The following is a 116,779-nucleotide window of genomic DNA, read 5'->3' as shown; positions in this document are numbered from 1 at the left end:
CCAGGGATCACTGAACACGCTAACCAGGAGGAACACTGAACACAGACTAATGGAGTTTAATACAGATAAACTCCATTATCCAGAATCAGGGGATATGGGGAGGAAGCAGGAACGGGGAACTGATTTTGGATGATCAGCGATGATCATATTGAATGGCGGTACTGGCTCAAAGGGCCGAATGGCCTCCTCCTGCACCTATTTTCTATGTTTCTAAATGTGAGGTGTTCATTTTGGGAAAACAAACCAGGGCAGGACCTTCACAGTGAAGGGCTCTGGGGAGCGTTGTGGAGCAGAGGGATCTCGGAGTGCTGGCTCTTACTGTAGTTCCCTGAAAGTGGGGTCACAGGTAGATGGAAAGTGTTTTTGATTCCAGAGGGATCAAGGAATGCAGGTACACAGGTCTCTACAAGTAGATTGGGTGCCCTTTATCAGTCAGGGAACAGATGATACAAATCTGGATGTAATGTTACAGCAGTTCAGAACGTTGGTGAGGCTGCACTTGCAGCTTGGTGTTCAGTTTCGGTAACCCTGTTATAGGAGAAAGTGCAGAGAAGCTTGACAAGGATGTTAGGGTTAGATGGTTTGCACCTCCCCCACCCCCCGCATCACTCACCTTGCCGAAGCTGCCTTTGCCCAGCACTTTGTGCAGGATGAGGTTCTCGATGGTGACTCTCCTCCTGGGATCCTCACGTAGACTGGGTCCACGCTGGGGTGGCTTTGGTGAACTCTCCTCCCACAGTTTGCCGTATTGGTTGTTGTCTGGAAACAAGCATTGGTGGTGAGGGGCAGCGGGACGGAGAGCAGGAGGGCGAGGGGTGGGGGAGGGCCGGGGTAACACCAGGGCAGTGCGGCGGGTAGAGCTGCTGCTTCACGATGCCAGCGACCCGGGTCTGGTCCTGCTCTCGGGAGCCGTGTCTGTGCACGGTGAGAGATGAGTGGAGCTGGAGGGTGGGAGCGAGGGCCGGTGTGACATCGCTCCATCAATCATCTCAGCCCAGTGACCCGTCCCGGTCCGGCCTGTGTCCGTGCTGGACCGGCTACGGCCTGCCCGCTCACGGCCCGCACGGACCCGTCCCTGGGGGGGGGAGGGGGCACGGGGGAGGTAGTGTCTGACCACCATCGAGGGGGATTACCTGTGGGGGGGGGGGGGCGAGCTCTGCAGGGGGAAGGGGTGGGGTGATACCATCGAGGGGGGGCTTACCTGTGTAGTCCAGATTGGGGGGGGGAGCAAGCTTTGCCGGGGGAGGGGGGGGGGGGGGGGGGGGGGGGGGGGGGGGGGGGGGGGGGGGTTACCTGTGGAGTCCAGAACCAGGGGGAGGGGGGGCGTGGGGGGGAGCGGGCTTTGCCGGGGCTGGGGGGGGGGGGGGGGGGGGAAGGAGGAGGGGGAGGGGAGGAGGGAAAGGCTGTGGAGTCGGAACCATATCCGGAGCTGTTGAAGGCTGGTAGATTCCCACACTGTCGGGGAGGCTGCTGTCAGACCGCCGGGTGGACGACTTCTGGGGAAAACATTTCACCGTCAGCTCTCGGCACGGGGGGGGGGGGGGGGGGGGGGGGGGGGGGGGGGGGGGGGTGGAACAGTGGTCGGGATGGGGTGGAGGTGAGGTTTGCTGCGTGAGGTGCCGCGGCCGACAGATCCATGGGGAACGGTGAAGGGGATGAACAGCGATCACCGCAGCATCGAGACTGCAGGGTAGCTTTGAGTCAGCAGGAACATAAAGGGCCGAAGGGCATCCTGGTCTGCCCTGTGTACAGGAGTGAGACAGGAGGGGTTCCCGGGGTCACCCCTCCCCCCCTCATCGACACTCTCCCCCCAACCGACTGGGCCCTCCCTCCTCGGACACACACAGGCCACAGATGCCAGCCCCCATCACGTGTCCCCACCCCGTGTGTCCCCACCCCTCCACGTGTGTCCCCACCCCTCCCGTGTGTGTCCCCACCCCGTGTGTCCCCACCCCGTGTGTCCCCCCCCACCACGTGTGTCCCCACCCCTCCACGTGTGTCCCCACCCCGTGTGTCCCCACCCCTCCACGTGTGTCCCCACCCCTCCACGCGTGTCCCCACCCCGTGTGTCCCCACCCCGTGTGTCCCCACCCCACCACGTGTGTCCCCACCCCTCCACGTGTGTCCCCACCCCGTGTGTCCCCACCCCTCCACGTGTGTCCCCACCCCTCCACGCGTGTCCCCACCACCTCCACGTGTGTGCTCAGCCTTACCATGCTGATCTGGTTGAGGGCCTCAGCCATCAGCTTCTGGTTGATCCCGCACAGATTGGCCACCTTGCCCCGGCACTTGTGGTGCACGTTCATCGCACATTCTGCACAGAGAGCGCAGTGTTACCCCGGTGACATCACGACGCACAACACGGTCCGGCACCCCCCCCCCCCCCCCCCCCCCCACCACGCACCACGTGCCAGACATCCCTTGCATGACACAGAACATGGGCTGCACACCCCCCCCCCCCCCCCCATCTATGGCACACAACGCACCAGTCTCTCACAGTGCGACACACAGAACACGGGCCCTGCTCACCCCCCCCACCCCCCCATGTATGACACCCCCCCTCCCCCATGTATAACACACAGGCTGCCCCCCCCCCCCCCCCCCCATGTATGACACGTGCGTCACCTTCACACTTGAGCCCCTGCTTGACCAGCCCCCACAACAAGCTACCGCAGTGGTCGCAGAAGGTGGGGCTCATGTAGTTGTGCACCTTGAACCGGTGGGGCACGTCAATGTTGAACCGCTCCTTCTGGAACTGTGGGGTAGAGAGGGGGGAGAGAGAGAGAGTCACACAGGGTCAATACATCTGCCCCCCCCCCCCCCCCCCCCCCCACGACCGCACCACCCTCCCACAGTGTCAGGGCCGGGGGGGTGGAGAGACAGACAGAGAGAGAGGGTCACACAAGGGGGGGGGGGGGGGGGGGGGGGGGGTAACACTGACCATGGTGTCCCTGCTGTTGGTGGCCGTCCCAGTGCAGCGACCAATGATCTTGTCGATGCATTTCTTGTGAATCGCAGCATTGCATTCTGTAACGGAGAGAGGGGGGAGAGTGAGAGAGAGGGGGGAGAGTGAGTGAGTGAGGGGGGAGAGTGAGTGAGGGGGGGGAGAGAGAGAGAGTGAGGGGGGGGAGAGTGAGTGAGGGGGGGAGAGAGTGAGTGAGGGGGGGAGAGTGAGTGAGGGAGGGAGAGTGAGGGGGAGAGAGTGAGTGAGGGGGGGGGAGTGAGGGGGAGTGAGTGAGGGGGGGAGAGTGAGAGGGGGGAGAGTGAGGGGGGGAGGAGAGTGAGGGGGAGAGAGTGAGTGAGGGGGGAGAGTGAGGAGGAGAGAGAGTGAGTGAGGGGGGAGAGAGTGAGGGGGGGGGAGAGTGAGGGAGGGAGAGTGAGAGGGGGGGGAGGGGGGGGGAGAGGAGGGGGAGGGAGTGTGAAGGGAGGGACTGGGGAGGGAGGGAGGACAGTGGGTGGTGCAGTGGATACTCACGCCGACACTGGTAGCCCTGTTTATTCAGTCCCCTGGGGAGAGGAGTTCACATTAGCGAGTCGCTGCACAGACTGAGGATCCCTAACCTCCCTTTCACACTGGAGACCTTGCCTCCCATACCCCCCCCCCCCCACCACCCCCACCCCCCACACCGCCTCCCAAGGTCAGACCGGGGCTTGGATTGGAGGTCAGGGTGGCGGTGGGCTGATCCCGGGGGCTGTGGGCCTGACCCCCCCCTCCCTGGAGCCACAAAGCCCCCCCAACCCCTCCTCTACTCCCCAACCTTCACCCCAGGAACCTACATTTAGTGCCCGACTCTGTCCCCCCCACTCACTGACCCACACACTGACAATCCCCTTGCCCCACCCCCCCTGCCCTCCTGCCCACCTGCACTCCCTCCCCCACTAGTCCCCCCCCCCACCCACTCCCCTGTCCCCACTAGTCCCCCCCCCCCCCCCACTCTCCTGCCTCCCACTCACCAGACGAAGTCCCGGCACACAGAGCAGAAGGTGGGCTGCCGGAAGAAGACTGCGGTGAACTCGTGGTTCTTGATGTAGTGGATCTTGGCCTGTTTGATGGCCCCTCGCCTGCGGTTCAACGTCACTGCTCCATCCTCCTCCCTCACCTCCTGGTGACAATCTGCACACACACGTACAGGGTTAGTCTGACCCCCACTGGGGCCGAAACCAGGTGCACACCCCCCCACCCAACGGGGGGACCAATCCCCACCCAACGGGGGGACCAATCCCCACCCAACGGGGGGACCAATCCCCACCCACCGGGGGACCCCTCCCCTCCCTCCCCACCACCAATGGGGAGAGACGGCACTGCCCCCCCCACACCGGGGCCAATACCTGGCACCCCCACACCAAATCAAGCTGGCCAGCTGTGGAGGCTCCATGATTCTAAACCAACAGGAAACAGTGGCCATGGGGAGTGGTCATCTTGATGCTCAGGAGAAGGAATGTCCCAACTCCAGCCCTGACTGACCCGTTTAATTAATGCATTGCCCAATTGTTGCATCCACAAAGATCAACCACAACATTCTCAGCTCTCTCCTCAGGGGATGTTTAAAGGAGATGTGCGGGACAAGATGACATCATGGCCAGCACAGACATTGTGGGCCGAAGGGCCTGTTCTTGTGCTGTGCTGTTTAAGTTCTATCTTCTGCACCAATTCCCCATAAACCTCAATTTCTCAAAAACGTTCAAATATTTATTTGTCCGGATGTTAACTATATCCAGCGTACCGGCTCCACCGCCCACAACGACACCAAATTGCAGGGATTTACCATCTCTGAGAAGCAATGTAAACACACCTCAAGTATGTGGAGGTTCAGAGAGATATGGATTAAAGGCAAGCAGTTTCAGTTTTAGTTTATAGTCACGTGTACCGAGGTACAGCAAGAAGCTTGTGTTGCGTGCATGGGACGAGGCCAGAATGCCACTTGGTTGGCATGGACAAGGTGTTCAAATCTCGGCACAAACCATGTCCTGGCATCATCCATGAGATTTATTCCAGATGAGGCAAAAACAACTTAAGATCATGACTTATTTGAACATGTGGCATCTGAAAGCCCTGGTGAGCGAGAAGTCATTAGACTGTCAGGGGGAGTCCAGGCCTCGAACAACCCTACAGGATCGCGTCAGGACCCTGCCCTGGGGCAGGCATCTCCAGCTGTCTCAATCACCACCTCTTCCATGTGGTAGCTGACTGCTCAATGGTCAATTGCATTCTCAGTCCCTCAGCCAGCGAAGCAGCCTCTGGCTGTGGTCAGCAAGACCTGGGCAACATTTAGGCAGGGGCTGAGCCCTGGCCACCAACAAGCCACAGACAAGTCAGTGACCATCTCCAATTGGTGTCCTTGACCGACCACCACCAATACCTGGGGCTCATCACTGACTAGAACCTCAACTGGACCTGGGCAAGTTGGGCTGAAGGGCCTGTTTCCACTCTGCATGAATCTATGGACCAGACAGACTGGGGATCCTGTGGTGAAGACCTCATCCCCAGACACTCAAACCTTCCCCCATCCACCATCATGACTGGGTGGAACGTCTGCCACCTCCAGGGTGATGAGAGATGGACAATGACCACTGGACCACATCTACACCTGGAAACCAATAACAATCCCTGGCTTCTTCACCGCAGGGTCATGCAGGGGTCGTGGAGGAAGCAGGACTAATCTGGTAGCAACAGCCAGTGGGTATTGGAGAAAATATTAGTCAACCATGGTTGGGACACGGTGAACAGTTGAGGTCCCACACTTGAGGACGGGTGGTAGGGAAAGAGGGAGGGAAGAGAGAGAGAGAGGGAGGGAGGGAATGGAGGGAGGGAGGGAGATGGAGCGAGGGAGAGAGGAGGGGGGAGAGATAGAGGGAGAGAAACAGATGGAGAAGGAAAGAGAGATAGAGGGAGGGAGAGAGACAGAGGGAGGGAGAGGGAAAGAGAGATAGAGGGAGGGAGAGAGACAAAGGGAGGGAGAAGGAGAGGGAGGGAGGGAGGGAGGGAGAGAGGGGGGGAGGGAGGGAGGGAGGGAGGGAGGTGAGAGAGGGAGGGAATGGAGGGAGGGAGAGGGGGAGAGAGGGAGGGAGGGAGGGAACGAATGAACGCAGGAAGGGAGGGAGGACGTAGGGACAGTTTCTTCCCAGATGTTATCAGGCAACTGAATCATCCGACCACAACCAGAGAGCAGTCCTGAACTACTATCTGCCTCTGGATCATCTCTGATCAGACTTTGTGTAAGCAGGAACTGCAGATGCTGGTTTAAACCAAAGATAGTCATAAAAAGCTGTAGTAACTCAGCAGGACAGGCAGCATCTCTAGAGAGAAGGAATGGGTGATATTTCGGGTCGAGACCCTTCATCAGTCTGAGTTTCAGTCAGAAACGTCACCCATTCCTTTTCTCCAGAGATGCTGCCTATCCCACTGAGTTACTGCAGCTTTTTGTGACTATCTTCGGTTTAAACCAGCATCTGCATTTTTGTGTCTATCTTTGATCAGACTTTACTAGCATGACCTTGCACAAAACATCATTTCCTTATCATGTATCTATACTCTGTAAATGTCTTGATTGTAATCATGTATTGTCTTTCCGCTGACTGGTTAGCACGCAACAAAACCTCCTCCCGGTACCTCGGTTGGTGACGATAAACTAAACCGAGGTAAAGGGTGAGGTGCGGGAAGTGCCAGGATCACCCTTGGTGCTGGGCAATGCCAAGGACAGATTGCCAGGCAGGCTGGGACTTGGCAGTGCCTGCCAATGCAGCGGGACCCCAGTCACAGGTAATGTCAGAGTGCAGACCACATCCACCGGGGCAGTCTCTCACCCAAACCTCACACTTAAATGTTTAACCCAACCCTGGGTTCCGGTCACCCTGGTTTCACAACCGGTTTTCTAATATGCAGTCTTGTTACTGCAGCAACCTGGCAGCGTTCCCAGAGGAGTGGCCAGATGCAGCCCAGCCATTGGGTCCCCACACCCACTTCTTACAACCCATTCATTGCCAATCAGCCGGCACCACGGAGCACAATTACCAAGCCTCTGCAATCTTACGAACACAGCCGCCCAAAATAGCTAGCTCCGTCGCAAAACCCGGCTAGGCTGTGCAAGAAGAGGCAGCGGGAACAATGTTGAGTCCGCAGCGGGAGCCCCCTCCACGGCCATGCTGGCAGGCTGCTGCCCCATACAAAGCTCCCATTCACTGCCTGCGGCAGAGAGCTTCAGAAGGTGGGCGGGAGGCAGAAACAGGACATGACACGGCTCTGGCAAGCAGGGCCCCTCAAACCTTATATAGTATGGAATCATAGAGTTACACGGCAAGAAAACTGGCCCTTCGGCCCAACCTGTGCATGTTGTTCAAGATGTCTATCATCTAGTCCCATGTGCCCATGTTTAGTCCATATCCCTCTAAATTTTTCCTATCTGTGTGCCTGTCCAAATGTCTTTCAATATTATTGTGCCTGCCTCAACTACCTCCTCTGGCAGCTCGTTCCATATATCCATCTCCCTCTGTGTGAAAACGTTGCCCCTCAGGTTCCTATTAAATCTCTCACCTAAACCTATATCCTCTGGTTTTTGAATCCTCTACCCCGGGTAATAGACCCTGCATTCATTCACCTTACAAATGCATTCATGCATTATACATCTGATTAAAGACACCCTTCAGCCTCCTGCACTCCAAGTCTCAGCTTGTCTAGTATTAAATGCTCCAGTCCTGGCAACATTCCCACAAATCTTCTCTGCACTCTTTCCAGCCTAATGACATCCTTCTTTTAGCTGGGCAACCAGAACTGCACATAATACTCCGAGTGCACTCTGAGCAATGACCTTACAACTGTAACATGATATAACTCCTATACTCAATGCCCGACTAATGAAAACAAATGTGTTAAATGCCTTCTTCACCACTCTGTCTACCTGTGACGCCACGTTCAGGGAACCTAGTACCTGTACCTTCGCTCCCTCTGTTCTACAACACTCTCCCGAGCTCTGCCATTTACTATGCAGGTCCTGCCCTGGTTTCACTTACACAATCATAAGATCTTAAGACATGGGTGAATTAGGCCATTCGTCCCATCGAGTCTGCTCCGTCATTCAATCGCGGCTGAAGGCATCACTTTGCGCTTGTCCAAGTTAAATTCCATCTGCTATTCTTTAACCCAGTTTTCCATTTGATCTCAATGCTGTTGTAATCTTCCCTGTCCACTACACCACCAATTTTCTATTGAAGAGGTGACAAAGGTGATTGGAGGTAACCATAGATATGTTGATCAGTAATTTAGTAGATGACACCGAGATTGCTGGGGTCGCGGAATGTGATGAAGGCTGTCAAAGTATACAGCGGGATATAGATCAGCTACAGAAATGGACGGAGAAATGGCTGATAGAGCTTAATCCAAGCAAATGTGAGGTGTTGTCCTTTGGGGGGAGATATACGGATAATGACAAGACTAATAACAGCATCGATGCACAGAGGGATCTTGGGGTCCAAGTCCATAACTTCCTGAAAGTGGCAACACAAGTAGATAGAGGGGAAAGAAAGCATATGGTAAGCTTGCCTTCAATGGTCAGGGCATTGAGTATCAGAGTAAGGAAGTCATGATGCAGCTTTATAGGACTTTGGTCCTATGGCCACATTTGGAATGTTGCATGAAGTTCCGCTCGCCCCATTACAGGAAGGATGTGAAGGCTTCGGAAAGGGTACAGAGGGTACAAACACAACTTTTAAGAAGTGTTTGGACAGGTACATGGATAGTATAGGTTTAGAAGATATCAGCCAAATGCAGGCAGGTGGGACTAGTGTGGATGGGACATGTTGGCCAACATGGTCAAGTTGGACCAAAGGGCCTGTTTCCACGCTGTACGACTCGATGGTGTCTACACCGACCAGCGATCACCAATACACTAGCTCTACCCAACATGTTACGGATAATTTACAGAAGCCAATTAACCCACAAACCTGCACGTCATTGGAATGTGGGAGGAAACTGGAGCAAAAACCTGGTGACAGGGAGAATGTACAAACTCCACACAGACAGCACCCGTAGTCAGGATCGAACCTAGGTCTGGCGCTGTAAGGCAGCAACTCTACCACTGCATCGCTGTGACATTTGCAGGTGCTGCCTGATCTGCTGAAGTCTTCTGGCAGTTTGCTCTCTATTTCAGATCCCTGCACCTTGTGCCTCCTCACAGGTCACTTTTGTGATGAACTGTTGGGTTTGAAAGGCTGGATCTGGGGAGACTCCTGACCCAAACTCGCTGTAAGAATAGGAGAGACCGGAGCAGAGCACAGAGGAGGTTTACAAGAATGATCCCAGGAATTAGTAGATTTACCTATGAAGAGCGTTTGTCGGCACTGGGCCTGTACACACTGGAGTTTAGAACAATGACGGTGGACCTCATTGAAACGTACTGAATAGTGAAAGGCTTGGATAGAGTGCATGTGGAGAGGATGTTTCCACTAGTGGGAGAGTCTAGGACCAGAGGTCGTAGCCTCAGAATTAAAGGATGTTCTTGTAGGAAGGAGATGAGGAGAAATTTCTTTAGTCAGAGGGTGGTGAATCTGTGGAATTCTTTGCCACAGAAGGCTATGGAGGTCGTCAGTGGATATTTTTAAGGCAGAAATACAGATTCTTGATTAGTACAGGTCTCCGAGGTTATGGGGAGAAAGCAGGAGAATGGGGTTAGGAGAGAGAGAGATAGATCAGCCATGATTGAATGGTGGAGTAGACTTGATGGGCCGAATGGCCTAATTCTACTCCTTTCACATGACCTCATGACAGCATTTATCCGAGATGTCCCCCATGAAGCTCCCACACCATCAGCCACTCGGCCTTGGAGAAGGCAAGCTCCTTACCAGTGCCCTCCAGGAACAGCTGTACGGCCATCAGCACTTTGCCCTGGGGCTGTAGGTCCAGCTGTGGACAGAGATCACCAATAAACAACATCTGGTCCCAGGACCCAGCATTTGACACACCACTGGTCTCACCCATACCGCCCTGGACAGCACAAAGTCCACAGAGACTCTTCACCTCTTCTGCTCGCGGTCCTGATTGTCTCAGTGTGGCCAACACTCATACCTGGCCCAACCCCAGCCCTGACCATCCATTAGCCCAACTCCAAAACCCATCCCTAGGCAAAGCTTGCCGGCACACCCATCCCAGGACATCCCCCATCCCAGGAAAACCCCCATCCCAGGGCAACCCCCATCCCAGGACATCCCCATCCCAGGACAACCCCCATCCCAGGACAACCCCCATCCCAGGGCATCCCCATTCCAGGACATCCCCATCCCAGGACAACCCCCATCCCAGGACAACCCCATCCCAGGACAACCCCCATCCCAGGACAACCCCATCCCAGGACAACCCCCATCCCCGGGCATCCCCATTCCAGGACATCCCCATCCCAGGACAACCCCCATCCCCGGACAACCCCATCCCAGGACATCCCCCATCCCACGGACATCCCCATCCCAGGGCAATCCCCATCCCAGGACATCCCCCATCCCAGGACATCCCCATCCCAGGACAACCCACATCCCAGGACAACCCCATCCCAGGACAACCCCCATCCAGGACAATCCCTATCCAGGGCATCCCCATCCCAGGACATCCCCATCCCAGGACAACCCCCATCCCAGGACATCCCAGGACATCCCAGGACATCCCCATCCGTGGGCAAACCGTGCCGGCACTCACCCAGAACTCTGCTTTGCCGTTGCCTTTCTTGCATCGCTCGGCGAGGACGGAGACGCCGACGGTGACCTCTGACACCGGCTCCTCAGGGCTCCCCATCAGCACGATCTGGATGACGCGCCCCTCGTAGATGTGAGCGTCAAAGGAGGACTTCCACTCGGGGTACATGGTGGGCTTCTTCTGGATCAAGGTCTTGCCACGCTCTGCAGAGGCGACAGACGGACAATTGATGAAGATCATAAGATAATGGGGGGATGGCGGGAGAGAAGGGAGGAGAGTGGGGGGGGGGGGGGAGTAAGAGAGTGGGAAGTTGGGACAAGATCCCGGCTGCAAGGTCGGGGCTTCCCCCGGTTACTAATTTCATGGAGAATCGGACGGGGGTCTCACGGGCTGGTCAGGACCAGAAGGCTCATACCTGTGGTCAGGGCTTCCTTCATCTTCACAGCAATGAATGGCTGCTGGTTCTCGGGGAGATTCAGGGGGAGCCCCAGCTCGTAGGAGCTGAAGGAGATGCGCAGAAACGGAGCCATGGCGATCTAGAGGAGCCTGCAGATTGAAGAGAGAGAGAGATGGTAAACAGAGATGAATCCAGAGCTACGTACACTGGCCTTAGAGACCACAAGACGGTGCTGGGCAGTGTGTACCCCATCACACGGTCCGTAATCCAGGGTCACTGATATGGAACAACGTGTAACACAAAACTGAAGGCTGAGTCGCACAGAAACTACACAGACAGCAATCCCCAGTCATCAATTCCAGTGTTATACAGTGACAGACCCGTCCCCATCAATTTGGCTTATAGTCACCAGAGTTTGCAAGATTGAATCAATCTGTGATTCCTGCTTTACGAAAACTATGATCATACTGGTGCCAGAGGAACAAAAAGAGAGCGTGACTTACTGACTATGTGGACAAGGGCTCCCACATCAGACTCCTATTTTTGACTATAGCTTCACCTTCAACACTATAATTCCAACCTAACTCATCTCCAAATTCCTGGACCTTGACCCAGTACTCCCCTGTAACGGGGTAAACTTCCTGACCCACAGACCGTAGTCAATGAGGATAGGTGACCAGACACGAGGGAAACATTCTTCACACAGAGAGTGGTGAATCTCTGGAATTCTCTGCCACAGAAGGTAGTTGAGGCCAGTTCATTGGCTAGATTTAGGAGGGAGTTAGATGTGGCCCTTGTGACTAAATGGATCAGGGGGTATGGAGAGAAGGCAGGTACAGGATACTGAGTTGGATGATCAGCCATGATCATATTGAATGGCGGTGCAGGCTCGAAGGGCCGAATGGCCTACTCCTGCGCCTATTTTCTATGTTTCTATGTCCCATGATAGTTGTCCTTGCACACGTTTGGCTGAGTGGCCGAGTTGGGCTCGGACTCTGTGAGGTTTGTGGCTGACTCCGCATTGGGGGCTGGATCACAGACAATGACTGGGGTGTGACTGCACATGGGCCATGGGGGAAAGCCTGGCCACCGGGGAGATGCTTAAGATGCTTTAAACAAAGGTGGACCCATTATGGACCCATTATAACCTGGAGCATAACCACCAGTCTGAGCTCTGTGCTGACCCACATATAACCCACACTGACCGGTCCGTGTGAGCAAGGTCATTTACAACATCACATCATTGCCACTTTCATTTCACTGCACATCTCGTATGTGTATGTGACAAATAAACTTGACTTGACTTGACATGTCCGGGACCTTCCTCCCCACTCAGCCAGGAGAAGGTGGAATCTGCACGTTTGAACTCCAGCCTTGTTCCCTTGGCCAGGGTGCAACACATGTAAAATGCTGTCGAGTCACAGTCATGGGGCTCCCAGCATGGAAAAATGCCCACATCCCTCTAAACCCCGTCCCATCCATATATTCGTCCATATCTGGTTCTATAGCCTTGTCTGACCACTGGTTCCAGACTGGTCCAAGGTAACAGGTGAGGATGTATCCCACCAAGGAGATGTGCAGGACACACTTTAGTTTTACACAGCGGGTGGTGGGCGCCTTGAACACACTGCCAGGGGTGGTGATGGAGGCAGATACGAGAATATGCTTGTATCGGGCTCCACCCCAGACACTTTTAGATAGACACATCTATGGATCTGCAGGGAATGGATATGGATCATGTGCAGGCAGAGGGGGCTGAAGGGCCTGTTCCTGGTCTTTGCTCTACGTTCGAGGTTAATATGAAGAGTGTGAAGATGCAGCCCCTTTGAATACTGCGGCTACTCCTCCAGTGTCCCCCCCCCCCCCAGTATTGGGCAGCTGGTGGAGTGGACGTTGGTCAGAGGATTTCCTTGTGCTGGGTGGGATCGAGGGGTCCCTCCATGAGCCTGCCTCCGGTTGGTGGTGGCCCTCTGGGAGAGAGCCTGTGCCATCTGCAGACACACTCCAGGCCCCACAACCAATGCAGGAGGTCAGCAAGGGCTGTGTCGTAATTCTAACCACAGCGGTCAACAGGAAAAGAACAAAATAGACACAAAAGTGACACAAGTGTTTCATTGTTTCCTGGTACATGCGACAATAATGAACTAATACCAATTCCAAATGGGGTCCGGGGATCGAGGTCAATAATAATCGCGTCAGTCAGGGAGTAAGGTCACAGAGGTTGGTTACACCACACATTGAGCAGGCACAGCACGCACTGCAAGTTAAAACAAAATGTGATAGATACAGAGAACAGCTCCCTCCTCATGATTGCGACAAGGACTGCGTTGGTTACTCTGGGCTGGCCACCTGGGTCTCCCAGCTGAGGTCTGCATCCAACTTGCTCCAAAGAGTTTGGGCTTGAGTTGTGGTGGGCCCAATACTTGGAAGATCAAGATAACCTCTCCTTCAATGTCAGCAAGACCAAGTATCTAGTTATTGACCAGGGAGGGTGGTGGGGAACTTGTCCCCGTCAGCATCAATGGTGGTGAAGTGGAAATGGTCGAGAGCTTCAAGTTCCCAGGTGTAAACATCACCAACAATCTGTCCAGGACCAACCACGTTGAGGCTACGGCCACGAAAGCACATCAACGCCTCTACTTCCTCAGGAGGCCAAGGAGGTTCGGCACGTCTCCAACGACTCTTCCCAACGACTCTTCCCAACGTCTACAGGTGCATCGTATCGGGATGCATCACAGCTCGGTTTGGGAACAGCTCTGCCCAACACCGCAGGAAGTCGCAGAGAGTTGTGGATGTAGCCCAGTCCGTCACACAGACCAGACTCCCCACCATCGACTCCGACTACACTTCACGCTGCCTCGGGAAAGCAGCCAACATCATCAAAGACTGATCGGACCCCGGTCACTCCTTTTTCTCTCTGTTCCCATTTGGCAGAAGGTACAGAAGCTTGAAAGCGCGCACCACCAGACTCAGGAAGAGCTTCTTCCCTGACATTATCAGGCATCTGAATGGACCTCCCATAGACTAGGGTGTGGTCCTGATCCCCAACCTATCTCACTGTGGCCTTGCACTATTTTATCTACACAAAAGTTTCTCTGTAACTGCAACAGTACAATGACATTATATTCCACACTCTGGTATTTTTCTACTTGCACTACTTGTACTTGTGTGTGACAATAGGTGCAGGAGTAGGCCATTCGGCCCTTTGAGCCAGCGCCGACATTCAATGTGATCATGGCTGATCATCCCCAATCAGTACCCCGTCTCTGCCTTCTCCCCATATCCCCTGACTCCGCTATCTTTAAGAGCCCTAGCTAGCTCTCTCTTGAAAGTATCCAGAGAACCGGCCTCCGAGGCAGAGAATTCCACAGACTCACAACTCTCTGTGAGAAAAAGTGTTTCCTCGTCCCCGTTCTAAATGGCTTACTCCTTATTCTTCAACTGTGGCCCCTGGTTCTGGACTCCCCCCAACATCGGGAACATGTTTCCTGCCTCTAGCGTGTCCAAACCCTTAATAATCTTATATGGTTGACTGTACTCATGTACGGGATGATTTGACTGGATAACACGCAAAAATGTTTTTCCACTGTATCTCAGTAAACGTGACAATCTTAAACCAATACCAATGTTTTACTAAACGAGCGAGTATTGCGACACTTGCTGGTGCAAAGAAATGCCTAACATGGTGAGGTTTCAGCTGCAAACTGGAAATGAATAAACCAGAGATCTGCAGAGTCAGCAAATTATCTTTAGTTTCGGTTTTACGGAGCTGCGGGTGATTTGGAGAAGAGGAACAATGAGAGGAATGGAGGGGGGTGACACCAGGGGAAATGGTTATAATCTGACAGCCCTGGTCAATGTTGGATGGGACTTGACAAATCCACAGGCATCAGGCCCGGCCAGAACTCACTCCCCTCCCCTCGATCACGCAGACAGGGTGGTGAATGGGCTCCAGGTAAAGGAGGCTTTTGGTACATTGGCCTTCATCAGTCAGGGAACTGAGCACGGTGGTTAGTACATTACATCTGCTGAGCTGGAGGGTCCCATAACTGATGGTAGATCACGGACTAACCACACCTCACCCAGGCAGAAGACCTGAATGTTGCTTCTAAATACAATCCTCAGCTTTCTGAAAAGCTGAAGATTGGCCAGAATTTCAGGCACATTCCAGCATCCCTTCAACCAGAGGGCAAAGTGTCCGACATTACCCAGGCCATCAGCGAGAAATTGAATTTTCTCAATTTTCTCGAAAACACAGCGAGCTGTCAGGAGGTTGGTCAAAGAGCTCAAAATCCGAAGGAGAGCAGGAAGGGGCCGCTCCACCAACAAGATTCAGCACACGCCATGCACAGGTGCCCCCACACTGGCAACATTCAATGCCACCTTATTCACTGGCATCATCCAGTCTCCCCCCCCCCCCCTGCACTGGCATTCTTCAATACCTCCTACACTGGCTTCCCCCAGAGCACTCCTCACACTGGCATCATCCAGTGCCATTTACACTGGCACCTTCCACTGTGTGTGGCTGAACCTGTTTGTTGTTTATTATGGTGTTGACTATGCTTAAATATCTGTTGTGCTGCTGCAAGTAAGATTTCCATTGTTCTGTTTTAGGACACATGACAATCAAATATTCTTCCCTCTTGACACACCCTGATTTCAGTATCTCTCAGAAGTCTAACAATCAACGCTTTGAATGATCGCAACCTCCGAGCCTCCCACTGAAGAGAAGGTCCAAAGGTCCATCACGCTATGGAGAAAGGTTTCCTCATCTCACTCCTGCCTATCCCTTTGCCCTGTGACAATGAGCCGTGTCCATAACTCCTCATTCAATGGAGGAATCCTCCGGCTTGCACAAGCTTGCAGTTTTATCAGATGTCCTCCCATCCTATGAAACTTCACAATATATATCCTGGACCCCTCCACCACACACCTACCCCGAACCCCATCCCCCTGGACCCCTGCCCCTTTACAGTGACCTCACCCCTCTACCCTGACCTGTCCTGCTCCAGATCCCAGGACCCCCTCGCCCACCCCCCCCCCCCCCCCCCCCCACCCCAAGTCTCCGGGGTCTGCACTTGCCCTGAGGTCTCAACCCCCCCCCCCCCCCCCCACACACATCCTTACACCCTCCCAAGTACTCAGTCCACGCCGACGTCCACGCCCTGGTGGTACATGAGAGGGATTACACGCTGCCCACGGGCACCCTGGTGGATTTCCGGGACGTTTGGGCTCCGCCTGGGGTGGAAGTCATCCTCAATAAGGATTGTGATATAGTTGTTTCGTAGTTCATTTAGTATATTTGTTTATCTTGTATTATGGTGGTGGGTTTTGTTTTGATTTATTTTGTACTGCAAATATTATTATTAATAATTGATTCAATTATTTTTGGTTATAAAAAAGCGCTCGGTCCGCCAGTCAAACGATGCCTGGTCCCCTCCGCCAGATCACTACCCGAATCCTGACCCCCATCTCCCCCCCTTACCGTGACCTTAGCCCTCCACCCTGACCTCTTTTCAATAGACAATAGGTACAGGAATAGGCCATTCGGCCCTTCGAACCAGCACTGCCATTCAATGTGATCATGGCTGATCATCCCCAATCAGTACCCCGTTCCTGCCTTCTCCCCATATCCCCTGACTCCACTATCTTTAAGAGCCCTATCTAGCTCTCTCTTGAAAGTATCCAGAGAACTGGCCTCCACCACCCTCTGAGGCAGAGAATTCCACAGACTCGCAACTGTCTGAGAGAAAAAGTGTTTCCTCGTCTCCGTTCCAAATGGCTTACCCCTTATTCTTAAACTGTGGCCCCTGGTTCTGGACTCCCCCAACATCGTGAACATGTTTCCTGCCTCTGTCCAAACCCTTAATAACCTTATATGTTTCAATAAGATCCCCTCTCATCCTTCTAAACTCCAGAGTATAGAAGCCTGATCGCTCCATTCTCTCAGCATAAGACAGTCCCGCCATCCCGGGAGTTAACCTTGTAAACCTACGCTGCACTCGCTCAATAGCAAGAATGTCCTTCCACAAATTAGGGGACCAAAACTGCACACAATACTCCAGGTGTGGTCTCACTAGGGCCCTATACAACTGCAGAAGGATCTCTTTGCTCCTATACTCGACTCCTCTTGTTATAAATGCCAACATGCCATTCACTTTCATCACTGCCTGCTCTACCTGCATGCTTACTTTCATTGACTGATGAACAAGGACCCCCAGATCCCGTTGTACTTCCCCTTTTTCCCCCCCAACCCGACCTTAAATCTTCCCGCCCACCACCAACCTCTCCCCCTCCACCCGCACCTCTCTCCATCCTGACCACTCCTGTACCAGAGCCCCTCTCCCCCCTCCAGGCCTCATCCTGAACAGCTGCAGCATGACGCTCCAACTCTTGCACTCAACGCCCCGACCGACAAACGTGCGAGTGCAGGACCCTGGAGCGTGTTCCCGGAACAAGGCACCTTGTGGTACATGTCCATCATTCCCCGACTGGCAGCAGAAGGGCCTGAATGTGCCACCACTCTCAGGATGGGTGCACGTGCAGCCCAAGGTCTCCCTGTTTGACAACACTCCCCAGGGTCCTAACAGTTACCTGTCCCTTGGTAACCTCCCAAAACGCAACATCTAGCACTTTTATGCCGAGTTAAATGCCCTTGTCAATCATTCCCAGTTGATCTGGGACTTTGCTGTGATCATGAACGGTGGGCTGGTCGATGGCAATGGACCTTCCACAGTTCTGTCCATGCATCAGCCCTGGGAACAACAGCCCTTACTCTGGTACAGATGGCAGGCATTCAGACCAATAACTCCCTCAGTTACATCCCTCCCCTCTTTCCCAGCCACCCCAACACGTTCTCCAACTACTCTCCGATCCATCTGCACCTACACCCACTGCCCTCCAAACCCTCATCACTTATTTAAGTTAAAAATGTAATTTTATCACTTCCCTTTCTTCTCCTGCATTTGGAATGTCCCTTTGTAACTCTCTCTCCACCCTCCGCCGTGTTGCATACCCAGAAGTGTAGTAAATGATGAGAGGCTTAGATAGGACAAACAGTCTGACCCTTTCTCTCAGGGTGGGAGAAGGGCACAGCCTGAAGGTGAGAGGGGCAAAGTTGGAAGGAGACCCAAGGGACAAGTTATTTTGCACAGAGGGTGGTGGGGAGCCTGGGACACGCTGCCAGGGGTGATGGTGGAGGAGGCAGATATGATAGTGGTGTTTAAGAGACATTGGATAGGCACACGGATATGCAGGGAATGGAGGGATATGGATCACGTACAGGCAGATAATAGTTGGCATCATGTTCGGCACATACATTGCAGGCTGAAGGGCCTGTTCCTGTGCTGTTCTATGTTCAGATTAACTCTCACCAGCACTCTCAGCACAAACATCTACACAGAACAGTGTTAAAGAAGGAACTGCAGATGCTGGAAAATCGAAGGTACATAAAAATGCTGGAGAAACTCAGCGGGTGCAGCAGCTTCTATGGAGCGAAGGAGATATGCAGCGTTTCAGGCTGAAACCCTTGGTTTCGGCCCGAAACGTTGCCTATTTCCTTCGCTCGATAGATGCTGCTGCACCCGCTGAGTTTCTCCAGCATTTTTGTGTATCTACACAGAACGGTCACCATTCCAGGTAGGTTTCTCCATCAAGCCTTATCCAGGACAAGGGGGTCACAGCTTAAGGATAAGGGGGAAATCCTTTTAAACCGAGATGAGAAGAACTTTTTTCACACAGAGAGTGGTGAATCTCTGGAACTCTCTGCCACAGAGGGTAGTTGAGGCCAGTTCATTGGCTATATTTAAGAGGGAGTTAGATGTGGCCCTTGTGGCTAAGGGGATCAGGGGGTATGGAGAGAAGGCAGGTATGGGATACCGAGTTGGATGATCAGCCATGATCATATTGAATGGCGGTGCAGGCTCGAAGGGCCGAATGGCCTACTCCTGCACCTAATTTCTATGTTTCTATGTTTCTAAGCTCTTCTTCCTGTTCCTCTGGAAAGATTTTAATCCCCAGAATAATGACGGCATCGGTGTGGAAGACAGAGGACACCCCCCCCCCACCCTCTGGCTGGGGGTCCTGCTCTTAGATAGGGACACAAGACTCATGTTGACTGGGCGACTTCACTACCCAATGGCCAGTGCAGGCTGGTCACAGCATGGCCACGAGGCGAGGACAATCCTTGCTTCTCCACACACGTTTATCACCAACACCTCTCCCATATCTCACCCAGATCTCCCCACCCAACCAACGTCCTCCATCGGTTTCCAGTGCCCTAATACAAAGCTCCGCACTGGAACGGTGGCTTTCAGGAAAGATTTGTCGATGATAACAGAAGGGGAGCAGAGTGCAAGGGGGAATAAACAGGGAGCAGTGAGGGGGAGAGGGACAGGGAGCAGTGTGGGACGGGGAGGTGTGGGGAGAGATGGGGGGAGGGGCGGAGGGAAGGGTAGAGCAGGAGAACAGTGTGGGGAGAAATGGTTAGTAGTGGGGGAGGATTGAAACCCTCTGTCTCACCCCCACCATCACCACTGTCTCCATGATCCAGCCACCCACCCCGCTCCAACACCCTGTCCCCTGCTCTCGCTCGCTCCCTCCCCCCCTCCACAGGTTAGCTTGAGAGCAAGAGGAGGGGGCGACTGACGCAGCTTCACTCCGAGACAAACGATCTGACACTAATTGCTATCTAATGAACATTCTGACGCTTTGCATTAAAATAACAAAAGCCGTCCCTTCCCCTCGCCCACGACTGCCTGGTGGCTCCACGTCACCCAGCCCGGAGGGGGGGGGGGGGGGGGGGAGGGGGGGGGGCATTATGAGGGGCGAGGGTGGGGGGCAGATCCTGGCTGAATTGACGGGTAATCTTAATTTCACCATCCATCGCTGTGATCGTTCTCTCCCCTGCTGATCAAGTGTAGAGTCGTACAGCACGGAAATAGGCCCTTCGGCCCTACTTGTCCATGCTGACCAGGTTGCCTTCCTGACCTAGAGGTCCAAAGATTTACAACCGACAGAGAATAATTCTCCTCATCCATTTTTTAAGTAGGAAACCTTTATTTTCAAACACTCACCCTAAGACTGCCCACAAGAGAGAATGTTCTGTGCATCACCAGTCAGCACAATTTAGGTTTCCGTCAAGATGCGTCTCACTGTTCTGACCAACAACAGATACATGTCTGATCTTTCCAACATGACTATGCTGGACAAACTGCCTATTGAAGGTATTAGTCTGGGCAGGCTTCCCTCAACTGCTCCCAGTTACAACCTTCCGTAAATAAAGGTCCTGCAAACAGGTTGGTTATTGTCCCGTGCACCGGGATGGAATGAAATTCATGGTGGCCATGAAGCTCGCTGCATTCCAGATCTCTCTCACCAATGCCCTAAGTCACAGAAACAACACCTAATAAATACATTGCTCGTGTCCCAAACCACCTGCACATTAGCTTGTAATTGAACACAGTCTCGGCCACAGATCCCTATGCATGTCAGCTCTGTACTCTTGCACCACTTAGATTTCTGTTTTAATTCCTGCAGGTCTGCCTTACATGTAAAGGAAACATGGAGACACAAGGAACAGACAAAGTACAAAAAAAATGCCGGAGTAACTCAGCAGGCCAGGCAGCATCAATGGAGAACATGAACGTTTTAGAGTGGGACCCGTCTTAAGACACACATCATATCTGCTCGAGCACCAGACGCCAGACTTTGAAACCCAGCTCCGCAAGTCTCCGTCACACAGTCCACGGATGTAATCCCCACCTTGCCCCACGATCCTCAGTGCAATCTGCCGCACAACACTGGCTGGATGCCCCATCTCACACACCCAACACACTGACACCCACACTTCAGCCCCTTGGCCCCGACCTGAACCAACACCGTTTATTAAAAGCAGAAATCAACTCTGTTGATGAAATACGTTGTGCAGACTTGCTGTCCAAGCCCACTGTACCTCACCCCCCCCCCCCCCCCCATTCCCCTCCTCGGCCTGATTCCAGTGGCATTAATCCTCAAACTCTGCAAAACGCTCAATGTACAAATGCAGCCGGTCTTAGATATTTTAAATAAATGCTTCAGAGGACGAACAACGACAGACCGAGAAAAAACGGCAAGTCTGAAAGTATGGAGAAGACCAGATTTGGGTCACTCCCCTGCCCCGCACTCTTCGTTCCCTCCACCCCCACCCCCCAGCTGACACAGCCCCCCCCACCCAGCCCCCCACCCCACCCCCAGGGCAAACCCCCCCCCCCCCCTGGCACAGCCCCCACCACCCTTGTCCCGTACAGCCAACCCTCACCACCCCCCCCCCAACAAGCTGTCACAGCACCAGGTTCCACCAGCTCACCCATCTCCATCAGCCCACCCCACTCTCCAGAGCCCCCCACCCCCCTGAGCTCAGCTACAGCTCGCATCCCACCCCCACAGCCCAGCCCCCCCCCCCCCTGTCAGCTCAGTCAGCACCGGCCACACCACCACCCCTCTCCCCCACCACGTCAACCCACCCCCTGTCAACACCCCCCTCTCCCCACCATCATCCCAACCCCACTGCAAACTGCACTCAGCACCCTCCCTCAGAGCACCCACTGGGGGTGAGGCAGGGGCAGTCTCTGCAACGGGGAACGGGGGGGGGGGTGACAGACTGGAGAAGCTCTGCCCTGGGGAGGTGCCGCTTCCTACATCTCACCCTCTTGCAGACACCAACACCAACTCCTCCACCACAGCAGCAGCAGACAGACAGCAGCAGCAGCAGCAGCAGGTGTATGCGTGTGTTTCTACGTATGCCTGTCTGTTTGTGTATGTCAATGTGTGTGTGTGAGTGTGAGCATGAGTGTGTACGCCTGCCTGTGTGCGCGTGTACGCCAGTGTATGTGTGTGTTCGACTGTCTGTCAGTGTGTGTGTGTGTGTGTCGGTGTGTACGCCTGCCTGTGTGTGTACACCTGTCAGTCTGTGTACGTGTGTACGCCTGTCCGTCATCGTGTGTGTGTGTGTATGCACCACATGTGTATGCCATCTGTCTCTATGTGTGCGCCCACATATGTGTGTGTGTGTGCATGCGTGTCCATGTCTGTGGCCCTTACGCGCGCATCCCTGTCTGTGTGTGAGGGGGCAGGAGACCCTATTGCCCCTCCCCCACCGGCACTGAATCATTACAATTCACGCCCAGCCCTTATAGTCAGACAGCCGTTCAGCCCATCGCATCCATGCCAACCCTTCCACATTAACATCATCTCCCAGCACTTAGTCCTTGGTCATCTATGCCTGGGTGACTGAAGTGGTCACCTGGACAACAACACTATCACAACTCCTCCGCCACTGTCTCAGGCCCAGGTTTCCCTGTCCACCCACGGTCTGGGCCTGGGTCCGCTCTGATCATTCTGAATGTCATTCCCCTCACTCTGCATCCATATCCTCTAGATTTATCTCATTCTGATATGGGACAAGTTTCTGGCACGGCCCTATCTAAATCCCTCATAATTGTATATACTTTACCCTCTTAATCTGGAGCGACAGAGGTCAAGGGGTGACCTCACAGAAGTAGATATCATTTCGAAGGTAATTAGGGTAGGGTAGACAGCTGCAGGGTAGAAATGTTAAATACTGGAATATCTTTAATGTCTGCAGGGGAAAGTCTAAAGGGGACGTGTGGGATACAGAGAGTGGTGTGTGCCGGTACGTATTGTCAGGCTGGTGGTGCTTGCCATTCCTCACACGCAAGGGACAGTCACAAATCTGTTGGATTCAATCCCGAGTTGCGAGCAGACCTCGACAGAGGTGCTGTCCCGTGGGTTTACACCGCTGCATGCACCAAAGGCCAAAGGGAGGTCAAAGTGCCGCAGCTCTCATTGATTGTCGATGGGTGGAAGTGAGGAGAACACAGTGGATCCCAGGTGATTAGACCAGCAGGGCGTGTGAGTGGGTGAATAAACGCAAATATAACCACTTTGGTAGGAATCGCAAAGGCAGATTAGAGTAAACGCTGATCATTTGGTCGACACTGGTGCACACACGGCAAGAAGTCAAGGCAGCAAATGAAACATCATAATGTTAATCACTCATTATGGAAACAGGCCTTTCAGCCCACACTCTGTGCTAGCCCACAAGCACCCTTTACACTAAACCTGCACTAATCCCATCTCATTCTCCCTTCATTTTGCTCAACCCCATCCAAATGTTACCACTAATGGAACATGTTGGGTACAGTCTACTGTGGCCGATTCCTTGTTGATCTTCCTTGCAAAAGGTTTGAAGCCATGGTGCTTTACTGTAATGGTACAGGGCTTTAGTGAGACCACAGCTGGAGAAGAGTGCAAAATATGCCAGCTCAGAGGTCCACATCCCGTGAATGATTAAAGAAAGATCCTGGTTCCCCCAATATCTGCACCCTGTGAAGAGAAACCTTCACTTCAACAAACGACCAGAACGGCTTCAATATGGATCTTCCAACAAGCACTCTGTATTCCTGAAAACAGTGCCACACTCGAAATAAAACGCAGCTGTTGGTTCAGAAGCACAAGCAAAGCTCTTCATCTGCGTCTCCTCCAACATTTGCTTATTTCTCCTTCCAGACTATCACTAAATATCTCCCTTCAGCCTCCTATTGCCTGTAGCTAACGTCAATGGGACATAGAAACGTGTTGCTTCCAGCCCACGTGCAGACGGCCAGTGACCAACAGCTAACCTGCCCTCAACCTGTTTACTTCAGACCAACAGGCCAAGTCATCAAATTATTTATGTGTAGGAAAGAACTGCAGATGCTGGTTTACACCGAAGATAAGACACAAAATGCTGGAGTAACTCAGCGGGACAGGCGGCATCTCTGGGGAGAAGGAATGTGTGATGTTTCGGGTCAAGACCCATCACACAGAAAATCAAACCGATAGAAAAAAGAAGAAAATTTGAAAATGTGAAAATTTCTTTGAAATGTTTATTTAATGGGTTGATGACTAAACTGTTAAAGTATAGCAACATTCCCTTCGACTAAACGCATACTCAGATTGGCAAAAGCAAACACAGCTCTCAAAACAATCTCAGTCTGGTGAAAAACCGAGTCAATAAAAACTCCACCATCAACACAAGAAACAGCAGCCACTTCCCCTGCTCTGCCTGGAAGCGGCACACAACTGCACTCAGTCCCAAAACCTGTTGGACAAGAAATCTGATGGGGGTAAGAATGTCGATGGCATAATTAGCAGGTTCGGATCTGGAACTTGGTATGTGGATACAATGAAGCAGGTTTTCAGAAGGGAACTGGACAGGCCCCTGGAGAACACTATGCAGCTCTGCTGAGACAAAGCTGGAGAAAGGCCTCCAGAGGGACCAGGCCACGGCCAATGGCGGGACTGTGGGCAGTGACGACAGACAAGCTGTCCTTAGCTTGTGTACTTTAACCCAGGCCTGGCAGGATTGCCGTGATGCTGTCAGTACGAATGTCGTGCATTAAATGTGGCAGCAAAAAGAGGCCAGTGTAAAATTCTATGGAATGGAAAAGGCTGGAAATATTCAGCCCGCCAGGTGGCCTCTGTGGGGAGACCCTGCCTGACATGTGGAGTATTTCCAGCATTGTGTTTATTTTACATTTCCAGCAGGGTTGACAACATCACCCGCTCCCCTCACACTGACGACAATGTCTCAGAGGATCGACTTTCTAAAGTGTGAGAAGACTCATCATGTTAATGAGGACTCTTGCACGCCTCCAGAGGCGCTACAGGAAGTATTCTGACGGGATGTATCTCAGGCCGGTGTGGTCACTGCTCTGTTCTTGTCCACCTGATCCCGCAGGGAGCGGTGGACACAGCCCAACCCATCGCAGGTTCGGCACTTCCTTCCATCCGGTTCATCTTCACTGTGCATGGCATCAGGAAGGCTGGAAGTTCCATCAAGGACGCCAGGCACCCTGGACATTCCCTTTACCCTCTTCTACCGTCTGGGAGAAGACACAGGAGCTTGAAAGCCCAAACGTCCAGACTTAAGAACAGCTTCTTCCCCACCGCTATCTGACTCCTGAAACAACCAGCTCTTCCACACCTCCTGCCACAAGATGCTGCCGTGTGCTCTTACCCTTAACTCTCCCTCATTCACTTATTCCGTTACTATACATTAATATATTTATTCCACCACTTCAGATTGCCCTACAATCTTGCACCATTCTGTTGTTGTGCAATCATCATTGTATTTACCATTATTGCACATATACCATTTACTCTGAGCTACATGCGGCCAAGAGACAAGTTATCAATTTAAAAAATAGCAATATTACTATAAGAAAAAAACAAAGTCTAGAGGAACTCTGTGGGTCAGGTAGCATCTCTGGGAGGAGTGGACAGACAATATTTTGCCTTAGGTAACTATTCTTCAGACATGTGAAGAGATATCTCCCTCAGATGTGTGAAGAAGGCTCCCAACCCAAAACATAATTTATGAATTCCCTCCACATATGCATATGCTGCCTGACCTGCAGTGTTCTGCCTGCACGTTGTTTATCACTCAATAGTCCAGCATCTGCAGTGTTGTTACCTTGCTGCGCTCCTTTCAAAGATGTGCGCACAAAGCCCAGCTTTTACTGAACCTGCATTGCACATATCATCAACTTTGTCAGAGCAACCATAGGTGAGGAAAGTTGTTGCTGCCAGAATCTCTCACACTCAACATGTATTAGACTTTGGAGATACAGCATGGAAACGGACCATTTGGCCCACTGAGTCCACGCTGTTCAGTGATCACCTCTATATTCGCACTGTCCTACACAGCAGCGGCAATTTACATTTTTTTTAACCAAAGCCAATGAATCTACAAATCTGTACGTCTTCAGTATGTGGGAGGAAACCGAAGCGCCCGGAGGTAACCCACGAGGTCACGGGGAGAACATACAAACTCTGTACAGGCAGCACCTGAGGTCTGGAACGAACCTGAGTCTCTGGCGCTGTAAGGCAGCAACTCTACCAAATGTGCCGCACATTCTTTAAACAGTTAATGCCTTGGGCAAGACCTGCAAGCAGCGTGGTCTGTGGCTGGTAGAATGTGACACAAAACTCTACAAAGTAAAAGCAAAAAAAACGCTTGGACCCCACAGATTCCAAATCCATGTCATCATGAGGTACAATAGACTACGTATTCAAGTCCTGCAGATGGTTTTGCAAAAGCAGCTGAAGACCTTTGATAGTTCTCAGAACCAGGGTGATTTTAGAATGATTCCTGTGCAAAGACCAGGGTAGTTGAAGAGGGGGTTAAGGTGTTCAATGCACAAGCACAAGAGGGACTCATTTTGTTGGGTGCTAGCACAAGCTCTTGATGGGAAGGGTAAATGGAAATACCATTAATCATGCTCAGAGCAAGTCTACCCAATGTGGTCAAGATGGATAATTAATAAAAGTGATGGAACGGAACTGCGTTAGGACTGAAATTATTGGAAAACGTCATCCGAGTAAAGAGGGAAAGCAGTCTTAGTGAGAGAATGGTCTCTGGCACATCACCAATGGGGGAAAGCACAATGAAAAGGTCAACATCTCAAATGAGCTCATCGGGATTGCGAATGCCTACAGCCTTTAAAATAGGAATGGGTGGTACTGTAAGCATGTCCTAACGTGAAGGACACTGGGTCCTATGTGAAAAGATCAACGATTTAACAGTGCCAACGGTTGTATTTTCAGGAGCAATTCGAGGAGGAAAACAAGGGAAGAATTTGGAGTAAGGTGGCATTGTAGTGAAAACGTGGATCAGATTGTTCATATCAATGCAAACAATTCTAACTATCCTGCAAGGATGGGGAAGGACAAACCTGTGATCACAAAGGGGCAGTGCGTTTGGAACGGATCTAGGAATGTTCCCTACATCAAGTAGCTGACCCATCAAAGGGTTTCAGCAAGATGGAAAGATAAAACCAAAGAGAAAAAAAAGAGAACTTTATCTTGTATTTGCACACAAAAATCTTCCAAAGTGGTGGATTGATTAAATTGGGAAATGACCTTGAAGGCAAAATTCCAACACATCCAGTCCTGAATCTAAGATTACACAGAAAAGCTGGAGAAACTCAGCGGGTGCAGCAGCATCTATGGAGCGAAGGAAATAGGCAACGTTTCGGGCCGAAACCCTTCTTCAGTCCTTCGCTCCATAGATGCTGCTGCACCCGCTGAGTTTCTCCAGCTTTTCTGTGTAACCTTCGATTCTCCAGCATCTGCAGTTCCCTCTTAAACCCTGAATCTAAGGTATACGTCAACGTAAAGAAAGTGGGAAGGTTAGCGAAAGGTGGGCTAGTGGTGGTAGTCCCTAGTGCATGTGTAAACAAATGTCATGCTGACAGAAGCTGCAGTGGGGAGAACATGGATGGTGAAGGGGAGAGGTCCACAGTGCACAGGGAACAGGGTTGGGCAGTCAAATGCCTTGGAGAAATCAAAGAACATAGAATGTGAGGAAGAAATAGATAGTCAACAGTTCACCAAACAATCAAACAGGGACACAGTGTTCTAATCCACAATTCAGCCAGAATGATGAAAAGCATTAAAACAAAAATACTGCATTTTAGATTCATGGATCAGGGCAGAGGAGATATGTAAAAATATATATATTTTTTGGTAAATTCTCATAGGGAAGAGGGAGCAGCAGGAAGTCATTGTGCACGTGGGCACAAATGATATAGGTTTGAAAAGGAATGAGTCCTGCGGAGTGAATATCGATAGTTACGCACTAGTTAAAAAGCTGAATCTTGGGATTATGAAATATGGTGAGCTGATGGGCTGAAGTGCGAGTAAAGCAGATGAACTTCGAGCCTGGGACTATGATACTATGGCCCATTGTGGAAGCGTGGTGGCAGGAGGAACTCGACTGGCAGCTCAACGTTCCAGGGTTTCAATGTTTCAGATGCGTTAGAGAGAGGTAAGAGAAGTGGAGGAGTTGTTCTACTAATCAGGGAGAATGTCCTAGTGGCACTCAGAGTGGACATCCTGGAGAGTTGTCCACTGAGGCGGTATGGGTTGCAATCACTGCAATGGGATTGTACTATAGGCCCTCCTAAATCTAGCAGGTGGTCAAGGAACAGATACGAGGACAGATTAACAAAAGGCAACATATCTGTTCCTCAATCTCTTGCTGACTTCAAGACAGGCATGTTCTAGTAAGGAAGGCAAACTAAGCAAACCTTGGATGACCAGAGGTTATAAATTTGGTCAAAATGAAAAAGGATCTGTGTGCACGGTTTAAGAAAATGAAATCAGGTTGGCCTTTGAAGAATATAAAATAAATAGGAAAGAACTCTAGGTGATTAGTAGGGCCAAAGGGGCCATGAAATGGCTTTGGCAAGGTGGAGGGAAAAATATCTAGGCTTTTTTATATCTCACTAAAAACAAAATGGGTAACCAGGGAAAGGGTAAGACCACTGAAGGATAGAGGAGGGAATTTGCGCTTGTAGTCAGAGGATGTTGGCATGATACTAAACGAGTACTTTGCCTCTGTATTCACCAAGGAGAAGGACATGGAGGACAGTGAGATCAGTGTGGAGAATATTAATATGCAAGGGCAATTTGAAATCAAGGAAGAGGCAGGCGTTGGAACTCTTGAAGAGCATCATATATATAAATGACTTGGACATGAATGTTGATAGGTTGGTTATTAAGTTTGCAGATGACGCCAACATTTTAGAAGTTGTACACTGTGAGGAAGGTTGTCAACGTGCACAGCGGGATATTGGTATAGATCAGCTACAGAAATGGGCAGAGAAATAGCAAATGGAGTTTCATCCGAGCAAGTGTGAAATTTTGCACGTTGGGAACTTGAATGTGAGAGGAAGCTGTATAGTTAGTGGCGCGACCCTCAAAAACATTAATGTACAGAGGGATCTTGAGATCCAAATCCATAGCTGCCTGAAAGTAGCAGCACAAATAGATAGAACGGCAAAGACGGCATATGATACGCTTGCCTTCAACGGTCAGGACATTGAGTACAAGTGACAGGAAATCATGATACAGCTTTCTAGCACTTTGGTTATGCCGTATTTGGAGTATTGCATACAGTTCTGGTCTCCTCATTACAGAAATGACAAGGAGGCTTTGGGGAGGGTGCAGAAGACATTTATTGGGATTAGTTATAAGTAGAGGTTGGATTGCTTTCTCTGGAGCGTTGGACACTGATAAAATAATGAGAGGCACAGATCGAGCAGACAATCAGAACCTTTGTCTCACGGTGGAAATGTCAAAGGCTGGAGGACATAGCTTTATGGTGAGTGAGCCAAAGTTTAAAGGAGATGTGCGGGGCAGTTCATTTAGACAGAGGGTGGTGGGTGCCTGGAAGTAGTGGTGGTGGTGGAGGCAAATACGAGAGTGGGGTTTAAAGGTTGGTGACTAGGCAGTGGGGGGGGGGGGGGGGGGGGGGGGGGGGGGATATAGATCATGTGCAGGCTGTGAGGATTAGTTTATATTGGCGTGAAGATTCCAGCATCTGCACTTCCTTGTGTCGAGCTTGGCACAGACATCGTGGGACAAAAGATCTGCTCTTGCGCTGGACTTTTCTATGTTCTATTTTCTTTCGATAGGAAAATAAATGATGTAAAAGATATTTTCAAGAAATTCACCAGAGTAAATTCAAGGAACTCGGGTCACGTGGTCAACGGGCTGAGACCTGTCACAAACCCCAGCAAATTGTGTCTGCTTTCTTAAATTGCAAAGTGTTTGGTGGTGAACAGGCAAACTTCCTGATCTGCAGCAAACTGCACAAAGGCATTTGGACAACCTGCCCTCTGAGGGGGGCTCCAGATCTTGTTCATTTCAGAATCAGGACACCCCAAAGCTCTCCACAGTCAATGAAATAGTTTACAGAGACCCTTTGAAAAAAATCCTGCAGCCAATGTTCACACAGCAAGATAGCACAAAGAGAAGTGGGAAGGTGGGGGCGGTGTGATGGGGAGGAGATGTAAGTGACAGGATGGAGGAGATGGGAAGACGGGGTGGGGAGAGAGGGAGTGGGGGGAAATGCAGGAGAGGCTGGGGAGAGGGTGACGGTGGTGAAGGGAGAGACAGGGGTGGGGAGACTAGGGTGGGTGGCTGTTGGGGAGTCAGGGGGAGGGAGTGCGCCACTCCAAGTGTAACCATGGCTACATTGCCCAAGCTCCCGGTCAGGGGGGGGAGGAAGAGGGGGGGAAGATGGGGAGAGAAGGGAGGGAGGTGGAGAAAGGGAGGGGGAGTAAGGGAGGGGGAGAAAGGGAGGGGGACTAAGGGAGAAAGGGAGGGGGAGAGAAGGGTGGGGGAGAAAAAGGAAGGGGGAGAGAAAGGGAGAGAGGGGGAGAAGGGAGAGAAGTGTAGATTAACCCTATGAATGATTACTCCTGTGTATATGTCTCATTACACTACAAGCAGGGAGGGAGAGGGAGTAACTCTGGCTTTGGCTTGTCCCGAGCGCCCGGTCCGGGTGCGGACGGGACCAGTTTCATCGCCAAATGTCCGAATGAGCCTCTCGATCGAGAGAAACACTCACCTCAGTGTCCGATCGCCCGCTCTCCGGATCCCGGCTCCGGATCTCTGCTCCGCACCTCTCTCCCGCTCTAGCCCGGCTCTCTCCTCTCCTCTCCCGCGTCCCTCCCCCTCCCTCCCTCCCTCCCTCCGCCGGGTCAATCCCGCTCCTTCCCTCTCTCCATCGGCCCCCTGGTATTTCTTTCTCTCTCCGACCCCTGGAGTCTCTTTCACTCGGTGACGGTCCCGCTCTCTCTTTCCCTTTCCCTCTCCCTCTCTCTCTCTCCCCACACTCACTCTGTCCAGAGTCAGTCTCTCTCGGTCGCCGCCTGTTTCGGAGTTTCAGGAAGTTGCTGCTAGTCCGGGTAGTGACGTCCACAGGTACAGCCCCAGTGCCCGAGGAGGCGGAGGCGAGAGTGAGAGAAGGAGGGAGGAGAGAGGGGGAGGAGAGGGGGGGAGAGACGGGTTTGAGGCGGGGATCGAGGCAGGGAGGGGTAGAGGTAAAGGCGGGAGGATTGAGGAGGCGCCGGTTTGGGGGGGGGGGGGGGGGGGAGGAGAGAAGCGCCAGCCTCGCAAGAGGGAGTTTGAGGGCAGAGAAACATGCCTCGTCAGTGGTGAAGGTTCAGAACTGGCGGCGGGAGGGGGGAGGGAGGGAGGGGGGGGGGGTGGGGGGTTCGAGAGTCGGGGCGAGTTGTGGAACCGGCAGCGGTGTGAGATGAACCAGTGAGCGACAGATCAGGAGGGTGGGCTGAATGGTCCGTTTCTCCTGTAAACACCCAGTGAATGATTTAAAGCCCAGGCAGTAGTACCTTGTGATATCTGTGACCCCACAGCCCAACACACCATGGCCACCAGGAGTGGGGTTGGTACACAAAAAAAATGCTGGAGAAACTCAGCGGGTGCAAGTGCAGCAGCATCTGTGGAGCGAAGGAGATAGGCAACGTTTCGGGCCGAAACCCTTCTTCAGCCTCGTAAGAAGGAGGGTTTCGAGCCGAAACGTTGCCCATCTCCTTCGCTCCATAGATGCAGCGCCTGCAGTTCCTTCTTAAACACAGGAGTGGGGCACCCCACTGCCCACCACAGGCATCTAGTCCCCACAACCACCACCACGCTGGGGCTAGAACAGCCCGCTCTACCACTCAACAAGACCAAGGCTGGCAAGATTTCTCTTCGCCTCCATTTTTACTGTTTAACAATCCCTATGTCTGAAGAAGGGGCTCAACCCAAAATGTCATCAATTCCTTTTCGCCAGCGATGCTGCCTGACCCTTTGAGTTATTCCAGATTTTTGTGCCTATCTTCCCTATAATCTTTGACTCCCCAAACAATTATTTATCTCAGTTATGGAATACATTGAAAGCGGAATCTTTTCATTTCACTGCACATCTCGTATGTGTATGTGACGAATAAACTTGACTTGACTTGACTTGACTTGAATCTCCAAAAGTCTCTGAGATGCACAATTCCAAAGGTTTGCGACTATGGGATAGAAATTCCTCTTCATAAGTTGCCTTAAGTGAGGAACTGGTTGTTCTGAAAATGTTTTTGGATTTCTGGAGAGCGTAAACGTTTTAAAGGCTGGGTTTATTCCAAATGTAGTTGAGGAGACTGAGGGGTGATCTTATAAAAGTTTATAAAATAATGTGGGACATGGGTGACATAGATGCAGAACCCATTTCCTGAAACTTCCAAAACCAACAGTACTGTGGGAGCGCCTTCACTCGAAGCAGATCGTGTGGGCAGCTTTGGATAGGCCGAACTATTGGCCTCGCAGATGTGACTCAGTCCCTTCTTCCAAGTCATTACATGGAAATTTGAATAGTTGACACGCAGCATTAATCTCTGTGCCACGCCACGAGTCACAGCCTACCGAAATGTCACCCATTCCTTCTCTCCAGAGATGATGCCTGTCCTGCTGTTACTCCAGCATTTTGTGTCTATCTCCAAATCTTCTCTTCTCTGTTAGTTATGACCTTTTAGCTGGCACATTGGAAACACCTCTAGGAAATCAAATACATGACATCTACTTATTTACCTTTGTCCACCCTGCTTGTTACATATTCAACTAACTCTAAAACATTGATTGAATACAGTGTCTCTTTCTTAAAGTAATGGTAGCTACTAGTTGAAATATGCTTTTAGAAATGCTTCCGGACTTCCATTGTAATGGAGTCCATCGTAAGCGATTCCCAGATTATTGTTAGTATGTAAACTTAAGGAACTGCAGATGTTGGTTAACACAATATGCAGGAGTAACTCAGCAGGTCAGGCAGCATCTCTGGACAACATGAAGAGGCGACGTTTCGGGTTAGGACCCTTCTTCAGATTGATTGTGGTGGCAGGGGGAGAAAGCTGGAAGAGAGTGGGGGCAATCTACGTGAATTCAGGGTGGTGAAGAAAGTGGCTGATAATCAGCCATAATCTTACTGAAGGCTGAACTTGAGTGGACTTGAGCTGCTTCTATTTCCTCCACAGGACCAACATTTCCGTTAACACACTCTTTCTGTTTAGTTTGTAAAATCACCACATTTTATAATTCTTGTTCGTTTAGCCTCGTTATTTCCTTCCTCTTTTTTTCACAGTCATCTTTTGTTGATATCTAACATTTCAAAATCTTCCAGCCTGCCACTCTTCTTTGTAACTGACTGGTTTTTTTCTCAATTTGATGTTATCTTCAACTTCCTGCGAAGAATATATTATTCTTATTGTAGAACTTTATTTCTCAAAGAAAAGTGTGAAGTATTTCCTTCAATGTTTACCATTTATCTTCCTACTGCCTTGCCTTTTGTAAGTTCACAGTGGGAAGACCAAGTCTACTCTGCCATTTAATCATGGGTGATCAATCTCTCCTTCTCAATCCCATTCTCCTGCCTTCTCCCCATAACCCCCGACACACTTGCTAATCAAGAATCTGTCAATTTCCACTTTAAAAATATCAAATAACTTTGCCCCATAACACCTGACATTTAAGTTATTTTCCCAGTAATTTTAACCAACTCTATCTTCATACATATTATAACTGACTTCTAAAGTTTAATACTCCAGCTTCATAGTTAAGTTGTCCCTCTCAGGATGAATATGAAATACAGTCATCTTATGATTACCCTTCTCTGGAGGATCATTAATTAATTCAGTCTCCTAACTGATGATCAGATTAAATAACCTATTTCCTGGTTGGTTGTTTGAGGAATCAAATCCCCAATATACTCCTCAAAATTACCTTTGCCAATTTGATTTGTCCAATCTATGCAATAGTTTAGAGGAGACCCTATAATTAATTTATTTTGTGATACCTTAACAAATAAAATAAGAGGCAAAATTGAATCCTTTTGTAAGGTTATTTATTTTCTTTGTGTGTTGAGTGCATTGTCTGATTCTAAGACATTAATAATACAGATGAATAAATCTTTGAGGCCACAGCATTGATCCCCATGGAGTGCCACCAGCTACAGCTCACCAAGCTGACAATGACCCACTTTTCCATTCCGGACAGAGATATGGAAAAAATGAGCCTGCAAATCATCAGAATTCTTTAAACAGAAGGGATGTGGTTGTTCAGCCACTGAGTGTGGTTAAGGCAGGGGAAGCCATTTTTTCAGATATGGTGGAGAGTTGTATCAGTATGCCTCCAGGATGAGGGGGTATTAGCTACAGGGGAGGTTGGACAGACTTGCATTGTTTCCTCTAGAGGATCCGTCCCCGATGTTGGGGAAGTCCAGAACTAGGGGTCACAGTTTAAGGATAAGAGGGAAGTCTTTTAGGACCGAGATAAGAAAATCATTTTTTACACAGAGAGTGGTGAATCTGTGGAATTCTCTGCCACAGAAGGTAGTTGAGGCCAGTTCATTGGCTATATTTAAGAGGGAGTTAGATGTGGCCCTTGTGGCTAAAGGGATCAGGGGGTATGGAGAGAAGGTAGGGATGGGATACTGAGTTGGATGATCAGCCATGATCATATCGAATGGCGGTGCAGGCTTGAAGGGCCGAATGGCCTACTCCTGCACCTATTTTCAATGGTTCTATCATAGGTTGCGGGGAAACCTGATAGAAGTCTACAAAATTATAAGAGCATAGATTGGCTAGACAGTCAGAACCCTTTCCCAGTCCCCTTTTCAGGGACAGTTTCTTCCCAGCTGTTATCAGGCAACTGAATCATCCTACCACAACCAGAGAGCAGCGCTGAACTACTATCCACCTCTTTGGTGACCCTTGGAGAGGATGTTGACACAGAACGCTGCGGAGGTCAAGTCAGTGGATATTTTTAAGACAGAAATAGATAGATTCTTGATTAATACGGGTGTCAGAGGTTATGGGGATAAGGCAGGAGAATGGGGTTAGCAGAGAGAAATCAGCCATGATTGAATGGTGGAGAGGACTTAATGGGCTGAATGGCCTAATTCTACTGCTATCCCTTATGGCCTTATGTTTCCACTAGTGGGACAGTCTAAGACACAAGGTCACAGCCTCAGAATTAAAGGACGTTATTTTAGGAAGGAGATGAGGGGAAATTTATTTAGTCAGAGGGTGATGAATCTGTGGAATTCTTTGCCACATAAGGCTGTGGAAGCCATGTCAGTGGATATTTTTAAGGCAGAGATGGATAGATTCTTGATTAGTACAGGTGTCAGTTGATATGCGGGAGAAGGCATGAGAATGGGGTTAGGAGGGAGAGATAGATCAGTTGTGATTGAATGGTGTAGACTTGATGGGCCGAATGGCCTAATTCTACTCCTATATCCCTTATGACCTCGGACTATCCTTGATTGGACTTTGCTGGTTTTCCCGTGCACTAAATGTTATTCCCTTATCATGTATCTATACACTGTAAATGGATCGATTGTAATCACGTATTGTCTTTCCGCTGACTGGTTAGCATGTAACAAAAGCTTTTCACTGGACCTTGTATACTTGTCACTAAACTGCACTGAAACTGAAAGGATGGAAAAATCAAATACTAGCGGGCACAGCTGTAAGTTTCAAGAGACCAGATGAAGTGGTAGAGTCAGTCACTACACTTAAGAGACAATTAGACAGGGACTTAAATAGGAAAGGCATTGATGGAAACAGTCCTAACGCTGACCAAATGGGCAAAATGGTCGGCATGGATGTGGTGGGCTGAAGGGGATAGTGAAGGAATCGGATGACCTTATAGAGGGTTACAAAATCATTAGTGACGTAAACAATGTGGATGGTCGCAGTTTTTTCCCTAGGTTACGGTTGTCTCAAACTGGAGGACATGTTCAAGGTGAGAGGGGAAAGATTTAAAGCAGCCCAAGGGGCAGCTTTTTTCACACGGAGGGTGGTGGGTATATGGAATGAGCTGCCAGACTAAGTGGTAGCGATGTATACAGTTACAATGTTTAAAAGACATTTGGATAGCGATATGCATAGGAAGGGTTAAGAGGGATACAGGCCAAACACATGCAAATAGGATTAGTGTGGATAGTTATTTGGGTTGGCAAAAGGCCAGTTTCTGCACTGTATTCTGTGCTGCATAATTCTATGAATCTGGAATGTAAAAGCATTTTGTTGTTATGGTGAGGGATTTTAATTTACCCAATAACAACTGTGATTGTCATAGTTTAAAGAACTTACAGTTTGCCCTCCATAATGTTTGGGACAAAGACCCATCATTTATTTATTTGCCTCTATACACCACAATGTGATTAAAGTGCACATTGGCAGATTTTAATAAGGACATTTTTATACATTTTGGCTTTACCATATAAAAATTACAGCAGTGTTTATACATAGTCCCCCCATTTCAGGGCACAATAATGTTTGGTACACAGCAATGTCATGTAAATAAAATAGTCATGTTTAGTATTTTGTTGCATATCCTTTGCATGCAATGACTGCTTCAAGTCTGCAATTCATGGACATCACCAGTTGCTGGGTGTCTTCTCTGGTGATGCTCTGCCTGGCCCGTATTGCAGTCATCTTTAGCTTATGCTTGTTTTGGGGACTAGTCCCCTTCAGTTTTCTCTTCAGCATATAAAAGGCATGCTCAATTGGGATCAGGTCAGGTGATTTACTTGGCCACTCAAGAATTGACCATTTTTTAGTTTTGAAAAACTTCTTTGTTGCTTTAGCAGTATGTTTGGGATCAATGTCTTGCTGTAGAATGAACCGCCGACCAATGAGTATTGAGGCATTTGTTTGAACTTGAGCAGATAGGATGTGTCTATACACTTCAGAATTCATTATGCTACTACCATCAACAGTTGTATCATCAATGAAGATGTGAGCCAGTACCTTCAGCACCCATACATGCCCAGGCCATAACACCCCCACCACTGTGTTTCACAGATGAGATGGTACGCTTTGGATCTTGGGCAGTTGCTTCTCTCCTCCATACTTTGCTCTTGCCATCACTCTGATATAAGTTCATCTTATCTGTCCACAAGACCATTTTCCAGAACTGTGGTTGCTCTTTTAAGTACTTCTTGGCAAACTGCAACCTGGCCATCCTATTTTTGCAGCTAACCAGTGGTTTGCATCTGGCAGTGTAGCCTCTGTATTTCTGTTCATGAAATCTTCAGTGGACACTGGTCATTGACAAATCCGCACCTGACTCCTGAAGAGTGTTTCTGATCTGTTGGACAGGTGTTTGGGGATTTTTCTTTATTATCGAGAGAATTCTTCTGTCATCAACTCTGGAGGCCTTCCTTGGCCTGCCAGTTCCTTTGTGATTAGTAAGCTCACCAGTGATCTCTTTCTTCTTAATGATGTTCCAAACAGTTGATTTTGGTAAGCCTAAGGTTTGGCTGATGTCTCTAACAGTTTTATTCTTGTTTCTCAGTCTCATAATGGTTTCTTTGACTTTCATTGGCACAACTTTGGTCCTTATGTTGATAAACAGCAATAAAATTTCCAAAGGTGATGGAAAGACTGGAGGAAGGACTAGGTCCTGAGAGCTCTCTTATACCTGTATTAAGGAGGCAATTAAACACACCTGAGCAATTACAAACACCTGTGAAGCCATGTGTCCCAAACATTATGGTGCCCTGAAGTGGGGGGACTCTGTATAAACACAGCTGTAATTTTCTACATACTTTATGTAGATGGGGTGGAATTAGTAAATGCATTTCGGGGTGGAATTAGTAAAATGCCCCCATAATGTTTGGGACAAAGACCCATCATTTATTTATTAATCCTCAGAACTTCCCAATTTCTACAGCTGACATGCCAATTTTATATTCAGGTTTGTGTTACATTTTTTGTATTTAATATCTCTGATTGAATTTGCTCAACTGTTAAACATTCTGCAGAACTCAATTCAGGAAGCTGGAGGATGAGGGAGATGTTCGGCAACTGTGGCAGGGCTTGAATGCCATCATCTCCTACAAGACAAAATCAGGGGGCAGCTCAAATGACAGCGAAGCATCACTCCCTAACAAGTACAATGCGTTCTACGCACGCTTTGACAGGGAGAACACTGATGTGCCTTCCCGAGCCCCCATTCGCCTTGATGGTATTACAGTCGCAGTCACAGGGGCCGATGTCGGAAGATCCTTCAGGGGGGTGAACCGTCGGAAAGCACCTGGACCTGATGGTATACCCAGTCGAGATGTCAAAACCTGTGCAGACCAACTGGCGGGAGTTTTTTTTTGTTGTTTTTTTTTTGTTTTTTTGTTTTGTTTATTTTATTAGAAGTTAATACAGCACAAAACAGTACAGTGGCACCTAATTTTAGGTGCCAACTATGTAATACCGTAATCCATTCTATGTACAACCTCTAGTTTTATGTTATAAGAAAGAAGTAAGCAGAACAAGAAAAAGAAAGCAATAGAAAGGGGAAAAAGTGGAAAAATAGATGGTAGAGAGTAGAAAAAACAACAAGTGTGTATATAAAAAATAAAAAAAATGGAAGAGAGAAAAGAGGACTTTAGAAATAGAAGAGAAGGCCCCTTCCTGTTTCATATCAATGGGGACGATGTAGCTCTATCCGCGTCAAACTGAAATCGGCAATCCTTAGGCACCGCTGCATCACATGATTCCAAAAAGTCGATGAAAGGAGACCAACTCTTTAAGAATTGGTCATATTTATCTATTAGTCGGAGTCTCATTTCTTCAAGGCGTGCTATGTCCATCATATTCCTAATTGCTGGCGGGAGTTTTTGCGGACATTTTCAACTTTTCACTTCTGAGATCTGAGGTTCCCACCTGCTTTAAGAAGGCATCCATAATGCCAGTGCCCATGAAGAGTAAGGTGACGTGCCTCAATGACTATCGACCAGTGGCACGAATGCCTGTGGTGATGAAGTGCTTTGAGAGGTTGGTTATGGTACATATCAACTCCTACCTCAACACAACAACATGGCTCTCAACATCAGTAAAACCATGGAACTGATTGTGGACTTTGGTAGGGGAAGGATGAGGACCCACAATCCTGTTTATATCAATGGGACGATGGTGGAGACGGTCAAAAGCCTCAAATTCCTGGGCGTGCATATTTCCGAAGATCTTTCCTGGACCCAGCACACTGATGCAATTATAAAGAAGGCGCATCAGCGCCTCTACTTCCTGAGAAGATTGTGGAGATTCGGTTTGTCAAAGAGGATTCTCCTGAACTTCTACAGGTGCACAGTAGAGAGCATACTGACTGGCTGCATCAAGGCCTGATTTGGCAACTTGAACGTCCAGGAGCGGAAAAGACTGCAAAAAGTTGTGACCACTGCCCAGTCCATCATCGGCTTTGACCTCCCCATCATCGAAGGGATCTATCGAAGTCGCTGCCTCAAAAAGGCAGCCAACATCATCAAAGACCCACACCATCCTGGCCACACACTCATTTCACCACTGCCATCGGGAAGAAGGTACAGGAGCCTGAAAACTGTAACGTCCAGGTTCAGGAACAGCTTCTTCCCTACAGTCATCACACTATTAAACACGCTCTTAAATAAGCTCTGAACTGCAAAAGACTATTATTATTGCACTATTTTGATATTTATTGAGTATGTGTGCATGTGTATACACACACTGAACTTTGTTTCTTCTCCCGTTATGTATTATGTTTATATATTCTGTTGTGCTGCAGCAAGTAAGAATTTCATTGTCCTAACTGGGACGTATAACAATAAAATACTCTTGACGACAACATTTCAGTATTAAGGCAAAATGTTGAACGCCACTGTAAAATTACTAATGATCTTGCCTGATCTCTGGTTTCTGGTCTGTAATATTCACAGGTGTTTGAGTTAAATGGTTCTGCAAGCTCTATCATGTCATTGACACATCACTTATCTTAGATTGTGTGAGGAAATGTCCCAAAGTACCAAATATATCCTATCCCCTCTCTAGTATGGAGGTTGCTTATATCCATTCTTGTATGACCTTATTTTGAGCTGGTAGATTTTCAACCTCAGTTGCTCCCTGAAAACCTCCATCTGTTCCTCCCTGAAGGTGACAAGCTCATGCAGTTTATCATCATGCCAGGATGCCCATGTGGGTCAGAGCAGTGGCCTCACCCCAGATTGTGCACTTGTTAATGCACAAAAAAATGAGTACACATAAATGAAGTAGAAATGGAAACCGATGGAAATACTTTGCAGGTCAAGCAGTATCTGTTGAGACCAATAGGGCTGTTTCAGATCACTGACATCACTAATCAGAATAACCAAGTTATTTTTGTGTTTGGAAATTGATAGAATTAGAATCACACAACATAGAAATGGGCCTCCTTTCAGCCCACATTGTCCATTCTGGCCATACCCTCCAAGTACCTATCCAAATGCCTTTTAAAATGCTATTCTATCTGCTGTCTACTGTTAACGGATGGCAACTTAAGTTCATCACTCCCATGTGGTGGAGCTGTGCCTAAGGCATCTATGCAGGTAACTACAGAGGGAGGCGGTAACTTCTTCATCAGATCAACAGACTGGAGCTCTCACCCGACTTTGTTTCCAGAAAGTTCCCTCCGGCAAGTTTCACTGCCACATTCCACTTCCATTTTGCTTTTCTAAAAATGCTAAGACTGGCCCCAATATTTCTATAAATAAGATGATAGTTCAGAAAAGTCTTTTGCAGATGAAGGTTGGTTTCCCTTTTTAGGAAAGGAGATTATTATGACATTCACAATTCACTTTCCTGCCGTATAACTCGCTCATTCTGACAGTTTTGTGGCCTTCTTCTCTGCCTGGGACAGACCAGGCTCTGGAGAACAAACCTACATTCTGGAAAAGAGCAAACATTTGTCATCTCAACCTTGACAGAACAGGGGCACATCCTGCACATGCTCTGTAAACCTCGGAACCAACGTCTTTGCAAAACTTTTTTTTAAATTTCCTTGCTTGTGACTTTTAAGTTTCCATTGTACCTATACCTCACCAGACTTATGATAATAAACTTGACTTGAATTTTAGTACAGATCATAATATTTATCTTCACTGTTTCAATTGCAGAATCCCTCGTCCTTATGACAGATTCCTGCATTTACATTTGCCTTTGGCACATGCGTGTGTAATTTATTAATGTGCTTGTAAAGGTTTAAAGAAAATAGCATTGGATAAAGAAAATATATCAAAGGTTGGTTTCACTGTTTAAGAAATTGAGATAATCCAGGAAATTATAGGCCAGTGAACCTCATGCAAATGGTATGGAAGCTATTGGAAAGCATTCTTTGGAATAGAATTTACTTTCATTTGGAAGGGAATCGGCAAATTAAGTAGTCAGCATGACTTTGTCTGCAACAGTTCATGTCTTACTAACTTGAATGAGGATTATGAGGAGGTGATGTATGGAGGTCCCAGTAATACAGCACCGAGACCAAGCTGAAGTTATACCAGAGCTGTGTCCTCTCCACCCTCCTCTATGGCTCGGAATGCTGGAGAATGACCGTGAGTGACATCAACCAGCTGTCAGTCTTCCATACTAAGAACCTGAAAAGAATGCTTAGAATATTTTGGCCAAACACCAGATCCAACCAAGATCTCCTTGCTCAATGCCCACGAGAAAGCATGGACACCATCATCGTGAGATGGCGCTGGAACTGGATTGCCCATATACTGAGAAGAGAAGTGTTTAAGAAGGAACTGCAGATGCTGGAAAATCGAAGGTAGACAAAAGTGCTGGAGAAACTCAGCGGGTGCAGCAGCATCTATGGAGCGAAGGAAATGGGCAACGTTTCGGGCCTATAGGGTGCAAACTGCCCAAGCGGAATATGAGGTGCTGCTCCTCCAATATCTGGTGGTGCTCACTCTGGCCATGGACAGAGAGGTCGGATTCGGAATGGGAGGGGGAGTTGAAGTGCTGAGTCACAGGGAGATCAGGTTGGTTAATGCGGACCGAGCGGACCCTAGCGGCATAAACATTGACCTCAAATTTCCGGTAGCCCTTGCTGTCTCCTCCCCTTCTCAGCTCTCCCTCAGCCCTTGGGCTCCTCCTCTTCCTTTCTCCTTTCTCCTTTCTCCCCCTCCCTACATCAGTCCAAAGAAGGGTTTCGGCCTTTTCCTTCGCTCCATAGATGCTGCTGCACCTGCTGAGTTTCTACAGCACTTTTGCCTACCTACTGAGAAGAGAACCAGACAGCATCCCAAGAATAGCCCTGCACTGGACTGAAGGGAAAAGAAAAAGAGGGAGAACCAAAATCAGATTCAGATTCAGATTCAACTTTAAGTGTCATTGTCAGTGTACAGTACAGAGACAACAAAATTAGTTAGCATCTCCCTGGAGAGCGACATAGAATCTGATTTCAATAAATAAATCTATATACAGTCATAGTCTTTTTCCTGTGGGAGGAATGTCCGGGAGGGGGGGGGGGAGGTGATAGGCAGTCACCGAGGTACAGTGTTGAGTAGTATGACAGCCGCAGGGAAGAAGCTGTTCCTGGACCTGCTGGTCCGGCAACGGAGAGACCTGTAGCGCCTCCCGGATGGTAGGAGGGTAAACAGTCCATGGTTGGGGTGAGAGCAGTCCTTGGCGATGCTGAGCGCCCTTCGCAGACAACGCTTGCTTTGGACAGACTCAATGGAGGGGAGTGAGGAACCGGTGATGCGTTGGGCAATTTTCACCACCCTCTGCAGTGCTTTCCGGTCGGAGACAGAGCAGTTGCCATACCATACTGTGATACAGTTGGTAAGGATGCTCTCGATGGTGCAGCGGTAGAAGTTCACCAGAATCTGAGGAGACAGATGGACCTTCTTCAGTCTCCTCAGGAAGAAGAGACGCTGGTGAGCCTTCTTGACCAGAGTTGAGGTATATCGGGTCCAAGAGAGGTCATCGGAGATGTTGACTCCCAGGAACCTGAAGCTGGAAACACGTTCCACCTCCGTCCCGTTGATGTGGATGGGGGTGTGCGTGCCGCGCCTAGACTTCCTGAAGTCTACAATGAGCTCCTTGGTCTTCTTGGAGTTAAGGGCCAGGTTGTTGTCAGCGCACCATGCTGCTAGGAGCTGGACCTCCTCCCTATAGGCCGACTCATCGTTGTTGCTGATGAGGCCAATCACCGATGTATCATCTGCATGCTTGATGATGGTGTTAGTACCATGTACAAGTGTGCAGTCATAGGTGAAGAGGGAGTAGAGGAGGGGGCTCAGCACACAGCCCTGAGGAACGCCGGTGTTCAGGGTGAGGGCTGAAGAGGTGTGCTTGTCTAACCTCACAGACTGGGGTCTGTTGGTTAGAAAGTCCAGTATCCATTTGCAGGGGGAGGGGTCGATGCCCAGGTTACCGAGTTTGGTGATCAGTTTAGATGGTATAATGGTGTTGAATGCTGAGCTGTAATCGATGAACAGCATTCTTACATAAGTGTCTCTGTTGTCGAGGTGGGAGAGGGCGGAGTGAAGTGCCGTTGAGATGGCATCCTCCGTACTCCTGTTCTTGTGGTAGGCAAACTGATAGGGATCCAATGTGGGGGGTAGGCAGCCTTTGAGGTGTGCCAGGACCAGCCTCTCAAAGCACTTGGTGATGATGGGGGTAAGTGCAACTGGGCGGATGTCGTTGAGGCTTGCCGCAGTGGAGTGTTTTGGCACCGGCACGATGGAGGTGGTTTTAAGGCAAGTGGGGACAACTGCTTGGGCAAGTGACAGGTTGAAGATGTCAGTCCAGACGTCTGTCAGCTGCGCAGCACAGGCCCTGAGGACGCGCCCGAGGATGCCGTCAGGGCCAGCGGCCTTACGTGCATTAGTCCTACTCAGTGCCGTAGGGGGTGAGTGTGAGGGGTTGGTGATCAGCAGGGAGCACAGCCTTGATGGCTGTCTCTAGATTGTCCCTGTCGAAGCGGCCATAGAAGTGGTTAAGCTCCTCAAGGAAGGAGGCGTCGCTGGATGTGGGGGTGGTGTTGGTGGGTCTATAGTCCGTGATGGCCTGGATGCCTTGCCACATGCGTCGGGGGTCGGAGTTGTTGTTGAAGTGCTCCTCAATCCTGAGCTTATGGCAGTGCTTGGCCTTCTTGATGCCCCTCTTCAGGTTAGCCCTGGATGAACTGTAGGCTCGAGCATCGCCTGACCTGAAAGCGGTGTCCCGTGCTTTCAGCAGTAGCCTGACCTCGCTGTTCATCCATGGCTTCTGATTCGGGAATATGGTCACCCGTTTGAGGGAGGTGACACTATTGATGGTGGAGTTTATAAAGTCCAGAACAGAGGATGTGTAGGAATCAATGTCCGTGTGGGAGTCAAGGGTGGCCTGGGCTGCAAACGCCTTCCAGTCAGTGTTTCCAAAACACTGCTGAAGTGTAGAGTCCGCCTCCTCTGACCAGACTTTAACTGTCCTCACGGTGGGTTTAACCCGTCTGATGAGTGGGGAGTACTTAGGGAGCAGGAACAATAAGAGGTGATCAGACTGACCAAGGTGGAGAAGGGGGACGGCTTTGTAAGCTTCAGCCATGTTGGTGTAGACTTTGTCCAGTATCTTGTCTACTCTAGTGGTGAAGGAGACATGTTGGTGGAATTTGGGGAGTACAATGACCTGGCGTCGAACTGTAGAGGTGGAAATGAAAACAATCGACCTGACCTGGGGTAGTGCCCAGAAGCTAGCCCAGAACAGACAGGAGTGGAGAACCTTTGTTGCTGCCCTACATGCCAGGAGGCATAATAGGCAGTAAGTAAGTAAGTAATTGTTGAGGGTGGGGCAGTGGATGGTGTCCACGTGGACTTTAGCAAGGCATTTGATAGAGTTCCTTGTGCCAGGTTGATCCAGAAACTTAAGATGCATAGGATCCACGGTGACTTGGCAGTTTGTATTCCAAACTGACTTACGAATCAAAAACCGAATGTAGGGGTGGAAAAGTGTAATTCTGGCTGGAGGTCTGTGACCAGTGGAGTTCCACAGGGATTTGTGCTGGGACCGCTGTGTACATGAATAACTGGATGTAAATACCAATGGGTTGGTCAGTAAGTTTGCAGAGAACACCAAAACTGTTGGAATTGTGAACAGTGCAGAAGACTGTCAGAGGATATCGATCAATTGGAGATAAAGAACATTGAAAAGTACAGCATATTAATGGGCCTTTCAACCCACCATGTCCAACATCTTCTCATACCACTTAATCAAATCTCCTCTTAATCAAAACTCCTCTTCACCATCTCCAAAGCTTCCATATCCTTTCTATACTGAGGCAACCAGAACTGCACGTAATATTCCAAAGGCAGCCCAACCAAAGTCTTATATAGTGGCATCATGACTTCCTGACTCTTACACTCAATGTCCCGAGTAATGAAAGCAAGCATAACATAAGCCTTCTTTACCACTCCATTTACGTGTATTGCCACCTGGACCTCAAGATCCATCTGCACATCAATGCTGTTAATGGTCTTGCCATCAACTGTACACCTCCCCCTTAAATTCAACCTCCCAAAGTGTAACAACTCTCACTTGGGCGTAGAAATGGCAGATGGAGTTTATTCTGAGCATCTGTGAGGTGTTGCACTTGGGAGGTCAAATGTAAGGGGAAAGTATACAATTAATGGCAAAACTTAACAGCATTGATGTACAGAGGGATCTTGGGGTCCAGATCTCTAGCTCTCATTATTCTCCAATCTTGTGCTTATGAATGAATGAAAAACGTTCGGTGTTAGGGTGTCATTCAACACAGGATACAAAGTTTCTGGCCTGCATTTTTGAAACACAGTGTGTATGTGGCTGATCCATTTGAATCTCTGGGCAATGTTGACTTCCAAAATGTAGATGGTGGAGGATTTGCAGATGTTTTGTATGCATTCAACATCAATAGTGAATGATTAGAGATGCTCATTGCTGGAACCTGTTAGTACATGCCTGAATGTTGCTAAAATCTGACTACACGCGGGCACAGATTAATTCATTTCCCGAGGATTGTTGAAAGAAATTTGGCCCTCTCTTCCCTTGTCCTGTATCATTCCCAATTTCCAGGTTTTACAAAAGCTTAAAAAACACTGCTGCAAAGTTTTTTTTTGGCAACACAAACCCTTCTCAGGCTGTGCATGGCAAATCCTTTAAATGTAGGACATGCTATTGTATGTAACTAGGACAGATCCTTCAAAGCTGACTCTGCCGGTCTGATGCTGCGTTCCATTTACATTGCTCACTTTGACCTGCTGTGTATTAATAACATAGTGTAGATACCTGAGAGGCAAACACAGCCCAAGTTTCACACATCACTGCTTCCCATCCCTGTAAAGGACACACAAACATTTCATTCTGACTTTTCCTTAAGACCCAGTTTAAAACTCTGTGCAAGGTTGCTCAGCAACTTGGCATTGACGGATGACTGGCCCCTGATGTGGAACACAGGTGACTGGCCTGTGATGTGGAACACGGATGACAGGCCCATGATATGGAACACAGGCAGAAGATGAACTTGCCCCATCAATGCAGTTGTGTGAAATTATCCTGCTTCTGTTAATCAAAATACTTCCTTTTAATTTCCGTAAACTTTGAAATCTTTATAGAAAACCAGGTTATGCCAAATTGCTGATTTTAAATTGATTGAAGTCTTACTTATTTTATCACATTCAAATAATTTACAGCAAAAACAAAAGATGATGTATCTTGAAGTCAGTTGCAAATGAAAAACATAAGATTAGACATGGGAGTAACCACTCAGCCCTCACACCTGTTCTGTCATTCAATAAGATATTTCTCTTTAGTGCTACAGTGCATTCAGAAAGTATTCAGACCCCTTCACTTTTTCCACATTTTGTTATGTTGCAGGCTAATTCTAAAATGGATTAAATTCTTTTTTTTTTAATTATCAATCTACACACAATACCCCATAATAAACAGGTGTTTAGAAATTTTTACAAAGTAATTAAAAATAAATATATGAAATATCACATTTACATAAGTATTCAGACCCTTTACTCAGTACTTTGTTGAGGCATCGTTCTCAGTGATTACAGCCTCAAGTCTTCTTGGGTATGACGCTACAAGCTTGACAAACCTGTATTTAGGTAATTTCTCCCATTCTTCTCTAGATTCTCTCAGGCTCTGTCAGGTCAGATGGGGAGCATCGATGCATAGCTATTTTCTGGTCCCTCCAGAGATGTTTGATCGGGTTCAAGTCCAGGCTCTGGCTGGGCCACTCAAGGATATTCACAGACTTGTCACAAAGCCACTCCTGCTGTGTGCTTGGCTGTGTGCTTAGGCTCGTTGAGCCCCAGTTTGAGATCCAGAACGCACTGGAGCAGGTTTTTCATCAAGGATCTCTCTGTACTTTGCTCCATTCATCTTTCCCTTGATCCTGATTAGTCTTCCAGTTCCTGCCGCTGAAAAACATCCCCACAGCATGATGTTGCCACCACCATGCTTCATCACCACTTTGATAAGCGGTGCCTGGTTTCCTCCAGACGTGATGCTTGGCATTTAGGCCAAAGAGTTCAATCATGGTTTCATCAGACCAGAGAATCTTGTTTCCCATGCCTTTTGGCAAACTGCAAGCGGGCTGACAGGTGCCTTTTATGGAGGAGTGGCTTCCGTCTGGCCACTACCATAAAGGCCTGATCAGTGGAGTGCTGCAGATATAGTTGTCCTTCTGGAAGGTCCTACCACCTCCACAAAGGAACTCTGGAGCTCTGTCAGAGTGACCATCTGGTTCTTGGTCACCTCCCTGACCAAGGCCCTTCTCTCCCGATTGTTCAGTTTGGCCAGCTCTATGAAGAGTCCTGGTGGTTCCAAAATTCTTCCATTTAAGAATGACGGAGGCCACTGTGCTCTTTGGGACTTGCAATGCTGCAGAAATTGTTTCATACCCTTCCCCAGATCTGCGTCTCGACACAATCCTATCTTGGAGGTGTACGGACAATTCCTTCGTCTTCATGGCTTGGTTTTTTGCTCTGACATGCACTGTCAACTGTGGGACCTTATATAGACAGGTGTGTGCCTTTCCAAATCATGTCCAATCAATTTAATTTACCACTGGTGGACTCCAATCAAGTTGTAGAAACATCTCAAGGATAATCAATGGAAACTGGATGAACCTAACCTCAATTTTGAGTGTCACAGTGAAGGGTCTGAATACTTATGTAAATGTGATATTTCAGTTTTTTCTTTTTAATTAGTTTGCAAACATTTCTAAACACCTGTTTTTGCTTCTTCATTCTGGGGTATTGAGATTGATGATTTAAAAAAAATGTAATCAATTTTAAAATAAGGCTATAACGTAACAAAATGTGGAAAAAGTGAAGTGGTCTGAATACTTTCTGAATGCACTGTATTTTCCCATACTAAACAAATATATGGCCTGATTATCTTCATTTCCAAATCCCTTCAATCAATAATTCCGAAGATTCGCCATCTTCTGGGTGAAGATATTTTTGCTCATCTCCATCGGGAATGGCTGACTCTCAGCAATGAGATTCTGACCCATGGTTCAAGACTCTCCAGCTGAAAGAAATATAGAGTAATTGTGTTGTACAACACTGAACAACACTCTATTCCATGAGAAGATGCTGCTGCACCCGCTTGGGTAGTTTACAACACAAATGGCAGGATCAATTTGGAAGATGCTGCCTGACCCACTGAGTTCCTCCAGCACGTTGTCTTTTGCTTAACATCTGCAGTTCCTTGTGTCTATATTTATCAAGGGAATTAGGCTTAGCTGTGGGCAAGTTCATACAGTGATTTGAAATTAATCTACAATACAATACAATACAATACAATACCTTTTATTTGTCATTTGAACCTCACATGAGGTTCAAACGAAATTTGGTTTCTGCAGCCATACAAGAAAAGAACCAAGACACACACCAACACAATTCACACAAACATCCATCACAGTGAGTTTCCTCCTCACTGTGATGGAAGGCAAAGTCCTATACAGATGCCCTCAATTTGTTGTCTTGAGCAAGTCTGTTACATTGTTCTTCTATTTCCCCTTCACTTTAAATCTTTCTCACCACGTTCGACCAGGGAACAGAAATCCACTGCAGAGAATGAAGACAACATCAGGTTTGGGAAAGAAAATCATTTACACCCAATCGAGCTTCCCATTATGCCCACACACTCTGAACACACTGCCTACTGCCCGTTGACTACTGACACTTACTGCCAAAACAAACACTTCACATTGTTTGCTGCCTGCTCATACACAAACCACTTGCAGCTCACGCTCACTACTTACAACCACAGCACTTGCTAATCACTCACTGCCAGTTTACACTCATGCTCACAGTTGCTGTTTACACATGCACGCTCACACTCGCTGCCAGTTTACAATCACCACTCACACTCGCTGCCAGTTCATACTCACAGCTCACACTTGTTGACCGCTCACACTCGCTGCCAGTTCACACTTGCTGCTTTTATACACCCATCGCTCACACTCGCTGCTAGTTTACACTAATGGGCCTGTCCCACTTAGGCGTTTTTTCAGTGGACTGCCAGCGACTGTCAAGTTTCCGGCAGTCGCCTGAAAAACCGGGAAACTGGAATGGCGACTCTCAGAGTGGCCACACACACACACACACACACACACACACATCGCAAAGGCAGGGCCCAGGGCAAGCGGGGGGGGGGGGGGGAGAGGAGGGGGGAAGAGAAGGGGGGGAAGAGGAGGGGGGGGAAGAGGAGGGGGGGGGAAAAGAGGAAGGGGGGCGGAAAAGAGGGGGGGGGGAAAGAGGAGGGGGGGGAAAGAGGAGGGGGGGGGGGGAAGAGGAGGGGGGGGGAAGAGGGGGGGGGAAGAGGAGGGGTGGGGAAAGAGGAGGGGGGGAAGAGAGGAGGGGGGGAAGAGAAGGGGGGGAAGAGGAAGGGGGGGAAGAGGAGGGGGGGGAAGAGGAGGGGGGGGAAGAGGAGGGGTGGGAAAGAGGAGGGGGGGGAGAGGAGGGGGGGAAGAGGAGGGGGGGGAAGAAGAGGAGGGGGGGGGAAGAGGAGGGGGGGGGAAGAGGAGGGGTGAGAAAGAGGAGGGGGGAAGAGGAGGGGGGGGAAGAGGAGGGGGGGGGAAGAGGAGGGGGGGGGGAGAAGAGATGTGGGGGAAGAGGAGGGAAGAGCAGTGGAGACAACTTTTAAGAAGCCAGACAACTTTTAATACGCCAAAAATACACAGCTGTGAAGTTCAGCGGACATTTAACATTACCTGTCGGTTATCCTTGGTTCTGAAAACACCTGCTTACGTTCCCCCCCCCCCCCCCCCCCCAATGAACCAATGAAAATGACCGGTCACCCAAGGCGATTTAAGGGCCTGTCCCACTTTCACGACCTAATTCACAACCTTTTTACTCGTGGACATTTTTCATCATGCAAGAAAAACGCCCCGACCTACTTGATGCCACGAGCACCTACGACTAGCATCACGGCCTACTACGACCTACCTACGAACTCGTGACGACCATGCTGCGAGTACGAGTCAAGGGCAAACTCGGCAGAGGTCGTGAATTAGGTCGTGAAAGTGGGATAGGCTCCTTAACTAAAACTATCTATGACTACCTCGACTATATACAACTACATGGCGACCCCACTACAACTGCACCTACGACTACAGGATTATCGATTATCTCCATGTTGAAAAATTTGCGACAACCATACTGAGGCCGCGACTAGTTCCCAGAATGCGGGAACTCCTTGCGACCATGAAGGAGACTCACCAGAGACCACCAGCGAACTTTGCCCCCTGCCAAAGTATCGCGCACCAACCACCAACCTGGACGCACTGCAGCAGAGCCACTGTCGTGACGCTGTCGATCGGAACGCCTGTTGAATGTTTAGTAGACTGTTTAATTTGTTCATGATATATGTATTTTTATTTCTATTTATTTTTTACTGCACACTGAATGGACACTGGTTGAGCAACATTTTTTTGCTTCCTCTGGGTATGTGAGTACTCAGGAAAATGACAATAAAGATATACTTGATCATGTGGTGAGCGCAGTCTCCTGCACTCGCTTAAAAAGTCGCCTAAGTGGGACAGGCCCATCGCTGTTCACACTCGCCACTAGTGCACATTCACTGTTCACACTCGTCGCTAGTGCACATTCACTGCTCACACTCGCTGCTAGTGCATATTCACTGTTCACACTCGCTGCTAGTGCACAATCACTGTTCACACTCGATGCTAGTGCACATTCACTGTTCACACTCGCTGCTAGTGCACATTCACTGTTCACACTCGCTGCTAGTGCACATTCACTGTTCACACTCGCTGCTAGTGCACATTCACTGTTCACACTCGCTGCTAGTGCACATTCACTGTTCACACTCGCTGCTAGTGCACATTCACTGTTCACACTCGCTGCTAGTGCACATTCACTGTTCACACTCGCTGCTAGTGCATTCACTGTTCACACTCGCTGCTAGTGCACATTCACTGTTCACACTCGCTGCTAGTGCACATTCACTGTTCACACTCGTTGCTAGTGCATATTCACTGTTCACACTCGCCACTAGTGCACATTCACTGTTCACACTCGCCACTAGTGCACATCCACTACACTCACAGCTCACACAAGGAGGCATCTCTCTCTCATTGAGCAGTTCCACTTCCTGGTTGAGCCGAGGCGCCACCTCCTGCCAATCCCTGGAACTTCGCCGACATTCACCCGCGAAGCAGCGGCGGCGGCATCTTTGGAAATGGGAGAAGTGACCGGAGAGTAGCAGCAGGCCCGAGGCCCGAGGCCCGGTCCAGGTCCAGACCCACCGAGCCGGGCCCAGGAGGCGCCGCGATGAGGGCCCGGGAGGCGCTGACGAACGCGGCCACACTCGCCTCCTACAGCGCGGGGCTGCAGGTAAGCAGAGGCCGCCCGTCACCAAGGCAACTGGGCCCGGGCACAGCAAGATCCCACAGGGATGTCTCAGCAAACGCCCCCCGATGACATTCCCCACCACATACACGTCCCATAACCCGCCCCATTCTCCAAAACACGCCCGTCTTCCCAAATCCTGTCCCCTTCCACCCGCCCCCAAACACTTCACCCTCAAGTCCACATGGAGACCATATCTAGATTGTTGCGTTCAGTTGTACCTTATCAACTAAGACCCTGGCCACGTCCAACAGAAATGAGGGGGAGAGGTGAGACAGAGATGGGTCGGTGATGGGTGGAAATAGAAAAGGTTATAAAAAAATGTTAGGCAGCCATAGAGACATTAGAGTGATACATCATGGTAATAGGCCCTTCGACCCACCCCGTTGGCATGACACACCCTCCCCTGCCCCTGTACTCGGTCAATGCCGAGAGTGAACACACACAAAGCAACTGTCCCAGATGGAGATCTTGTCCATGTCCTCCGAATATGGGCACACCAGCTTGCAGGAGTATTTAACCCGTCCCTATGCCACTTTAAGGTTCCTATCCAATCCAATCCAATCCAACTTTATTTGTTAAGCACTTAAAAACAGCCAATGTTGACCAAAGTGCTGTACAGAAGAATAAACAAGACATCATAAACAGACACCATAACAGCTCACATGAGGCGCAAAAATTACATATGAAATACAACAATAAATTAAAAACATAAAACATGAGTAAAAATAATACCCACGGAATAAAAGCAATCAAAAAATAAGGAATTAAATCAAGTAAATAAATAAAGTCGACATCTTTATTCCTATCTGCTTTAAGAAGATCACTGTTGTTCCAGTGCTGAAGCAAAGCAAGATAGTGTGCTCAATGGCTTCTGCCTGGTGGCTCTGACATCCACTGTCTTGAAGTGCTTTTAAAGTCTGAACAAGGCGCATATTAATTCCAGCCTCCTCAACCTTAATTCACTGTAATTTCCGGATGTTGCAGCAGAACCACGGTACATGCCATCTCCCTGGCCCTGCACGCATCCCTGGAACATCTGGATAACAAGGCCACCTACATAATATCCCCATTTATTGACCATAGCTCTTCAACACCATAATCCCAACCAAACTCCTGGATTAAAGACTCAACACACTGCTCTGCAACTAAATCATTGTCTTCCTGACCCATAGATCATAATTATTAAGAATAGGCAACAATACATGCTACATGATATTTCTCAACATCCCACAAGGATGCATTCTTAGCCCTTTACTGCACACCCAATACATTCAGGACTGTGTGGCCAAATTCTGCTCAAACTCCACTTACAGGTTTGCAGATGACACTACTGTAGTGGGCTAGTCCTGAACAATGACGAGACAGAACACAGGAAGGAGGTAGAGTGATTAGTAACATGGTGTCATCACAACAACCTCTCCCTCAACGTCAGCAAGACCAAGGAGCTAGTCATTGACTTCAGGAAACAGGTTAATGTACATGCCCCAGTTAGCATCACAAGTGCTGAAGTGGAGATGGTCGAGAGTTTCAAATTCTTGGCCATAAATATCACCAACAATTTGTCCTAGTCCAACCGCATCTAAGCTATGACCAAGGAAGCAGACCTAGGGCTTTACTTCCTCAGAAGACAGGAAATTTGGCATGTCTCCAACGACTCTTACTGAAACGATGCCTCTGGGAAGCAGCCAACATAATCAAGGACCATTTGCACTGTGTCACTGGTCATCTCTGTTGTGTTGGGTTGATTGTATGGTATAATTTGATTGGATAGCATGCAAGCAAAGTTTTTCACTATCTCAGAACACGTGTCGATAATGAACATAATAATACCAGCTCATTCACACTAATCATATTTACTTCTGTGTGGCCCATATCTCTCCAAACCATTCCTGTCCATGTACTGTTCAAAGTGTCTTTTGAAAGTTGTAATCGTACCCGTTTCTACCACTTCTTCTGGTAGCTCGTTCCATATAAGCACCACTGTCTCTCAGTCTCTTTTAAATATTTTCCCTTTCATCTTAAACCTATGTACTCTGCTTTCAGATTCCCCTACCGTGGGGAAAAAGGTAGTGGCTATGCCCCTCATGAGTTTTATACCTCTATCAGGTCGCCCCTCATGATTTTTGCACATCTTATAAATGTCACCCTTCAGCCTCCAATGATCTTGGAGGGTAAAGTTCTAGCCTATCCAGCCTCTCCTTATAGCTCAAGTAGCAGTGGTTTAGGGGTTACCTGAAATTAGAAATCCTGAAATTAGAATTAGAAAGAATTTGTATTGTTGGGTTGTGGACTGTCCAAGTGGAATATGAGGTGCAGTTCTTCTTTGGTAGCTCAGTTGGCAATAGAAACAGGGCAGACTGTCTGAATCAGTCTGACTTTCCACAATATTGGTTTGCCCTTTCATTCTGGGTAAAAAATGTTGCCTCTATGCTTTCAGATTCCCCAACACGAATGGGAAAAAGGTAGTGGCTATGCCCACATGGATTGAGTTTTGATACCTCTATCAGGTCGCCCCTCATGATTTTTGCACATGATCTTATAAGAAGTGTCACCAAAAAACACCACTTCAGCCTCCAATGATCTTGGAGGGTAAAGTTTCTAGCCTATCCAGCCTCTCCTTATAGCTCAAGTAGCAGTGGTTTAGGGGTTACTTGAAATTAGAAAGTCCTGAAATTAGAATTAGAAATAATTTGTATTGTTGGGTTGTGGACTGTCCAAGTCCAAGTGGAATATGAGGTGCTTGATCCTCTAAACCATTCTCTCAGGTTGCAAGGCTGTTATTGCCAGGGGGGAACTGGGTCAGAGAGGGCTGAGCAGTTCTTCAAGTTTGCACTTACCCCCATCATCACCAAGTGCTTCGGCCTCAAAAGCTGCAGTGTTTGGCAACCTGGAGAAAGGAGTGGAGGGCATCTCAACGGCACCAGTGTGTGAACCTGGGGAAGGGAGTTGAAATCGATGACGTTCAGCACCCCCAGCTCAAAAATGCACCAAACTGGTAACGTTGCAGACAGAGTGCAACTGTTCTGGGTAAAAAAAGACCCCAGTCTGCCAAGTCTAGCACACCTTTCAACCCTCACCCTAAACATATAGGGCTGTGTGGAGCCCCCTCCTCTACTACCTCACCTAAGCACACCTGACATGCAGCAGAGGATCAAGTTGGAGCAGGTGTATGGAATCTCAGCAACAACGATGGAAGGGCCTACAGGGAAGGTCCAGCACTTAGGTGGTGCGTGAGGGAGCGGATGAAGACCAAGGGGCAATTGTTGGGAAGGACATGGAGCAGCACACACGCAGCACAGGAACAGGAGGTGGAACGTGTTTCCCAGGTTGGGAGTCAACATCATTCTCTGGACCAACAATACATGACGCGAAGGCTCATCAGCGTGCCTGAAGAAGTGTCTCCCGACTCAAAACACATCCTTACCTATCCATGTTCTCTGGTGGGTCACACCTGCACTTTGTGTCTATTTTTTGTAATGCCAAGTTAAATCAATTTCCTCTGTCTGCACGTGATCCATATCGCTCCATTCCCTGCACTGCCATGTGCGCCAATGTTAAATCTCCAACGGTTGCAGGTAAGGTATTGCCAGGGGTGGGTCAGAGAGGGCTGGATGGAGGGTGAGTGGACTATGGAGTCACACAGAGAGTGGTCCCTGCAGACAGTAGAAAGGAGGGAGAGGGATAGATGTGACCGGTGACAGGATCCTGTTGCACCTAGTGGGAATGGTGCTTAATGATATGGTGGATGTAGAGCTAATGGGGTGAAAGGTGAAGTCTCCATCTCCTTTCTGTCAAGAGGGATGGGGATGTGAGATCATATCTGAGAAATGAGGGAATGGTGGATTTCTTTCTAATTAACAGAAATAATTGAAGCTGAAATCATCAAGCTGTGATTGTAATTCTGAAAGTGTTATTTTCTGGATATCAGGTAATGTTTCGGGTGCTGACCTTCATCTTGAATGGCTATACATTGCGCTACGTATCCAAGGAGACTATTGGTGTTGTCAATGTGAGGTAAGACCTTGGCTTCCTTGGGGGATTTGTAAAAAAGGCTGAGGAATGGGGAAGACTAGGGGACTATGATACAATTTCAAAGATTGTGCAGATACGTTGGAGATATTAGGGTGCCTCTGCACAAAACCTTTGAACCATGGTGTGGCAACGGAGAAACCCTTGCAGCTGGACAAGTTGAAAATGATTTCTCCACTTTAAGTGAAAATGTCAAATTCTGAAAAGCAGAGCTTTAAGTGAGAGTAAGAAAGTATTAATGATATGTGTAGAGCAAGGTTTTTAACCAGTGACAGAATGTGCTGCTAGGGATGGTGCTGGAAACTGATATGAGATGAGGTTTAGGATGCATTTAGATAGACGCATGGATATGCAGGCAATGGGTAACATGGATCATGCGCAGGAAGAAATAATTTGTTTAATTTCGAAACATATTTTGCACAGTGCGGGTGAGGGCCTGTTTCTGCACAGTACGTTCTATGTTCTAAAAGAGGTACTGATTCAAAGGAATTCGATAAGCACTGAAGAAAAAATGTTATAAAGTCACTGGGAGGGAACAGAAGAGTGAAGAATGCTTTCGAAGGACCAACATAATCAGAATGGGCCAAGTATTTTCCTCATGTGATGTATTGTTCTTTGATTTTTGCAATTTCAAGTACTATCCTCCCAAACTCTCTTCAGGTTTGCAAAGTGTGTACTTTTGCTCTATGACTTGTATTTTGGTAACTTGCCACCGGCTTTTCTCACCAGACTCACGCTGCTATATTCTACAGTTGTTTTCCTTGCCAGAGAAGCCTTTCGGAAGGCTTGCCTAAATGTTGGTGTGGAGCGGAAGTGGTCCCAGATTATAAACCTGCTCTGGTTAACGTGAGTGTCTGGTTATTTTTAATGATGCCAGTATTTAGCCTGATCAAACTACCACAATGATTGGCTTGTGCTTACCAAGAGCAATATAATCCCAAGGCATCCATGGTTATGTGCTAGGTTTTGCAGAGGAACCACATGCAAAACGTGCCTTTTGAGCAAGACCATCCAGAAAATAGAAAGTTGCAGCCATGTATGTCTTAATGTGGATCGAAGGGACAGTGTGTGACACACGTTAGCATTGCATACTACAATATAGATAAAAGTACACACAGTGCCCTCCATAATGTTTGGGACAAAGACCCATCATTTATTTATTTGCCTCTGTAATCCACAATTTGAGATTTGTAACAGGAAAAAATAATCACATGTGGTTAAAGTGCACATTATCAGATTTTATTGAAGGCCTTTTTTATACATTTTGGTTTCACCATGTAGAAATTACAGCAGTGTTTATACATAGTTCCCCCCATTTCATGAACCACCGGCCAATGAGTTTTGAGGCATTTGTTTGAACTTGAGCAGATAGGATGTGTCTATACACTTCATAATTCATTATGCTACTATTATTAGCAGTTGTATCATCAATGAAGATAAGTGAGCCAGTACCTTCAGCAGCCATACATGCCCAGGCCATAACATCCCCACCACCGTGTTTCACAGATGAGATGGTATGCTTTGGGTCTTGGGCAGTTCCTTCTCTCCTCCATACTTTGCTCTTGCCAGCACTCTGATGTCAATTAATCTTAGTCTCATCTGTCCACAAGACCTTTTTCCAGAACTGTGGTTGCACTTTTAAGTATTTCTTGACAAACTAACCTGGCTGTCTATTTTTGCGGCTAACTCTGTATTTCTGTTCATGAAGTCTTCTGCGGACAATGGTCATTGACAAATCAACACCTGACTCCTGAAGAATGTTTCTGATCTGTCGGACAGGTGTTTGGGAATTTTTCTTTATTATAGAGAGAATTCTTCTATCATCAGCTGTGGGGGTCTTCCTTGGCCTGCCAGTCCCTTTGCGATTAATAAGCTCACCAGAGCTCTCTTTTTAATGATGTTCCAAACAGTTGATTTTGGTAAGCCTAAGGTTTGGCTGATGTCTCTTAACAGTTTTATTCTGGTTTCTCAGTCTCATAATGGCTTCTTTGACTTTCATTGGCACAACTTTGGTCCTCATGTTGATAAACAGCAATAAAAGTTTCCAAGGCTGATGGAAAGACTGGAGGAAAGACTAGATGCTGAGAGATCTCTTATACCCACATTAAGGAGGCAATTAAACACACCTGAACAATTACAAACTCCTGTGAAGCCATGTGTCCCAAACATTATGGTGCCCTGAAATGGGGGGACTATGTATAAACACAGCTGTAATTTCTACATGGTGAAACCAAAATGTATAAATATGGCCTTGAATAAAATCTGACAATGTGCACTTTAACCGCATGCAATTTTTTCTATTACAAATCTCAAATTCTGGAGTACAGAGGCAAATAAATAAATGATGGGTCTTATGGAAGTTATGGAGGGCACTGTACATGTAAATCAGGTGCAGGAGTTGGTCCTTTGACCTCTTGAGCCTGTCCTGCCATTACAATAAGATTATGTTTAATCAAAAGCAGAACGCTGAGAACTTGGTGGGTGAAACAGCATCTGTGGAGGTAAAAAGGTGTAAATAAGTGTTTTGGATTGAAACTCTGCATCAGGACTGAGAGGGAATAGAATTGTCAGGATCAAGAGACAAGAGTGATTTATTGTCATATGTCCCAGATAGGACAATGAAATACTTGCTTGCTGCAGCACAACAGAATATGTAAATATAGTACATAACGAGAGAAAAAAAGCTCAATGTGTATATACACATGCACACACTCAATAAATAAACTAATATAGTGCAATTATAATAATAAGCTGTTGTAGTTCAGAGCTTATTTGTCGTAATGTAAAGCAGTAAATGAGATATAGGGGGGTAGTTGATAGGTGGAGCTGGGTTGGGAGGGATTAATGGGCAATAATGGGAGGGGAGATGAGTGGAGTGAGGTGATGAACAGAGGGAGTGGGAGGATAGGTGACTGTGTGAGGGAGAGCACCGAGGATATGGGTTACCTGAAATTGGAAAATTCAATATTTGCACCAAAGAAACTTGTTCCCTTCCAGTTTCGGCGAAGAGTCTTTGACTTGAAACGTTGGACACTGTTTTTCTTCCCACAGATGCAGCCTGATCTGTTGAGTACATTCTGCTTTTATTATAGATTCTTTTGCCTCTGCAGTGTTTTGATTTCCAGTTAAGCCTACTTTCTGTTTTCTCTTACCAGCCGAAACATGAATGGGAAGCTTGAGGAGGCAATGAATTAAAGGGGAGGGTAGTGAGGATAAGGCAGATTGATCCTTGGAATAGTGAAAGTAAGGATTTTGAGTAGCATGATGTTAGAAATGAGGAGGTCTGTGCTAATGTGGCCTCTGCTCAATATGAGCTCAAAATATTGACTTATTGTATTGTTTTATTTCCTTGTGTATCTGTATATGCATGTGTCTATGTCTGCATATGTGTGTGTGTTGCATTGATGGTTGTATGGGTACTCTTATTTCAGGGTTCCTCTGGGGGTATTCTGGGCCTTGATCATGGCCTGGGTGTGGCTCAATTTGGTGGCAATCCCAGACCCAGCAGTTATACCTCACTATGAGGTTGGAGTGGTGGCATTTGGGTTCTCTGCTGTGGTGGAACTCCTCGCTGAGCCTATGTGGGTGCTGGCTCAAGTGCATATGTTGGTGAGTGTAAAGGTGAGTTATGTGGAAATAACACTTTATTTTTCTGTTATAACCCTTTTGTTCCATCTGAAGTGCTGCTATGTGCCGGGGTGCAGTCACTTAGTCTGCTCTTCTCATGAGCCTGCTGCTCTTGAATGACCCCAGACAGTGGTTCCTGGCAGTCTGTCCTACTGGGACAGTACAAGCAAGTCTGGTCATATAGCTAGAGTCAATGGGCAGTGTTTGAAAGCATGAACTTGGGGTGATTTTACCCTCTAACCCAGGAGTCATGGATTCTCATCAGGAACTATGCACAGTTGCATGATTGAGGTTGTCTGGTCTTGGCTGTTGGCTGGGGAAGGGACATCTTGGGGAATGAGTTTTTTTGGGGATGTTGGTAGCATTTATTGTCCATCTATAATTGTCGTTGAGAAGGCAATGGTGAAATGTGGGTTGAATCTCCACAATCAGCCTGGGCAAGATGCTTCAATGTGCTGGTAAGTAAGGAGTTCCTGGATTTAGACCTAATGGCAATATTTTGTCGTGTCAGGATCATGTGTGACCGAGAGAGGAATTCTACAGATAATATTGTTCCTAATTGTCTGCTGACCAAGTCACAGAATGGCTTGCCATGGAAATAGACCATTTGGCCCAACTCATTCATGTTGACCAGTGGGCACCCTTCTGGATGAATCCCATGTCCCAGCACTTGATCCATAGCACACTATGCCAGTGATTTAAGTGCCCACTTAGACATATCTTAGTGAGCAGCGACTCACCTTTAAGCACTCCGAGGACTGTAGAAAGACTGTACTTGTTACTACCTACTCCTCTGCTCAACCTCCTTAGTGAAGCTTCACAGCCAAAGTCTCAGCACTTACTACTCCGATACTGCACCTGGAATTCCAACACAGTCTGCTCGCACAAACGCCGCTCTGCTTTAGCCTGACTCCCTTTTTGTTCCAAAACTAACAATATCTTACCTTTATGGCTACTTTTTTAAATAGTTACAGAAGAAAATAGGATTGGTTCACAAGTTAAAATCCTAATTGGGGCAAGGCTAATTTTGAATAAAGAGAATATAAAGAGTATACAAAGAGGAAAAGGAGAACTAGGGAGAGAATGGGTCCCCTTAAAGGATCAATGTGATGGAGCAACAGGATTCGGGCGAGGTATTAATATTTCTTGCCTTTATTACTGCGGTGAAGGTAATGGAAGCTAGGGAATTGAATGAAATGAGGAGTAATGCATTACAATATATACACATTACAGAGGAGGTGCTGGCAGCATATTGGGTGGATAAATATGTGGGACTGATTAAATGTATTGCAGTGTCTTGATCACAGCCTGCAAAGAAATTGTAGGGGGGCTGGCATCATCGTTAACCATGGGCGAGGTGCCAGAAGACTGGAGGGCAGCTAATTTAGCTTTATTTAAGAAGGGCAAACTAAGGAACTACAGACCAGTCAGCTGAACATCAGTGGCGGGAAAGGTATTGGATTTGATCCGGTACCAGGTACTGGATACAAGGTTTTGAGGGACAGGATCCACGAGCATTTGGATAGGCAAGGACTGATCTGGGATAGTCGGCATCGTTTGTGCTTGGGGAAATCCCGTCCCACATATTTCACTGAGATTTTTGAAGAGGTGACAAAGAGAATTATCGAGGGTAGGGCAGTAAACATTGTGTAAATGGACTTTAGCCAAGCCAGTGACGAGGTCCTGCATGGTAGGCAAGTCTGGTATGTGAGATCACATGGAATACAGGGTGAGCCAGCCAAATGGATATAAAATTAGCTTGGAAGGAGTCATAGTGGAGGATTGTATTTAGATTGTATTTACAGTGTCCTAAATATGATAAAGGAAATTTGTGGATGACACTAAATTGGCAGTATAGTGGGTAGTGAAGAAGGTCATTTAAGATTGCAGCAGAATCTAGATGAAGTGGGCTAAGGAAAGGCAGATGGAATTTAACTTAAAAGAAAATGTAAAGTGTTGCATTATGGTAAATTCAAACCAGGGCAGGCCTTGCACTGTAAATATTAGGCCTTGGAGTGTGTTATGGAACAGGGAGAGTGTTGTAGAACAGGGAGGCTTGGGGCACAATTACACAGTTCACTGGAAGTGGAAACTTGGGCCAACAAGGTGGTGAAAAAAGGTGTTTGGCAATGATTGCCTTTAATGATCAGAACAAGAGTGGGGATATCACACTGCAACTGTACAAGTCATTGGTGAGACAGAATTGAGCACAGTCTTCCATAGCTACTGGAAGCAAGTCATTCAGCTGGAGAGGGTGCAGAATGGATTCACAAAGATGTTACCAGGACCGGAGGGCTTGAGTTATAAAGAGAGGCTGGACAGACGGAACTTTTGTCCCTGGAGCATAGGAGGTGACCGTGCAGAGGCATATGAAATCATGAGGGATATAGATAAATAAAGTGTATGTTTAGTTTTTGTTTCCCAGGGTGAGAGAGTCTAAAACAGGAGCGCATGGAGGAAAGAGGGGAAAGTTTTAATAGGAACCTGAGAGACATATTTTTCATGCAGAGAATATTGGGGTATATGGAATGAGCTGCCAGAGGAAGCTGTGGACGCAGCTTCAATTACAACTTTTAAAATACATTTGGACAGGTTCTTAGATAGAAAAGATTTAGAGGGATACAAGTCAAACAGACAAATGGGACATGCTCAGATATACACATTGGCCAGCATGGACAAGTTGGGTTGAAATGTTTGTGTCCTTGTTGTATAGGTCTTTGACTTTTATCAGGTGTAGCCACTGAATCATCTGGAACAGAAACAAGGCCTTTGGTTCACTGTGTCTATGCTGAGCATTAAACAACAATTCAAATTAATTTTACTGTTCTTCTCCCTTCTATCCCATTAGTCCCCCTCTCAGTACTTGGCCCGATAGAGTGTAATTCGGCATGGTTTGCTGTTCCCTGTGCTGTGTCAACTATGCTTTGTTTTCAGGTGATTGCTGAAAGTCTGGCCATTGCTGTGAAATGTGTACTGACGGTGGTGTGCATCACTCTGGTACCACACTGGGGTCTCTACGTATTTTCTCTGGCTCAGGTGATTGACAACATTCTTGTACATTTTGATAAGCTAGAATTGCAGGGCTATGATTCACTGATATATTCCACATGCCCACCACTCTGTGTGGAAAACATTGCCCCTTGGGTTCTTATTAAATCTCTTCTCCTCACTTTAAACCTATTCCCTCTATATCTTCATTCTCCAACATGGGAAAGATATTGTGCATTCACCCAAACTATTGCCCTCAGGTTCTATAAGATCATGCATTCCTAAAATGTTAACCTGCCCAAATTCTCCCTATAGCTCAAACAATATCCGTGTAAATCTTCTTGCACTCTATCCAGCTTATTGGCATCTTTCTTAGGGCAGGGTGTCCAAAACTGAACACAATACGCCTCATCAATGTCTTGTACAACTGGAACATAATGTCCCAACTTCCTTGACTGATGAATGCCAGCGTGCCAAAAGCTCTCACCTCATCCCTGAATGTTCAAGCAGGTGCCCCCCATAAATAACAAGGAAGTGGAACAAGTTTTCATTCCCTTCTAGGTAGAATCCGATGTCGCAGTACATTCCAGAAAACAACAACTTTGGGGGAATGTCAGCAGTTAATGTGGGTAGCTGTCTATATTTTCCCATTAAATGTTGCCTTAAAGTTGTTTCAACGTGTCTCACATGGCTCCGGACATTTTGAATCCTGCAGGTTTTTATGAAGCCAGGGTGATTTATGTTGATTTGTGTTCATTTTATTTGATTATTCTTTGCATGTGGGCATTTATTATTGTTCCAAGGTTTCCTGGTTTAAGGAGACTGATTTCAGTGGGGCTTCCTGTGACTGAGTTTCTCAGTCTGATATCTGCTGCTTGTTTTGGCTTTGGCCATAACTGCTTTTCTTATGATCTTACTGGGGTAGCATTGTCAAATTTTGCAGCAGGAATATGATGTTGAGGAGAGAAGGGTATGGTTTGCTGAATCTATTGGAAGAAAGGTGAACTTTAACTGAGGGTAGGGGATGTAATTGTTGGAACTGTTTGTTCTTTTGGTCTTGCATACAACAGCCACAAGCTAACTCGTTCTCTCTACCAGATCCTGCACTCGTTCACTCTCCTTGCGTGCTATCTGCTGTATTTTATGAAATTTATCGGCTCAAGGGAAGCACAGAGGAAATCTTTCCCCCTCACTTCATTGACTGACTTACTGCCCAAACCTCTGCCTCGCCAGGTAAGTGTGTGGTCCTCCTCACCACTGACACTTCTGTGTCAGAGTTTGAGTGCATTCTTGCACTACTGTCTTGTGCTTCTACTGATTCTACTTACTGCTTCTAATGCCACCCTCCTACCTTACTCCCACCCTTGTTAAGCCATCTACTGATTCTACTTACTGCTTCTAATGCCACCCTCCTACCTTACTCCCACTCTTGTTAAGCCATTACCTATTCCTGTTACCATGTTACCACTGTGCCATGTTATTGTCTGTTTTGGGTATTGTGCATTGAAGGCCCTCTTCTAGTCTTCCTAGTCTTGGGCATTTCCACTTGTTATGTGGAAGGTTTAAAGTAAGCACCATTGATAAGCACCATTCTTGTATCATCATGCCACTTAACATTTAGAAATGGTTGAGTTCTGATTTGAATGTAAGTCATTTAATTTGTCCAGCACACTTCTATTCTTCATGAGTCGAGACTGGATGTGTTCCACATTCACATCACATGGGCACCACACAAAACAAAAGAGGAGGAAGTGGGAATAGACATTCAATAAGGTTATGACTTGTCTTTTACCACAGTACTACTATCTTGCACTATCTCTATATCCCTTTATTTCCTCAATAATTAAAATGAAGCTTACCATTCTGCTTTGAATATACTCTGCAACTGAGCCCCCACACATCTCCAAACATTTATTCTCAACTCCATCCTGAATGGCTGATCCTGATTTTAAGACCAAACTCAGCTAGGGAAGCTATCGCAGTGTATTTTTCCTCACTTAGTGAGGAGTGCGGAAGGAAAAGCATCAGGTGTAAAAATAATGAGGAAGCATCCAAGTGAAGCTGCAGTATGGACCTCGTGTGTGTTGAACAACAACAAACAATATGAAATAGTCCAAGCTTAGTTAGAAATAATATGGTTTGTTTGTGTGCTATTTTGAAATTTCTATATAAAACTATTGCAGCCATTGGCAACTTTCCTTTTATTTTCAGCATGTCATTGATCTACAACTGGCCAAACTGACATGGACTTTTTACAAACAATCTATGCTCAAGCAGATCCTGACAGAAGGTACATATAGGTTGGGGCAGGATGGAAATGGCTTTCAATTCTTCTTGGAAACTCAGGTTGGGGGAATGTAGTTACAGGGAACAAGAAAAAGGCAGAAAGGTTGAACATAATTTGCAGCACTGTATCTCTAAACTAAATAAACTACACAGTAAAGGGGGAGGTGCAGATAATGGGAAGTGCAGGGGGCAGCAACAAAGTAGATTGGGGATCGGGGCCACTTCCTTAGCTTATGTGAAATCATTCAATAGTTATGAGGGAAGAAGTTGTTTCTGAATCTGATAACATTTAGAATTGTTAGAGGGCTCGATTGGTGGATGATGGGAAGATTTTTTTGCTCGTGTGGAAGTTAGGGATCAGAGAGCATACTTTCTCCTATTTAAGACTGAGAAGAGAAGGAGTTTCCAATGCCAGAGAGCTCTGAGCCTTTTGAATTCCTTGCCACAGAAAGGTGTGGAGGCTGAATGCTTGAATATTTGAAGCTAAGATAGTTCACTGTTTAGTTAGTAAGGCAATCAAGGATAATGAGGAGAGAAGAGGAAAGTAGAATTAAGGAAAGTGGACACAATGGTCTTCTCTATAATGAGGCTGTGGATCTTCACAGCGACGACACTCACCATTGTGTGCAGTGCACTACAAAATGCTGAATGAGATAGACTCAGAACAGATGGCATTTGGAAGAAGTCAGTGGGTCAGGCTGTGTTTGTGGAGGGAAATGGACAGATGATGTTTCGGGTTGAGACCATTCATCTAGACTGCCACATCCAATGGGAGGAGGAGGCAGCTCCCAAAATATCCCCCTTCCACAGAATTGTGCATGTTAGAGATTAGACTGAGATGTTCACAACCAAATGATCAATCTCATCTTACTCTGTGATCCCCACCATCACAGAAAAGAGACTCAACCTGAAACATCATCTGTCCATTTCCCTCCACAGGTGCTGACTGGCCAATGAGTTTCTCTAGCAATCTGTTTTCTGCTCAAGAGTCTCCAGCCATTTCGATTCACTCCACATGACATTAAAATAGCTATGACTGAGCTACAAAAATAGATGATATCTTAGGTCAAGTACTGAAGAAGTGCAATCCAACATCCAGTCTAGCTGTTCCATTGTTGTTACAACAGTGCCATCTACCCGACATTGTGGCAAATTGCCCAGGTATGTCACAAAATATGGAGAACAAATCTACTCAGACTAAATAATGTCAAATTAAATCAAATCAAGTTGAGTTTATTGTCATTCGCACATAAATATGGTGAAGTGCAGGGACAATGAAAATCTTGCTTGCAGCAACATTGCCAGTACGTGGTATAGTATTGGTTTATTGTCATGTGTATCAGGTTACAGTCAAAAATACTTCGATTTGCATGCTATCCAGTCAAATTGTACCACACATGAGTACACAGAAAACCACAAAGTGCTGAAGTAACTCAGCGGGTCAGGCAGCATCTCTGGTGAACATGGATAGGTGACATTTCGGGACAGGACCCTTCTTCAGAGTGATTGGAGGAGGGGGGAGAGTAGGAAAAGATTTGAGGGCGGAGCAAAGCCTGCCAAGTGTTAGGTGGATACAGGTGGGGGGCAGGGGCGGGCGGGGGGGGTATATTGCCAGATTATGAGTACAATCAGTCATACGCAAGTACAACAGGTAATGCTAATAGAAAAATACTAGAATGCAAAACATAGTGTTACAGTATTATAGCATTACGGTCAAAGAGTCATAAAGTACAGAAACATTCCCTTTGGCCTAGCTTGTCCGTGCTGACCAAGATGCCCCATCTAAGTTAGAGGTGGCATAATGGTGCAGCAGTACAGTTGCTGCCTCACAGCATCAGAGACTATGGGTGCTGTCTGTGGGGAGTTTGTATGTTCTCGTTGTGACTGTGTGGATTTTCCCCGGGTGCTCCAGTTTCCTTCCACATTCCAAAAACATGCAAGTTTGTATGTTTGACCCAAAATGCTGGAGTAAGTCTTAACCCGAAACGTTACCTATTCCTTTTCTCCAGAGATACTGCCTGACCTGCTGCATTTCTCCAGCATTTTGTGTCTATCTTCGGTGTAAACCAGCATCTGCAGTTCCTTCCTACATAGGTTTGTAGGTTAATTGGTTTCTGTAAATTGTCCCTAGCGTGTAGGTTAGAACTGGTGTATGGGTGATCATTGGTTGGCGCGGATTCTATAGGCTGAAGGGTTTCCATGCTGTTTCTCTAAACTAAACTAAACTGTTAGTCCGATTTGTCCTTTATTTGGCCGATATCTGTCTAAAACCTTCCCATCCATGTACCTGCCTACCTACCAGAATCAGCCTGACCTATTTTCCAAGTGGAGGTCGAGTTTTACCCCCTTCTCTAGCATTGTCATCTACATTGCTCTTGATTTACCATCAAGAAGCTCAAGAACTGCAGTTGTATGGAAACAGCACACATCATTTTGATTTAGAGATATATCACTATTCCATCATCGCTGGGTGTAACTCCCTCACCAACAGAATGTGGTGGTTCAAGCCGGCAGCTCACCTGGTAGATGGTTAGATGATAAATGTTAGCCTCAGCACATTGTCCAGGTCCTGAAAGGAGGTCTTTATATGTCTTAATCTCTAATAATAGAGATATTGCCTTGTGTTAGTTGAGATTCCCTTCTTGGTTATCTGTTGTCCCTGACATCTCCAAATGCACAAAGCACCTCCGTAAGATGGTTGATCGTAGGAGCTTAGATGGTTGATTGTGGGGCAATAGATTTATTGGAAGAGCAGAAGATGATCCAATTTAAGCTACATGTATACTAACTAATGTTCTGGTTTTATTTCAGGTGAACGATATGTCATGACATTTCTTAATGTACTCAATTTTGGAGAACAAGGTATGTCTTTTGTTTTCCTGAGATGTTCTGTTTGTTGAGTTCAATTTTATATGTGTTTTAAAGATGAGCTGATACCTGGGCATTGTTGATGACAATGCACCTCTGCTTCACTTGAGCCTCGGTGTTGATTTATTATTGTACCAGGTACAGTGAACAGCATTATTTGTGTGCTATCCAGTCCATCATACTATACGTGTGTACAATCAAGCCAAACATTTACAACAGGTAGTACAAAGATCGCAGAATATACGGTTACAGTTACTGAACAAAAATGCAAGTTCTGAAGTGAGGTAGGATGGAGCTTGTCAGAAGTCCATCCACTGAGAACAGCGAGGAAAAGCTGTTTCTGAAGCTGGTGCTATGTACTTGCTAGCTTTTGTATTTTCTGCCTGATGGAAGAGGGGAGAAGAGGAATTGACTGGGTTTAAAGTAAATTGGAGGGAGGAGGCTGGTAAATGTGATAACCTCCTCAAACCATCATAACCCCCTTCCCATTCCGATCCCCCTCCACTTCATGTTGCTCCTTCATACAGATCGTTCCAATGGTTGAATCTGACTTCAGGAGGGTTCTATACAAATGTAGACGATGACACTCCGAAATTTTTTTGTGCAGGTATCTATGACATTGTGAATAACCTGGGCTCACTGGTGGCTCGATTCCTCTTCCTTCCCATTGAGGAAAGTTTCTACATTTTCTTTGGCAACGTTCTTGAGCGAGGAAAGGATCCCAGGCACCAGAGGGAGGTAACGTATTGCTTCAGTAGTTGTAAAGTAGATTTGGCTGTAGCAAATCCTGTCTTGAGTCACTGTGTTGTTCCAGGACCCAACACTGACCTCACTGTAGAGAATGCTGCCACTATTGTAGGAAGGGAGACTGAGAACCTAGGGACAAAAATAAAGAGGTGGGAGGATTACAGAGATGACAGGCTGGGTCCAATTAATTGCTGTTTGGAAAAGTTTAGGTTAATAAATGTCAGCATGGATCTTTTTTTTAATTTATTAGTTTTATGGGCTGATCTAGTACTTGCAAAGTCAATAGTTAAGACCATCTGTAAAAGTTTAGTGTAACATGTCACCAGCTCCAATTGAGATGTATCCTGGTTACTGACGGAAGTGAAATAATGGAAACTGTGACCACAATGTTGCAGCTGGCTGGGAGTACAAATCCAGAGATCCTTAAGTGGCAGTGCAAGTAGATAACGTGGTTAAAAAGGATATGGATAATGTGCTTCATTAATTGGGGCATTACATTCAAAAGCAGGGAAATTATGCTAGGATTTTATAAAACTGTTGCGAGGCCTTAACTGGAGTACTACATGCCTTCATCCTAAAATTTTAACTTCTCTCTTCGCAGATGCTCCCACTTTGCTGAATGTTTCAGCGTGTTGATCCTTTACATAGGCAGATCACTGGTTAGGCCCCAAACAGGAGAGGCAATCTTATTTTTAGGCTCTACACTTTAGGAGAATAAAGCAGAGAGAAGTTGGGTTTCCTGTCAAAATGAATGAATTGCTGTTATTGTGTTGACAGGAGGACGTTGGTCTGGCAGCACTCGTTCTGAAGATGCTTCTGAAGATGGTGTTCCTGATCGGAATGACCATCTCTGTCTTTGGCTATTCCTATTCTCAGCTGGCGCTGGACATCTATGGTGGATCATGGCTCAGCTCGGGACCAGGTATCATTCTCTAGGCTGCACATATTTACCCGAGAGGTACAATTTGTGCAGCTTCACCAGGAGAGTTTCTATGGCCTTTCATTTGTTTAAAAATGACAGTTCATTGGTATTATAAGATAACAATGCTGATCAGTTTTACTAATAGACAGGATGTAATATTGACAAGACCAGCATTTGTGTCCAACTCAAATTGCCCGTGTTGTGTTAGCCCCCTTATTGAACTGCTACAATCCTTCAGATGAAGATAACCCCACAATACAGTGATGATCTCTGTCATGGAGATCACATTGTTGGTGGTATTTGATCTGCCGCTAATGAAGGATGCACATTTGTGATGCTTATCCCACCTGATGAACTGTGGAGACTGAACACTCTCTGAAGACTGAGGAGAAGATGGAAATAGAAGGGGGTGCGAGGATAGGGAACTGATAGAGGCGGTGTTATTATATACTAGACCAAGTGGGACCCATTGGGCCCCGTTCCCCCACCGCAATATTCCACCACTCACCCGTTCCCCAAACACAACCCGTTTCCACCACTCACCCGTTCCCCCAACGCAGCCCGTTCCCCCAACGCAATATTCCACCACTCACCCGTTCCCCAAACACAACCCGTTTCCACCACTCACCCGTTCCCCCAATGCAGCCCGTTCAAACGCAATATTCCACCACTTACTCATAGCCCGCAACTGCGCAGGGGCGGCTCATTTCCCGTTATCCCCCAACACTCCCTCACCCTCCTCTTCACCCTCCCTCTTCTTTCCCCTCTCCTCCCCTCCCCCCTCCTTCCCTCACCTCTCCCTCCCTCTCCTTTCCCCTACCCTCAGTCACTCCCTCCCTCCATAACCCCTCTCCCCTTCTTACCCCCATTGACATCATTGTTAGGTGGAAGCTGCTGTGTTTTTGAAAACTGATTTTAAAAAATGTAAATGAGGTCTCATTGTGATGTCATTGTGGTATGGACGGGCAGTTTATGGAAATGAGATCCCATTGTGACATCATACCCTGCTAACTGCCAGTGCAGGTTCAAGTGATTTTTCTCAAACTGGATTTTGTAAAGTTTAAAATGTGAATAACTTGTAAAATATACCATCAATCTGAACGAAACTTGATACACCACACACCAGGACAATGGTGAGTAAGGTGGGCCAAAAATTGTAGCGCTTTCGTGTACCGTTTTGGTGTCGTTCCGGGAGCACAGCCCACACAGACAGACAGACATAGAAACAAACAAGATGAGAATTTTAGTAATATATAGATAGATAATTTATATTGTATATTATATAGTGAATCCATATTTTATGAATTTTCTTTTGAAATAGAATAAAATTACATTCCTTGTTCTCCCTTGGTGCTGTGGTCCTGTTAATGTTTCTGTTTGTAGGTTTAGTCTTGAGCATAGCCTCCCATTACATGAATGTAATTTCTGCATCATTGGTGGCCTTGGCTTCAACCGCCAACACACAAAACTGCAGGACCATCCCACAAATGTTTCTGCCTATGCCCTGGTTCCTTTGACACCCTAAGAATCAGAATCAGAATCGCACTTTATTCGCCAAGTATGTTTTGCAACATATGAGGAATTTCATTGGCCACGTCAGTCATACAATTAAAATTATAAGAGGCAAAGATAGGGTAGACAGTCAGTACCTTTTTCACAATATGGAAAAATCAAATTCTAGAGGGCATAACTTTATGGTGAGTGGGGGCAAGTTTAAAGGAGATGTACGGTGCAAGTTTTTTCAGGCACAGAGGATGGTGAGTGCCTGGAATGCGTGGCCAAAGGTGGTGGTTGAGGCAGGTAAGATAGTAGCATTTAAGAGGCTTTTATGAAGGCACATGGGTATGCAAGGAATGGAGGGATATGTGCAGGCGAAGAGAAGTTGTTCTTGGCATCATGTTTGGCACAGACATTGTGCGTCGAATGGTCTGTTCTTGTACTGTACTTTTCTATGATCATCACTTTTAAAGCACCTTGTTTATTGTGAAACAAGGCTTTGAGATCGAAACCTGTTGCTAATGCTAATGAAACCTGTTGCTAACTTTAACAAGGATAATGTTATCCGACCATCATTGAAGTGAAAGCAGGAGCCATTCATGCCCTGGGCTCAGAACGAGATCACTTATAGCTGTCATGTTTTGCCTAGTGTTGACATGAAGCATCAGAAGGTGTTCTGCACCCCAGGCAAGAGGGTATGTTTTGGGGCAGTAATTGAGGGAAACCCATGGTTGTAACAGTTTTCTGTTTCTCTAGGCCCTGGTCTCTTGCGTTGTTATTGTGTCTATGTGTTGCTGTTGGCTGTTAACGGAGTGACTGAATGTTTCACATTTGCTGCAATGAGCAACCAGGAGGTTAGCAGGTGAGTGATAAAAGTTCATATTAAATTGGTCCTTAAAATTAATAAACTTGCAGGCATATTGCGGCAAAGCAAGCAAGAACACCCCCGTGTACTTCTGATGAAAATCAGAACGAAACTTGATCCACTTGGCATTCTGGCCAAATCTAACAAATCCAGTCGCTCATCACTTGGCTTCACAAGTTTCTGCAACAAAGGTTCACTTATAGCCTGCATTAAATAGACCACCCAATGTGGCTCTGGCTACTGCTTTCCATTTGGGCTGACGAGGCTAACCGCTTCACTTTATCATCACTAATCTACTCTTCTTCACGTTCTAATGTGGGGGAGTGCTGTGGCTCCTGAGCATTGCGGGTAAACTGGTTCCATTTCAGACTGTTTCAATTTGATTGAACACTCACTCTATTCCTGGAATCCATTTGTGAATCATTGATTTTTCTCTCCAGTTTGTTTATTAAATGTGGTAAACAGCTCCTGCATTACAACAGGCACGTGCATTTTTATTAACATTGAAATTTGGAAACTAGAGTACATCTGCTTTGTTTAATCTACCCTATCCATGCCTCACACTATTTTATAAACCTCTTTCATATCGCCTCACACTCCTTCACTACAGGGAAAAACGGGCCCAGCCTATCCAATCTCATCTGATAACTTAAACCCTCCAATCTAGACAGGATCCTTGTGGATCTGTTCTGCGCCCTATCCAGCCTAATCCCTTCTACTCTGCAGGGCAGTGAACAGAACTACACATTACACTCCAAGTGCAGCCTAACCAGCATTTTGTGCAGCTGTGACATGATACTCCAGAACTCTTGTACTCAATGCCTTGGTCAATGGAGGCAAGCATGTCATACATGGGAATAAAGGTTTCTATAATAAATGCAGATGTTTTTGTACTTTGAAGTTGACTAATATTTGGCTGTTTAATTCAAGGTATAACTTTGTGATGCTGGCTCTGTCTCTGTCATTCCTTGGCCTTTCGTATTGCTTAACTTGGTGGCAAGGAGCCATTGGCTTCATTTTAGCAAACTGTTTGAACATGGGATTACGAATTACTCACAGTCTCTGGTACATCCGTCGTTACTTCCGGTCCACTGAACACCAGCCCCTCAGAGGCCTCCAGCTGGCCACACCTTTACTCCTGGTCTACCTCACTAGTGGAGTAGTGACTGTTATCTCTCAGGTAAGTACAGGTGGAATTGCTCAGACACAAATGTCATACCAGGGCCAGTGTCACGATATGAGCTGTTATGAAGCAGACACATGGGCTTCTTCAGTATGACAGATGTGGGAAGGAAGGTTTTAGATTGCTTGGGTGGGTTCAGGGAGGTGGGCTCTGTACAAGCAGTCAGAATCCACCTCCGCATTCTGGCCAATGTTGTCATAATGATCACAGAAACGATCAGATTATTGTAAAACTTTATCTGATTTATATTATTCTTCAGAAGAGGAAGTCAGGTACCCTGACTTGGTTTGTATGACTACAGACCCATCCCATGTGGTTTCCACTAGTGGGAGAGTCTAGGAGTGGTGGTCATAGCCTCAGAATTAAAGGACTTTATTTTAGGATGGAGATGAGGAGGAATTTCTTTAGTCAGAGGGTGGTGAATCTGTGGATTTCTTTGCCACAGAGGGCTATGGAGGCAAAGTCAGTGGATATACTTAAGGCAGAGATAGATAGATTATTGATTAATACATGTGTCAGAAGCTATGGGGAGAAGGCAGGAGAATGGGGTTAGGAGGGAGAGAAAGATCAGCCATGACTGAATGGTGGAGTAGACTTGATAGGCCGAATAGCCTAATTCTATTCTCTCACATGATCTAATGATGTGAACACTGGAATAGCTTCTGAATGACTGAACAAGTCACCAGTTGGGACATTTGAAGTGAAAGACACAAGACTGGTCAGACTATGTGGCCTTGGCTCTGGGCACCAAGTCTGATTGCAGTATATTACTCCCTTTGCTGATGCACAACCCTCAGAAGAAGCCAAGGCACAGGATGTAGTCTAGCAGGGACCCTTTCAAATCCTCCAACTATGAACTAGAAATTTGAAATGAAAACAGAAAAAGCTAAAAGCAGACAGCAAAATTAGGCAATATACGTGGAAAGAAAAACCAAGTTAATGTTTCAGAAGGAAAGCCACTGTCAGAAGTAAGAAAGAGGAAGGAAGTTAGATTACGAGGGTGGTTAGTGAGAAAGCAAATCGGCCATATATAGCTGTGAAAGGTCCAACAGACCAAGCAGTGTCAGCAGAGAGAGAAAAGCTGAGCAAATATTACAGGTGGACAAGTGACAGCAGTCCAGTGGTTGATGTAAGCAGAGGAAGTGAGTTCCTTGAGCTGCTGAACGGCTATGTGGCAAATCACGAGTGAACCAACATAGGGGTAAACCTCCCTGATCTCATCCTCATCAATCTACCTCTGGTAGTTACATCCATCTACAAAAGCTTTGGTAACAGCCATAGTCATAAGAGTTATACCAGAGTGCCAAATGCCTTCTTCACCACCCTATCCACCTATGTTTCCAATTTCAAGGAACTATATACCTATACCCCTGGGTCTCTGTTCTACAACATTCTCTAGTGCTCTACCATTTACCGCACACGTCCTGCTGTGGTTAACTTCCCAAAGTACAACACTCACATTTATCTGAGTTAAATTCCTTGGCACAGCACCCAGTTGATCTAAAGGGTTTCAAATGGTCTTTTATTGGCACGTGTAACAATTAAAGTACAGTGATTTGTGAATTACCATACGTCCATACTAAAAAAAAAGCAACAAGACACACAACTACATAAAAGTTACCATAAACATCCTCCACAGCAGATTCCCCACATTCCTCACTGTGATGGAAGGCAATAAAGCCCAACCTGCTTGCTCTTTATTCTCCCGCGGTCGGGGCAGTCGAACCATCCGGGAGCGATCGAAGTTCCCGCAGCCGAGTTCCCGAAGTCGGTTTCTATAACCAGAGTCCGCGAGCTCCGCGATGTTAAGTCCCGCAGGCTGGCGCGGTGGAGATCCAAAGTCGGTCTCCAGCAAAAGCCGCCAACTCGATGTTAGGCCGCAGGGCGGACGGAGATATGATATGGAAAAAAATCACATTTCCGTCAAGGTACGAGATTTAAAAAAAGTTACCTCCAACCCCACCCCCCCACACACACACACAAAACAAGCTAAAGAACACTAAAACATACATTTAACACATACTATTAAACAACAGAGGGAAGGGACGGACAGACTGTTGGAGTGGCCATTGCTAGTTCCCAGTTCTCAATTCCACTTGAAATGTTTCTCATCCACTTTGATCAATCACAGTTCCGAAATGTCCTCGTCACCAGGGGTGATGCCTTCCATCAGAGAAGGCCATTGAGTACATTCTTGAATCTTTTATGTCAATCTCTGCCAAACACAAGGACTGGCCAACTGCACAAATCCTACATGTTCACCCTATTGGCCTCAGCAGCGCTTAATACATGTGACGTGAAATTATCGAGCATGAGAAGGATTAGGGCGTAGTTGAGAGCACATTTTTATCAATGAATGATATCTCCAATCGTGATTCAAGTGTTGACTGTGTTCATCACAGAGGCAAGGCAGAGCCACGCCGGGGAGTAGCATTAGTCTGAATAATATCCTGTAGGCTATGTCCAAATGATCTCCAACTGTAAAGGTCTACAATTCTATGATGCATTCAGAGGTACACGTGACACACTATGTCTCATGCTTCTGGTGGGTTGTCCTGTTTTGTTCGCAGGCTGCGTTGTGTTGTGACCAAGGTTTATTTTCCCGCTCGCTTCACGTTCTTTTTGGGGCCATTTGTTTACTTGCGGTGGTTGTGGCAATCGTCTCCACTGAGCCCAAGCTTGTACAATTCATCAGAGCTCACTTTCTCTCTCGGGACAAAACTGAAATCGTGAAATGGGAATGAAAGCAGTCGAGTGAATCGAGAGAGCAGAAGACAAACAATGCCAACAGACTTGTGGGTCACACCACAGCATTGGATGAAGGATTGTGTGGACAAGACCCCACCCCGTTGCAACCCACTGGAATAAAACACTGCCGCCATGGAAATATTCACCCTGTGTAAGAGCATGTAGATTGGGCAAACATGTATGTGTGTCTGTACTGTGTGTGTATTTGTGTGTACCTAATACTGTCCGATCACACGCTCCCCAGACGTATCTATAATTACTATCAGAAAACATGATCACTGCTCCCAAATTGCTCTCCCGTTGAAACTCCGATCACCAGCCCGCTCATTTCCCACCAACACCAGGTCTGGCGCGGCCTCTTCTCGGGTGAGTTGCTGGTTGTTTGTGTTTGTGCCTATCTGTGTGTGATTGTGTGTCGAAAGTGTGTGAGCATGCGTGTGTATGTGTCTTGAGTCTGAGAGTGTGCTATGTCTGTGAGTATACATGTGTTTTACTTTCATCAAATACAGTTGTTATTGAGGTGGGAGGTACCCAGTGTGAGGCAATCTCTCGGGTGTGAGATGGAACACTTCATGGAACCGAGATCCACGAGTTTATAAGCTGACACCCTGTCTCAGTCTGAGGAAGGGTTTCGGCCCGAAACGTTGCCTATTTCCTTCGCTCCATAGATGCTGCTGCACCCGCTGAATTTCTCCAGCATTTTTGTCTACCCTGTCACCGAGGACTGTATTTGATGAAAGTAAAACACAGAAACACATATATACTCACAGACATGGCACACTCTCAGACTCAGACACACGCATACTCACACACTTTAGACACACAGATATGCACAAACGCAAACCAACAAACAACTAAAAGCTCGAGTCGGACACAAAGTTGGAGGAATTCAGCGGCTCGGGCAGCGAATATGTAAAGTGAGTGGCGAGGATTCTCGGGTTGGTCGGTGTGAGCTTGTTTTAAAATCTGAAGGGAGTGGGTTCCATCCAGCACCGTTTGAAGTGAGCTTGTACATGTGGGTATAAAGGGTCAAACATCGGTGTGTTGACGATGCCGGCCAATGGAACAAGTTGGGGGCCCTCACGGGTCAAGGGGAACGAGACCACAAACAAAAGACAATTGATTAAAATTACTACTTCACAATCACTTTATTTCAAATGTTCTGACTTGTATTTTAAGAAGACGGACTAAGGGTGTGTGGATTGGGAACGGGGTTATTGGGGCTTTAATACAAAATAGATGGCACTTCTTCACAAACTGGATCGGGATCAAGACTAAGTGTTGTTTAGTTTCTCCATTAATGAATCCCTGACGCTGAACCTGTCTGTAATATCGCGGCTAAATCGATGTGAGCCCAGAGCTCGCAGCTTGGCGGTCATTTGTCGAACGCGCTGCCGGGTTGTTCGGCTTCCTTCGTGAACACGGTCTCTTGTCCGGTTCTTGCGGCGCTGAAAACTGACGGAGCCACCGCACCTTCCCGCTCTGTTGGTACAAATGTTACAAACTCATCAAAACAGGAACCCCAAAGTAAGTCTCCAAATCCCCGCCCGTAGCGAGGCAGTTCCAGCCCGACTCCGCCCTCATCTCCGCCGCTATTTCGTGGTCTGATGAACCTCTCACAGTTCGTAAGGCCATGTGATAGGAGCAGAATTAGACCAATCCACCATTCAATCGTGGCTGACTAACCCAATTCCCCTGTCTTTTTATAACCCCTGACACCGGTACTAATCTAGAATCTATCTACCTCTGCCTTAAAAATATCACTTGACGGCCCCCACAGCATTCTGTGGCAAAGAATTCCACAGATTTACCACCATTGGCTAGATAAATCCCTGCTCGTCGCCTTCTTAAAGGGACTTCCTTTAATTCTGAGGCTATGACCTCTTGTCTTAGACTTTCACCAGTGTCAACATCCTCTCCACATCCACTCTACCCAAGTCTTTCATGCTATCCTTCAGTGGCCGAACGCGGGGTGCAGAAAGCCTCGTTTTTCTTGGTGTTTTGGCCTTTATGTGTTTTTGTGTGTGTGTGTGCTTGCATATGTGTGTGTTGTTTATTGTTTACAATGTACTATGTTTAAATATTCTGTTGTGCAGCTGCAAGTAAGAAATTCATTGTTCTATCTGGGATATGACAATATAACACTCTTTTAACTGTTGTCACGTGTGATGCGGGAGCGCTTGGCTGCAAGTTGACGACTGCAATGGCGATTGAATGCCCGAGGTCGCAGCCGGTGGATAGACAATAGGTGTAGGAGTAGGCCATTCGGCCCTTCGAGCCAGCACTGCCATTCAATGTGATCATGGCTGATCATCTACAGTCAGTATCCCGTTCCTGCCTTCTCCCCATATCCCCTGAGTCCGCTATCTTTAAGAGCCCTATCTAGCTCTCTCTTGAAAGTATCCAGAGAACCGGCCTCCCGAGGCAGAGAATTTCACAGACTCACCACTCTCTATGTGCAAAAGTGTTTCCTCGTCTCCGTTCTAAATTGCTTACCCCTCATTCTTAAACTGTGGCCCCTGGTTCTGGACTCCCACAACATCGAGAACATGTTTCCTGCCTCTAGCGTGTCCAAACCCTTAATAATCATATCTACCGGTACCAAAAAATGCCTCCCCAGCCTGTCCTCGGTAGTTTGAGAGGCTGGTGAAGAAACACATCTGCGCCTTCCTCCCTCGGAACATAGACCCGTTGCAGTTCGCATACCGTACGAACAGGTCCACGGACGATGCGGTCTCCCAGGTCTTGCACACCGCTCTCTCCCATCTGGACAGCCAGAAGGGGGGCTACGTGAGGATGCTGTTCATAGACTGCAGTTCAGCCTTCAACACGATAGTCCCCACCAGACTGGCCGGGAAGCTAATGGAATTGAGGCTCAACACCTCCCTGTGTGCCTGGGTCCTGGACTTTCTCACTGCCAGGCCCCAGGTAGTCAAGATGGGAGGAAATACATCGAAGTCCCTCACCCTGAGCACAGGATCGCCCCAGGGTTGCGTCCTCAGCCCCCTATTGTACTCCCTGTACACACATGACTGTGTGGCTAGGTTCAGCTCCAACTCAATAATTAAGTTTGCTGATGACACTGTGGTGGTGGGCCTGATCTCAGACAATGACGAGAAGGCCTACTGGGAGGAGGTGGCTGATCTAGCACTCTGGTGCCAGGATAACAGCCTCCTCTTGAACATCAAAAAAACTGGAGCTGATCATGGACTTTAGGAGGGCACATCTTCCGAGGACGTACACTCCATTGAGTATAAATGGGGATCCTGTGGATAGGGTGAACTGTTTTAAATATCTGTGAGTTCACATCTCCGAGGATATGACATGGGCATCACACGCCTTGGCACTCGTGAGTAAGGCAAGGCAGCGCCTTTACCACCTCAGGCATTTGAGTAAATTCAGAGTGTCTCCGAGGATCCTCCAGTGCTTCTCGCAGCGGCGGTGGAAAGCATCTTGTCCAGGAACATTACCATCTGGTTTGAGAATTGCTCTGCCAAGGACAAGAAGCCTCTGCAGAGAGTAGTGCGTTCAGCCGAACGCACTATGGGAACTTCACTCGCCCCCCTGCAGAAACTATACATCAGGAGGTGCAACTACAGAGCCAACAATATCATGAGAGACCCCTTCCACCCCTGCAACCGACTGTTCCAGCTGCTAAGATCAGGCAAACGCCTCCGTTGCCATGCAGTGAGAACGGAGAGGTTGAGAAGGAGTTTCTTCCTAGAGGCCATTCGGACTGTAAACGCCTATCTCACCAGGGACAAACTCTACTGAACGTTTTTCCTTCCATTATTTATTATGTAAAGAATATGTGTGTTATGATTGTGTTTATAGTTTGTTTGGTTGTTTGTCTTTTTGCACAAAAGTCCGCGAGCATTGCCACTTTCATTTCACTGCACATCTCGTATGTGTATGTGACAAATAAACTTGACTTGACTTGACTTGACTTGACTTGTTTCAATAAGATCGCGTCTCATCATTCTAAACTCCAGAGTGTACAAGCCAAACTGCTCCATTCTCTCAGCATATGACAGTCCCGCCATCCCGGGAATTAACCTTGTGAACCTATGCAGCACTCCCTCAATAGCAAGAATGTCCTTCCTCAAATTACGGGATCAAAATGCACACAATACTCCATGTGTGGTCTCACTAAGGCCCTATACAACTGCAGAAGGACATCTTTGCTTCTATACTCGACTCCTCTTGTTATGAACCTGACACCGTCGTAAGAGGTTCAGCCCAAAATGACCTTTCAGTCGAGCGCTCCAAATCACCCCCCCCCCCCCCCCCACCCCCATTGATTGCAACCCCTTCAAATATGTATCCAATTACAAATTAGACATTCATTTCCAGGCAACATATCCCACATTCAGGCACGTGGTCGGGAGCAACAAAGTGCTGAAGGAAAGACAGGTCGATGCTTCGGGTTTGAGATAGCAGATATATAGTTGGTGAGGTGAGGTGAAGGGAGGGTGGGGCGAGATACACATGAAGCAGATGTGGGTGTATTGATGATACAGCCGGAGGCTCATCGTTCAACGTAGCCGCGAGGGAGCTAGAAACGTCGGACGCGAGGAACAGGGCCGGTGAACCGGGTTAATGCTTCCAGTGGTTACACAAAAAAGCTGGAGAAACTCAGCGGGTGCAGCAGCATCTATGGAGCGAAGGAAATAGGCAACGTTTCGGGCCGAAACCCTTCTTCAGACTGGACTCCTCCTATTCCTAATGCTTCCAGTGGTTTCAGTGTCGGCTGCAGGAGGTGCCCCCAGGTGGCAAAGATGGCCGGGGGAGGAGAGGGTTTGTGGGAACTGCTCCAGTACATCGAACTAGGACTTTGAATAACAGCATGTGTAATACATGCAAAAATAATGTAACTGTGCAGTTGCATATGTGACAAACAAAATACCATTGAACCATTGAGAGGGGAGAGCGGCGAGAGCGACAGAGGCTGGGAGGCGATTGAAGCAACAAAGGGCTGCAGATAGAATGAAAAATAACTGATGGAATCAAAGGGTAGGAGCATCTGTGGGAGTAAAGGGCAGACAATGTTTCGTGTCAGGCCAACTCAGATACATTCTAACCTTTCTGTGGCCTGGTTTTTCCATTGGGGAGGTAATGGCAAGGATTCTCGGAGTGGATAGTCCTAGCGCCGTGGGTGGCTGCTATTTGTATACGTTGTGTATGAAGCAAAGAATCTCACTGTGCCTTGTCACATGTGACAAAGTATTCCTACTCCTAATGGCAAGGGTTCTTGCAGTGCGTAATCCTGTTGGCTTGTTGTTCAGTCTGAAGAAGGGTCCTGACCCGAACCGTCATCTGCCCATTCCCTCCACAGATGCTGCCTGGCCTGCTGAGTTCTTCCAGCACTTTGCTCTTTGCTCAAGATTCCAGCCTTTGCAGGCCCTCGAGTCTCCAAGGACTGCAGATAATGGAATCTGACAGGGAAGGAAGAAAGGTGAAATGTGGAGCAAAATGTGGGTGGTAGAGTTGGCAGAGGGGAACACTGTGTGTGTGTGTGTGTGTGTGTGTGTGTGTGTGTGTGTGTGTGTGTGGAGGGGTGGGGCGAGGCACCAGTGGGACAAGTGCATGGTGATGGCAGGTTAATGGGGAAGGGGGAAACTGGGTGATATGGGTTTGGGATTGAAAAAAGGGTGCATGTGAGATGACCCGTGTAGATCGGAGGGAGAGAGAAAGGGGCAAAGGAGGAGTGAGAGGACGAGGAATCCCACACATATTCCAAATAACTTCAACTTGTAAAACACTTGTAGAGTTGCTCGTTTTCTTTGCCAATCCAGGGCTGCGCGCCCTTTGCTTTCTCGGTTGCTCTGTATTCGCTCTTTGAAAAATATCACGATTTTGAACACGCCTGCATCGGGCTCGTCACATTTCTTCATCATTACCAGCTTTCAAAGTCTTTCAGACTTACATACTTTCTTGGTGACAGTCTTTTTCCTCGAGCAGGTGTCCAACATTAGAGGGTATAGGTTTTAGGTGAGAGGGGAAGCTTTTCATTAGAGATTAGTCGGTATGTGGAAGGAGCTGCCTGAGGAGGTAGTTGAGGCAGGTACAATGGCAGCGTTTCGAAGACAACTGGACTAGTACACAGATAGGAAAGGTTTAGCACGATATTAGACAAATGGAACAAGCTCAGGAAGGCATGTTGGTGGCATAGACAAGATGGGCCGAAGGGCCTGTTTCTGTGCTGTACGACTGTGCCCCCACAATAAATACAAGCAGGGGTGGGTCATTCAGCCCTCATGCCCGCTCCATCCTTCATTGTGACCAGGTCTGATCTTCACTTGTTATCACTTACCTCTCCATACATAGAACGTGCAGACATGAATCGACCTCCACCTTGAATATATTGAAGAATTGAGCAGAGAATACAACCATTCATCGCCATTTGAGCAAAGACATCTCTCTTATTTCTGTCTTTATTTCTTTAAAACAGCCGGTAGGGTTATCAACGACAAGATGGCAGGTTTAACGTGAGAGAAAGGAGGCTAAACGGAGATCTGAGTTGACAGCTTTGTTTTAATAGAAAGTGGTTGGTATCTGGAACGTGAGGGAGGTGGTGAAGCCAGACATGGCCACATGAGACTGAAACAGGCAATGCGGAGCGATACGGGTGGGTGACGGGCGGGTCTGTGCAGCGAGCGACAGGGTGGGCATGGAGGTTGGAGTGTGTGACCACTCTGTGGCACTGTAACCCATGGTCCACCCAATTGTGTACGTTTCAAGCTGACCCCATCTCATTTTTCAAGAAACTCCAAAGAGTGGAAGTCGAATTTAGTAAATCTCAAACCAAAAACTCGCCGTCCAGGGATCAGCCTGACAAACTTTCGCCCCCCCCCCCCCCCCCCCCCCCCCCCCCCGTCGTCCCCCCCCCCCCCCCCCCCCCCCCCCCCCCCCCCCCCCCCCCCCCCCCCCCCACCGCTAGAAAGATCTCTTTTACCACCCACCCCATCTCGAGGATCACTGAAACACTTCTGATAAATAGTCATCGACGAAGTGGCGACTGTTCCTCACGACTGCGAATACGAACCCCCTCCCCCCCCCACCCCCGCACCTTCATTCTTGTTGTTTTATTCTCGACTGTTTCATTGTCCAGGGAATTGTTAGTAAAATAACCCGCAACGGAGTGGGATATTTTGATCCAGATGCGTAAACCTTTCTCTTAGTTCAGCCACTTGTCCGAGTAATCTGTGAGTTTCGGGAGTTTGTCTCTCGCCGAGATCTCAGGGGACCCGAGAATTTCCAAATGCGGCGTTTATTTAATGACAACATTTAAGATCACGCCTGGTACACACAAAGACAACGGGGTTGTGCGGGACAGGGACGTCGTGGGTGGACTTTACACAGAAACTGTGTTCAGTGAGTTTGGCTGAAGGAAAAATCAACGGAGATCTGAGACAAAGTATCAAAGTATCAGAGAGGAGGGGATTGGCTTTGAAAGACTTACCGCATTGTCGCATCACCTCGTATGTTTTGGATTTGAGCGGCTGTTTGGCGCTCAGTTTGTGCCTGGCTCCTTTGATGTCTTCCTCTTTCATCGGAGGTCGTTTCTTCTTCACAACTTGCGCCTCCTAAATGCCAAGAAACATTTTACAAAAGGCGAGCAGAAAGCAGCCAGTGCAACGCTAGTAAATATAACGGTCTTACCTGCGACATATTTCTCAGCGAGCTCGCTGCGAATACAAGGAGGGGCTCAATAGCAGCGAGTTTTTGTTGCTGGGAACCTTCTAATTCGGGAGCCTGGGAATGAGCTCAGACTCTGTCACCAGGCGGCTATTATTAACCATGAATCTTCTTTGTAGAATGTACCGAACCGGCCTGATGTTTACAGACAGCTGCCGACTCGGGGAACAAGTTACATCGAGTTTGCTGCACGCGAAAGGCGGTGGGTTTATGAGAAGTGAACTTTACACAAGTTTCACTATTATGGTCTGGTCGCCTGGTATTGTTGATTGTACATTTATTTGTTGTGTACTGACGTTCATGTGCCTGTAAAGCTGCGGGAAGTAAACATGTAATTGTCCCAGTCCTGAGGCAGACGCAATAAAACTCTTGACTTTCATCCCTCTTTGAGAACTCCGGGTTGTGGATAAAAAGCAAGTGGCGGATCCAGTTTACAGGAACTACCAGCTCTCCAACAAGGAACCGGAGCATCATGAACGCAGCTGAACTCCAATCATGACTCAGCCGCTATCCGTGACCCCCGAGACTCAGCCCATCCCATGTTGGAAGTATTTACCCTGCTTGGAGCAGGCAGAAAGAACATCGTCACACTTTTCCCCTTTGGTTCAGTGACGATGAACATAGTCTGAGACGAAAGTCAGAACATGTTTTGGTCACCGAGCTATTGGAAGGATGTTGTTAAGATGGAAAGAGCGCGGAAAAAAATTACGAGGATGTTGCCAGGACTTGAGGGCTTGAGCTATCGGGAGAGTTTGGGCAGACTAGGACTTTATTCCTTGGAGAAAGAGGATGTAGTGGCCATTTGGCTTATTTTGTGTGTCATTAATTATGGCAATTGTTTTTACATTTTAGACTGCCTGTAATTATACGGGTGGGATTTTTTACAGAGTCTAGTGCGTTTTTGCTGCTGGGTTTCTTGCGCAGAAGCTTAGTTTAGTTTAGCTCGGAACTACATGGGGAAGATATAACCATGTGAAGTTTTGCCGAGACACGAGTAGTTTTCTAACGTTTAAAGCAATATGCTGGAGTTTGAACAAGATTAAAGTGTACGAGTCGGAGAAGAAGGTCGGATGTATATCTTTACTGTTTTTCTTCAACAATAAAGAAGCTAATAATCAAAAGACTGTTATGAAGATTTATCTGTGAAGAAGTTCTGAAGGTCTTACACATGCATATTACGACATTCTCCTAAAGCCATGTAGTCTCTGTAGTGGCTAGAGGGAGTAATCTCTTGAACGATATAACAATCTGCCACTACAGAGGATGAGGGATGATCTTAGAGAGGTGTATACGATCTAGAGGGGAATGGATAGGGTGAATGCGGATTTTTTAAACCCCGAATCAAGAACTAGGGGACATACATTTAAGACGAGAGGGGAAAGGTTTAATAGGAACCTGAAGGGCAACTTTTTTGTACAGAGGGTGGTGTGTTGGGCTACAGCCTCGTCCCCAAGGACGAGTTGGGCCATGGGGTCTGTTTCCACACAGCAAGACTCTATAGGCACATGGATGTACAGTTGAGGGATATAGATCTTGTCCAGGTAGATGAGATTATTTTTCCTTGGCATTATGTTCAGCACAGGCATTGTAAGTTAAAGAGCCTGTTGCTGTGTGGTACCGTTCATTGTTTTACGTTCTCTGTTCAACAATTTGGATGAGCTTGTATTAGGCATGATTAGTAAGTTTGCAGATATTTGCTATCACAGCCAATGAAGTTGGTTATCTCGAATTACAGCAGAATCTTTATCAGCTGGGCAAGTGGGCCAAGGAATGGCAAGTGGAGTTTACTTCCAATAAGTGTGAGGTGTTGCATTTTGCGACATCAAACCAAGATATGACCTTCACAGTGAATGGCAAGGCCAGAGGGAGGGTTATAGAGCAGTGGGATCTAGAACAAGTATATATAATTCTTGTTCTAGATCCCTTAGGATGGGAAAAAGGCCTTTGGCATGTTGGCCTTCAGGGAATGGAGAGTAGAAGTTGGGACATTATGTTACAGTTGGTCATGAAGCTGGTGAGGGTGCATAGAAACATAGCAATAGGTGCAGGAGTAGGCCATTCAGTAGGAGTATTTTTCCTAAGGTTAAATCAAGAACTAGAGTTAGAGTGAGAGGGGAAAGATATAACAGGAATCTGAGGAGTGACCTTTTCCTCACACAGGGTGGTGGGTATATGGAATGAGCGGCCAGAGGAAGTGGTTGAAACATGTACAATAACACATTTAGACAGGAACATAGATACAAAACGTTCAGTGTGATATCTAGATTTGATGGGCCATCTTGGTCAGCATGGACAAGTTGGGGCAAAGAACCAGTTTCTGTGTTGTGTGACTATATATCATCAAATAATTGCACAAGACTGGAAAATGACTCTTTAGCCCATTTACAAATGTCCCATTTGCTTGCATTAGGTCTGTATTCTTCTATGCTTTGTCTATTCATGTAACTGTCTAAATATCTCTTGGGGAATTCAAGGAAGATTTTGTTCACACAGATCGTTGCAATCTGGAACACACGGCTAAGATGGTGGGCACAGTACTCCTACATTTAAGCAGCATCTGAACTAGCATTTGGATCGCCACAGCAAAGTTGGCTAGAGACCAAGTGATGGTAAATGGGATAGTATAGCTGCTTAATGGTCAGCATGGATATGGTGGGCTCAAGGGTCTCTGTGCTGTGTGACTTGACTAAGCAGAGATCCCTCTCAACGTAAGCAACGGGAAAGCAGATTATTATCTAAACGGTGGCCGATTGGGAAAGGGGGAGATGCAGCGAGACCTGGGTGTCATGGTACACCAGTCATTGAAGGTAGGCATGCAGGTGCAGCAGGCAGTAAAGAAAGCGAATGGCATGTTGGCTTTCATAGCAAGAGGATTTGAGTATAGGAGCAGGGAGGTTCTACTGCAGTTGTATAGGGTCTTGGTGAGACCACACCTGGAGTATTGCGTGCAGTTTTGGTCTCCAAATCTGAGGAAGGACATTATTGCCATAGAGGGAGTGCAGAGAAGGTTCACCAGACTGATTCCTGGGATGTCAGGACTGTCTTATGAAGAAAGACTGGATAGACTTGGTTTATACTCTCTCGAGAGTTTAGGAGATTGAGAGGGGATCTTATAGAAACTTACAAATTCTTAAGGGGTTGGACAGGCTAGATGCAGGAAGATTGTTTCCGATGTTGGGGAAGTCCAGGACAAGGGGTCACAGCTTAAGGATAAGGGGGAAATCCTTTAAAACCGAGATGAGGAGAACTTTTTTCACACAGAGAGTGGTGAATCTCTGGAACTCTCTGCCACAGAGGGTAGTTGAGGCCAGTTCATTGGCTATATTTAAGAGGGAGTTAGATGTGGCCCTTGTGGCCAAGGGGATCAGAGGGTATGGAGAAAAGGCAGGTACGGGATACTGAGTTGGATGATCAGCCATGATCATATTAAATGGCGGTGCAGGCTCGAAGGGCCGAATGGCCTACTCCTGCACCTAATTTCTATGTTTCTATGTAAGAGAGGTCAGCATTGAGGGTTGAGGATTGTTTTCAGCAAGATGGTAAACTATTGGAAATCTCTTGTTAAGGGTCTAGAGGTTAGGTCACTACACACAGGGACAAATAGTGAAAGCTTCAGCTATTGAGGGGACTAAATCAAGTAGGGGTAGTGGAGGAAAACGACACTCGGATAAACAGGATCCGGAACGGAAAGTAGGCACAAGCGGTGAATGCCCACTCCCTATCCATTCTTTTAAAAATTGCTCTAGTGTGTAGAGCAGTATCAAAGGTGAGAATAAAGCTTCAAATTAACCTCGATTCATTCCAATGTTTGTGGCAGTGAAACCATTTCTGCAATGTGTCATGTTAAACACTCACTATAAAGCAGATCATCAATAACAGGCACCAGAAAAGTAGTTTGAAATTCCCAATACTTTAATATAAAGTAAAATACAAGGTACATACAGCTTATACTCAACTCCCAGACATTTTCAAATATAATTAACTCTTCCTGATTGCCAAAGTGGCATTTTGCTGATTCACTGATTCAGGAGTTTGTGCAGTATATAAACCATACTAGAGGAATGACGGATGACCCAATTGAATATATTAGTACCAAGCAATAAAACATCTAAATCCAGTTGTACCTGTTGTGGCCATTCTGTTACCAATTACACCGACAGCCTTTAACAGCTGTTGTTAAATCCTTCAATAAGATAAAAATGCTGCCTAAATTTGAGGCATAATCTTGCATAAAGTATACCTGCTAATCTCATCTATGGAAAGGAAGTACAAAACACAATTTACTGAACTGAAAGTCTATACAGGATTGGTTGGGAAAGCAGGCGGAGGAAATGGCAGATGACGTTTTTGGAAGTTTTTGGAAGTTAAACCAGAGCAGGATATACACTGAATGTCAGGTCCCTAGAACATGTTGTAGAACAGCAACCGAGGGATGCAAGTATAGATGCTCCCCAACTCACTAAGGGTTGCATCCCAAGTGGGAAATGGAAGCGCTACTTCACACGCATAAATGTACTTCTCAACGCAGAGACCACATGGGAGCATCTGCAAGAACAGCCGACTAAATAGCTTGTGGAAATGGCCGCATGCGACGGCAGTAGCCCTTTGCTCCCGAGACTTGCAACTTGAAAATAAAACAGTGGGCTTCAAGACTTGCTTACATACGTTTGTCTATTATGCAAGTCAGGCAGTGCCCGTCATGGTTGCCTGAAACTGGCAACATAGTTAGACAAGGTGGTGAAGAAGGCGTTTGGCACACTTGTCTTCATTGGTCAGGGCACCGAGTACAAGAGTCAGGGCAACGTTACAATTGTACGAGATGAGAGTGAGACGGCACGTGGAATATTGTGTGCAGTTCTGGTCAGCATAGTGTAGGATGTGACTAAGCTATAGAGGGTGTGTGTTGGCCTGCTGGACCTATACATACCAATTCACTCTCCAGATCAAACAAGGGCAATGAATCCTGCTTATGACTAACTATTATCCTTGCTCAACTGATGAGCAAGCAACTCTTCCATAATTGGTGCAACTTAGAAGAATTATGAATAGCAAGGCATGGGACATAAACTGAGTGAGGAACTTCAGTGTTCATTACAAGGACTGGCTGAGCTCTGCCAGGCTGGGGTCAGGTTGGTAGTGAGAACAATGATGAGAAAACCCACGTCAACTTGCAGTCCATAAACTACGGGTCAGATGCATCTGCCCACAATAATATCCCCAAAAGTGACAGGCACACAAACTGTGGGGAGAAAACATGCCATGGAGTGAGGACCCTCTGATGTGTAGTCTACCATTCTGCTACATGAGATGGATTGAGAACAGCTGAGAATAGCATTGATTGGTACCCTGGCAATGACTGCAACAGAGCTGTAGCGACTTCATGCAATTCCAACTCTTAGTTTGCTCAGTTTGGAAAAGATCTGTCGCTATGCTGAGCACTGGTACATGGAGATTGTACAATTTTAAATAATTAGAAGACATTTCTAAAGAAAATAGTATGTACCTCATATTCACTTTAAAACAATTCAAGCCTATATCACCTTCTCAAATTCTCAAACTTAAAATTCAGCTAAAGGACAGCTTTAAGATCAGTAATAATCCAGGGCAATGTTTTGTTAATTTACACCTATATGGAGAGAAAACATAGTGAAAATTAGTATTATCTTATTGTTCAAGCAGGTCATACTATGAAATACCAAAGTAAATAATAACTACAGATTTAAATGTAAACCCCGCCAAAATAATAGATTACTTTGCTGCTTAGTTTATTGCAATATTGAAAAATGTAAACACCAGGAATATGTTCTCTAACAATTTTAGCTTTCACTAGTAAAATGAACAACTCTCCATTTTATTAGTGAACAACCAAAATTGGTTACATAAGGAAAGTGGTTGTGCAGTGTTGTGTGCAGCTAGTGAGGCTGCTGCCTGATAGCGTCAATGACCTTGGTTCAGTGTTGTCTATGTGGTGCTCGCATGTTCTTCTTACTCCTAGGAGGGTCTAGGAGACCACTGCAAATTGCTCCATGTGTTGCGGAATCTAAGGGAAGTTGATGGCGATATTGGGAGAACAGGATACAGGTAAATTAGTGAAGGACTGAGACCGCTGAACTGGCAAAGATTCAATGTATAGGAAGGAACTGCAGAGAACTGCTGTTTAAACTGAAGATAGACACAAAAAGCTGGAGTAACTCAGCAGGACAGGCAGCATCTCTGGAGAGAAGGTCCAGAGATGCTGCCTGTCCGGCTGAGTTACTCCAGCTTTTTGTGGCAAAGGTTCAATGTGCTGAAGGGCCTCCTTCTATGTTTAAGGAACTATAAAAATGGATCAAACACATTGTTAGCAGTCCTAACTATGCACAACATAGTTTCCAATCAAACCACTATCACTCCACCTCTGAGCTCATCCCATCTCCACCCGCACCACTGCTGACCTAACTCTCCACAACTGCACAGCAACTCCATCCAACACTGTTTCTTCATTTATCTGCGCAGTAGCTCTGCAGTGCCTGGTCTTCCTCCCTCCTTCAGATCAAACTTCTCCTATAAAGCCTGTATCGTCATTCCATGCTCCTCTCCCATCTCTGCGACATTCCCTTCATTTCCCCAAAAATCAATCTTCTATCTCCCCATCACCACCTTTTGCTTTGATAATTGCTCTTATCCAGTCTCCTCCCTCCCCAGTGTTTCCTCCGCCCTCCCTTGGACCATGGAATCCTCCTTCCAATACACACGGCAACAATCCCTCGGTTAGCCTGGACTAGTGGGCTGAAGGGCCTGTGTCTTTGCCAATTAGCTCTGTGACCCTGGAACTTGAGAAAGAGCCACAAATCTTCACTAACTTGGCTCAGCAGCAGCAGCTTCTCTTTGATACACAGCTTTAGTTTCAACCGCAATTCCAAATAGGTAAACCTGATGTCCTTCCACCATTCAACCTCCAAATTACATCAATAATTTAAATTCAAGTGAAAGCTTCAGTTTACTATTTTGAAAACGCATTGAGTATTGTGTGCAGTTGTGGTTGCCCCATTGCAGGAAGAATGTGGAGGCTTTGAAGTGACTGCAGTGTAGGTTTTCCAGAATGCTGCTGGGATTAGAGAGTATAATCTGTAAGGAAAGGTTGGACAAACTTGGATTGTTTTCTTTGTAGTATAAAAGTTTGAGGGGAGAGCTCATCAACGTATACAAAATGAGAGGCATAGAAAGGGTTTGACAGTCAGAATCTTTCGCCCAAGGTGCAAATGTCAAAAACAAGAGGGCGTAGGTTCAAGATCAGAGGGGGTAAGTTTTGTTTTACACACAGTGGTGGACGCCTGGAACTCACTTCCAAAGGGTGCTGGTGCAACAGTGCCATTTAAGAGACTTTTAGATAGGCAAATGGATATGCAGGTAATGGAGGGTAATGGAGAGTATGCAGGTAGAGGAGCTTGGTTTAAGTAGGCTTCATGTTCTGCACAAACATTGTGAGCCGAAGGGCCTTTTCCCGCGCTGTGCTTTTCAATGTGCTATGTTAATTTTTCACTTACATGAAAAATACATTCTAGTTCATTAAGGTTTATTTCAAGTCTGGCAATGGGGAGTGGTGGGAGATCATTCAGTGCAGAATAAATAGTTGGTAACAGATTCAATGCAAAGGGTGCACACTGCAATCCACACACCTGTCCTCCTCAAATGCAATACAGTTGTTAATAAGCTAATGAATACAATTTGTTCAAACCATTCATTATCAAAATCATTATACTTTACCAGAAATAACGGTCTTGTTGAAATTCCCTTTCTATGTACAAGTAAAGTAATATTCTGAAGGTGAGTGACATCAATGATGGGAATGGAATATTTATCAATTCATGTGCCCAGCAGGATCATCAACTACTCCAAGGGCAGGGTCAACACAGATTAAATTCAGATATCTGCTCTCTTACATTATCCCATAAAACGCACTCAGGGCACGTATAAACCAGCTAGTACAATCTCTATTGTAAAAGGTGTCTCAATACCATCTTAATTGTCATTTGAACTGTGCAACAGTTGTACCTCCCAAATCTCCCACACCAAATTTAGATAGGAATGTTTCTGTCAAAAGTTTTTTTCAAATGAAAATCATACACATTCAGATCTTAATATTGAACAAGAAGCTTCAATAAACTGTCACCAATGAATTGAAATATATTTGTTCTGTCGAAGCAGGTGATGAAGTAGAACCAGGGAATTACTTGAGAACAGAGAAACACGGAACTGCAGATGTTGCAATTTTGAGTCAAACATAAAATGGCAGGCAGCATCTGTGGAGGGAGTGAATAGGCGATGTTGCGGGTAGGGACCCTTCTTCAGACTTATTTGAATTACATGAGAACATTTCAAGTATCAGACAGTGATGGGCAATTGTCCTGTAATTATTTTTTTCCACCAATGTGAGAATTGTTGCAACTGACTAGCCTCCTACCCATCGGAGATGTGAAACACTTCACAAATAATGCAAAATAATCTCAACTGCTAACATACATGTTTAATAAGGAGAGACAAAAGGATATGGTCCAAATGGGTGGGCAAGTTTGAAAAGACAACAGGAGGGAGGGGCGGGGAGCAGAGAGATGAAAAAATGAGTGAGTGGGGAAGAAGGTGTGAGAATGGATGGAGGATACAGGGCAAGAAGGGAAAATTGGATCAATGAGGTTAAAATTAAGGTGCTAGGTTCTTGCCCTTCCATCTGTTGTTCCAGCATTTTCAATTTGGTAATTGCCAATTTGTCACGTGTTAACAGATCTCCAACGCAATCATGTTGTGCTGAAAAAAAAGAGTTGTTATTTGTCGACTTTCAGAGTTGAAAATTCAGAGTTTTTGGTCAATATATTAAAGGTACAAATAGACTGAGCGACATATTTAATAACTTACAACAAGGGATCAAAACTTGACGTGCTGAAAGAAATCTGTTCTCCTGCACCCAACGGCCCTGAACATCATCCATGTGCAAATAATAGGTAACATTGATCAGGAATGTTTGGTATCAGTGCAAAGAGGGGAGCTGAGACCACAAGCACAAAGTACGTCAGCCTCGCCCCAATCTTCTTTCCGATCCCGGTGCTGCTCCACACATTGTACAAATCTCATTTTCACAGTGTAGTTTGCAGCAAGGAAAATATTCCGTCTGCATTGGCATGATTCTCCTCATAACTCCAAGGACTAGAGCACTGTGGTCATTCTGGGTCATACTGGGAGAACCCCAAATCGCAACTTCTTCTTAACGGCCTTTACGTTTGCCAATCTCCTCAGGTCTTCATCTCCTTCAGATTCTTCCAACTCATCATCTGGCGAAATGAGAATCTGTGAACCACATTAAACATATCTATACTATTACTAAAACTCTCATCTTGACCACTTCCTGTCTGTGTTGTATATAAATTTGCCCAAAAACAATCCCCCATAGCGCTATGATTTTTCGCCACCTTACCATTCTCCTCTGCTGCAAGTCAAATAAGTTTTGTTTTCCGATCGGTGAAATAATACAAAAGTTATGAAGGTTTAAAAATCGTAAAAAAACACCCCTTCCGGAACCTGCTGTCAATAACGCGGCGAGGAGAATAAAAAGCTGAAGGGGGGGGCAGTGTGTTCAGCACCTCGTGGGCTTGTGGAGTCAGCAGCTCGTGGAGAGTGAGCAGCTTGCGGGCTGCTTCTGCGGCGACCAGCACCACCAGCCGCAAGCTGCTGAGTGAAGCCGGAGTGGGACCGGGATTAGCTGCATGGGGCCGAAAGCTGAAGGTGCGGGGTGAGCAGAGTCAGAGCCCTCCCTTCCCCACCCCCCTTTCTCCACCCCCCTCCCCACACACCCGCCTCCCTCATACCCCCCCCTCCCCCACTCCCCAATACTCACCCTCCCCAATACTTACCCTCCCCCAAGTGGTGGAATATTGCTTTGGGGAATGGGTTGCGTTGGGGGGGGGGGGGGGGGGGGGGGGGGAATCAGGCCTCCCGTGTGACTGGGACCCACGGGTCCCACTTAGCCTAGTATGTTCCAACATTCCTTTAGTGGTTGGCATGGCAGAAGTTAGAAAATGAGAAGAGTTTGTAACTTGTGTGATATTGTAAAAGGGAGACATCACACCCAGACTGGCCAAGTCAAATGAGCAGTAATAAGTTGAAGAATCAATTCAGGAAATGTAAATTAGTTTTTCTGGATTAATATACTGAGTACCAAGCAGGCGAAAAGCTATTTTAGATCTTGGAAACACAAGAGATTACAGTTGCTGGAATCTTGAGCAAAAAAACAAAGTGTCAAAGGAACTTAGTCAGTCAGGCAGCTTCTGAGGCGGGGAAGGGACAAATTACATTTTGGAACGGGATCCTTCTTCAGAATGATGTTGTTGGGGTATTGGGAAGAAAGCTGCAAAAGAGTGGTGGGTTGGGGCAACGCCTGACAAATGATAGGTGTATACAAATATGGTTGAAAATGGTAACAAAGGCTAAAGGTGAAATGGAGAAAAAGGGGTGTCAGATAAGGAGAGACGAGGAGAAAATATTTCCCTCATATTTTGTCCCTCCCATGGAAACTATCTATCCATATGACTGAAGCCACTCAAACCTGGGACAAAGTCTTGACTTACTTCCCAAAGTGGGCACTGTCAGATTGTGTCAGTCTGAAGAAGGGTTTCGGCCCAAAACGTTGCCTATTTCCTTTGCTCCATAGATGCTGCTGCACCCGCTGTGTTTCTCCAGCTTTTTTGTGTGTCAATCAACATGGCTTTGTACATGTCACACAAATCTGATAGAATTCTTTGAAAATACAGGGCAGGGCAGTAAACAGTGTTTATGTGGATGTTAATAAGACCTTTGACAAGGTGCTGCATGGAAAGCCAGTCTGGAAAGTCCGTTTGCACAGAATCCAAGCTCAGCTAGCTAATTGGATTTAACATTGCCATGGAGGAAGGAGTCAAACTAACCCTTCACAACTACCCTTTGACTCATTTCCTCCATTGGTAATTGGTAGGCTCCTGTCCTCGCCTATCTTGGTAACAATTTTGGTGTCACCTGAAAATTTAGGAACCATGTTAACTACATTGTTACATTTATTAACAATTTGGATGACAAACAACAGCACTGATCCCTGGGGCACTGTTGTTTGCTACATATATTGAATCATTTACCTCAGACTCAGACTCCTCGTGTGATGCTGCTCTTCTGTATCTAACTTTGTTGCTACTTCTAGAATCATCCTCGCCACCTTCTTCTTCCAGTTTAGCTTTAGTTTTGCCTTTCCTCATTAGAAAATTATCCACCACCCAAAACATTAATGCCTGTAAGTAATGGAAGGGAAAAGATAGATGTCAGCATAAAGTACTGATGGACTCAGAAGTTTTCGACATAATTCAAATCGTATCTACATCCTATCATGTTAAGTGTAACAGATATATCTAGGTTCCATGCCAGACACTCATTGTTGGTCTGCAAGCTCGTCACATTTGGTTTAAATAGTTTTGGGCATTTTCCAGAGATGAGTGTTCAAGTTACAAACCGCACGGATGATGCTCCCAATTCTGCATCTCATTTCTTATGAACAAATTTACAAGCCTTATATTTCAGAAATTACAGTTTAAAAAATCATAGTTCAATAGCTTAATCTGGAATAGTTACTTACATTGACAAAGAAAGGGACAATCAGCATCACAATAGCCAGCTCCAACTGTGGGTTCTGGATTGGATTAAGTAGAGCCACCTGTAAACCATAGACATTCATTTTAAATACATACGATAGAAAGCCTTTCCACAAACAAATGTTCTCAATCCACAGTTCTTTTGTTGAGCAGCAAAAAACCAAATTGCAGGAGGAACTCAGTGGGCCAAGCAGCATCTGTGGTGGAGAGCAATTGCCGATGTCTTAGGTTGAGATCTTGCATCAGCACGTTCATTTCTAGTTGTTTTGTTAACCATTTTACTCGCAATCTCCTTTAAGTAGTCCACGTAAACCTGAATGCACATTGCAACACTCATATACAAAAACACCCAAAACCTCCAACTTCTATATTATGAACCGTCTTCTCAAACAACTACTCTCACCCTCCACCAACATCAGTAAAATGACTTGCAGAACCACAACACTGAGTGTCAGCTTAGCCAGCTCCGTCACTTACCTCAGTCGTGCTATAATGCTGCAACACCAAATTCTGCACGCTGGTATTTTTCCCTTTGCCCTTGCATATGGTTTCTTTGTACTAGTGTATAGCATGATTTAACTTGATCCCACACAAACAAAGCTTTTCAATATATTTTGGTGCATGTGACTATAATAAACCAATAGCAAAATAACCAAAATAGCCAGTAATCGGAAGTTCCAGCAGGTATGAAGTACAATCAGTACCCCCAACCCGCCCTTACTCTCCCGCCCACCCCAATATGCACAACTTTCTCACATTCCAGTCACCCTTCTTTTTCTCTTCTCCTTCTGCTTATCTCCCACCCCTCCCTTTTCTGAGTCCCCCAATTCCCCCGTTCCATATCCTTCCTTCTGGCTTTACATTTCACTCCTTTCCTTCCTACCTTATATGACACATTTTTATCTCCATTTCACTTCAACCCTTTGTCACTTATTCCACGCATCTGATAATCACCCCATATCACCATCATCCTCCTCACTTGCCTGGCATTGCATCACTCCGCCTCTCATGTTTAGTTCATTTTTTTTGAAGATGTTACTGCTTTTGGAGAGCTTTATTATAAGTAAAGGTTGGATAGGTTGCGGCTATTTCCCTGGAGCTTAGAGGGCCGACTGTTGACATTAGAGGTTACACAATCCATGAGGGGTATAGATTAGGTGAATAGTCAGTTTTTTTCCTCCCCAGGGCAAGACAACCTAAAAATTGAGGGGATGGGTTTAAGATGATGTGGTTAAGATATAAAAGGATACTGAGGGGAATTTGTTTTTTAAAGAGAGTAGCGTGTACATGGAACGAGCTGTCACTGGAGGTTGTAGAAACAAATACAATTACAATACTTAAAACACACAGGTAGATGGATTGGAAGGGTTTGAAAGGGTACGAGTCAGATGCAAGCACACAGAAACTAACTAGGTTAGGCAACATGGTCAGTATGGACGAGTTGGACTGAAAGGACTGTTTTTATGCCATATGGCTCAATTGCTCAGTTACATTGTTTCTTTCTTCATAGTTGGCTGATGTGCTGATTCTTTTCTGACATGTTAAAGGGCCTGTCCCACTTAGGCAACTTTTTAGGTGAGTACAGGAGACTCTGTGCTCGCCACATGTTCGCTGGTGGTCTCTGGTGAGTCTCCTTCATGGTCTTGAGGAGTTCCCGCATTCTGGGAACCAGTCGCGGCCTCCGCATGTTGAAAAATTTTCTGCAACCAAAAATTGGTCGCCATGGAGGAAATCAATAATCCTGTAGTTGTAGGTGCAGTTGTAGTGGGGTCGCCATGTAGTTATACATGATAGTCGAGGTAGTCGTAGGTAGTTTTAGTTAATCCCCTTTGCTGACCGGTCATTTTCATTGGGGGAAAAAACCGTAAGCAGGAGTTTTCAGAACCAAGGATAACCGACCGGTAATGTTAAATGTCCGCCGAACTTCACAGCTGTGTATCTCTGGCTTATTAAAAGTTGTCTGGCTTCTTAAAAATGTCTCCACTCCTTCTCCCTTCCTCCCCCCATCTCCCTCTTTTAAAGGGGTTACCGTACACTGTGCCAGCCCTCTTAACCTTCCTGTTCATCGCGGTGTGTCTGTATTACCTTGCCCTGGCCCCCGCCTTTGTGATGTGTGTTTGTGCGTGTGTGTGCGCGCGTGTGTGTGTGTGTGTGTGTGTGTGTGTGTGTGCGCGCGCGCTCTGACAGTCGCCATTCTAGTTCCCGTTTTTTCAGCCGGCTGCCGGAGAATTGACAGGCGCCGGCAGTCCGCTGAAAAATAGCCCAAGTGGGACAGGCCCGTAAGATTTCCATTATTACACAATGCCGCTGTCTCCTACATCATTTCAGCTTCATTTTACCCATGGTATTGAGAAATTCAATTGAAAGATGTTTTAGCAGACTTGGTAATCTTAACATCTAATTTATAAATCTATCAGCAATCTGTTAATTTTAACTAATGTTAATGACAACATTTGAAGGAAAAATCTATACAAATATAGTTAGAACAAAGGCTCTCTGGAGAGACAGACAGATACAAACCTTCCTCCACTGAGGTAAAAGCAGCACGATAATCACCACAGTCTTCTCCAACATCATAATCAGTAAGTAAAGTGCGCACTGTCCAATCCAGGCACTGCATTCCAGTGGGTCTCCTGCAACACCAGTTCAGTATATGGAATTATTACCATAGGTAGAAAGTTAACAACTGTTCCACGTCAATTGGTGTGCAAAACTGACGATCAGACAGTGTCTTTACACTCATTCTTTTTAAGAAATCTTGCCAGGAACTGCAATTCATATTTGAATATCATATTTGACTGGAGATGCTCTCTCAAAAGTTATTTATCTATATTTTAGACTGATAACTCCCAAACTTGCAGTAATAACGCAGATATATTTCCAAGGCACCTCTACTCTAGCCCTGCACCGCTCAAGTTCACCTTGTTCATGATCTCCTGATCCTTCTCCTAACCCCAATTTGCTTACCGATTCCCATGTGACAAGAGACACTGTTCAATGGTTCTACCAAGAAGACTACTTCCCACACTATCAACAACATGTCATCCATAAACCTACTGATCCTGCCTCCACATTCACATCCAAGTCATTCACATCTATATTATAAACAACCAGGGTGTTCCCCTGGAATGATCTTTGTGGAAAAACACAAGTTAAAGGCGTCCAACTGCAGAAACTATCAACCCCTGTCTCCAGTCGCCAAGCTAGATTTGGGTACAGTTTGTCAACTTGCACCATCCATGTAGGACCTTGATAGCAGTTTTACTAGAGTTATACAGCATTGAAAGAGGACATTTAGCCCAACTCGTTCATGCCTTCCTGAGCTCGTTCCATTTCCCTGCATTTATCCCTCTTAACCTTAATATACGCAAATCTGTCTAAATGTTTATTAAATGCTCTCATTGTACCTGCCTCTACCACTTCTTCTGGGGGCACGTTCCATATATCCATCACCCTCCGTGTAAAAATGTTGTTCCTCAGGTCTCCTTTAAATCAGTCCCTACTCCAACATAACTATGTCCCTCATGATCTTGTAAACTTTTATAAGGTAACCCCTCAATCTCCTTCACTCCAGGGAAAAGAGCTCTAGCCTATCCTGTCTCTCCTTTTAGGTCCTCCAGTTCAAGCAACATTCTTTGTGAATCTCTTCTGCACCCTCCATAAATGAATCATATTTTTCCTTAGTATGGCGACAAGACCTGCACATTTATTCCAGTAGCAGTCTCACTAATGTCCTATGCAGCTGTAACATGATGTCCAAATTCTTGGACACAGTGCCCCATCCAATGAAGGCGAGCATGCCATTTGCCTCTGTAGGGCACTTGCCATTTACTGGCCTGGTTTATCTTCCAGAAATATATTACTTGCACTTGTGTGAATTAAATTCCACCTGCCATTCCTTGGCACAATTTCTTGGTTGATCTGGAACCTGTGGTAACCTTATAGATAACCATCTTACTGTTCACCACAATAATTTTGGAATCTTCCATCAATGTAGTAATCATGCTACCTATATTCTCATCCAAATTGTCATAGTAATAATGACAAAGCAACAGTGGATCAATCAACCCAGCATCATTTTCTCTGTAGCACATTGCTGGTCACAGGCCTCCAGTGCCACCCTCTGACTCCTTCCACCAAGCCAATTTTGTATCCATCTGGCTGGCTCACCCTAGATTTGTGAGGTTTAAAGAGGGAGGGGAAAGATTTGATAGGAACTTAAGGAATAACCTTCTCATAGAGGGTGGTACACACAATGAACGAGCTGCCAGCGGAATTGGTTGAAGCAGGTACCGTAACGACATTTAGACAGGTACATGGATAGGAAAGGTTCAGAGGGATATAAATACAGGCAAATGGGACACGCTTAGAGGAGCATCTTGTTCGGCATGGACGACTTGGGCTGAATGGTCTGTTTTCATGGTGTGAAACTCTAGGATTGTTCCTTGTTGCATCACTTGAACTTAAAAAAAATCATCACTTATGTCTGTAGTTGTAACACTATAGTCTGTACTCTTACTTTCTGTTTGGCGCCTCCTGTTGTAGTCATGTATGGTATGATTGTATTTATGTATGGTATGATTTGTTTGAACAGCAAACAAAAAACCCTTTTCCACTGTATCTTATTGCATGCAACAATAATAAAACAAAGCTCTCCAAATAGCTCAAATGATCCTAACCCAGTAACATCATTGTAAGCTTTTTTGCACCTTTTCCAGTTTAATGACATTCTTACTATAGTAAGGCTACCAGAACTGTAGATAGTACTCCATATGTCACCATACCAATGTATTGAACTGCCGTAATATGACGTCCCATCTCCTGTGATCAATACCCTAACTGATGACACCACTATCTATCTATGTCGCCATTTACAAGGAATTATGCACCTGAGGCTTCTGTGTTCTGAAGGGGCCTACTATTAGTGTGCAAGTTCTGCCCACTTTTATCTTATCAAAATGCAACACCTCGCACTTATTGGAATCAAACTGCACCTGCCATTCCTGGGCCCTAATGGATCAAGATCCCATTTTAATCTTAAATAACCTTCCTCACTATACCATCAATTTTAGTGTTATCAACAAATTTACTAACTAGGCCACTTACACGCTCATCCAAATTGTTAATACAAATTATAAATAAAGGTGAACCAAACATTGATCAGGTCGGTCACAGCACTGGTCACGGGCTTCCATCTGAAAAACAACCTCCTACCACCATCCTCTATCTCCTACCTTCAAGCTGATTTTGTATGCAATTGGGAGCTTGTCTTGGTTTTCATGTGATCTAATCTCACGGCCAGCCTACCATGCAGCATCTATGGCTGGGCACGCTTGATGAACTGATTAGCCAACTCATGCTTCTATTTTCTTAATGTGTAGGAAGGAACTGCAGATGCTGGTTATACACCGAAGATAGCCATAAAATTCTGGAGTAAGAGTGGGACAGGCAGCATCTCTGGAGAGATTGAATGGGTGAAATTTCGGGTCTGATGAAGGGGCTCGACCTGAAAACTCACCCATCCCTTCTCTCCAGTGATGCTGCCTGTCCTGCTGAGTTTCTCCAGCAGTTTGTGTCCATCTCCTAATTTCTTAACTTGTTCCTTTTTCCGAGGAGCACCACAAAAATAAGCAAAAAAAAATCCCATGTATTGTAAACCTATTGCGAGAATACGTTTCTAAATTATCTACTGCCTTTATGCTAACTTTGCCTACAATAATCCAGGATACATACCAAGCATTGCAACTATGAAAACAATTGGCTGCACATTAAATATCCACACATCCATCCACATTACTGATCATTGGCAAAACATTAAAGAGGTTCTATTTAGATCGGCCACTACTAATAATAATTATGCAACCACTTTTAACACACTTTCTTTTTTGTTCCTCAAGATTTTATACAGGACATGAGTAATTTTGACCAATTAATTATAAGATGAATTTATTTTCTAACTTAATGAGAGAATTGGTCTCTAATTGAATGCGTCCACCACCACCCCCAGCAATATGTACCGGGCACCCACCAACCTTCAGTGTAAAAAAAACTTACCCCACACATCTCCTTTCAACTTCCCCTTAAAGTGACGCCCTCCAATTTTTCCACCCTGGGAAAAATAGTCTGACTGTCTATCCTATCTATGCCTCTTAAAGTGTTACATAGTCACAGAACATGGAAACAGGTCCTTTGGCTCAACTTGCCCACACTGACCAACATGCTCCATCTGTATTAGTCCCACCTGCCCAGGCTTGGCCCATAACCCTCTAAACCGGTCCTATCCATGTACCTTAAATGTTATGATAGTACCAGCTTCAACTATCTTCTCCGGCATCTCAAATTGTGGAGTACAGGGTCAAATAAATAAATGATGGGTCTTTGTCCCAAACATTATGGAGGGCATTGTATGTATCTGCACTCCTAGATCCATCTGCTCCACAGTCCTACCATTCTCTGTGTAGTTAACTGTAATATGCAGTTTTTTTACTGTACGGTTCAATAATTCGCTTTTTCAATTTTATCAGAACTGGCCAGCCCTGAAGAAAGATCATCAAGCCACAACATTAGACCTGTTTTCTCCTTCCCCAGAAGCCGCCAAAGTATTTGCATGATTTTCTGCCGCCTGTAGTGCTGTGAATTTTACAGTATCGCCTTTCTTTTCTTCGTTCATCTCTTCTCCCCTCTTCTGATTGATCGCCTTCTCGAGCACGCACAGCCTCCACTCAAGTTATTCAATCTAACCTAGTCTCTGCCATGTAACACATTTCCCTTTCTTTGCTCCAACTACCCTAGGCTCAGCAATTATAAACACATTTGATTCTGATGGTTGATCAGGAACAGGTAACTCTCGCTTTCACAACAAATGCTGCCTGATTGAACGAATACATCCAGCATTTTGTTTAGATTTGCACTTCTGAACATTGATGTCATCAAAATGAATAGGACACTTCTACTGGAATTGCCACCTACTAAAGGATACAAGGGGATAGTAAAACGCCTGACAATGTTATATTCACTACAATGCAAAGCAAAATGGTTTGAGACATCACAGACACCCGAAGGTTCGTTTACACATAGATTTACACAGGTCAAAGTTCCCAGAAAATTTGGCTCATCTACAACTTGGATATACTTTGTTATTATGTGTGTTAAATGTAAACATGCTATCCCATTAGTCAGCTATTTTCCAGCAACATCCCCACTGCATTTAACAGAGCTGACATTTATCACCATATATGGCGACAACAGGAACTTCAGCACATCCCTTTAATCCTGCACGTTCTATACACAACTGACAAAGAGCAAAATCCACCCCTTGTCCTTTGCTGCCTGCTGTAATATCCCCACCTGACTCATACAGTGCCCTCCATAATGTTTGGGACAAAGACCCATCATTTATTTTTTGCCACTGTACTCCACAATTTGAGATTTGTAACAGAAAAAGATCACATGTGGTTAAAGTGCACATTGTCAGATTTTATTAAAGGGTATTTTTATACATTTTGGTTTCACCATGTAGAAATTACAGCAGCGTTTATACTTAGTTCCCCCATTTCAGGGCACCATAATGTTTGGGACACATGGCTTCACAGGCGTTTGTAATTGCTCAGGTGTGTTTAATTGCCTCCTTAGTGCAGGTATAAGAGATCTCTCAGCATCTAGTCTTTCCATCACCTTTGTAAACTTTTATTGCTGTTTATCAACATGAGGACCAAAGTTGTGCCAATGAAAGTGAAAGAGACTGATAAACAAGAATAAAACTGTTAGAGACATCAGCCAAACCTTACGCTAACCAAAATCAACTGTTTGGAACGTCATTAAGAAGAAAGAGAGCACTGGTGAGCTTACTAATCGCAAAGGGACTGCCAGTGCAGGCCAAGGTAGGCCTCCACAGCTGATGACAGAAGAATTCTCTATAATAAAGAAAAATCCCCAAACACCTGTCCGAAAGATCAGAAACACTCTTCAGGAGTCAGGTGTGGATTTGTCAATGACCACTGTCTGCAGAAGACTTTGTGAATAGAAATACAAAGGCTACACTGCAAGATGCAAACCATTGGTTAGCCACAAAAATAGGATGGCCAGGTTACAGTTTACTAAGAAGTACTTAAAAGGGCAACTACAGTTCTGGAAAAAAGGTATTGTGGACAGATGAGACGTAGATTAACTTGTATCAGAGTGATGGCAAGAACAAAGTATGGAGGAGAGAAGGAACTGCCCAAGAACCAAAGCATACCACCTCATCTGTCAAACACAGTGGTGGGGATGTTATGGCCTGGGCATGTATGGCTGCTGAAGGTACTGGCTCACATCTTCATTGATGATACAACTGCTGATGATAGTAGCACAATGAATTCTAAAGTGTACAGACACATCCTGAACCCAAATGAGCATGCCTTTTATATGCTGGAGAGAAAATGCCAGACATTCATCATACAGACTGCTGATGTCACACACAGACTGCGGAATGTTAACATACAGAAGGCAGCCGGTCCGGATGGGGCCCGAGGATGGGTTCTCAGAGACTGTGCTGATGAATTAACCGACGTATTTACAAATCTTTTCAATCAATCCCTGGCACAATGCATGGTCCTCACATGGCTAAAAATATCGGAAATAGTGTTAGTTCCGAAGCAGATAGCCGTAACCTGCCTCAACGACTACAGGCCGGTTGCACTAACACCAATAATCATGAAGTGCCTGGATAGATTGGTCCTTATGCACATCAAGGCTACTCTCCCATCAATCCTCAACCCACACCGATATGCATACAGAGCAAACAGATCAACAGATGACGCCATTGCCACTGCCCTCCATACTGTACTGCTCCACCTAGAACAACGGGGAACATACGCACCACTGCTATTGGTGGATTACAGCTCTGCATTCAACACCATCATACCCAGTAGACTGGTCTCCAAGCTGTTCGACCTAGGCTTCAAACACAACATCTGCCTTTGGATTAAGGACTTCCTAATGGACCAGCCGCAGTCAGTCAGGATGGGACCCCACCACTCCCCCACTCTGACACTCAGCACAGGAGCTCCACAAGTCTGTGTGCTGAGCCCCCTCCTCTACTATCTCTATACCTATGACTGCATACCTGACCTATGACTGCATACCTGACCCACAGCACAACCCACTTCCTCAGTTTTGACAGCTAATATAAGAGCTGGAAGAATGAGCACTTCAGAGAAGTCAACAGTTTAAGATAGCCAGCCATTCTAATGTGTACCATTAGCAAGGGTGGCACAGTGGTAGAGTTGCTGTCTTACAGCGCTAGTGACCCGAGTTCGATCCTGACCACAGGTGTTGTCTGTACAGTTTGTACGTTCTCCCCATGACCTGCGTGGGGTTTTCTCCGGGAGCTCCCCCACTCCAAAGTCATCTAGGTTTGTAGGTTAATTGGCTTGGCAAACATTGTAAATTCTGTAAATTGTCTCTTGTGTGTTGGATGGTGATAGTGTGCTGGGATTGCTGGTTGGTGTGGACACAGTGGGCCGAAGGCTAAAACTAAAAAACTCAAAAACTCACTTTTTCTCCTTCCCTTTCCATGGACAGTGTCTGACCTGCTATACTAATAGTAATAACAAACAGAAACTTTAGGAAACACTCAGCAGGTCAGGTAGCATCTGTGGGAGAAGAGAAAGTTAACAATTCAGATCAAACACACAGAACTAGGAAAGTAACAAGCTCCAAGAGGTGCAATTATCCTCTCAGATCCTGTCAGACCCAGCAGGATTCTATGTTTTAATCATTACCTCTAGTTCTTCTAAACTCCAGTGAAAACAAGCCTTGGCTGTTCAAATGTTTCTCATAAGATAACTCACACTTTCCAGATATCATTTTGGTAAATCTCCGAATTGCTACCTAATGCCTTCACATTCTTCACAGTGGAGAAACAAAGCTGCACACTCTAGATGGTGTTTTCACTAATATCCTATGTAATTGACACATAATGTCCCTACTTTTGGAATCAATTCCCCAAGTAGTAAATAAAAAAATGTATTTCGGAGCTTTCCTAATTATGTTACATTAATTATTTGCCTTTTGTGAAAAATACAGTAAATATGGGCAAAGAAATGGCAGTTGTAGTTTCCTTGGTGATTGTAAGGTGTTGCACTTTGGGAGGTGTATAAAATCATGAGGGGCACAGGTAAAGTGAATGCGACAGTCTTTTTTCTCAGGGATGGGAAACCGGAGATGAAATCTGAGGAGCAGCTTTCTAATACAGAGGGTGATGGGTGTTAGGAACATTGCCAGATGAAATAGCTGAGACAGGTACAATTACAACATTTAAAAGACATTAGGATAGGATACATGAATAGGAAAGGTTTAGGGGGATAAGGGTCAAATATAACTAGATTAGATGGGCATGTTGGACAGCATGGATGAATTGGCCTATTTCTGTGCCAGATGATTCAATTCAAGCAAGCAACCTGCTACATCTCCTCTGTACTATCGCCAGTGTAATCATCTACTTCTTATAATATGGTCACGTGCTTCCTATAATATTGGAAAGGTTATTGATCTGAAACATTAAATGATAACAAATAAATTGGGGGGGGGGAAAGCAAGTCAAGCAGAGTTCTGCCACAGGGATTATGACGTGAAATCTTACCTCCACTTCTTTTTCCACAAATTCTGCCTGACCTGTTGAGTGTTTTCAGTATTTTTCCATTTTAATTTGAAAACTGCACAGTTGGAGCACTACGTATAGTTCCCATCACCACTTTCAAGAAAGAGATGATTAGACTGGACTGGGTGCAGAGGAGATAAATGGCGTTACCAGGTCTTTTCTCTGAAGCCTCGGAGGTTGAGGGGATTCCTGACAGAAGTACATAAAATTATGAGAGGCATAGATAGGGTAGACAGTCAAAACCCTTTTCCAAGGGTGGAAATGTCAAATACTCAAGGGCATAGATTTAAGGTCAGAGGGGGAAAGTTTAAAGGAGATGTTCGAGGAAAATTACACACAGGGAGCGGGGGATGCCTGGAATACTCTGCCAGAGATGGTGGTGGTGGAAGCTGATAAAGGTATGCTAGTGGTGTTTAAGGGGCACAATAATATAAGTAACGGAGGGATGTGAATCTCATGCAGGCAAAGGAGAGTGGTTAAGCTCGGCATCATGTTGTGTACGGACATTGTGGGCCAAAGGGCCTGCTGTTGTGCTACACTGTTCTCAGTTCAATGTTTGGAATATTGTAGCTATGGGGATACATTGTATGAGATTGTTTTCTTTGGAAGATGGCACAGACTTCAATGAGGTGTGGTGTATACAATTATAAAGTATCTAGAGAGTATTACAGAAATAACCTAATTCCCCTAGCATGTCAATGGTAGGGAAGCTATTGGATAGGATTCTTTGTGATAGGATTTACACGCATTTGGAAAAGAATAGTCAGCATTGGTGTCCTGCGGCAGGTCATATCTTACGAACCTGATTGGGTTTTTGAGTAGGTAGGGAGCAAAAGTGATTGCTGAGGGCATGGCCATGGATGTTGTCCTCATGGAATACTGAGGGAATGATTGATAAAGTCCCTCGTGGTAGGCTGATCCAGGACATCAAGATGCTGACTTGATAATTTGGGTTCAGAGCTGCTTATTCATAGAAGACAGAGGGTGGTGGTGAAGGATTCTGGCCGGAGGTCTGGGAGCACTGTTATCTGTGATATATATGCTACGTTATAAGACAGCTTAGGCCACATTTGAGACACTAAGTGCTTTCTGCTTACCCCATTAAGGGGAAGTTTTTGAGAGGGTGCAGATGAGGTTTACCAGAATGGTTAATGGGTATCAGCTATAAGGGGAGGTTTGTCAATCTTGGATATTTTCTCTGGAACGTTGGAGGCTGAAAGGAGACCCGATGGAATTATATAAAATTAAAAGAAACATATATAGGGTAAACAGTAAAAACCTTTTCCCCCAAAACAGAAATATCAAACTCTAGAGGGCATAGCTTTAGGGCGAGGGGGGGCAAACCTTTTTTTTTACACTAAAAGTGGTAGGTACCTAGACTTCCTGTACTTAGAAGTCTGACAGATCGCAAAACTAGAAAAGAATCCCCGACAAAGACTTGTTGATTATTTCCAGCAACCAAAACCTCAGCAATTTATGATGCCCCATGTAAAGCACAAAGCACTTGCAGTTTATGGCATGGTTTACCTACAACAAAGAGTCTTTCATTGTCCTTCACATACAAATGTGCATCAATTTCCCCCCACCCTCATTGGTGTAGAACAACAAAAAGTTTTACATTACCATACTCTCCAAAACGAAGAGAATCCCAATGTTGGCATTCAACTAGGACACCTACAGTTCGCACTCCAGCATAGATCAGGAGCATACCAAGAGTGGCATCCAGAAGAAAATTAATTAGATACCTAAAGCAAAAACAAAAGCATTACTCAATAGATGCAATGTGATTAATTATCATCATGAGCATTTTTTAAGAACATAACTAATGTTGGGACCTGGGACAGTATGGTTTTGTATGTGGGAGATTGTGTCTCATGAATCTGATTTGTGTTTTTTGAAGAAGTAACTTAATGAGGGCAAAGCCATAGATGTTATCTGCATTTGATAAGGTTCCAGATTGTAGGCTCCTCTGGAAGGTTAGATCACATCGGATCCAGGGAGAGCTAGCCGACTGAATAGAAGGATGGCTTTATGGAAGGATGCAGAGGATAATGGTGGAAGATTGTTTTTTCAGATTGGAGGCCTGTGACTAGTGGCATGCCTCAGGGATAGGTGCTGGACCAGTTGCTGTCTGTGGTTTATATCAAGGCATGATTGGTAAGAGTGCAGATAACATAAAAGTGCATGGCCTCGTAGATAGCGAAAATGGTTATCAAAAATTGCAGCAGAATCTTAATCAGATGGGCTGCGGAATGGTTAATGGACTTTAATATAGATAAGTGTGAGGTGTTGCATTTTAGGAAGACAAAACAAGAGAACCTTCACAGTGCATGGCAGGGCACTGGGGAGTATTGTAGAGCTGAGGGATCTAGTAATGCAGGTACATAGCACCTTAAAAGTGGTGTCACAACTAGATTGGGTGGACAAGGAGGTTTTTGCCACATAGACCTTCACCAGACAATGTATTGATAATTGAAATTGAAAGGTCATGTTAGTTGTATAAGACATAGGTGCGGTCACATTTGGAGTATTGTGTTCTGTTTTTGTCACCCTGTTATGGCAAATATGTTGTTAAATTGGAAAGAGTGCCAGGAATTAGAGCCCAAAGGTTTAAAAAGATTTAATAGGAACCTGAAGGACAACATTGTCAAGCAGTAGGTGGTGGGTGAGTGGAATGAGCTACCAGAAGTGTTTGAGACAGGTTCTATAACAATGTCTGTGCTGCACATAATGTTGTGAAACTAATCTCCTCTGCCTGCTCGTGATTAATATCCCTCCATTATCTGCATATCTGTATTACCCATCTTAAATGCCACTATGTATCTACTTGCACCGCCACCTCTATCAGCATGACCCAGGCACTAACCAGTCAAAAATCTTCACATGAAAATCTCCTTAAAATTTTGCCTTAAACACTTAAAAGCCAATTCCTGTAGTCTATGACATTTTCACCCTAGGAGAAAGGTGCTGTCTACCCCATCTATGCCTCTTATCATATACTTCTATCAGGTCTTTCCTCAGCCTCCGAAGCTCCAGAGTAAATAATCCAAATTAGTCCAACTTTGTCCTTATACCTAATACCATCTAATTCAGGCATAAACCAGAACTGCATACAACCATTCATATGCAGACTAACTAAAGTTTTATAAAGCTGCAATGGAATTGAGGTAACAATATGGTGAAGCATGATAGCGTGGAATGGGCAACTCCTGCCCCTAATTTGTATGTCTGCATGGCAGGTTTTGAAGTGACAATTTCAGCACCACAGCTGGGATATTATCTGGTCTCATAGTGTTTGTATCTAATGTTTTCGTATCACATGGACCATACAGAATTGACATAGGACTGCTTTCGTAATAGTTGGGATCCCAGGAGGACGACAAGCAGAATGATTCACTCAGTTACTCTGGTTGACATTCACTGCGAACACTTCACCCCGTTTGACAATCTAGTGCAGTGTTTCACCGTCAAAGTTGAAGGCAGACATTCTGGGAGCCTCCTCTACTCATTACGTTTTTAATTGTTTACCATAATTCACTGCAAAGCTTTGAACCTATCCATTGGTTGCAGAATCACTCAGAACTATCTGTAGCATGATATGAACCATTAGTTTGTTCTGCAAAGGCAGAATCATACATTTTACAATTGTAAGTTAACTGCCACAAGAGACTCCACGCAACAGATCCTATGAGCACATTTCAAAATCATCGACATGCAAATGCTTTTGAAAAAGAGCAACATTGAACATGTATGAGTTGTATCACATGAAAATCCTGCCACTCACAATGAACATGGGTCCTCTTCAGTCAAGTCGGACAAGTAGACGTTGGCAAAGTGGATAAACAGCATGCCAATAGCCTGCTTTGAGGTATCTAAAAACCTGCAAAAGCAATGCTCATTTATTAGAGATGATTTAAGTTTAGAAAATAGGCAGTTAAGATGAATAACAGTTTAAAACACTAAAATCTCAAGAACTGAATGCAGTATGAACAGCTACCATCTCAGCCATATGATCAGTCACTTTAGACATCCACAGCGTTGGCAGATGGCAGGGAATGGGCAAGACAACTACAACAGATACACTGAAACAAAGTGCCATGTAGGGGAAGTGGAGACTGATGAGGGGTGAATGAATGGACCAAAATGGCTTTAACATGCCCATGGTATCAACCTGAGCAAACATACATAATGATGGGAAGTGGTGGGTGGAGGGAATTGAAGGAAGCGGCACTTGGCCTACAGACAGAAGCGAGTGGGGGAAATGGTCTTGGTTGGCTGGCAATGGTAAATTGGGTGGGGATTCCATGAATGATGAGGGAGGGACAACAAAAAAAGATTCAGTTGTCGTTTCTACCATGACCTTTAACCATACTCTCTTATTGGCTGGCACATTAGGGCAGATTCTTCGCAGCTCCGAGATTATCAGTCATCTGCACTCTGAATGATGCTGTTCATTCCAGCTTAGCCCAGGCCCGCAGAAGTGGGACAACATAGACCCTCTCTTGATGCACATGGCTGGCTACAGTGACAACATCAAGCTCACCACGCTCTCCAACTCCACAGCTTGCTGGCTGTCAAACCTGACTGTGCCCTGATCACTCAGTGCTCAATTGGCATGTCTGGAAAATCATGCTGAGACCATCTTCCCATGTGATGACTTTTTTATTTTTAGTAGTTCTGGACACAGTGAAAGGAAACTTACAATAATAAACACCAAATGCCATTCACAATATCTCTTTATAACCCAATAGTGAGCCACCCAATTGCCGAGGCATAGCCCCTACAGCTCAGCTTTACAGCTACTCAATACTTGCCATATCTTCCACGGTCGCCTCTCGTACTTTGGTTCTCGAAAACGTTTCACTGCAAAAAGTAGACAAAAATAAACCTCAACTGTTTATAAATGTTTACCTTCAAGGTACTTTTTTGATAAGTTACGATCAATGAGGCAATATCTACTAATGTAATCTACATGGATTTTAGTAAATTGCATGGCAAACTAATCAGAAAACTAAAATTCCGTAGGACTACGGGAAATTCAATAGTGTCAAAGTGGAAATGGTTAACAGCTTCAAGATCCTTGGCGTTAATATTACCAACGATCTGTCGTAGACCAACCAACTTGATGCAACAGCCCAAAGAAGGGCACACCAACACCTCTACTTCCTTAGGAAAATGTGGAAAATCGGCATGTCTCCAAAGTCTCCAACAAACATCTACAGAAAGCATACTGCTGGGTTTTATTAAAGCTTGCTCTGCCCAAGACTGCAATAAATTGCAGAGCTGTAGATGTAGGCCAGTTCATCACCTAGACCAGTCCATCACACAGACCAGACTTTCCATCATTGACTCCATCTACACTTTACCGTGTTGGTTCTACCTATGTTAGACTTCCCAAAAAGCAACAATTCACATTTCCATATTAAATTCCATCAATCATTCCTCAGCCAACCTGCAGGATCAAGATCCTGCTGCAATTTTTGACAACCATCTTCATTATCTACAATACCACCCACTCTTGTCATCTGCAAACTTGCTAATCATGCCATGTAATTTCTCATCCAAATCATTGATATAGATGACAAAACAACACTTTGATGTTATAACATCAGTTATTGTTAACTGCATATTTATTTATTATGTTAATCATAGCACGGAAACAGGCCCTTCAGTTCAATTTGTCCATGCCGATCAAGATGCCCCATTAGTTAGTCCCATTTGCCTGTGCTTGGCACATATACCTCTAAACCTTTCCTATCTGTGTACCGTCTTGTTGTGTTAATGTGCTGAAAAAGTTTAAAAAAATCATCATTTTGTTGTCAGGGCACACAGCAATTAAACACTCTTGATTCTTGAAGTCCTTTCTAATAGATTTAGTGAAAGGTTCTACATTGTACACGAACAAAGCGGGGGAAGTGGGCAACTCTGCCTAATTCCAAACTTATGATGAAGTTATTTATTTTGAACCATTGTTCGACACAGTCAATGTTTGTGTAGAGCAGTTGAATCCAATTCCCTATTCCCTCCCCATAGGGAGCACATTCACCATGCATACACGAGATATTCTGTGTAACAGTATGCGCCCACCATCTGTCCTGAATGTACACAACCATATAACCATATAACAATTACAGCACGGAAACAGGCCATCTCGACCCTTCTAGTCCGTGCCGAACACGTATTCTCCCCTAGTCCCATATACCTGCGCTCAGACCATAACCCTCCATTCCTTTCTCGTCCATATAACTATCCAATTTATTTTTAAATGATAAAAACGAACCTGCCTCCACCACCTTCACTGGAAGCTCATTCCACACAGCCACCACTCTCTGAGTAAAGCAGTTCCCCCTCATGTTACCCCTAAACTTCTGTCCCTTAATTCTCAAGTCATGTCCCCTTGTTTGCATCTTCCCTCCTCTCAGTGGGAAAAGCTTATCCACGTCAACTCTGTCTATCCCTCTCATCATTTTAAAGACCTCTATCAAGTCCCCCCTTAACCTTCTGCGCTCCAAAGAATAAAGCCCTAACTTGTTCAACCTTTCTCTGTAACTTAGTTGCTGAAACCCAGGCAACATTCTAGTAAATCTCCTCTGTACTCTCTCCATTTTGTTGACATCCTTCCTATAATTAGGCGACCAAAATTGTACCCCATACTCCAGAATTGGCCTCACCAATGCCTTGTACAATTATAACATTACATCCCAACTTCCCCCCCCCGATTACATCCCAACTCCCCCCCCCCCTATTCCCCCCCCCCATCTCCCTTCTGTTTTTTTGTTTTTTCTATTTCTTGTTTTTTGAGCTAAATTGTATGTATGCACTGAGTACGAGCAGCTTTCAGTTTCACTGTACATGTATAGTGACAATAAATGGCATATCTATATCTATATCTATACTCAATGCTCTGATTTATAAAGGCCAGCACACCAAAAGCTTTCTTTACCACCCTATCTACATGAGATTCCACTTTCAGGGACACTTACAACAACAATGTTCTTGTATACAAGGACAAGACTGAGCAATGTTTAAGGACTTGGCAATGGACCTGAATGAAAATGCCACAATTGTTCATAAAGAAATGTGTGGAGGGGTGTGTTCCTACTAAAACTATCCAAGTGTTTCCCAACCAGAAGCCTTGGATTAACCAGGAGATCCTCATCCTTCTGAGGACCAGATCCTGGGCATTCAAGTCTTGTGACACAGAGGTATATAATATGACCTTGATAAGGCCATCAAAAAGGCTAAAAGGGACTTTAGCTGCAAGCTGAAGGATGAGGCAGATATTTGGCAACTGTGGCAGGGCTTCAATGCCATCACTACCTACAAGGTGAAATCAGGGGGCAGCACAAGAGACAGTAAAGCATCACCCCCCAATGAGCTAATTGCGTTCTACTCACGCTTTGATAGGGAGAACAATTATGTTCCTTTCCGGGCCCCAAAGCCCCTGATGGTATTACAATCTAGGTCAGAGGCATATGTCAGAAGTTCCTTCTGGGGGTGAACTCTCCAAAAGCATCCAGACCTGATGGTATACCTGATCACCTTCTTAAAGCCTGTGCAGACCAACTGTCTGGAGTTTTTGCAGACATCTTCAATTTCTCATTGCTGCTTTAAGAAGGCATCAATGATACTAGTGGCCAAGAAGAGTAAGGTGACGTGCCTATCAACTGGTGGCACTAACGCCCGTGGTAATGAAGTGCTTTGAGAGGTTGGTTATGGCACATATCAACTCCGACCTCAACAAGAACCTCGACCCATTACAATTTGACTACTGCCACAGCAGGTCAACAAAGGATATGATCTCACTGGCTTTCCACACTGCACTGGACAATAAAAACACAAAGGTCAGGCTGTTGTGTATAGACTACAGCTCAGCATTCAATACTATAATCTATTCCAAGATAATTATCAAGCTCACGGAACTGGGTCTCCGCGTATCCCTCTGAAACGGGATCCTCGACTTCCTCATCAACAGACCACAGTGTTCAAATTGGCAGCAACACTTCTTCCACAATAACCATCAGTACAAGAGCACCTCAAGGCTGTGCGCTCAGCCCCCTGCTCTACTCACTCTTTCCTCACGACTGTGTAGCCGGGCACAGTGCAAACTCCATCTTTAAGTTCACTGACAACACCACCGTTGATGGACGAATTACAGACAGTGATGAGTCAGAGTGTAGAAGTGAGAATGATTGACTGGCCAAATGGTGCCAGCACAACAACCTGGCTCTCAATGTCAGTAAGACCAAGGAACTGATTGTGGACTTTGGAAGAGGAAGGTTGAGGACCCACAAATCTGTCAATATTGATGCGACAATGGTAGAGTCAAAAGCTTCAAATTCCTGGTGTGTGCACATTTCTGATCTTTCCTGGACTCAGCACACTGATGCAATGATAAAGAAAGCCCATCAACGCCTCTACTTCCAGAAAAGATTGTGGCGATTTGGTGTGTCAGAGAAGATGGCAATGGGCTTGTTGGAGATCGTGTAATCCACAGTCAACAGAGAGATGGGTCTCCAATTCCTAATATCCTCCTTCTCCCCTTCTGCTTGCAGAGGAGGGTGATGTTACCCTTAATTGGATCTTTAGACGTCCACTGTGGTTCTAATCATTGTGTGGCCTTATTATTCCATCAAATGTTCATCACATCATGTGCGATTACATTCCATAAGCATATGATATGCTCTGCCCATTTCATCAACTAATCAGTATCATTCTGTGGTCTACTACGTCGGTTCTCACAACGGACAACCCTACTGATTTTCGTGTAATGTGCAAATGTACTAGCCTCCCGTAATTTACTGATCCCATTCATCCCAAACATTACTGTCCATAACAAACAATAACCGACCTGCTCACAAAGCAAACATCTGTCTACTTTTGCCAATTCTGGATCCAATTTGCCAACTTCTGTGCCAACTTTCGTTTGACAGCAATGTTTATGCCTTGCTTAATTTCACTGGTGAGAGCTCAGTGTGAAACCAAGTTAATATTTATCCTCCCTCGTTTCCACGGGCCCAGCCATGTTTAATCTGGGAGCGAACCCCACGCCCAGCCGGGTCCCGAGTCCCCCGGTCCCTGGTCCCCCGGTCCCCAGTCCCCGAGCCCCGGTCCCCCGTTCCCTCACTCACACATCAGGAGGCTGAAGGCCACCACTCCGAGTAAGCCTTGGATGAACATGCCGAAGTTGCCCATCAGGGCGCCATTCTCGCAGCCGCGGGGACCGTCAACGGTGCCATGCGGGACACTCAGGTTGGAGGTGACCAGAGAGCCGTGCAATGGCCGCTCGGCGACGGCGCCGGGCTCCAGCTGACTGACGGCCATGGCCTACCCTGGCCCGCTGTCCCGACCGCGGCCTCGGCCTCGGCAACCGGAGCGGCGCTGCGTACCGGCTGCATTGTGGGTAATGTAGTCGGGGTGGGGGCATCATGGGGATTGTAGTTCTTGCTGTGCAGAAGATAGGCACGAAATGCAGGACATAGGAACATAGAATTTGTTTAAGAGGGAACTGCAGATGCTGGAGAATCTTCAGTCTGAAGAAGGGTTTCGGCCCGAAACGTTGCCTATTTCCTTCGCTCCATAGATGCTGCTGCACCCGCTGAGTTTCTCCAGCTTTTTTGTGTAACCTAGGAACATAGAAGATAGGTGCAGTGCAGCAGGCAGTATCTCTGGAGCGAAGGAACGGGCAACGTTTCGGGTCGAGACCCTTCTTCAGACTGAGAGTCACGGGAGAGGGAGACACATAGATAAAGAACGTTAGGTGTGAAAACGAGACATCATAGTGGACGCAGTTCAAGGGTTATTTAGCAATAAGCGAGTTCGGTATTCCCGAAAAACGCAATGAATCATGGGATTTGTCAAAGTTAATTCGAGAAAAAAAAGTGAACAGGGGTGCCAGGTAGCAGGACAACGGGTGTAACAGCCAGAGAGAGAGGGAGCATGTGAGTGGGAGACGGGGAGAGACTGGACCGGCGGAGAGATGGTGAGAGGTGTGGGAGAGAGAGGGAGAGGGGGGGGGGGGGGGGGGGTGAAAAACGCACGTGCTTGTGTTTTGCTCACAGATGTGTTTAGTTTAACATTCTGCGGGGAGTGCTGGGGTTTGCACGTTGGTTGCAGAGGTGGGCAATGTCTCCAGCCCGGGGCGGTGGGGTGGTCAGTATCCATGATGTACTGGGCAATACCTTCCACTTTCTGCAGCCTCCTTTATTCCTGGGTGTTAGAGTTACTGAACCAGGCCATGATGCAACTGGTCAATAAGCTCTCTTTACACACTCGATTAACTCGCCTGTTCCAACCACAGGTCATTTTTCCATCACAGTGCAAATTTTTCACCATCCATTCAGTCAAATCCATTCTGGAGGTCACAATGACACTTGTTTGCACCTCGTCTGCAGGGGGTGCATCAAAATTCTAATCACATGCTGGGCAAAGAAAGTGTTACCTCAAATTGCTACTAATTATCTTCTTGTTTATACCTGTGACATATGTTCATTCACCCCCAACCCAGTGATTGACATTTGTGATGGACAGCAGACTGTCCAATATCAACAACCCTCTAACCGCCCCCTCCCCAATTTGTGCATCTCCCACCATCTTCCAAACCCCCCCCCCCATCCTTCTCCTTTCCTATGCTTTGTAGGCATAACCACCACCCTCAAGTAGCACATATCCCTTTTATCCAACTTTCCCCTCCCCCCTTCCCCCCCTCTCTGACTTTACATTTCACTCCTCTTCTTTCATTATCTACACCATCTCGTCCCCTTTTCACCTCCAGCCTTGGTCACCAATCTGCTCTTCGACTCTTGTATCCACCCATCACCTTGTCCAACCGCATCTCTCGTTTCCAGCTTTCTCCTCCTACACATCAGTCTGAATAAAAGGTCCCGACCCGAAACCTCGTTTGTCCATTTTCTCCAGATGCTGCCTGGCCCGTTGAATTCAAGACAAGAGATAATTAGTCTCCAGCAGCCCTTAAGTGCACTCACGACGTTGTTCAAATGGGAAGGACGCACCCAGAGGCAATTCTCAAGCGAAAATAAAGCAGCGCTCGCTCCTCCATGCTGCAGTGGATCCCCAGCGGTAGTAAACTCAACAGTAGCCTCCTATGATCCTTAACATTACTCAAGATCTGATTCCGTGCAAGTGAACGCAATGGAAACCTCCTTTATACAAGCACAGACAAACAACTGTATGTAATGTGACAAATGTTATTATTGCTTAACAACCACGACGCCAACTAAGGTTAACCAACAACTTAAACAAACAAAAACGTTATTTTTGTTTTTTAAGTTATAAACACAAATGTACACAGAACACCAACAAACAGTACAGAACAGTACAAAACCTATATACTCCCCCCCCCCATCCACAATAGAGAAAGAGA

The 116,779-nt window shown here is 46.3% G+C and overlaps 4 protein-coding genes across 8 annotated transcripts in view; 1 reads left to right on the top strand and 3 right to left on the bottom strand.

Annotated features, from left to right (window-relative positions):
• The window catches only part of LOC129704628 (protein kinase C delta type-like), a 36,928-nt gene extending 6,302 nt beyond the window's left edge, over positions 1-30,626 (bottom strand). The window contains 11 exon segments of the mRNA XM_055647884.1: positions 614-758; positions 1,393-1,496; positions 2,214-2,314; positions 2,626-2,755; positions 2,942-3,027; positions 3,476-3,507; positions 3,955-4,114; positions 9,835-9,895; positions 10,679-10,878; positions 11,091-11,221; positions 30,532-30,626. Of these exon segments, the coding sequence (XP_055503859.1) occupies positions 614-758; positions 1,393-1,496; positions 2,214-2,314; positions 2,626-2,755; positions 2,942-3,027; positions 3,476-3,507; positions 3,955-4,114; positions 9,835-9,895; positions 10,679-10,878; positions 11,091-11,205 (1,134 nt within the window). The 5' untranslated portion in view covers positions 11,206-11,221; positions 30,532-30,626.
• Positions 30,627-51,491: 20,865 nt separating this feature from the next.
• Positions 51,492-76,565, top strand: rft1 (RFT1 homolog). 3 transcript variants are annotated; one of them, XM_055647880.1, is made up of 13 exons: positions 51,497-51,636; positions 55,583-55,668; positions 56,413-56,529; positions 59,115-59,292; positions 62,245-62,346; positions 63,397-63,531; positions 64,510-64,588; positions 67,396-67,446; positions 68,060-68,190; positions 68,977-69,121; positions 71,375-71,480; positions 72,414-72,663; positions 75,237-76,565. In XM_055647880.1, the coding sequence occupies exons 1-13, from the start codon at positions 51,574-51,576 to the stop codon at positions 75,408-75,410; spliced, it is 1,617 nt and encodes a 538-aa protein (XP_055503855.1). In that variant the 5' UTR covers positions 51,497-51,573; the 3' UTR covers positions 75,411-76,565. The 3 variants fall into 3 exon arrangements, with proteins under 3 accessions (XP_055503856.1, XP_055503855.1, XP_055503854.1); XM_055647879.1 differs by having other exon boundaries at positions 59,115-59,304; XM_055647881.1 differs by lacking the exon at positions 55,583-55,668 and having other exon boundaries at positions 51,492-51,636; positions 59,115-59,304.
• Positions 76,548-83,208, bottom strand: LOC129704627 (musculoskeletal embryonic nuclear protein 1-like). The gene is made up of 3 exons (XM_055647883.1): positions 83,077-83,208; positions 82,877-83,000; positions 76,548-76,896 (listed from the first exon to the last, which is right to left on the bottom strand). The coding sequence occupies exons 1-3, from the start codon at positions 83,083-83,085 to the stop codon at positions 76,790-76,792; spliced, it is 240 nt and encodes a 79-aa protein (XP_055503858.1). The 5' UTR covers positions 83,086-83,208; the 3' UTR covers positions 76,548-76,789.
• A 3,780-nt stretch (positions 83,209-86,988) lies between these two features.
• Positions 86,989-114,791, bottom strand: stimate (STIM activating enhance). Of its 3 annotated transcripts, none has more exons than XR_008724752.1 (9): positions 114,528-114,791; positions 110,211-110,259; positions 109,181-109,276; positions 107,020-107,141; positions 97,278-97,390; positions 94,742-94,819; positions 94,251-94,400; positions 92,005-92,433; positions 86,989-88,738 (listed from the first exon to the last, which is right to left on the bottom strand). XR_008724752.1 is itself a non-coding variant. In XM_055647882.1 (8 exons), the coding sequence occupies exons 1-8, from the start codon at positions 114,718-114,720 to the stop codon at positions 92,317-92,319; spliced, it is 918 nt and encodes a 305-aa protein (XP_055503857.1). In that variant the 5' UTR covers positions 114,721-114,791; the 3' UTR covers positions 90,651-92,316. The 3 variants fall into 3 exon arrangements, 1 of the variants encoding a protein (XP_055503857.1); XR_008724751.1 differs by lacking the exon at positions 86,989-88,738 and adding an exon at positions 90,651-91,896; XM_055647882.1 differs by lacking the exon at positions 86,989-88,738 and having other exon boundaries at positions 90,651-92,433.
• Positions 114,792-116,779: the final 1,988 nt, after the last annotated feature.

The sequence above is a fragment of the Leucoraja erinacea genome, chromosome 16 (assembly GCF_028641065.1).
Source record: "Leucoraja erinacea ecotype New England chromosome 16, Leri_hhj_1, whole genome shotgun sequence".
In the NCBI taxonomy this organism is placed as follows: Eukaryota; Metazoa; Chordata; class Chondrichthyes; order Rajiformes; family Rajidae; genus Leucoraja; species Leucoraja erinaceus.
The sequence above is the reverse complement of the archived record's forward strand: the minus strand, read 5'-3'. Positions and strand labels throughout refer to the sequence as shown.

Excerpts from the sequence above, each read along its gene's own strand:
- rft1 (XM_055647879.1), top strand. The coding sequence starts at position 51,574 with ATGAGGGCCCGGGAGGCGCTGACGAACGCGGCCACACTCGCCTCCTAC. Across the intron at positions 63,532-64,509 it reads CCAAACCTCTGCCTCGCCAG|CATGTCATTGATCTACAACT; the intron begins GTAAGTGTGTGG and ends TTTTATTTTCAG. Across the intron at positions 67,447-68,059 it reads ACTCAATTTTGGAGAACAAG|GTATCTATGACATTGTGAAT; the intron begins GTATGTCTTTTG and ends TTTTTTGTGCAG.
- stimate (XM_055647882.1), bottom strand. The coding sequence starts at position 114,720 with ATGGCCGTCAGTCAGCTGGAGCCCGGCGCCGTCGCCGAGCGGCCATTG. Across the intron at positions 109,277-110,210 it reads AGGCGACCGTGGAAGATATG|GTTTTTAGATACCTCAAAGC; the intron begins GCAAGTATTGAG and ends TTGCTTTTGCAG. Across the intron at positions 94,820-97,277 it reads TTTTACCTCAGTGGAGGAAG|GTGGCTCTACTTAATCCAAT; the intron begins GTTTGTATCTGT and ends TATGGTTTACAG.
- LOC129704627 (XM_055647883.1), bottom strand. Across the intron at positions 76,897-82,876 it reads CGAGGTGATGCGACAATGCG|AGCGGGAAGGTGCGGTGGCT; the intron begins GTAAGTCTTTCA and ends TTGTACCAACAG.